Source organism: Mustela nivalis (genome assembly GCF_964662115.1).
Source record: "Mustela nivalis genome assembly, chromosome: X".
NCBI lineage: Eukaryota > Metazoa > Chordata > Mammalia > Carnivora > Mustelidae > Mustela > Mustela nivalis.
This window is the reverse complement of record NC_139040.1, coordinates 806,141-931,990: the sequence shown is the minus strand read 5'-3', so window position 1 is coordinate 931,990 and position 125,850 is coordinate 806,141. Positions and strand designations below refer to the sequence as shown.

Below are 125,850 nucleotides of genomic sequence, written 5' to 3'. Positions count from 1 at the left end.
GTGGGATCCAGGCGCGCCTGCGCATACACGACCCTTCCCTCGGGCGGCGGCCGGCAGCGTGCTGGCTTCCCGCCAAGCTGACCCCGCGGCCCGTGGCTTCCGGGACCGCCTTCCCGGCGGCGTGGCCAGCTGGCCAGCGAGCACTCCCTCACGGAACGCTGCCCCCTAGGGTGACACGTGACCCCGTCGCACCTCCGCAGTCCCGTCGTGCCTCAGCTCGACCCCCATCGCAGCCCCCACCCCTGCCCGAGACCTCGTGGGAAGCCACGGGACTCGAGGCCTGTTGCCCGCCCTGCCTCTTCCCGGGGTTCGGGTCCCCAAGGGGGACGTGCGGCTCGACGTCCTTGCAGCCATTCGTGCAAGGGAGGTGGGACAGAGCCCACCACGGATCCTGAGCCGCGCCCCGGCCCCATCGCCGGTACAGGTGGACAACCCGAAGTGGCCTTCGAGGGGGCGGCCCCTGGGATGAGCGCCTCAGACGCGATTTTCAGGAAGATGGCCCGGTGGCCCCCGTGCGAGGGCAAGCCTGCCAGAGGGACGAGGAGCGACGGGGTGGGCCCCGGAACTCAAGCAGTGGCCGCGGAAAACCGGGCTCGTGTCCTAGACGAACAGCCAGAAGGCAGAACGGCAAAAGTCCCCACGGCCCGGTCTAGATGCCAGAAAGCCTGCACAACACCCCCAAGTGTAGACACCCATGATCTCTGGGCGGTGGCTTTGGGGGGCTGACTTCCTTGGCGGGGGCTTCTTCCCCCAAAAGGCCCGCGGAGACCTTACCTCATGTTTCTTTCATTTTTTTTCTTGTACGTCGTCTCTACACCCAGCCTGGGCCAAAAACTCACGTGCCCTAGACCAAGGGTCGCATGCTGTACCCACCGAACCAGCCTGCGGGCACCCCCATAATCAAAAAGCAGTTTTTTAATCCGACAAGAGATATCGATCCTGGGATGCTGTATTAGTTTTCTGTGTCTGTCCTTGGTAATCCTAGGGAAGGACATAAAACTGAACTAGAGCATCAAATCCTGCTCCATCTCCTCTCAAAACAGACCCTACATCAGACCACTTCACTCCCTCTGCATTGCTATCCCCAACCATACACTCAACAGAAACAACATGTTTGGGGCACCTGGGTGGCTCAGTGGGTTAATCATCTGCCTTCAGCTCAGGTCCTGACCCCAGGGTTCTGGGATCCAGCCCCACATGGGGCTCTCTGCGGAGCAGGCAGCCTGCTCCCTGGCCCCCTGCCTGCCTCTCTGCCTACTTGTGATCTCTCTCTGTCAAATAAATAAATCTTTTTTTTAAAAAAAGTAACAACATGTTCAACAAAAATATAGTGATGGTTTTAAAATAGTAAGTAATAAATAATAAAAAGAAATAATATAATTATAAATAATACAAAATAAAACAAATGAAAAATAAATATAAATAAGTAAATATATAAATACAAAATAAAAATTATAAAAATAATTTTAAAAATCTCAGCAAATTTTCTGTATTTCACCCTGCAAAATAAATGGGGCTTAATTTTTCTCCCCCTGAGTGTGTACTAGGCTGTAATTTCTTTCTCTCAAATAGCATATGGAAGAAGAAGTGACAATGTGGAAATTTGGAGCCATAAATCATAAAATGCTTGCCAGCTTCGGTTACTTGCTCTTAGCTAACTCTAACAGGGGAATCCAGCCAACCACCATGTGAGTGGCTGTTGTGAGCTACTTTGAAAGCAGATTTGCTCGACCACACCAGCCTTCAGAGGACTGCCGTGCTGACCAGCAACTTCACCATGACCACATGATAGACCCCGTGCCAAAACTACCCTTCTGGGCTACTCCCGGAGTGGTGACTCACAGAAACAATAAATGTCTCTTACTTTAAGCTACTAAATTTTGAAGTAATTTGCTATGCAGTGAGAGATAAATAAGACTATTTAACCAGCTGGGTAGTATTGTGCAGCAGCGTAAATGTACATGAGATTAAAGCAATATCGCTAAGCTTTCCTCCACAGGTGTAGTACCTTTGCACTCCACAGTGTTTGAAAGTGTCTCTCTCTCTCTCTCTCCACAGTCTTGCCAGCAGAGTATATTGTCAAGAGTTTGAATTTTGGCAATCCAATATGTGAGAAATGGTATCTCAATGTATGTTATATGTATATTTCTCTTACAACTCAGCATGAACGTCTTCTTATATGTTTAGGGACCACTGGCACTTCCTTTTCTGTAAACCATCTGCTCATATCCCTTTCTCCATTTTTCTCTTACTCCTATAAATATTTAGAAGTTCTCTTTTAAAGATATTTTAATTTATCTGTTTGTCAGAGAGAGAGAGAGCGCGAGCAAGCATGCACGCACAAGCAGGGGGAGTGGCAGAGGAAGAGAGAGAAGCCGATTCCTCCCTGAGCAGGGAGCCCAATGTGGGGCTCAATCATAGGACCCCAAGATCATGACCCAAGCTGAAGGCAGATGCTTAACCAACTGAGCCACCCAGATGCCCCTAGAAGTTTTATACACACACACACACACACACACACACACACACACTCTCTCTCTCTCTCTCTCTCTCTTTGGATGTGACCTAAGTTGCAGAAGTCTTTTTCCTGTTTGTCATTTCTCTTACTTTGCTTCTGGAGGGATATTTTGAAGATTTTAATTATTTACTTGATAGAGAAAGAGGCAGAGAGAGAATTAGCACAAGCAAGGGGAGTGGGAGAAGGAGAAGCAGGCTTCCTGGTCCGCAGGAAGCCCGATGTGGGGCTCCATCCCAGGACCCTGGGATCATGACCTGAGCTGAAGGCAGACGCTTAAGGACCGAGCCATCCAGGAGGCCCTGGAGGGATATTTTGACATGCAAACTTTTAGTGTCATGAAACTGGTTGAACCTAACTTTATCTGGGATATCTTTTTATTTTTTAAAAAAGTATTTTATTTATTTTAGAGAGAGAGACAGAGAGAGAGGGTGCACAAGCATGGGGAGGGGCAGAAAGAGAGGGAGAAGGGACTCCCTGTTGAGCAAGAAGCCTGAAGTGGGATTCAATCCCAAGACCCTACAGTCATGACCTTAGCTGAAGACAGACACTTCACTAACTAAGCCACCCAGGTGCTCCTCGGATATGCTTTTTAAATGTAATAATTCTCAAGTTTATCTGGAACAACATAATGAAAAAGTAACCAGGAACCTGCTGAAAAAGGACAGTAATGACCAGAGAATAGTTAGTTGATCCATCGAAATGCACAGCAACACTAAATGCCGTGAGAACACACCATTGTATTCTATGTTGACACTAACACAGAGAAGTTCCAGGATGATTTAGAGCTGATTGGGTACAGGATGATTTCTGAAATCTTGTTGAAGAAAAAAAATTATCAGGGAAAGAGGAGCTAAGGGCCACTGATTCCAGGAGGAGCACCAGAAGCTTCACCCAGTTGTTTCAATCACCTTTTCCAAATGCTTTGAAAATGACAAGTTGTGGCTGAGGAAGACACAGATATTCTCCCCCAAATGGGAAACAAAAGAGCCCAAGGATCCTGATCACCTCAAGAGTCTTTCAGGCATTTCCTTCCTTTATAATAAGCATTATACTCTAGTCAAGGTGAACATCTTTCTCTCTCCATGGAAGAAGCTAAAAAGAAACTGGGATAAATTAGCAGATGATAAGGGTTTTCACACTGAGAAAAATCCAGGGTGGATATTGTTGCATAAGCAGCTAATAGAAGCCAGACGCAGAAACAAACAAAACAAAAATAAAAAATGGACTTCCAGTTCCAGCTCAGCGTATAGGAGACTGGAAGTTGTCATTCTGTCCGAACAATCAGCCAAAAGCTGAAAAACAAAACTAACAACTCTTTTTAGATCTGTGGGAGAACTGAAGTCACAGGGCAAACTGCTATCCCCCAAACTGAAGAGACATAGAAAGAGAATCACAACCAACCCACAAACAGATACCTCAAGGAGAACCAGCGCCAAGGGAGAAAAACTTGAATTGCAGCTGGTCAGTTCCTGGAGACTCAGTGCAGACAGCTCTGAGGGGGACCCAGTCAAGGGTCATTTTTGTGAGATTTACCTCAAGGAGCTCTACCAGGTCCTTATGGTGAATACTGGAGAAAGATCTTCTCATGCCTCTAGCAGGGGAATGGAAAGTGTAACTACTGTGACATATGACATACCATTTTGATCTTAACAAGGTCTGCTCACCAGAGAAACTGACCACAGCCTTACCTGCTGGGCTTTTATCAGAGCCTAATAGCCTAAGAGAAGAGAAATACACAATTGCAGCTCCCATCAGCCATCCTGAGCCACCTAAAGGAAGGAAAACTGAGATGCAGGCATAAAGTCCATAGCCCCAGTGCACAGGCTCACCGAACTGGATAGAATGCTTCTCCTGCCCCCCAACCCCTGCATTACTAAAGGCCTATTTACAACAGTTCCTTTTACCTGGTACAGCATGTCCAACTATCAAGAAAAAATTAGAAGGTGTATTAAAAGAGCAAAAAACAATTTGAAGACACAGAGCAAGTATCAGAATCAGATTCAGATATAACAGAAATGTTGGAATTATCAGACCAACAAATTAAAATAACCATGATTAATATGCTAAAGACTGTAGTGGAAAAGTACACAATGTGCAAGAACACATGGGTAGTGTAAGCAAGAGATGGAAAATCTAAGAAAGAATAAAAAATAAGTGCTAGAGATCAAAATCGCTAATGGAAATGAAGAATGTATCTTATGGGCTCATTAGTACACTGGACACTGCGGAGGAAAGAATCTCTGAGCTTGAAGATATGCAATAAAAACTTTCAAAACTGAGAAAGGAAAGAGAAAAAAGATAAAAAAAAAAAAAAACAGAACAGAGGACACCTGGGTGGCTCAGTGGGTTAAGCATCTGCTTTCAGCTCAGGTCATGAAACCAGAGTCCTGGGATTGAGTCCCGCCTCAGGCTCCTTGCTCAATGGGGAGTTGTCTTCTCTCTCTCCCCTCCCCACCTCCCATGCTCTCTCTCACTCTCTCAAATAAATAAAATCTTTTTAAAAAACAGAACAGAATATCCATGGACTGTGTGACAACTACAAAAGGTATGACATATTTGTAATGGGAATGCCCAGAAGGAGACAAAAGAGAGAAGGAACAGAAGGAACATTTGAAGCAACAATGATTGAGAATTTCCCAAAATTAATGTAAGATACCAAACCACCGACAGAGGAATCTCAGAGAACATCAAATAGGATAAATCCCCCAAAACACTATACCTTGACGTGACATATGTGGACTGTGGAAAAAGAGGAAAACATTGTGGGAGAAGCCTGAGGAAAACTGCACGTTACCTATAGAGGAGTAAAGATAAAAATTACATCCAACTTCTCAAACCACACAAGAAAAAGTGCAGTGAAATACTTTTAAAGTGTTGAGGGGGGAAAAAACCCCAACAACCTTGAATTCTATATCCTATAAAATTATTCTTCAGAAATGACCATGAGGGCGCCTGGGTGGCTCAGTGGGTTAAGCCGCTGCCTTCGGCTCAGGTCATGATCTCAGGGTCCTGGGATCGAGTCCCGCATCGGGCTCTCTGCTCGGCAGGGAGCCTGCTTCCTTCTCTCTCTCTCTCTCTCTCTCTCTCTCTGCCTGCCTCTCAGTGTACTTGTAATTTCTCTCTGTCAAATAAATAAATAAAATCTTAAAAAAAAATGACCATGAAATAAAGACTTTCTCAGACAAAAATTGAGTAAACCATTAAACTTACTCTCCAAGAAATGTTAAAGGAAGTTCTTCAGAGAGAAGGAAAATGGTCGGAAACCCAGACCTACATAAAGAACATTGATAGATGAAGGTAAAATAAGAACTTTTTATCTTATTCTTAATTGATCTAACAGATAACAGTTTGTTCAAAATAATAACAGCAATAATATATTTGATGATTATAGTTGATGTATGTGTAAAATGAGTAACAACAATGATGTAAGGGATGGGAGGCAGAAATTAAGAGTACTTTGTAATAAAATATTATCACCGTCAGTGAAATGATATTGTGTTATTTGAAAGTGGACTTGGGGGGCACCTGGGTGGCTCAGTGGGCAAAGCCACTGCCTTCAGCTCAGGTCATGACCCCAGGGTCCTGGGATCGAGCCCCGCATCGGGCTCTCTGCTCAGCGGGAAGCTTGCTTCCCCCCTCTCTCTCTGCCTGCCTCTCTGCCTACTTCTGATCTCTCTGTCAAATAAATAAATACAATATTTTTTAAAAAATTAAGAAAAAAGAAAGTGGACTTGGAATAGTTGTAAATGTATATTGAAAGCTCTAGGGCAATCATTAAAAATGAAGGTAAAAAAGGAGCATAATTAATATGCTGAGAAAGGAGAGTGAAATCATATAAAAGATCAATTAAAACCACAAAAGACAGAAAAAGTGGAGGACAAAATTGAGAACAAAGAATAAGGGCAATAAATGGAGAACAGTAACAACATGGCAGATATTATTCCAACGATATCAGTAATCGCTGCAAAGACCAATAATCTAACTACACCAATGCAAAAATACAGATAGTCCAAATGGATCAAAAAACAAAATCCATAAATAAATAAAATCTTAAAAAAACAAAAAATACCCCAAAATCCAACTCTATGCTGTCTATAAGAAAATAATTCTAAATATAAAGACATATAGACAAAAACTAATGGGATGAGGAAACTTATGCCATGCTAACACTAATCAAAAGATAGCTGGAGTGGCTATATTAATTTCAGACAGAGCAAACTTGACAGGGAAATTACAAGGAATAAGGAGAGGCATTACATAATGATAAATGGGTCAATTACCAAAAAAACGTAACAGTGCTTAATGTGTATGCACCTACCCACAGAACAGGGAAGTACATGAGGCGAAAACCGATAGAATCGTGAGGAGAACTCAATGACTTCACTGTTACACTCAGTGCTCTAGCTAGGCATTTGTGTCCCCCTAAAATTTGTGTGGTGAAATCTAATCCCCAATGGGATCATATTTGGAGGTGGGCTTTGGGGATGTGTGGGTAGATCATGCAGGAAGAGGCTTTCAGAATGGCATTAGTGTCCTTATAAAAGAGGCCCCAGAGAGCCTTCTTGCCCCGCTCCACCAAGTGAAGACACACCAATGAACCAGGAGGCAGTTCACCAGACCTCGAGTTTTCAGCTCCTGGATCTTACGCTTCCCAGCCTCTAGGAAAGTAAGTATCTGTTGTTGTTTTAAAGATTTTATTTATTTATTTATTTGACAGACAGAGACCACAAGTAGGCAGAGAGGCAGGCAGAGAGAGAGAGAGGAGGAAGCAGGCTCCCTGTGGAGCAGAGAACCCGATTTGAGGCTTGATCACAGGACTCTGGGATCATGACCTGAGCTGAAGGCAGAGGCTTTAACCCACTGAGCCACCCAGGTGCCCCAGTGTTTGTTGTTTATAAGCCGCCCTATCTGTAGTGTTTTTGTTATAGTGGCTCAAATGGACTAAGGTAGTTGGAGACTTAAACACCCATCTATCCTGGACCCATCTCCTGGACAGATGCAGGGGGCAGAAAGTCATTAAGGATATAGTTAAATTCAACAGCAACATCAACCAACTGTAATTGACATGTATAAACTATACAGCAACAGCAGCATACATGGTCTTCTCAAGCTCACATGGAACATTCATCAAGATTAGTCACATTCTGAACCATAAAACACAACTTAAAATTTAAAATAATAGAAACCATACAATATCTGCTCTCAGACCACAATAAAACTTTTTATTTTTTGCAAGAAAGAGAGAGAGAGAGAGAGAGCACCATGAGCATGACCAGAGAGAGAAGCATACTGCCTGCTGAGCAGGGAGCCTGACACAGGACTCTATCCCAGGACCCCGAGATTATGACCCAAGCCAAAGGCAGACACGTAACCAACTAAGCAACCCAGGCGCCCAGACCACAATAAATTTAAACTGGAAGTCAATAACAGAAAGATCATAGAAAAATCCCATTATACTTGGAGATTAAATGATATCTAAAAAACATAGGTCAAAAAAGAAATATCAGGAAAAATGTAAAAATATGTTTTCACTAAATGAAAATAAAAATACAACTTACCAAAATTTGTGGAATGCAACGAAGTCAGTGCCTAGAGGGAAATATATTTAATTGAATGCATACATTAAAAAAGAAAGAGCTAAAATCAGTCTAAGTTTCCTCCTTAGGAAACTAAGGAAAGAAGAGCAAATTAAATCCAATGTGGCAAAAGAAAAAAATTTAAGAATTAGAGAACTCAATGGAATTGAAAACATGAAATAGTAAAGATGAACAAAACCAAAAGCTGGTTGAAAAGATCAGTAAAATCTATAGGTCTCAAGCCAGGCTAATGAAGAAAAAACCGATAAGCCTTTAGTAAGGCTAACTAAAATAAAATTAAAAAAAGACACAAATTACTATTATCAGAAATGAAATAGAGGACATCACTACAGACTACAGACCCCATGGTCATTAAAAGGATATTAGTGGAATACTATGAACAATTCTATTTGATAAACTAGATGAAATGGACTAACTTCTTGAAAGACACAATCTGCCAAGAGTCATACAAGACAGAAAATATGCAAAAGCCTATATCTCTTAAAGATATTGCATCAGGGGGCACCTGGGTGGCTCAGTGGGTTAAAAAGCCTCTGCCTCTGGGTGGTTCAGTGGGTTAAGCCGCTGCCTTCGGCTCAGGTCATGATCGCAGGGTCCTGGGATCGAGCCCCGTGTCGGGCTCTCTGCTCAGCCGGGAGCCTGCTTCCTTCTCTCTCTCTCTGCCTGCCTCTCTGCCTGCTTGTGATCTCTGTCAAATAAATAAATAAAATCTTTAAAAAAAAAAAAAAGCCTCTGCCTCAAGTTCCCATCATGATCCCAGGGTCCTGGGATTGAACCCCGTTTTGGGCTCTCTGCTCAGCAGGGAGCCTGCTTCCCCCTCTCTCCTCCTGACTCTCTACCTATTTGTGATCTCTGTCTGTCAAATAAATAAATAGAATCTTAAAAAGAAAAGATATTGAGTCGGTAATTAAAAACCTTCCAAAACAGAAAATACATGGCCAAGATGGTTTCACCAGAAAATTCTACCAAATATATAAGGAAGAAACTATGCCAATTCTCTACGATCTCTTCCAGAAGACAGAAGCATGGGGAATGCTTCCTAACCCATTCTATGGCCAGAATTACCTTAATACCAAAACCAAACAAATACAACATAAGAAAACTACAGACCAATATCTTTCATGAACGCAGATGCAAAAATCAGTAATATTATAAAATTAAATCCAATAATGTATAAAAGGAATTACACACCATTATGAAGTGAAATTTATCCCATGCATGCAAAGATGGCTCAACATTTGAAAATCAATTAATGTAATCTATCACATCAACAGGCTAAAGAAAGGCACCTGGGTAGCTAAATCAGTTAAATGTCTGCCTCTGGCTTGGGTCATAGTCTCAGGGTCCTGGGCTTGAGCCCCATGTTGGACTCCCTGCTCAGAGGGAAGTCTGCTGCTGCTTCTTCCTTTGCCCCTTCCCCCTGCTCGAGTGTGTTCTCTCTCTCTCTCTCTCAAATAAATAAATAAAATATTTTTTATAAAAAATGGGAGGCTACCCTATGACCCAGCAATGGCACTACTGGGTATTTACCCCAAAGATACAAATGTAGTGCAAAGAAGGAGCACCTGCACCCCAGTGTTCATAGCAGCGATGTCCACAGTAGCCAGACTATGGAAGGAGTTGAGATGTCCTTCGACAGGTGAATGGATAGAGAAGTGGTTCATATACACAATGCAGTATTATGCAGCCATCAGAAAGGATGACTGCCTGCCATTTACCTCGACATGGATGGAACTGGAGGGGATTACACTGAGTGAAACAAGTCAATCAGAGAAGGACAACTATCACATGGCTTCACTCATATGTGGAATGTGAGGAATAGTGCACAGGACAATAGGGGAAGGGAGGGAAAACTGAATGGGGAAAAAAATCAGACAGGGAGACAAAAATGTGAGAGACTTTTGCCTCTGGGAAACAAACCAAGGGTTGCAGAAAGGGAGGTGAGGAGGGGTGGGGTAACTGGGTGACGGGCATGAAGGAGAGCATGTGATGGGATGAGCACTGGGCGTTATACGCAACTAATGAATCATTGCACATTATACCGAAAGTACTGTTGTACTGTATGTTGGCTAATTGAATTTAAATTTAAAAATTCAATGTAATTTAATTTAATTTTTTAAAATGGGGGGATGCCTGGGTGGCTCAGTCAGTTTAGTGTCTCCCTTCAGCATGGGCCATGATCTTGGGGTTCTGGGATCGAGCCCTATGTTTGACTCCCTTAGTGGGAGGAATGCTTCTGCTGCCCCGAGCCCGGCCGTCACCTCCAGCCCTGCGGGGGCCTCCGGCCGTACCTTTCCCGTGGACTTGACCCCCTTCCAGACGCAGAAGTGGACCAGCACCCAGCAGGCCAGCAGACACAGGGTCACCTCCCAGTTGAGGGCCCCTGGCACCTCCAGCCCCCCGGAGGGCCGCCAGACTTTGTTCCTGGGGGAGGGAGAGCCCGTGAGCGCGGGACCAGCAGAGGGTGAAGTGACTGGGCGCTGCCCCAGGGGTGGCGTTCCCCGCCCGCCCTGCCGCCCTCGGGTCCAGGTGGGGCCCTCCTGGGCGCCGGCGCACGCGGACTCGGGCCACGTGTGAAGCCCAGAGAGAGGCCCAGGCGAGCAGCGGCTCAGAGGTGTCGGGCCGCCTCCCAGGACTCCGTGACCGGGGACACACGGCCAGCGGGTTGGTCACACCTGGGCCAGGCTGGCGCAGGCGCAGGCTGCACGGGGAGGTAGTCACGTGGCAGCGGCCTCCCGAGCAGGCCGTGCAGGAGGCTGGTGCGCGTGCGCTAGGGAGCTCAAGTGACGTCGGGAGCGAAGAGGCGGAGCTTTCTGAACCAGGCCGGGTCTCCTCAGGGTCGGCTGGAGCCCGCAATCTCCGAAATCTCTGCCACCGGCGCGGCGAGGCCACCTTGGCGGGAAGCAGGGCCGCGCGGGGCTGTGTGCGCAGGCGCCCTGGGCCCCGCCGGCAGCCTGGCGCGCGGAGGGGCGGGGCTTCGGGCAGGCGCCTCAGACGCCGGGCGGTCGGCGGAGAGTGTGGGCGGCTTCGCTGTGGGCTCTGAGGCTGCGGCCATGCAGGCCCCAGACCGCGACGAGGCCGGCGAGGGCAGCGAGGCCGGCGAGGCCGGCGAGGCCGAGGCGGCGGGCGGCGAGGCCGGCGAGGCCGAGGCGGCGGGCGGCGAGGCCGGCGAGGCCGGGGCAGAGGGCGGCGTGGGCGGCCAGGACCACGCGGCCAGCCCCGGAGCGCCTGGTTGCCTGGAGAGCTCCGGCAGCCGGGAAGGCGACGACGCCAGCGGCGTGGGCGGCCAGGGAGCCGAGGGCGAGGCGGCCGGCGCCCCTCAGGCCGGGCAGGGCCCGCAGGCCCTGGGGCCCGGTGGGGATGCGGCGCCCGCCCCCCCTGTGGCAGCCGCCAGCCGACTGCTGGAGTTGTATCCTTTGCGCGGGGTGGCCGGGGCACGCGGTGGCAGCCTGGGGAGGGGACGGGGCGGTGGGGTCCCAGGGCTTGCAGGGGGTGCGGGTGGTCAGGCGGGAAGGAGGCCCGAAGGGTCCCGGGAGCGGCCTGGGGGGGGGGGGCTGCGGGGGCCCGTCGTGGGGTGCAAGCCGGTCTCTGAGGGGCAAGGAGGCCCAGCACTGGGAGATTCCGGAGCGGATGGATGGTGCCTTAACTGTGCGTCCCCCCAGCACGCTCACTGTGCCTTTCCGGTCGCCCCTGGAGGCGGACATGGCCCGCAGGTCCCTGGCCCCACATGCCCAGCGCCACGGAGGGGTGGTTCACAAGGAGCTGGCGGTGAACGGCAGCGCCCTGGCCGTGTCAGTCCTAGAAGAGGATGCGGAGCGGGGGAGGGGGGGTTGGGGGGGGGCGGTGGCGGCAGGTGCCCGGGAGGCCGCTGTGTCTTAGAGTGCCCTCGTCGTGGAGGCCGAGGAGGGGCCTGATGCCCCGCCCCTCCGCCCCACTTGTCCCCTGCAACCTCATTTGCCTTTCGCCTCTCTTTTAGTAGATGGACTGCCGAAGACCCTGTGTTCTTCCGAATTTCCATCAACTCCTTCCTCGACCAGCTTTCCCTGGTGATCCGGAACATTCGGGGCTTTGGGACCCCGCCTCCGCGAAGCCTAGGCCCGGGAAAGAGGAGCTGAGGCCCAGCCCTGTGCGCCCCCCCCCCCCCAAGTCAAGGCAAGGGGAGTTGGGACTTAGAGTAGCGGCCACTTTGTTAGCGGGGTCTAATTGTTTTCCCGCAGGGGTCCTCAGGCCACTTGATTTCTTTCCCGGTTGCGAAAGGAACGGGCGCTTAAATGTTTGTGACTGCTGCAGAAAATAAAACTGAGCCACTATGCCTGTGTCTGAGTTTCCTTTCAGCTACGGTGCCCCCAGATCGTCTCGCCTTCATTCTCCTGTGGGAAGGAGGTTCTGGGACACAGGTTCCAACAGCACAGGGTTCTTCAAGACCACTTGGGGAAAAGAAAACCGTGTCCCATACTTGGCACTAAATACCATTGATGTTCCGAGTATCTTCTTAGTTGTATTTCCACATATAACAACATGGAATGTTTGCATTTTCAAGATGGCCATTAGCTTTTTTCCTGTATTTTTTATTTTTTTCCATTTACCATACTCGCTTTTTCACTCTCTAAAAACTCTTCAAAAGGTGTTACTGCTTAGACACGTAAAATGCCTCATAATGTCATGTTGCACAGCTACACCGTTCCCAGTTTTCCCCCTATTACCGGTAGTGATTCAGGGGAATTCTTGGACATAAGTCTTTTTTAAAAATTTTATTTGTTTATTTGACAGAGAGAGGGAACACAAGCAGGGAGAGTAGAGAACGCGAACCATGTTGCCCACTGAGCAGGGAGCCCCACTATGGACTCCATCCCAGGACCCCGGGATCGTGACCCCAGCCGAAGGCTGACGCTTCACCGACTGGGCGCCCCAGGCGCCCCAGGGCGTAAGTCTTGACACGAGTGGTGGTTTCCTCAAGATTCATTCCGAGAGGTAGAATTACTGAGTTTTTCCTTTCCATGTTCTTCAGCTTCTGAACCTACACTATACAACTGCCCTCCAGAAAATGTGCCCTCCCACCGGCATTCTGGTGTCCCCACATCGCCGCTGGGCTGGCTCGCTGCCAGAATAAAAAGCTTGTTTTGGAGGAGGAAAGTAAACACAGAAACTGGGCAACAGCAATTCCGCGGCTTCCTGGGCTTGTCTCAGATGAGCAGAGAAGCCTTGCGGCCCCAGCTAAGCATGTGCCAGGTGGGGAGGTGCGGGGGTGTTGGTGGGTTTGCTCTCTCCAAAGAGCCGGATCTCAGAGCCTCGGGAGACTGACCAGTAACACAGAGATCCCTTTGGGCTTTCTACATACACGGTCGTGATACCTGTAAGCAAAAGGAGTTGTCGACCTTCCTTTACAGCTGGCCTGCCATTCACTGGAAAACGAACAAAAATGGGATTGAGCTGTCCTCCTGGTCGTGGGGTGGCCTTTCCTTGCTTCCCTGCACACCTCGTCATTTTGGACTGGACGCCAGGCGCTGTGCATCTGACCTTGGCCGCTGTGTCTTTTTCTCTGTGTATTCCTAAAACGCAAGCTTCCTTCGGGGATGCCGTTATTTGCAGGCAGGTGGGTTCTTTGGAGTCTTGCCTTTAAGAGTTAGCAGGACCAGGGGCTCCTGGCGGGCTCAGTCGCTTAAGTGTCCGACTCTTGCTTTCGGCTCAGGTCACGATCTCGGGGTCCGAGCCCCATGTGTTGGGTTCCGCGCTCAGTGGGGAGTCTGCTTGAGGTTTCCCTCTCTCTCCCTCTGCCCCTCCCCACCTCAAGTAAACAAATACATCTTAAGGAAAAAAAGAAATTCGTGGGATTGGAGCAGCTTTCGGTGTAGAAGCCGTTTCCCCCAACACTCCAGAGGCGAGACCTTTGTGAGTACCCCGCCTGCGGCCTCCTGAACGGTGACAGTTCCATTCTGGCCGCTGGTCCCTGTCCTGCGTGAGCCTGGGTCTGCTGACCTTCCGTCTTTGCAAGGGGTCCTCTCCTCGGCCTCAGCTGGTTTCCGCACGCGCTGGTGCTGGTCAGGGGGCTGCTGCTTACGCTGGCGGGACCGTCTGCGGCCGGCCAGCACCCTGTCCCTCGGCAGCTCTCTGGCCTCGGGTCCTCTGCCCTGCCGGCTCATTTCCTGCACTCTCCCCGTCATGTCCCCTCCAGTCAGGGACTCTGCTCGGCTCCCTCTGGAGACACTCCCTCTGGACAGTAAGCTGCGGCAGTGCACGGTTCCTCTCCTTTCGCTGCCTTCTCCCAGACCGGCTCCCTCCACGGCCTGACAGCCGGTGTCTTCGGGGCTTTGTTTACCTGTCGCTTGTGTGTGTTTCCTGCGGGGGGGGGGGCTCAGGTATTTCTATTTCATATGCCTGAGCAGACAGAGTTTGCCCTTGCAGAACCTGAAGGTCTCTGGTGCGGGCTGAAGGAGGAGAGTTGCTGCTGGCTGTGATGCTGACGACCGTGAACGGGGTGAACGGACGCAACGATCATCTTGCCTGACTGGATGCGGCAGCTGCAGCGGCTAGAGCGCGGATCTGTCTCTCTCCTCCTGTGTCGCTCTGACTTGCCCTCATTCTCTCCCTCCTTTCTGTTGTTTTCCTTTCATTCACTCACTTCCTTCCTTCCTTCCATCATTTTGGGACATGACTTATCGGCCGAGAGATGAAAATTTAGCTCCTTTACACCACTACTTACTACATGTCTTCACCTTATGCTCTCAACGTGGCTCTATTGATTCCACTCATTTCTCTTTTTAAAGATCTTACTTGTTTATTTGACAGAGAGAGAGGGGGAGAGAGAGAGAGCAAGAACACAGCAAGGGGAGCGGGAGAGGGAGAAGCAGGCTTCCACTGAGCAGGGAACCTGATGCGGGGCTTGATCCCCAAGCCCTGGGATTATGACCTGAGCTGAAGGCAGATGCCCAATGACTGAGCCACCCAGGCGCCCCTCATTTTATTTTTTTTTTAAGGTTTTATTTGCTTTAGAGAAAGAGAGAGCACAAGAGCAGGGGTGAGGGTGGGGTAGAGAGACAGGCAGACTCCGGGCTGAGCACAGAGCCCGATGCGGGGCTTGATCCCAGGACCCTGGGATCGTGACCTGAACCAAAGGCAGACGCTTCACTGACTGAGCCACTCAGGGCCCCCTCATTCCACCCATTTCAGGTATGTTTCCCCCTGAGGTTAAAAGTCACCTTGATGACAATGCTAAATTTACAAACCATTTCCCTAAATGTCTTCGCTCTTCCTTCTCTCCGGACTGGTTTCTCGCTAGGCTGGCTGGCTGACGGCGCAGGTCTCAGCCTGGACATCCCTCACCTTTTCCTGGGTTGCAGTCCCTACCCTGGAGCACGAGCCTCTCTCCTCTTACTGTCTCTTCCTGTTTGACCCCTTTTTGTTTAGATCCTTGTTTGTTTGTTTGAGTCACACCGATGGAGGCATAATTGAGACACTACCATACTCATTCCTCTTAGGTGTGCGTTCCTACACATCTGGGGGAAACCACACAGTCCCATATCTACCACCGCAATTGAGATACAGAATATTTACATCAGCCCCCAAAGTTCCTTCATTTCCCTGTGTAGCAAAACTCTCCCCCAGCCCCTGGCCACCACTGGTCTGATTTCCCTACCTACAGTTCTGCCTTTTCCAGAATGTCCCATAGATGGACTCCTACAGAATGCATCCTTTGGGTCTGGGTGTTTTTCCCCCAGTTGTTAGCATGCATGAGTCATCCCGTTTTTGTTGCTGGGGATATTTCGATTGTTTTGAGATTTTATTCATTATTGATAAAGAATATAGCAAACATAGTAAATGATATTAGCCACTCACTGGTAGGGAAAATACTGATGCCCGACATTATCCATAACAAACTGAAATAAATAAACATAAAATACAGACATATATAATATATAGACATAAATACAGACATATTATATATAATATATATTTAATACATATATATATATATATATATATTTTTTTTTTTTAACTACTCACTTGAAGAAGTTTTAGACACGACAGTCTCCAGTGTCAGCGTTTGGTTAGGCTTAGCTGGAAGCAGAGTCTCACACACACTCACTTGGAGAGTCGTAAAACCAATTTGGAAGTTTACTTGACAGTATTTGTTAAAACTAGAGATGTGCGTATACCTTGACCCAACTTTGGGAATCTGCCATAGAGAAACGAGTGCATATGCAGTAAGGCAATTTGGAGCATGACTTAATCCCAGCATCATTTGTCACAGCGAAAAATCGGAAGGAAGGCAAATGCCCATCAACTGGGAAAGGTTCGGTAAGTCAAGGGTCAGCCGTCCCGGTGGAACAGCACGTGGCGGTTGAAGAGCAAAGGAGATACCTGGCTACTCACTGAGAAAGGGATTAGGACGGGCCGAGGACCTGTGCACAGGGCACATTCCTGTCTCTGCAGTATGCTCCCGCCACGGGGACCCACAGGGAAATGCATGGTCACATCCCGGAACAAGCCGCCTACACTCCAGGAAGGTTCATCGCTAACAAGCGCATCAGGGAAGGAAAAGTCCACCTCTTAAATTTCCGACTTGCTTGTTACTTAAATACATCCCTCGAAGGGTGCCTGGGTGGCTCAGTGGGTTAAGCCTCTGCCTTTGGCTCAGGTCATGATCTCAGGGGCCTGGGATCAAGCCCCACATCGGGTTCCCTGCTCAGCGGGGAGCCTGCTTCCCCCTTTCTCTCTGCCCGCCGCTCTGCCTGCTTCTGATCTCTCTCTCTCTCTCTGTCAAATAAATAAATAAAATCCAAAAATCAATCAACCAATATATCCTTTGAGTATGTATTTCGGGGGCTCCTGGGAGGTTCAGTTGGGGAAGCGTCCAACTCTTGATTTCCGCTCAGGTCCTGATCTCAGGGTCCTGGGATGGAGCCCCACGTCGAGCTCTGCACTCAGAGTCCCTCTCCCTCTGCTCCTCCTCCCTCCCTCTCTCTCTCTCTCTCTCTCTCTCTCTCAAATAAGTAAATAAACTCTTAAAAAACATTTTCCTTGGGCGCCTGGGTGGCTCAGTGGGTTAAGCCGCTGCTCAGGGTCCTGGGATCGAGTCCCGCATCAGGCTCTCTGCTCAGCAGGGAGCCTGCTTCCTCCTCTCTCTCTCTGCCTGCCTCTCTGCCTACTTGTGATCTCTCTCTCTGTCAAATAAATAAATAAAATCTTTAAAAAAAAACATTTTCCTTTTGCACAATAATTGTGTATTAAGTTAAGAAATAATCTTTCCTGGACTCATTCTTTTAAAACGTCAGGGAAAGATTTTGAGTTTGATGAAGGATCTGTCAGTACCGTAGAGGACATCTGTGGGTTTCCTCACCCGGCATCCATTCCCCTTCTCCTGGTACAAGTATCCTTATCCCTCCCCCACAGAAGACCCCCCATACCCCCCCCCCCCCCGTTTTCCTTGCCCTACGCAGTTAGGATTCTGGGAGAGTTGGCTTCCCCTCTGATTCCAGGAGTGGGCGTGTGGGTCAGGCCTGGCCCATCAGAGCGCTGCTTTCCTATGGCCATGGTGACCCCATCGAAGCCAGTGACACTCTGGGGGCTGTGGGGCCGGGGTGGGGGAACAGGCTGACACTGGACAGATGGCAAGCAGAAGCAGTAAGGCACATACATCTCAGAGACCCAAATTCTGCGTCCAGCCACGCCTGAAAACAGGAACTACCCTGGGGGGTAGGCAGTATGCTGGAGAGGCAGGAGGGTGGTAGGGAGAGTGCAGGGGGCAGGAGGGTGGTTGGGCAGGAGGCAGGGGGCAGGGGTATTGCTGCTGCCGGGGTCAGGGGCTGGTCCTGTCACCCCTGCCCCCCCACAGGGCCCAGAGGAAGGCACTAATGAAGGGGGCACCCAGGTGTGCTGGGGGCATATTGGACCGGGGACCCCCCTGGCCCTGCCCCCATGCCCCCCGGATCCAGGGCTCAGCCCGGAGAACAGCTCAGGACCGAGTCGCCCCGCCCCGCAACCGGTTCCGCCACCCTCAGCTGTTGCTGGACACGAGGCTGATGATCTGTTCCAGTTTTTGTCGTAACTTGTGCTTCCGACAGGAGGCATCTCGGTCCAGAGCCGTGAGAACCTGGGGGAGGGGGGTGTCCCCCCGGAGCGGGGCTGGCGAGGAGGGGCCAGTGCCCTCCGGCCAAAGCCCTCCTCCCCAGCTGGAGCTCGTCCCTCCCCGGCGCCTGGGCGCGCCCCGTCCTCTCTGGGGGGCCCCCCGGGCAGGGGGAAGGAGGCACAACCCCTCCCCCGGCATCGGTGGGCAGCTTCTCCTGCGCCCCAGAGCCCCTCCTGCTGCAGAACCGGGCTCCCTGCTCTCGGGGGCCAGAGGGCAGCCCCCCCCTCCCGAGAGCGGCCCGGATGGCTGACCCCGAGCTCCCCAGCCCCTCGGCACACGCAACTCCAACTCCCACGCCCGCCCCAACCTCTCGCGGGCGGGTTTCCAGAAGGCGTCCTGTCCCTTGACCGGCAGCAGCCCCCGCGGAGCCCCTCGCTCCCTCCTCCCTGACCTCCCCCCTGCCCCGGTGCGCACCTACGTGCGGCCCTTCCGGAGCCGGGAGGTCGCCCTGCACCTGCCTTCTCGGGGTCCCTCCCGGCCCTCTGGCCGCCCCGCCGCAGTCTCCGTGGCCGCTCCCTGTCTCCTCTCGGAGTCCCAGAGCCCCAGGGCTTGCTGTGTGGGCCGCTTGCCCCTCTACACGGGCTCTGGGCCGCCCCGGTGAGCTCGTGCGGGCTCCAGGCTTTCAGGGCCGGGTCCTGGCTCGCAGGTTGGCATCTCCACACCCAGACACTTCTCCACACGCCAGACTCCCGTACCCACCTGCAGACAGACATCTACTTGGCTTGTCCTTTCAAAGTCCAGTCCTGCCTTCGCAGCAACTCTGCCATGCATCCAAACCGCGATCTGAGCTTACTCAAAATCTTTTTCACTTCCTTTTCTTTTTTAAAAGATTTATTTGAGATATCACAGAGATGGGAAGAGGGAGTAGATGCCCGCTGAGCAGGGAGCCCGTGTGGTCCAGATCGCTGGATTCCAGGACCATGACCATGACCTGAGCTCAGGGCAGAGGCTGTACCTCCTGAGCCATGAGGTACCCCAAGTCTTTCTGCTTTTCCATGGTAGGTCTTAGTCGTTCTGAAAAGCTTTGGGTCTCTGGCTCCTGACCCCTCGGAGACTTTTCCACCCAGTCGTTTAACTTTTGTTTGGGGTGTTGACTGCATCACTCCGGTTGCTCAGGTGAAACCCCAGCGTCATTCTTGACCTTCATGTCCCGGCACCCGTCCCGTCCAGCCACAGGTTGTTTCTACCGAAACTGTTCAGAATAGGACCCCTCGCCCCCTTCTGTGGGCACCTCCGCTAGTCCAGGCAAATATTTCCTGGCGGGCGCGTGAGTGTGGGGATCTGCCAGCCGCGCTCCCTGATTCTAGTGTTGACCCTCTTGGACTCTGTTCACAGAGAAGCTGCAGGGATCCTTGCTTTCCAAACATGAAGCCGTCACACGTCCCCGCTGCTCCCTTCCCTGGCTGTGTCCTCCCGCAGATCCTCAGCAGGTCTTCACATGGACCAGCAACGCTCCTTGGCTGTGTCTTCAGCATTCTAGGCGCTCCGAATTAGCGCCCCGCAGCCTGTCCTCCCTGCCCTCCGTGCTCTGTCCCGTGCAGCTCTGGGCTGACGCCCTCCTCGCCCTCAAGTCTTCCCGAAGCTCGTATTCTGACCTTCCCTACCAGAGCAGCTGCCCCCCACAGACCCTTTCCTGCTCTCTTCTCCACGCCACTCCGTGCCCTCTAAAATGCAGTAGAAGGTACAAATGTGTTCTTTTCGATTCCTGTCTCACCCATCTTGGGGGGCGGTGACCTGGCCTCAGGGGTCCTATCGTTGCTTCTGTGGTGCCCTTCACGGGACCGGTCACCGCCCAGGCCTCCCCAGGTTCTCGGGGTGGGGACGTACCCCGTCTCTGCAGGTGCAGGGGCGGGGCTCTGGGGGAGCCAGTGGGGTGCGAGACCTATCATGTGACCACGCAACTCTGTTTCCCAAGTTCACTGGACACCTGGAGGGTTGAAAAGTGGCACAGGAAGAATCCATGTAGGCTGGGAAAATTCAGTCAGATCCCACTGGGGAACTCTGGGGGGTAGAATTCCTACTTAAAGTTTGTCCCAACATGAAGTAAAGGAACTGAGGTTTTCGATGCTGTCCCTCTCAGGGGGTTGAGCAGGACAGTCCACTCTGCAGCCCTTCCTGCTCTGCTCTTACCAGTAATGCAGCTCTGGGAACAGCCGGAAAGGGGCTCCGCAGAGGGGAAACTCCAGGCAGGTGCGGCATGACAGCCAGCAAGTGGACAGGGTCCCCCTTGAGAGACCACACCTCTCTTCTGACCCTTTTCAATCAATAATTATCTCTCCAGGGCGCCTGGGGGGGGCTCAGTCAGGTGAGCGTCAAGCTCTCGGGGTCAGCTCAGGTCATGGTCTCAGGGTCGTGGGACCTAGTCCCGAGTCTGGCTCCACACTCAGTGCAGAGTCTGCTTGAGATTCCCTCTCCCCGCCCCTCCCCCCACTCACGTGCTCTCTCTCTCAAACAAGGGAAGGCAAAGTCTCATGAAAGTGACATTCCACTAAGACAGAGGTCTTGACCACAAGCCAAAGACCAGAGCAACTGTGGTGGCTGATCTCACGGCTGTTCTGCCTTTTCCACTGAGCTCTGCCGGGAATCAAGGGTTGTAGAAGATGGTCAAGTGGGGGCAGGATCTCTCTCCAGTGACTTCGCACCCTCAATTGGGAAGGGCCTCGCGTCGCCGAGGCCTTCCAGTGTCCCCTGTCTCGTCAGTGAAGTGCTGTGCATGTGGTGGGGGAGGGTCTGCGGCTCAGCTCTGCCTTCTCGCCCCTTTGCCCCCCGGTCCAGCCTGCACCAAATCCACCCTCCCTCGGGTGCAGAAAATAAAATCCAAGTTTCTAAACCACATGGCACCAAGTAGGGAAATGATAACACTAAATGCAACGTAAGGTCAAGAGAAATACAGGAGAATTAGGAAGCTAGAAACTGAGGTGGGTGTCTGGCAAAGGGGCCAGAGCACAAGGGGCCTGGCGTTCAAATACCCTTGAGGTTAGGGTTCTTGGCCCCCGCTCCCCAGGTCAGCTCTGTGGGCCAAGCTGCTCTTCTCTGGGCCAGGGGCTTGGGCTGGGATGTGCTGGGCAAAAGCAGTCATGAGCTCAGCCTCATACTTCTCCGGGGCAAGTAATCGTGTGGCTTTTTCTCCTCTCTGCCTTTGGCCTGTGGCCCCAAACCTGAGCCCCCACCACTCTGGCTGTCCCTGCCTCGCTTCGTGGCTTGGAGATGCCGCTGACCTGGCCGTCAGAGCAGCTGGGAGCCTCGGCGGCGGAGACGGGCTGGTGGCACGAGAGACTTGGGTTGGGGAGAGGCAAGCTGGGGCTGTCGCTTTTTAAGGTCAGTAATGACGAAGGTCTTGTTACATGTGTTATCGGGGTCAGTGTGGTTCGGCTGAGCCGAGGCAGTGCTCAAGTGCTCGCAGTCCGCGTTTGCATCTAACGTCATCACTTCCAGCAAGTGAGGGACAACTGGGGTATGATTCCCCCTTATGTGACTTTTATTAATGCTAGAAATGAAACATTAAAAAACAAGGAATCTTTACACATCGGCATGATTATGGTATTAACAGAGACCAGGAGGGCTGACAGGAGCCTTCTGTCTGGCCCTGATCCGAAGCCACAGTCCTGCCTCTCCTGGCTCCAGCGAAGAGGGACCAAAGAGGGACTGGGACATTCCAGGATGGCCCTGCGCCTTGGAGCCCCACCCGCCCCATGGAAAGCTGGACCCCGAGGTGCCTGACCTTGTAGGCCGGATGTCCTGCCCTACACGACCCCTGACCTGGAGGAGCTTCCTAACGCAACGAGATGGAAGAAAATAAAGCAGAAAGGAACGATGAAGAAAACAATGTGGGATCAAGGGCCACAATGTCCTGCTGGCTTCCGGGATGGCGTCCCGGCACCTGACTCACACGCATGTCGCCTGGACTCGGAATGCCATCCAAGACCATTGCCATTTTTAAAAAAGCCCCAGACCTTGCCCTGGTCAGATTCAGAGCCCCACGGCACATGCATCCCCCTCCGCACGAAGGCCGGATCTGGCAGCAGCACTGTGACCTCCGGTGCCTCTCCCGGGAGCGGCCACTGCTGTCAGCCCTGCGTGGCCCCGAGCCTGCACGCTTTCGGGGTACCATGCAGCAGCGGCCTTGTTGAAGAGTGGCACGGTCTTGTGCGCCCTGGAAAGGAGGGTGAAGTCATCTTCTTCAGGAATCCCAAACGAATAGCTCCCAAACAGGTCACGCTACCCGAGCGTGTACTGCTCCGAGCAGCCGCGGCTTCCAGGGGACACTCTGCAGGCAGGAGCTCTGCGCGGCACTCGGTCGGATGCTGTTTCATGGTGGACCTGGTGCAGCTGTTCTCTTCTCTGATCTCCAGACTGGGCGATTCCTGGCACCCGGGCGTAGAGTTTGTCTGTACTGGCCTTGGTCAGGTAACCGAGACTCTGAACCTGGGTGCCCACACAAGGCAGGTACCATCAAGGAGAACCAACAGCCCTGCCTTCCGGTCCGAGGCCCTGTGACTCCCTGCAAGTCACACTGGGACGAAGATTGCTCCTTCCCGGCTCTGGCCTGTGTGTTGGGACGCGGCAGTGGCTGCGGGGAACAGGGGCTCTCTCATTTCTCTGTCCAGGTTCATTAAGGGGCCCTTATATCATTTAAACTGGCCAAGAATTTCTCCCCACTTTCCTCCGGGAAGGAAATGAGGTGACCAGGTCCTGCTGCTTTGAACGTCAAGTACTCGAACAGTCTGAAAGGCCCAGACTGGCATTTACTTCACCTTTGGGACACTGTGAACCCTGAACCCCTACAGCAAAGCCTACAAGCTCCGACCGGCCCTGACTATCATCTACCTGCCTGCTTAGCCAGTCCATGGTCCCACGAGACACCATGCCAGGAAGAAGGGTGGCCCCGGATCTGCTTAATTCCCGGTCACTCAATTTGTCTTCTGGCGGCAGGTGCTCAGAAGAATCAAGGGCCGTTACGTCAAACCCCATGCCTGACTGAGACTTTCATCTGGGTCCCCTGGGCCCCAGCACCCCACCAAGGAAGGGGTGACATGATGCCCTCACGACAAACTGGAACCGTTTGGTTTCTGGACTGAGTCATCACTAAAACAGAAGGGAAAATTCATCGGGAAATTTGAGAATGGAACTCATTGTCTTCTGCTGTGTTGTGCTGTGTTTGTTTTCTGGTCATAACTACCTATCGCTCAAAAGCTTGAGTCTGGCACGGGACAGCCAGGGATGATTCGTGCCTTCCCGGGGGGACAAAAAATTCTGCCAGCATTAGCCGGCGCACGGGAAACACACTGCAAGGGTGCCACGTGATTGAAGAACGGATTTCACAGTGACTGTCAAAGAGGTATTTCGAACAGGAGCTTCCCATCTGAACACCACACAGAGAAAACCGGCCTGGACACGCATGCCGTTCACGTCAGAAAGCACCTGCTCAAAGTCACAGGAAAGGGAGAAGCAATGATGTCTCATCTTGTGTCTGCACGTGTTCCTCAGTCTCCGAGGGTGACCGAATGTGTAGGCTTCATCACAGTCCTCAGAGGCAGTGGCGTGAGCCTACGACGTGAAGCCTGGCCAACTCTGTTGTACGCCTCGCTCCGTGAGGGACCGGAGGCAGAGTTCCTTCTTCTGGTTCTGTTCTCTTGCCTTTGCAGTGGGGGCAACAGTCTCTGCCAAGCCTGGCTTCTGAGGTGTTTTAGGAAAGAGGTGAGATGATATGTGTGAAGACGTGCCCAGAAAGGCCAGCAGCCATGGCAGAGCCAGCCAGCCAGTGGCGTCTGACGTGCTCCCCCTGGGGTTCTGGAATCTTCCATCACTGCCTCTTATATCAGTAGAGCCAACTGCAAGCATCCCAGAGGCCATGGGCCAGCGTGGCCAGGGAAGGCCACTGCCGGGATCGGCAGGGATGGGCGTGGGTGCTGGGAGACAACCCCCTTGTCCCCCTTCAGTGGGTACAAATCCATCCTCTCTCCCAAAGCTTCTTGGCAAGCTCACGACAATCACAGCTTCTCTCTGGCTCTTGACTGGCTTCGCCCATCGCTGCAGTTCTGGCAAAGCAGCTCGGCGCCTGCGCTGAGCTTGCTCGCCCACTTGCGGCCCGGCCTGCGCCTCACGCTTTGGACTGCCGCTCGTCTGTCCACTCCTGCCTTGTGCTCCGGAGGGCCTGGGTCTTCCGCTCGTCTACCTGCACATAGTCAACCTTGTGTTCTTCTGAGACGAGAAGCTTCTGGAGGGGGGAACAGAAAGATTTTCATTATGTGCACTGAAAACAAATTGGGCAAACATCAGGCCTCTGGCGTAGATCACGGCGCCCCGATCTAGTGCACTTGGGGGTCCTGAAACGCCTCTGCTCCTGGACTTCCAGGGACCTCGCTGCGGCCGGCCGGCTCTGTCCACCCCACGCTGAGCACTGGCGACATGGGCTAACCCGATGCGCACGACACCCAACATGAGCCCCAGCCGGCGGCGGCTTCTCCTGGGCCCTGTATGGAAGACGGCCTGGGCTGTGAGGGACAGCGACAGAGGCCTTTGCCACCATGAGCCACTAAGGTGTGGGGCTTGTCCGTCTGCAGTGACTGCAGGGCCTGCCAGCGCCGACTGCGGTGCTCTTCTGTACTTGCTGGTCTCCGCCTTCTGACCGGCTTTAACCTAACCCTAACCCTAACCCTAACCCTAACCCAGTTCAGGCTTTGGGAACGAAACTGAAGGTTAAGGAGAAGCGGGAGTTCATTTGACAAAAGGGAGATCTTCCAGATTTGTTTCCCTGCATGTGCTGCTCAGTTAAACTGCTTTTCTCATCAAACGATGCATATCGCAAGGCACAGCTTCCATTCTTTCATGTCCCTGCGGCGCTAACTCCCCCTCACCACGGGCCTCGACAGAGGCGTGACAGTTCCGAGCCGCGCTGTACAGACCGCGGTACTGCGTCGGCGGCTGAAACCGGCCACCTGAGGGCCTTTGCCAACGGGTCCCGTTGCCACCGGAGAGTCTTGCCACCCCCCAGGGTCTAGCCAAACCACCGCCATGCCTCCTGCCCAAGCAGATGCTTCCCGGGACCTTCCGAGAAGAGTCACGGCCAACGCCCCGGGGAGCTCGGAAGGGAAGGGCATCTGCGGGCCGCCCTCGGCCCCGGGTGCGCCTACCTGCTGTGCGGGCGCCGGCGACGCTGAGTTGAAGTCCAGAGCCAGGTAATCCAGGCTGGATTTCCTCGCCCACGTCAGGGTGCCGCCGCTCAGCGAGTGCGCCGCTCTGTGATTCTAGAAACCAACAGCACAGGACTCAGGTTAAGGGCGTCGGGCCAGGCTGCCCGAGGGAACTGAGGCGAGTCTGCACCTGCGCCCCAGCCCCCCACAGCGCGGCTGATATAGCCACCCGGAGCGGCCCCCGTCTGAGTGACAGCTGGCATGAGACACAATGTGGACGGTCCAGCTTTCATGTCAAGCCATTCTGTCACCCACCATGGAGACAGCCGGCCAAAACCTCCCTCAAGAAGAAAACTGCTGTAAGAATAGGACAGGCCAAGGGCACCTCAGAGACCCATCTGCAAAAGATCGATCACATTTACTCAAGTTACAGTAAAGGTGCCGCCAATGCACTCAAAGACACTTTACACAACGCTAGCAGTGTGACATGGGCGACACACCCATGCACTCAACACTCAGCCTCAGAAGCCCCCGTTTCTCTTCTATGACCTCCTTTTCCTCACAAGAGACTAAGCACTGTGTTGACCTTGGTACTGACCACTGTTTTTGAATATAGTTTTGACAGCGTGGAAGTACCCTTACAACACACACCTCAGTTTTGCCTGTTTTCAACTTTTATCAATGCAAACACATAGTACGTATTTTGGGGGACTCCCCATGTTGCCCCAGACTTGCCACTGCTGAGGCACAGCCATCCCCCGAGGAGTTTCTAGGCTGTGGGTCCGGGAACGGCAGGCCTGGCCCACCGGATGGGGTAGGTGACATTACCATCCCGACACGCTCGGCGGCAGGTTCTGAGCTTTCCACTCTCCATCCTTTACCCTAACCCGCGCGGGCAGATCAGCGTTTCTAGTTTCCCTCATTTGGGGGAAATGGCATCTTCCTGTGCTCTGCTCTTCCGTGCCCTGACACTTAATTGGTCACCTTTTCATATGTTCAAGGACCGTCGATTTTTCTCTCTGCTGTGAATTGTCTGTTCAGGTTTGCTTTTGTTTTGCTGAGTTTTATATGGAAGTCCCTGCTTTTTTTTCTAATTTTCCTTAGTACTTCCTCACATATCCTGGACAGCAATCGTTCCTTGGTCTACAGTTGTTCTTTCTTTTAATGGCATTCTCTCTCCTTTTTCAAAAGAGATTTTATCCATTTATTTGACAGAGACAGAGAGGAGGAGGATAAGCAAGGGGAGCCACAGACCCCAGACCAATCGGGGAGCCCGGCACGGAACTCGATCCCAGGACTCTGGGATCATGACCTGAGCCGAAGGCAGAGGCTTCACCCACTGAGCCCCCCAGGTGCCCCTATAGTATCTTCTAAATGAAGAGTCATTCCCACTTTTAATGTAATATTTTCCCGAGTGGCTTTTTTTTTTTTTTTTTTTTTAAGGAACTCTTCCTATGGTGAAGTCATAACTTGTTGCCCTATATTTTCTCCTAGAATGATAAACTCTTGCCCTTCACATTTACGTAATAACCTAGCCTGGGCTGATTTTAACCTACAGTGGTGAAAAAGGGTTACAATCCATTCCTTTTTTGTTGTTTTTACCCCACAGGGGTAGCCGCCCTGCCTTCTGCGACGCAAACTCTAGTCACATGTTGCGTTCTCGTATGTGAACAGATGTTGAGTTCTATCAAATACTTGCTCTGCATCTAATGAAATAATCACATCATTTTTCTCCTTTAATATATTAACATGCTTGATAGACTTAATAGAGTCTTTTAATTCAGAGTCGTTACAGCTCATCTCTCAGAGAATACTGCGGAGGACCCTTGTCGCAAGGAAAATAGGGAAGCCTGGCTCACTACATGGTACTCCAGAAACAAATATAGCACTGTATGTTAACTAACTGGAATTAAAATTAAAACTTAAAAAAAAAAAGGTAGTAAGAGATTATAAAAAAACGTTTCCCCTTCTGGCATAGTTTTTGTTTCCTCTGATCTGTTTTGGTCTCTATCCTTCGTGCCAGAGCTTTCCTGAAAGGTCTGATGAGGACATTGGCTGTCCACTTGTATGTAAGAGTCAAAATCCCAAAAGTCGACTGGAAGCTTTGAGTACATTGGTGGTGCTTGTCCACTGTGGGGTTCACTGCAGGGTGATCCTATTGGATGTTATTCTTGGTAAACCCTCAGTGTCAGGACCTCGGTCTTCCTTGGGCTGCTCGAATAGCCCACAGCACTATCTTCCAATCTCCAGGACTCGGTTGCAGAGGTCTGATTGTCAACACTATGGAAAAGAGGGGCTAGGGAAAAGGTTTGGGAGTGGTTCTCATATTTACGTAATCACCTCGTGCTTAGTATGTAGTATTCTTGGTCAAATGGGTCTAATGTCTCTCCCCGCCAGTTCAGAGAGCCCTTGTTTTATTCTCTCTAGAGACTACACTTCAACTTCTCTGTAGAGATGGGAGGTCCTAGTGGTCTACCTCCACGCAGCGAGGGAGAGGCACTGCAAGATTTACCTGCTGCTTAGGCGGGCTTTGGACTACTAGCCCTTCTTTTCCTTTCCCTTCAGCCCTAGTTCCAGAACCATGCACCATGGACAATTCCTGAACCTTTTAGGTACTCTATAGTATTTTCTGCCTCTCCCTGACCCCCCCGCATATTAAGGATTTAACTTTCTTAGGTCTGATAAGTCATTTACCACACACCCATCTGCTTTCCAGTTTCCAATGTCACTACTATTATCTTCTCCAATTCTTTATACCCTTATGGGTTTATGCCTTCACCAAATCCCTGTACTGAAATTTTAGAGGCTCTTTTGGGATGGACGGAAAACAGAAGCCTGGGGTAGATCTGCCATCTTTACGGAGATGTCCATGAACAGATTCTGGAAGGTTAAATCCACTTTGTATACTTGGGATAAATCCAACTTGTTTGCGTATATTCTCAGCTTTTCATAGTGCTGGATTTATTTTGCTAAAATTTTCTGTAGGGCTTCTTTTCTGACAACTTCATCGAGCCATAATTCTAGAGCACACAATACTCCCATTTAAAGTTGACAATGCACATGTCCATATTTGTGCAATCACTGTCTCAGTCAATTTCAGGACATTTTCATCACCCCAAACGAAATCTGCAGCCCCAAGCTCTAGGCAACCACCACTAATCTATTTTCTGTCTCTACAGACTTGCTATTCCAGATATTTCCTACCAGTGCAGTCATATAGTACGTTTCTTTTGAGATAACTGGCTTCTTTTACTCAGCATACTGTTTCCAAGATTCACTAGTGTTGTTTCATTGTACGACTGCATAACGTTCCATTGGGTGGCTAGACCACGTTTTATTTACTGAGTCAACAACTGATGAACATTTGGGCTATTTTCACTTTTGGGCTCTTAAGAAAGCGCTGCTGGGGCGCCTGGGTGGCTCAGTACATTGAGCAACTGCCTTTGGTTCAGGTCATGATCCCAGAGTTCTGAGCTTGAGCCCCACGTCGGGCTTCCTGCTCAGGGGAGAGTCTGCTTCTCCCTCTGCCTCTGCCTGCCACTGTGCCTACTTGTGCTCTCTGTCAGAAAAAGTGCTGCTATGAACATTTGTGTACAAAATTTGATTGGAAATATACTTTTTTAGGATATTTTAACTTACGTCAGTGAGTAAAATTGGTCTGTAATTTTGTACCTATGTTATTGCTATTTGTATCATGTTACTTTAGCCTTATAAAATTTAAGGGGGGTAATTTTTTTTCATTCCCTGGAGGCATTTGTGTAAGATTGTAATGCTCTCTTCCGTTTGGTAGAAAGTGTCTGCATAGTCGTTTGGGGCTCATGACCCTTTGCAGTTGTCCCTACTGAGATCACTCAGGTTCCTATTTCTACTCGAACATGTTTTTGGATATTTTGTGATAATTTGCCTATTTTCACCAAAGTTGTCAAATTCATAATATTCTTTTATGTCATCAATCTCTGGCATATTTGCAATTATTACCTCCTTTATATTTTTAATATTGTTTATTTGTATCCATTGCTTTCTCTTGATTAATTATGTTCAATTTTAGTCTTTTCTTTTTAAAAATATTTATTTGACAGAGAGAGAGAATGCAAGCAGTGGGAACGGCAGAGGGAGCAACACACTCCCCGCAGAGCAAGGAGCCAATGCCCAGCTCAATACAGGAACCCTGAGATCACAACCTGCACAGAAGGCAGAGGCTTAACAGACTGAGCCACCCAGGCGCCGCGACCGAGTTTCTAATTTCATCCCAATTTTTGTTTCTATTTGTTCTAAATGGTCTTTTCTAATTTGCCTGGTCATTTTTTTAAAAAGGGGGCATGGGGCTCAATCCCAGGATGCCGGGATCATGACCTGAGCTGAAGGCAGATGCCCGATGACCAGCCACCCAGGTGCCCCTGGTCATATTTTACTGGCATGTTGTTAGTCTAACTTTCAACTCATCTTATTTCTTTAAATATATCAAACATAATTATTTTATATTCAAAATCTAGTTATTTCCAATAATAGCTTACTTCTGTATTTGATTCTATTGTTTGTAATTTGTATCAATTCTCAGGATTTGTAATTCCTTGGCATTTTTTGGTCCCAGAGATTCCCCTTCCTTTTTTGTCAGTTGAGTTTTGTTTTTAAAAAATATATTCTCTACCATTTTAAGATATTTTATGTGGTGGTATGTAGTTTTAATGGTAGCTTGTCTACAGAAGTGTCCTATCCAATTAAAAAAAGTAGAACAAATGTAGCTCCACTTCCTTTTTTTTAAGATTGTATTTTTAGGTAATCTTTATGCCTTCTGTGGGGCTCAAACTCACAAACCCAAGGTCTAGAGCATGCTCTAGCAAATGAGCCCACCAAGTTCTATTTCTCATGTTGGATTAAATAATTTTGACCCCTCTTCCTGCAAAGAACAGTATTATTTCATTTTTGGTAGAATCTGAGGAATTGTTTCTAAAACTGTATGGGAAAAGAGAGGACCAAAAATAGCCAAAGAAAACTTGAGGAAGATCAACAAGCAGGACTTACTTTCCTTGATAGCAAGACTTATCAAGCTGCAGTAACCAGCACGGTGTGCTAGTGTCCAAGACAGACAGGTAGACCGATGGAACAGATCTGAGAGACCAGAAGAAGGCTTGATTTATGGCAAAGATGGCGCTGCAGAAGTGGCAAATCATAGTAATTTAAAATAAATGGTGATAGATCAATTAGAGAAACATATCGAGGGAAAATGAAATTTGATTCCCACCTGCAATCATACACAGAAGTTAATTCCAGGTGCACTGCAGACCTAATTATGAAATGTACAAGTATAAAGCTTCTGACAAGTAACCAAAATTTACCCAAGATTTCATAGATCATGTTAATGGTCCTTCAACTATTAAAGAAATTGAAGTCACCCACATGTTTCACTGATAAATTTGCCAAAAAATTTAAAGAATAAATAACACTAATTCTACATAATCTGTTCCAGAAAATAGAGGAGGAGAGAACACTTCCTGAGGGTCCCAACATTACCTTGATAACAAAACAAGGCAAAGACACTATGAAAAACCCTCAGATCGATACCCATTGTGACCATGGATACAGTATCCTCAACAAAATGTTAGCAAATCAAATCCAGCAATACATAAAACGAATACTACACCATGACCAAATGGATTTTATTTGGGGAGTTCATGACTGACTCGATATTCAAAAATAAACCAGGATATTATTAAAAATAAACCAGGATAAATAAACCAAGATAGTCCACAATATTTACAGTCTAAAGAAGAAAACAAAACGATCATATCAATGAATACTCAATAGTGAGACTGAGTGAAAGGGAAACAAAGAGATTTGTTCAGTGTACTCAACACTGCACTCAAGTCATCAGGCTGGTGAGAAAGCAAATGAAAGAATGAAGGAGCACAGAGACGGAAAAGGAAGGAATAAAACACTGTATTTACAGACGAGATGATCATGTAAACAGAAAACCCCAGGGAATGTAAAGAAAATAAACCTCCCATATCTAATAAGGGAATTTGGCAAAGTTGCAGGATACAAGGCCAACACACCACAAACAATCATATTTGTATATACTGCCAAGGTACAACTGAGAGCTGAAATTAAAGAAATGACATTTACAATAGCTCCAAAAGGTGAAATACACAGGTAGAAGTCTAATAAAACATGATAACATCTATACATTAAAATTATAACATTCTAAGGAAAGAAAGAAAATCTGAATAAATGGAGACACACTACGTTCATGAATTAGAAGATCAGCTTAGAGTAAGTGTCAGTTCTCAAATTTATTCATAGCATTAACATAATTCCAGTCAAAATCACATCAGGATATTTTGTTAGATAATGAAAAGTTATTCCAAAATTTACATTGAAAGGCAAAGGTGGGGGCACCTGGGAGGCTCAGTCAGTTAAGCGTCTGCCTTCGGCTCAGATCATGATCCCCGGGTCCTGGGATTGAGCCCCACATCGGGCTCTATGCTCAGTGGACAGCCTGCTTCCCTCTCTCTCTGCCTGCCTCTCTGCCTACTTGTCATCTCTCTCTCTATCTATGTCAAATAAATAAATAAATAAATCTCTAAAAAAAAAAAGAAGAAACTCAATGAATTGTGCTCAATCAATAGGCAATAATGTCTCTGTCGCTGGCCATAGCAATGTTTTCCCAGATATGCCTCCTGAGGCAAGGGAATTAAAAACAAAAATAAACTATTGGGACTACATCAAAATAAAAAGCTTCTGCACAGTGTAGGAAACAATCAACAAACTTAAAAGGCAACCTACTGAATGGAAGAAGGTATTTGCAAAATACGCAAAGAATTTCTTATATGTCTCAACAACCCCCCCAAAAATAATACAATTAAAAAACAGGCAGAAGACATAACAGACATTTCTCCAAAGAAGATATCCAGATGGCCAACAGACACATGAAAAGATGCTCATCGTCACCAATCATCAGGGAGATGCAGACCAAAACCACAATGAGATGCCACCTCACACCAGTCAGCATGGCTACACTCAACAACACAAGACAGGGAGGCCTGGCTACATCGGTCAGCAGAGCATGTGACTCTTGATCTCAGGGTTGTAAGTTCAAACCTCACACTGGGTGCACAGACTATTTAAAAAAAAAAAATCCACAGTGAACAACAAGTGTTGGCCAGGATGTGGAGAAAAGGGAGCCCTTGTGCATTGTTGGTGGGAAGGCAAACTGGTGCAACCACTCTGGAAAACAGTGTGGAGGATCCTCGAAAAGCTAAACACAGAACTACTCTAGGATCCAGTAATTGCACGGCTGAGTATTTCCCCAGAAAAGATGAAAACACTAAGTCAGAGGGATCCAAGCACCCCACATTGAGAGCATTGTTGTCACAATGGCCACAAGACAGCAGCAGCCCAAGTGTCCATGGACTGACGAATGAATAAAGATGTAGTGTGCACACACGCACACCCCCACACCTCCATGGAATATTATTTGGCTATCAAAAAAGAATGAACCCTTGCCATTTACAACATGGATGGAGCTAGAGAGAATCATGCTAAGTGAAATAAGCCAGTCAGAGAAAGACAAACAGCACACGATTTTACTCATATGTGGAATTTAAGAAATGAAACAGATGAGAAAAGGAAAAAGCAAAAAGAGGTAAGCCTAGAAACACTCTTAACTCCAGAAAACACACTGATGGTCACCACAGGAGAGGTGGGGGGAGGGAAGGGGTAAATAGGCGATGGGCATGAAGGAGGGCACTTGTGGTGACCAGCGGCAGGTGCTGTGCGGATGTCCTGAGTCAATACATTGCACACCAAAAACTGGTACTGCACTGTATGTTGACTCTACTGGTATTTGAGTAAAACCAAATAAATCTGGCTTAACCAAATTAAAAACCTTTGCTCTGCAAAAGAAAGAAGAGAATGAAAAGGCAAGTTCCAGATGCAAAAGAAAATCTGTGCCAGTCACATACCCATTGGGTGAGTTGTACTCAGAATACGTAAAGAGCTCTCAAAACCCAGTGTAAGAAAACAAACAGCACAACTGAAACTCAGGCAAAAGGTTCCAACAGATAGATACTCCACCAAAGAAGACACACAAATGCCTGACAGACACACAAAATTAAGTCTGACCCCACTTGCTGTTAGGGAAATAGGTGTTAAAACGACAATGAAATACCACTACCTACACATTAGAAGGTCTACGTTAAAAACAAACAAGAAATCTGCGGACCAAGGACACTCCCGAGGCGTGGCTGGCACTCTCACAAACAGCTGACAGCTTGTGTGGCCATGACCATGACAGCAAGGCTCGGGCAGTACCTCTCAGAGTCAAACCTACAACAGATGACCCCGTTAAACCCAGCTGATGATCCACCAATCTCACTTCTAGGTCCTTATCCTAGAGGAGGAGGCTTCAACAACGACATTCTTGACTTTTGGGGTCAGATCATTCTTTGTCGTGGGGAGTTGTCCTCTGCACTAGAGGGCGTGTAGCAACCCCCTGAACCACATGCCCCTGGGCGAGCTTCTGGCAACCGAGAACGTCTCCAGACATTGCCAAGTATCCCTTGGGGGTGAAATCAACCCCCGGTAGAGAACCACTGCTCTAGTGAAATGAAAACTTAGCGAATGCCAACAGATGCCCACACAGAATCTGTAAAAGGCCCTCAAGATCAGGAACAAGGCAAGGTGGCCCGCTTCTGCAATTTCTACTCAACAAAGTATTGGAAGTTCCAGCTATATGTAGCAGTTAGGCAAGAAAAAAGTAAAAAGGCAGCCAAGTTGGGAAAAAATAAGCAAAATAATCTGTCTGTTGACAACATGGTCTTATATGTGGAAAACTCTAAAGATTCCACACAAAAATATTAATAACAAACAAAAATTAAACTCATCAAGTGTGTAGGATACAAAGATCACATCCAAAATTCAGTTGCATTTCTATACACTAACTGAACCACCTGAAAAGAGGAAATCAAGAAAATGGTATCACAGTGCCTGGGGGGCTCAGTTGGTGAATTGTCTGCCTTCGGCTCAGGTCACGATCCTGGAATCCCAGGATCAAGTGCCACAACCCTGCTGAGCGGGGAGCCTGCTTCTCTGTCTCCCTCTGCCTGCTGCTCTGCCTACCTGTGCCTCGCTCTCTCCGTCAAATAAATAAATAATCTTTTTTAAAAAAAGAAAACGGTATCATTTACAATATTAAAAAGAATGAAGAATTTGGGAATAAATTTAACCAAAGACTTGTAATGACAACTTCAAACCATTGCCGAAAGAAAGCAAAGCAGACACAAATAAATGGAAAGACATTTCCATTTATGTGTACAGATTGGAAGACTTAACACCCAAATGTCCTCCAGTGGGTAAGGAGACAAACCATGGCACACTTGCACACTTGAACAGTGCTTGGCAGTAAAACAGAAAGAACGACTGACAAGCATTACAACTTGGGTGAACCCCCGAGACATTGCACTGAGTGAAAGAAACCAGTCTCACAAGATGGCAAACTCTGTGATACAAGTATAGTGATGGAGAACGCGTCGGTTAGTGCCAGGGATTCGGGTTGTGGGAGGGTGTGACTATGGAGATGGAGCTCGGAAGACAGCCTTGAAGTTGTGCCGTGTCCTGACTGTGCCGGTGGGCACGTGAACCTATATCCACGTTAAAATGCACAGACCCACACACTGACAGAAAGTCTGTTTCACTGGAAGATAATCTAAAAGCTAAAAAGTATTATAATGTCATAACAAACCACTTAAGGTGAGATTCCGAGTCTAGAATTCTACTATCAAAATCTTACAAAATGACTGAAATTACAGAATGTGGAAATACTGTAGAAAGAGATCACAGAAGTTAAAATTGTCATTCTTCTAAATTTTCTGTAATTTCACAAACAGCGAAAGAAAGTAAAAGAACTGTAATAGAACAAAACTTGCATCTCAGTCCCTAGCCTCAATTTTTACATTCAGATCAGACCTTGTTGTCAGAGAGAAAAACATTAACATACACAATTATGTGCAAAATCAAATCAAACCCTATGAGTCATGCGGCTTGTGTGAACGAGTGAAAGAAGGGAACTCAAAGATGGTGCTTTCCCCATAGGTACCTGCCCTCAGCCAGTGTTCTGGGCCCCAGTTTGCCCTGTCATATGGCCTAGTAATGCCCAAACAGTCATTAACTCATGACTATCAACCTCGGTCAGAAAGCAAGCCGTAACTATGCTGCTAATGAAACACCCGTCTTTCTCATAACCTCCAAGGTCAGGGATGAACTGCGAGCGTCTGGAATGAGTCCGCACTTGCTTTTATCAGGTTATAGGTTCACTTCCCTTTTCTGTTCTCTGGAGACAGAGCACAGCTGGCCAGTATCCTTTATAAGAGTGTTTTCTTCTAGAAGTTTCCCAAGGGCCATGACTAAGTGTGAAAAACACTGGGAAGACCAGAGCAGATTTGTATATGAGTCACTTTCCATCTGCATATGGTTAAGGGAACTTACAGCCTAATTTTTATCAACGAGAAAGGCAACATGAAGCATTTAATTAGTGCTTCACTGCACATGACCGTGTTTAGATTTTTACTTGCCTACTAAGCTCATGCACAGGAGGGCCAGAACTGTCTTTTCAAAAGTGCAAACAGCCACAGTGCCTTGAATATCGGTCTTCTATGATCTCTTTTCAAAACCTCATCGGTCAAACAGAGATTCTCCCTGGAGTTAAGTTGCAGAACAGGCTAACGCACCTCATAATTCCTAGAGGTGCTAAAATTCCCTCTGTCTTCAAAACCCGTGCTACCAGCAGACTCCAACGTAACGGGAATGGAGGGAAGAGCAGAGGGGGGAGATTAATTACTTAGTTAGGGTTAGGGTTCGGATGGAGATGTCAGGTCTCTATTTGCCCAGACCTACAGAAAGACCCGGTAACCCAAGTCTCCAGACACTGAGTCACATTCACAGCCCGGGACCCTGCACTCCCCGCCACCGGGACCCCAAGTGACTCCTCCCCCGGGAAGGCTCATTAGCAATGGGGGCAGGGCCACCAGGTGGTCCGGCAGAAGGGCACCCAGGATACGTGCATTTGCGCTGGACAGCCGCAGAGCCGCAAACTCACTGCGATCAAACAGGACAGCACGGCCCTGGTGGAAAGAACGGCTGCTGTTTCCTGTCCCCCATTCCATACGCCTTGACCCTGGGGGCTCCCGCCACAGCCTCAGAACGCAGGAGAGAAAAGCAGCTTCGAATCGGTTAGTTGCGGGTAACCTGGCAGCACGTTCAGGTGACTGTTTCCAGACTGCAGGGGGCTTTCAGGGGCACACGTGTCCTCCACGAAGAGCTCACAGAAGGCACACTGGGGTGGAGCACATGAGAGTGTGAAACAGACGATTACCATGTGGATGTAGCTTTCTTCCTCTTCTCTGGAAACGGAATTGGCAAAAAATCTTGCAGAATTAATACCGTTTCTTTCTGGAGAGAGAAATCTGGTTCGATTGCTGAGAACAAAAACACAGATGAGGTCAAACCAATGTCTTAACAGCTGCTCTGAAAGCCAGCCAGGAAGTGACACGGTCCCCGTGGGCTCTTCAGCCCTCCCCTTCCAGATACAGTTTCCTTCTGGCCAGAGCACTTCCCGAGGCCACAGGGCCTGCCCAGCTTCTGCCCTGTTCTGGGGCTAAGGGCTCCTACTTTTCAAGGGTTACTTCTTTCCAGACCCTCCATGTGACACAGCTCACAGGCTTTCTAGAAACAGACCAAGGCCTCATATCATCTAGGAAAACACACACACACACACACACACACACACACACACACAATGCTCCTTTGGGGCTCTCTTGTTTCCGTTCAAAGTAACTGGCAAACGTAACGAGGTATGGCCATTTCTCTGGCGGGATGAGAACAAGACGGCAAATTCATTTCACCCTCCTCCCAAGTCAGAAGCACAGGCCGCATCTCTCTGCAGTCACGGCTGGAAACAGAGCTCTTTGCAGAGGTCCACTTTACAAAGTGACTGACTGTATCCTGTGGCATGGAGAGAAGCCAGAAACTCTGGGGCCAGGCCCAAGACTCTGAAAACACAGCTTCTAAAGGGTGAGAGTGCAGACACATCTGGGGGCCTGTCTGCCAAGTCCATGCAGCGTCCCTCTTTCTCTGAGGACTCCCTTCTCCTACTCTGCTCACAAGCCTGGGCTTCTGGAAGCCATGTTGGCCCTCCTGGCCCATCCCCCTGAGCAGAGTCACCTGTGGCCCAGAGGATGGGGCAGAACAATTCCGTCTCCCAGGAAATGCGAGTTGGGGTTGAGAAAGAGCCTGTTTCTGCTGGTACTGGGCCTGGGGCATGTACGTAAGCTCGGGATCTATGGTGACATGAAGACAGAAGGCGACATGGGAGGTGGAGAGTTCCCTGGGAACACCTTTTCCTTCGTGATCGACAAGGTATTTCTGGCTCATGATAACAAACCCCACCCCTCCTTTGACTCTAACTACATCTCCTCAGAGTCTGAACTAAACCCAGGAGTGCCCCTGCCAGATGAGGGCCCTTTGAGCAAAGACGTACCAAGGGACAGTGCAGGTCCTGGTTACACACGCGTGTTCCCGGATGGTGGAGAGGTTTCTCAGGTCCAGGGGAGGAGGCCGTGCTACAAGACAATCCACGATACCCAGGGTGGTGAGTTCTTGGGAGTTCAAGACGAAAATTATGACATTCTATTTACTTATTAGCATGTCGAGTCCAAATTGACAAGCAAGTGCACTGATGATGGCTGCAAACTCACTGATTCACCCTAACCCTTCCCTACCGCACTGGTCACCTTACCTGCCTGACACACCAATGGCAATACACTGAGTCAACAGGCATTTGAAAACTCACTGTGTACCAGGCATGGTTCTGGGTGTTGGAAGGGACAGTGTGAGCCCGGCATGTCCAAGATGGACAATGAAGTGTAAGGGGGAAGACCAGAACATTCTTCCCCATCTCTCTGCCTGGTTGGTCATCTTCAGATCTCAGCTCAAGGTCTTCTGCCTAGGAAGGCCTTCTCTGACCTCCAGACAAGGTCAGGCCCCACAGCGTGGGCTCTCGTGAGTTCTTGCATCTACCCTTGATGGCGCTCCTTGCAGTTGGCAATGATCTATTCATCTGCGATGATCTGATTCTGGTCTAGACTGTGCTCTGGGAGGACGGAGATTTGTTTGGCTCATTCCTGGCAGTAGCCTTGGCACAGAGAGCAGTTCTTGGCACCTGATCCTTACTCCATACCTCAGTGGTCCACCTCGTTGAGTAGGTCATGCCTGTGTCCCTCTACCAGGGCCCTGACCAGGTTCCTTTTGTTCCCTCCACGAGACCACATGGGTAGAGACTATTTGAGTCTCCTCTACACCATCAGAGCCTCAGACAGTGACTGTCACTGCTCAGTCAGTTTCCCGGAAGCCTCTGAGCTGGGGGAGGTACCGAGCTAGAAAGGCCACGTGAGTCACACAGTCCCTGGGGAGAAAGTCTCTCCTGGTGGCAGGACAGTCTGGCATTGGCCTCACCGACCAGCCAACTCGTGGCTTCTCTATCCGTTGGGCCCCAGGCTCCACCCCTGTAGCCACCCCTGTCAGCGCCCATCGTCCTGGCCCAGGTGTCCCCCTTCACACCTACCCAGTGAATCCCCAGCCCTGGGTCCATCCAACACGCTCATGCCTCTGAGCGCCAGGCCTCACAGAGCTGCAATGGCCAACGCAGCCACTAGCCACACATGGCTATTTCAATTTATATCTCTTCACATTAAATAAAATGGAGATTTCAGTCATGAGCCGGAAAGGTACAGCATGGGGCATACAGTCAAAAAAATTATTTTTCAGTTGTACTAGCCACACTGCAAGTGTCCAGGAGCCACATTCCTATCATCACAGGAAGTTCTGTTGGACAGCATTGCTAGAGAAAATTAACTGAGTGAAATAAAGAGCGACCTTGAAGTCACATGTCCCGGTGAAGTTGCTCCTGACCAGAATGAGGGACTGTTCTCTCTGAACTGCCTCCGACAGGGCTCATTCTCTTACACGGTACTGACTTGATCACCCTCCATCTTCCCGCTGCTTTTTACCCGCTTCCTCCACCGCTCACTGAAGAGCCTCTCCATCCCACCCAGTGCCCAGCCCAGCAGCACACGCAGCAGACGTGCTGGAAATGAGCACTCACTCGAACCGAACCGAAGGTCGGGGGACTAGAACGGCTGGCCTGGGTGGGGCCCTGGCTCCCAATGTGGGGCAAGGCTGCGTGAAGCAGCAGATTTTCCAAAGCGTGAACAGAGGTGGGAACCGACCAGAGATTGCCGTCATTGTGCCGAAGGGCTCCTGCAAATCACAGATGCGTACCAGGCAAGGGGCACGAAGGAAGTTAGCAAGTTACTCTGACCTGCTTTTCTTTCCCTCTTCTTGCTCCAGCTCTGTCCGTGCTGTTCGCAGACCAGAGAAGCTGCGTGGGAACAATGCAGAAGCTTCGAGGAGCTCTGGGCCCAGCGGATCCAGACTGCTCATCGCCCCCAGACACCTCTGTGGCTGGGCACGTGCAGGGCTGTGAGCGGGAAGTTGTCTATGACCAGGTCTCCCACTCAGGAATCCGTGTCCAAAGTCATTCTTGACTAACCCTAACCTCACTGTGATTACATTCCAGTCTGTTTAAACGAAGACATGCCAGGTGTGTTTCATCAACGTCATTTAGTTCTGGGGCCTCTGTTAGGGAAGCAGCCAAAGATGAGCCTCCAGAACGATCTTGGCTTTGCAGGCTGTTTGCAGGGTTAGGGTTAACCTTAACCCTTAAGTCCCACACCTCCTTCTTGGTGTCCAGGGTGGCAAGCTTTCCCAGCCCTTCCCTTTCAGTCCCAGCCACTGCTCTGCGCCCTTCTACTTCCCAGCCCTGTAAGATGCTTCCTCTAGTGCTTCCTTCCCAGGGACGGTCAAGAAGGACACTTTTCCACGTGGCCTCAAGAACCCGTCCCCCCGCTCCCGCATGGCGCGCCTGGTCAGGTGGCTTACGTTTCCTCTGAGGCTTGAGATCTCTGTTCACTGGGGGAGGCTCCAGGTCTGCCGGCAGCTCGGGCAGCGGGCTCGAGAGGCTTCCTGGGCTCATTGGGATGTAGTCGTGGCCGCAGGGGGTTCGAAGACTGCAGCCGGCCGCCTGGGGGCCCATAGGCACGTAGCCGTCCTCGGCCCCAGCTGGAGCCGTGGGGTACACGGGGGAGAAGCCGCACGGCTGCAAGAGAACAGGCACAGAACCGTCACGGCAACGGCTGAGGCGCGCTCCTGAGGGTGATGCTAGAACACGGCGGGCGGGGAGCGCGCGCAGATGCTCAAGGTCGGAGGAGATGCTGTAGGTCGTGATGAGTCCGACAAGGGCCTGGACAGCTTGAACTGGCAGTGTCCTTACAGAACACTAGAAGTCCAGCAGTTCCCAGACAATGCAAGCCTTAGGGGACACTGAAGGGTCCCCAGACGCTCAGTGCTGAGTCTCAAAAGACTCCGAGGGAGCACATATTGGGCAGGCCACCTGTGGTAAGGCTGAGGCTTAAAGGAACTCAAGTGCCAAACTTACCAAATTTAAACTAAGCCGCTTGTCTCGGTGCCTTAACGACTGGCCTTCTACGTCAGCTGCAAGAAACAAGCCAGGGTGGTGAGAAACGCACGACAGTATCCGCCGTGACCAGGTTCCATGGCCCTGTGCACCGCAGGGCCCTCCGCTCGGCTCCAGGGAGGAAGAGAAGCGGACACATTTGTGCGCACAGCCTTGCTCCTCTGTCTGATCCTGTCTGGCCGCGCGTCGGGACACAGTCCCCAACAGATGGAGACCAGACCGGATCTGGAAGACTCTGTATCACGGCTTCAGGTCTCTCTGTGAATTCGGAGGACACACGGCAAACACTTAGCACATGCCCTTGGCACGTACTACAGGAATGTCCTGAGCATCGAGAGGAGAGAGGAGAGCCGGAGGTCGGAAGGGAGAAGGTCTAACAGACCCGGGTGACAAGCAGACGAGGTACGGCACCCAGAGCAGTGCATAGGGCGCTGGAGGCCTATGACCACAGCTTTCTGGAGCAACAGCAGCTGTGCAGGCACAGGCATGGAGAAAGAGGAAGGTCAGGCTAATCGAGGACTAGAAGCTTGTCGGAGGGATGTGATGAACAGTGTGGCCAGAATAAGGGTTGGACATGTCCAAAAGGCAGAGCAGTAGGGTAAGTGAACCTCAACTCAAATGAGACGTAGTTTTTGGGAATTAGCAGCTTAGAGATGGCAGTCAAAACCCTAGGAGTAGATGCGTCTCCATTGCAAGTGTTAAGAGTAGTTTCACTACAAAACCCTAGAGGATCCAGTCTTCACAGAAGCATGAGGAAGTCCGGTACGTGCTCTTAGCACGTGGCTACCACGAAGCTCTTCCTCAAGAACCTGGAGACACGGAGAGTCAGGTTGCCTTGGGCAAATATACTGAAGAGTCAACATCATGTTTTGGGGGAGCAGAGGCAGAGGGAGAGGGAGAATCTTAGGCTCCATGTCCAGCACGTGGGTTCGATCTTATGATCCTGCCGTCATAACCTGAGCTGAAACCAGGAATGGGATGCTTAACTGAGCCACCCAGGTGCCCCAAGAGTCAACATCCTCTCAAAGTGAGAGAATAATTCCCAGCTCAGAAGATGTGATGGACACTGTGCATCATGTACAGACTTCCTTTGTCGGTGATGTCCTGATAAAGCCACCCTAAATCAAAGATATTTTAAATGAAGAATGTCTTTATGACCGAACATTATAGCTTAGTCTAGCCTGCCTTGAACGTGTTCAGAACACCAACATTCACCTATAGGTGGGCAGCATCAACTAAGACAGAAGCCTATCTTGTAATAAAATAAAATAAATAAATAAATTGGGGGTTACCTGGGGGGGCTCAGTTAGTTAAGTGTCCGACTCCTAATTTCAGCTCAGGTCCTGAACGCAGGGTCCTGGGATCAATGCCCACATCACCCACTCCTGCCCCGACTCTCTCCCTCTGCCTGTGCCGCTCCCCCTGCTCATGCACATGCAAGCACTTTCTCTCTCTCTCTCAAATAAATAAATAAATCTTTAAAAAATCCTAAATCAAACTATCATAAGGCAGGGACCATCTGTATACACATATATCTTTATCTCTTTATATATTCCTTTTTAACACAAATGGTAGAATATTATACTCCCGGTTCTGCAACCTGATTTTTTCACTTAATATCTTGGATATCAGGGCAGAGAAACACAACCAAGAGATTCTTCATTCTTTTACTCACTGGCATTGTGTTTCATTCTACAGATGGGTCATAATTTGAGTATTCCTCTATTATTAGATATCAATTTTATTTCCAACACTTTGATTTAAAACAAAAAGAACCGGGCACCTGGGTGGCTCAGTTGGTTAAGCAGCCAACTCTAGATTTCGGCTCAGGTCAATATCTTAGGCTTCTCAGATCGAGTCCTGCATGGGGCTCCCTGCTTCTCCCTCTCCCTCTGCTGCTTCCCCACTCGTGCTCAGAGAAGTAAATTAATCCTTAAAACAAAGGACAGAAATGGTTGAAAAATGGACATAAATGAAAGAAGAATTGAATGTCTGTACTTAGGAAAAAAAGTGAAGAGAAAGATAAAACCAGGCTCAGAAATGAAGCCTTAGTTACAAGATTCCCAGGGAAAAAGAGTTCAACTGAAAATTAAATAAGGGCCATTGAATCAATGCCAGAAAACAACAAAGAAAATAAAAGAGAAAGAAAAAGAATCACACAAAAAATGGTTGAAATAGGAGCCAGGCAAAGAAGATGCAATAGACGTATTTATTATTGGATTCCTCAAAGAAGGAAAACCAAACAGTGGTGTAGTACTAATATTAAACACTGTAATGCAAGAAAAAGTCCACAAGTAATTGTGGACACTACACAATGAAAGGGCCCACCAACCACCTGGATGGTAAATTGTCCTACAATGGTGATACTGATAAAATGACAGAATGAAAATAGATAAATAGCTGGTTCAAAGCTAGAGAAAACCAAAAGATATTACAGAATAAAGATAAAAGCAGAAAATGGTACAGTGCAGAGAAAGAGTAGACTTAATTTTAGGAAAAAACAGACTCTATGGGGCGTCCGGCTGGCTCAGCCCATAGAGCGTGGGACTCTTGATCTCAAGGTTGTGAGTTCAGGCCCCACGCTATATACAGAGATTGCTTAACAATCAAATCTTTAAAAAATCAAGATATTTCGGGCGCCTGGGTGGCTCAGTGGTTTAAGCCTTTGCCTTCAGCTCGGGTCGTGATCTCAGGGTCCTGGGATCCAGTCCCGCGTCGGGCTCTCTGCTCAGCGGGGAGCCTCTTTCCCCCTTTCTCTCTGCCTGCCTCTCTGCCTACTTGTGATATTTCTCTCTGTCAAATAAATAAATAAAATCTTTAAAAAAGCAAAACAAAACAAACAAAAAAATAAGAACTGAAAAGGAGGAAATGATTACTGAAGCCCAGGAAATTAAAAGAAATGAGAATTCTCCACTAATTTCTACACAAAGTTTAAAATCTAAATGAAATGGATCATTTCCTAGGAAAATAAAGTATACTGAAAGTGACCAAAATAGGAAACCTTACACATATAAATTACCACAGGATAAAAAAAAAATCACAATGGGGTCACCTTCCCAAAGCAGGAGGACCACATGATTTCGGCAGAGAATTTTTACCAACCTTTCAAAGACCAGTGCTACACAAATTGATCCAAAGCATAGAGAAATAAAAACATATTTCTAATTCTTTTTATAACATCTAACTTTGGTAGCTCAACCTGATAAAGCAAATCAGAAAATTGTGGATTAGTATCACCTGTGATTATCAGTGCAAAAATCCGAAATAAACTGTTAGCTGAGGAAGGGAGGGCTATTAAACTGGCTGCAGAAAGAGCTCAGCACAGCCATGTCCCAAAAGGCAATGGTAAAATCGCATCTAACTGTAAAAAAACAATTATTTTGGGATTCTTCATATTAGCCAAAAGCACACAACACATTGGAAAGCATTCATTCAGCAAGAACTCCTGGACACCAGGTAAGAAGATCTGGGCCGTGGGGGGGTTCCAGCCCCCTCCTGAAGCCCAGCAGCTCTGTTGTCCAAGGGGACTCATTTGACTTGGATCAAGCATATAGCCACCCCACCCTCTAGGTGTCACCAAAAGCAGTGGTGACCAGCAACGATCACGGTAAGCGGCAAGCAGGCAGACCAGCCAGAAATACAGCAAGATGATCTAGGGAAGGGGTCGGCCAAAGTGTGTCTTGATGAACTCTCACACATCCCTGGCAGGTCTGGAAAACTGCATGAACACAGGAGTTACCCTCATTTAGAAGAGGTCACAGAGGGCCCAAGCTGCTGACCTATCCCTAGCACAGCATGGGGCCGTGCCCACATAGAAAGCAAGAGTTGCCAAAGGCTGGAAGCCTCACGGCCTCAAGGGTTGCAGTGTGTTCTCTGACCAACCGCCGGCTGACTGATAAACTGGGATGACCCAGACCTCTAGGAAGCCAGGATGAAAAGTAAAAGTAAGGGATATGAAAGACAAAAGCTAAGCAGATATCGCGGCAGCTGTACATTGTGTGCAGAGCAAGACTCTTGAACATTAGTCTGGGGCGCCTGGGTGGCTCAGTTGGTTGAGTGTCTGCCTTTGGCTCCGGTCATGATCTCAGGGTTCTGGGATCAAGTCCCACATTGGGCTCTCTGCTCAGCAGGGAGCCTGCTTCTCCCCACCCCTGCCACCTCTCTCTGCCTGTCTCTCTGCCTACTTGTGACCTCTGTCAAATAAATAAATAAAATCTTTTTTAAAAATTTGAAAAAAGAAAATTAGTCTGACCAAGTCACTAAACCAACATACACCATAATAACAATTCCTAGGGGAATCAGAACGCACTTGCTACAGTACAGTATCTAAAAGAGCCAGTTTTTAGGGGTGCCGGACTGGCTCTGCACTCAGCAGACACAAAGAGGGGGCAAAATAATGATCCATACATGGGGAAAAACAATCAGTCAATAAAAACTGACTCTAAAAATGTCTAGATATTGGAATTAGCAGAAAAGACTGCTGTTATTTTTTTTCTCTCTCTCCCTCTCCCCACCTACCCCCAAAATAAATAAGTAAATCCTTAGGGACTCCTGGGTGGCTCAGTCATTAAGCATCTGCCTTTGGCTTGGATCATGGTCCCAGGGTCCTGGGATTGAGCCCCATGCCTGGCTCCCTGCTCAGCGGGAGCCTGCTTCTTTCTCTCCCTCTGCCCCTCCACTCTCCTCATGCTTTCTTTTGCTATCTTTCTCTCTGTCTCTCTCTCTCAAATAAATAAATCTTTTAAAAAATCAATAAATCTTTAAAAAATTATAAGATAACACAACCATGGGTCATCAATAAAAAGAAATTAGAAAGAAGCAAATGGAATTTTGGAGTTCAAAAGTACAATAACTAAAAAGTAAATTCACAAGAAGGTCTCAAGAGAAGATTTGAACTGATAGAAAAATCAATGAACTCCAAATAGATCAATATAAATTGTCCAGTATGAAAAAGAAATAATAAGAATGAAGAAAAATGAACAAAGTCTCAAAGACTTGTCACCACCAAACATACTAACATACATGTAATTAGAGTCCTATAAGGAGAGGAGAGAGGGAAAAAAAAAAGAAGGAAGTTTTTTTGAAGAAACAATGGCAGAAAACTTCCCAGCTTTGACGAAGAACTCTACATCTAAGAAGCTCAAAGAACTCCAAGGAAGCTAAACACAAACACCTCAATACCTAGACACATCACAGTCAAGTTGCTGAAAATCACAGGCAAGGAGAAAATCTCGAATGCAGTAAGAGAAAAGCAGCTCTGTAGGTACAAGAGAATCACAGTAAGATTAACAGCAGACTACTCATCGGAAACTATGGAAAGCCACTGGTAGTAGAATTAAATTCAAAATGCTGAAAAAAAAATCTTGTCAAGTGAGAATCCTACATCCAGCACAACTGTATTTCAAAAATGAAAGCGAAATAAAAACATTCCCAGAGAAACAAAGATCAAGAGAACTTACTGCAGATCCTCCTCCCAAGGAATGCTAAAGGAAAAACACAACAATCAAAAACTTACTTGGGGAGAAGAGACACCACTGCAGTTGCTGCCGCATTGGGGATTTCTAACTTAAATTCAGGTGTCTTTTATGAATAATGAAAAGCAGCAAAAGTCAACACTATCAGGGCAGTGTTTTCAAAAAGAGAGGAAAAAGACAAGTTTGACCCTACTCAGTTTCAAGACTGTATTATTCAAGCCTTCACTGAAACTGGTATTGATCTGGAAGCTGTAGCAGTTTCTTGATGCTTCTGCAGCAAAACTTGATAACATGATGCACACAGGTGTCTCTGTGCTGGCTGTACCAGAAGACCCAGAGAGTACGTGAGCTCAGGTTTCCAACAAGTCAATCTGGTGCTACAAAGACCTGGAGAGAGGTTCAAAGGATTAAGTGAGCATGCAGCTGCTGTTCTTAAAGGGTTTTTCTGAGTTGGAGAGGAACTAGCTGGCTTTGGGGACTGGCGTTCTTCTGGCTAATGGGACACCTAACATCCATTCCTAAGATACTTTATTTATCACGTGAATTTGGTTAAAGAAGAGGTCTCAGCAGCTTTCCCTTAAAGCTCTTTATTTTATTTTTTTTTTATTTTTTATTTTTTTTGACAGACAGAGATCACAAGTAGATGGAGAGGCAGGCAGAGAGAGAGAGAGAGAAGCAGGCTCCCTGCTGAGCAGAGAGGCCGATGCGGGACTCGATCCCAGGACCCTGAGATCATGACCTGAGCCGAAGGCAGCGGCTTAACCCACTGAGCCACCCAGGCGCCCTCCCTTAAAGCTCTTTAAATCGTGGATCCACGAGAGAGTGGATCCAGTAGCTGCAGGTCTTCAGCAAGTCAGCGCAGATGATGCACTGGGCAGACTTTTCCTCCCTATCGACAAAGCGCTGAACACTTCACCAGGGATTCACTGAGCCAGGCTTGAAAGAACTTTCAGAATATGTTCAGAATCAGGAAACCATAGGAGCTCGAAAGGAACTCCAGAAAGAACTTGAAGAACAGATGTCCCGTCATGATCCATCTCAGGATATAATTTTGTATGTTAAAGAGGAGATGGGAAAAACAAACAAACAAACAAACAAACAAAAAACAGCCACCATCCCAGAACCCGTTGTCATTGGCACGGTCTGGTCCAGTGAAATGAGCAGCATGGAATGGAACCAGAAGGAAGAGCCTGTAGCAGAACAAGCCATCAAGCACTTGAGGCAATATAGCCCTCTACTTGCTGCCTTTCCCACTCAAGCTCAGTCTGAGCTGACTCTGTTCTGGAAGATTCAGGAGGATTTCTATGGCAACATTCATTTCATGAACGCCTTCTAGAAAACAGAGGTGCTTTTTCATCAAGCTGAAGTCCTGAGTGAGAAGCCCATGTCACAAAGGGGAGAAGTATCTTCCTTGAGCCAACAGGAAGTTTGCTGTTGAGAGTGGCTCCAAAGTCCTGAAGGAGAATTGGAGGCTGAAGCTGAAGGAGGAGACAGTTTTGGCTGACTACACCCTCAGCAGAGCAAACCATTGCCGATCAAATGTCATGCCTCATGCGGCTCAGTTCTCAAACCTTCCTACCTCCCTATATCAAGTACAATGTAAGGGCTTTCATGGCACTTAGTTTAGTGCCGCGGGTTTAGTTTCCAAAACCCTGCTGTAAGTTGCTATAGGACCTACAGATTTGAATCTAATGCTGCATTAATTGTTTCAGGTATCTTCTGCCTCCTATAATAATGTGATTTCTTTCTACTGTAATAATGTAATTTAAGGCCTCCCGCAATGAACAGCTCACTTTATTCCCTGGGTTTTCTATATAAACAGTTTTCAAGATATGATAGGGTAAAAATAATTTGTTATAAAAATTTTGTTTGCAAATTAAACTATAAAAGTAAAAAAAAATTTTGTGGTGATCTATAAAGCATGAAGATAGAACATATTTGATGACGACAGCCCAAAGGAGCCAGGTAGTGACAACAGGTTATAACTAAAAGGTAGGTAAGAAATAAAGAGCACTAGAAATGACAAATTCATGGCTTAAAATAAAATATTCTACAGGGGCACCTGGGGGGCTCAGTCAGTTATGCATCTGCCTTCGGCTTGGGTTATGATCCCAGGGACCCGGGATCAATTCCCGAGTCGGGTTGCCTGCTTAACGCGGAGTCTGTTCTCTCTCCATCTGCCTCTCCCCCTGTTTCTGTTCTCTCTCCTCTCTCAAATAAATAAATAAATAAAATGTTTTTATTTCTAGTTTCTAGAAATACATTTTCTCTTTGTGCATATATGTGTATATAAATATATTTTCCCAAGCCATTTCAAAGTAAGTTGCAGTGATCAAAAACTTTCACTCCAAAATATTTCAGTGTGTATCTCCTAAGAAAAAGGACTTTTTGGGGGGCACCTGGGTGGCTCAGTGGGATAAGCCTCTGCCTTTGGCTCAGGTCATGATCCTAGGGTCCTGGGATGGAGCCCCATGTTGGGCTCTCTGCTCCGTGGGGAGCCTGCTTTTCCCTATCCTGGTCTTCCTGCTTCTGCTCACTCTCTTTCTCTCCCTCAAATAAATAAATAAACAAAATCTTTTAAAAATATACAAAATTTTTATTTTAACCATCTGATGCCCATCACAGGTGCCCTCCTTCATCCACACCAGCTGTTTCCCCAATCTCCTCACCCCCCTACTCTCTGGTGACCACCAGTGTGTTCTCTACAGTTAAGAGTCTTTTTTTTTTTGGTTTGCCTCTCTTTTTCCCTTTGCTCATATGCTATTCCCTTTGCTCATATAAAAAAAATGACTGACTTATTTACTTACTATAATTTAGCATTATAGTCTCTAGCTCCCCCCATGTCATTGCAAATGGCAAGAATTCACTCTTTTTTTTTAAAGACTTTATTTTTAAGTAATCTCTACACCCAATGTAGGGCTTGAACTCATAATTACAAGATCAAGAGTCACATGCTCTACTGACTGAGCTAGCCAGGCACCCCTCATTCTTTTTTTTTAAAGATTTTATTTATTTATGTGACAGACAGAGATCACAAGTAGGCAGAGAGGCAGGCAGAGAGAGAGAGAGAGAGAGAGGGAAGCAGGCCCCCGCTGAGCAGAGAGCCCGATGCGGGGCTTGATCCCAGGACCCTGAGATCATGACCCGAGCCGAAGGCAGCAGCCCAAACCACTGAGCCACCCAGGTGCCCCGACCCCTCATTCTTTTTTATGGCTGAATAATATCCAAGATATATTCTTGAAAGGACAATCAATGGATACAGTAAAGTGTAAGAATGGTACTATTTGCATTAAAAAGTAGAAGATTATATATGCATATTCTCTTGAATATCCAGAAAATTCTCAAGAAGGATATGGGTGATATGGAAAGAGCAAACAGGAGACAGAGGTGCAAAGGAGACTTTTCATTGTCTATCCCTTTTTCTTCTTGGAGGAGGAAGAGTTGGGGGCATGATTTGAAACCAGAAGCGCCCTTAGTAAGGTAGTCACTTAGCAGAGTCCGTTTCTCACCCACAAATAGTAGAAGAGGAAAGCAAACTAGGGAGTATTCCACGGATTTGCCTGGCGTCCTGGTGCAGGCATTAGATCTTCACTGTATCATTCCAGTTTTACCGTATGCACTGCTGAAGTAAGCACTAGGTATCTTCTTCTAATAACGATTTTGAAATGTAAATATTCCTTTAAAAATCAAATTATGAAATTTGGACTCAAGATATGAGTTAAACAACAGATTAGGCAAAACTGAAGAGAGACTTCAAAAACTGAAATTACTAGAATGAAGTACAAAGAGATGAAATATGTAGAAAAGAATTCAAGGGGCACCTGTGTGGCCCAGTCATTAAGAGTCTACCTTCAGCTCAGGTCATGATCCCAGGGTCCCGAGATCAAGCCCCGTGTCGGGCTCCTTGCTCAGCAGAGAGCCTCCTTTCCCTCTCCCTCTGTCCCTCCCCCCTACTCATGCTCTCTGCCGTTCTCACTCTTGCTTGCTCTCTCTCAAATAAATCAATAAAATCTTAAAAAAAAAAAGAATTCAAGAAACACACAAAAGACAGAGTGTGAAATCTAGAATACATGTAATTTGGCCCCCAGAGGAAAACAGGGAATATGGATAGGCAATATTTGAAAAACTCAGGACAATGGAGAGGCTATATTTGAATATAGTAACTGTGAATCCATAAGCCACAAAAAGAATTAAAATCATCCCAGAGTGAATTTAGGATATGCTAGAAGTAATGATAAACTAGAAAAATACTTAATGTAAGTGAAACTTTAAAAAAATGACTGTATAAAATAATACCAATGTTTACCCTATGGGATTTAAAAAACCAAGACAGAAGTAAAATACTACATGGTGTTAGTATTCTTTTTTTAAAATACTTATTTTTAAAAAATATTTGACTTATTTATTTGTCAGATGGAGATCACAAGTAGGCAGAGAGGCAGGCAGAGAGAGAGGAGGAAGCAGGCTCCTTACTGAGCAGAGAGCCCAATGTGGGGCTTGATCCGAGGACCCTGAGATCATGACCTGAGCTGAAAGCAGAGGCTTTAACCCACTGAGCCACCCAGGTGCCCCCATGGTGTTAGTATTCTAACGTCTTTGCATCACGTTGGGAGAAGAGTAAGGATATTGATAAATTTCAGATACTAAGTTAAGTATGCAGGATAAAAAAAAGTAGAAGGTAATCACTACAATAGAAAGGGAATGTATAACTTCTAAATTAGTAGAGATTAAAAGTGAAAACAGGCGCACCTGGGTGGCTCAGTGGGTTAAGCCTCTGCCTTCAGCTTGGGTCATGATCCCAGGGTTCTGGGATTGAGCCCCACATTGGGCTCTCTGCTCAGCAGGGAGCCTGCTTCCCCAGCCCCCCCCCACCTACTTGTGATCTCTGTCTGTCAAATAAATAAATAAAGTCTTAAAAAAAATAAAAAGAATAAAAAATAAAAGTGAAAACAGGTAAAAAAACAAAACTGAAAAGAGGTAGCAAACTCAATTCAGAAGAACACAAGGAATGAGATTACATGTAAGAAATTTTGTACAAACAGGAAAAACAGAAACCACAAAATAAAATGGTAAAAATGAATCTAATTAATGTACATAGGTTAACCTTTCCAGTGTTAAGCATCTGTCTTTGGCTTGGGTCATGATCCCGGGGCCTGGAATGGAGCCCCACATCGCACTCCTTGCTCAGCAGGGAGTCTGCTTCTCCCTCTGCCTGCTGCTCTCCCTGATTGCGCACTCTCTCTCTCTGACAAATAAATAAATTAAATATTTTTAAAAATCAAAAAAAAAAAGAAAAGAGAAAGACTGTCAGAATAGATGAAAATTGAAATAAATAGCTCTATGTTTTTATAAGAAACCTATCTAAAAGTTAGTCACAGAAAACATGCACCATGCCAATACTAACCAACAGAATGCTGGTTAGTACTTAGTAGTATTTAGTACTTAACACAGGCATAGTATGTCAATATCATAAAACAGACTTTAAGACAAAAACATTACTAGAGAGTCACGACAAATCAATCAAAGTTTCAATTCACTAGGAAAATACAAAATTATAAGAGGTATGTAACTAGGGTGGCCTGGGTAGCTCAGTTGGACCTGCCTTCAGCTCAGGTCATGATCCTGGAGTCCCAGGATCGAGTCCCACATTGGGCTCCTTGCTTGACAAGGAGTCTGCTTCTCCCACTGACCTCTTTCCTCTCGTGCTTGCGTGCTCTCTCTCTCTCTCAAATAATAGACAAAATCTTTTTTTAAAAAGAGGTATAGAACTAATGACATAGCTGTAAATTATATACAGAAAAACCTGACAGAATTATAAAAAAGAGAGAGACACTCTTCAGTCACAGGGGCAGACTTGAATACAGCTCTCGGTAACTGTTATACAACAAGGAAACAGCAAATCAGTGCAGGCAGAGGAGGGATGAATGACACAACCACTGAAAAACCTGACTAGGGTACCCTGCACACTTTCTGGTACATTCTGATTATTCACAGAAATACTCGTGTGCTCTGCTGCAAAAGAAATCTCAGAAGCCAAGGCCTGAACTAGAGGATGTTCTTGAACCAGAATATAATCGATGAGAAAAATCACTAAAAATTTCTCAGGTTTGGAAATGAAGAAATGCAGTTTTAAATAATGCATGGGGCAAAGAAGAGGCTTCAATGAAAAGTAGACAATATTTTGAACAGAATGAAAGTGAAAATACGATATCTCAAAAAGTGTGGGATGTGGCTGTAGGGCTATAAGGCTGAAGATCTGTAGCCTTAAACATGTACGTTAGGTAAAAAACAAAGGCAGAAATTCAATAAGCCACCCATCAATTAAAAGAATTTAGGAAAATATGCAAATTACCTCTAAGGAAGTACAACAGGGGTCAAAAGAACCAGAGAGTATTTTTTTTAAAACCCCATTCTTGGGGTGCCTGGGTGGCTCAGTGGGTTAAAGCCTCTGCCTTCGGCTCAGGTCATGATCCCAGGGTCATGGGATTGAGCCCCGCATCAGGCTCTCTGCTCAGTGGGTAGCCTGCTTCCTCCTCTCTCTCTGCCTGCTTCTCTGCCTACTTGTGATCTCTGTCTGTCAAATAAATAAATAAAATCTTTAAAAAAATAAATAAATAAAACCCCATTCTTGGTGGGCTGTAAGGAACAGGCTGCTGGTCACATTTGGCCCATAGTCCACAGTTTGTTGACCCCAAAAGGAAGGAAAAGTATAAAGGTATGAGCAAAAATTAATGCAATGGAAAACAAAAATACACCTGGAAAAAAATTCAACAAAACTCAAACTTGTACTCTGATTAAACAAACGAACGAACAAACAAACAAAAACAAACAAACAAACAAAAAAAAAAACAAAAGAAAAGGAAACAAAAAACAAAGCATAACAGGGGCACCTGGCTGGCTCAGTGGGTAGAGCACATGACTCTTGATCTCGGTGTTATGAGTACAAGCCCCATTTTGGGTGTAGAGCTTACTTAAAACAAAATAACTAGTAAACTGATAAACTGATAAACTGCCAGCAAGACTGACTAAGAAAAACAGATGAAGACCAGCATTATCAATACTAGGAATGAAAAGAAGGTATAACAGGGTCTATAATAAGACCCTACAGATAGCAAGAGGCTATTATAATCAATTTTATGACAGTAAATTTGAAAAATCAGGAGAAATAAACAGATTGCTTGAAAAATATAGATAATCTGAATAGTCTATTAAAATAGACTAAAGAGGGGTGCCTGGGTAGCTCAGTGGGTTAAGTCCCTGCCTTTGGCTTGGGTCATGATGTCAGGATTGAGGGCCTTTGCCGTCAGGAGTGCTGGGTCACTGAATGGCGATCTATGTGGAAAATAATGAATCTTGAGTCTACTCCGTGGTCACACGCAAGCATCATCAAGTCCAGGTCGACCTTAATAGGGAAGGCAGAACCATCAATCTGACATATTCCTTCTGCTTTATTGGACCAATGTTGCTTCTGTCCATCACTGTTGCTTTGGGTCTTCATTTCATGGTCAAAACCTCTGTTCTAATGAGTTTTATTTTGATGAGATTTTGTTGGCTTCGTGTAAAAAGAATACAATTGTTTTAGGTCTGTCTTAAAGTTTTGAATTATTTCAATTTTTTTTGTTGTTTGATATCTTTTTAAAAAGATTTTACTTTTTAAGTACTGTCTACACCCTATGTGGGGCTTGAACTTACAACCCCAAGGTCAAGAGTCATGTGCTCTACAGATTGAGCTGTCCAGACACCCTTTCAGTTGGAGACTTCTGATCCAATTTCACAGTCAATCATTCTACTGGTGTAGTCATTTTGCTTTCCAGAATCTGCTTACACAGTCCTTCAGTCCTTCAGTTTCCCATTTTGGCCACCGTTCACATTAAGACCCTTTGTGCACTCAGCATATGCTTGTCTCACTGAGGCTGGCAGAAAGTAACATGTAAAGGTCGCATTACTAGGGACACTGGAGGAGACCTTTGCCACAGTGAGGTAGCACCACAGTCAGTATGAGTTTGTGTTCCTTAAACTTGCAGAATTCCTTTAACATATGACCTTAGAGGTAACAGTGCTGGAGTGATCCTTGTAGGTTGGGACAGTGGTTGGGGGCTTGGGGTGCAGAGAGAGGGGGAGAGAGAGGGAGGGAGGCAGCAAGGCAATAGAATAGAAAAAAAAAGGGAAAAGAGGGCTCTAGGAGGGTTAGAGCTCAGTGATAGGGCTGGGTGACAATTACATTGATGGTGACAGCCTGGTGAAAAGCTACACCCCTAGTGGACAGTCAGCTCAACCTGGAGAGACCCGTACGGCATGGGGCGATGGATCGGGCCAATGGGATAGTTGGAAAAGAAAAGCGCTGTCTACCATCTCTCTTCTCACTGTGCCGGTGACAGCCGAAGACTGCAACCTGGCTGAGCCTGTACCAGTGGGGCTCTAAGTGACTCCAAACTAAGCCCAGGAGCTTAGGCCCGGGTGGAGATCCCATCCCGGACAGGGGCAAGGTAAGGGACAAGGGCTCTTCCTTCAGCAGTCCCAGGGACCCTCCTATCTGTACCGGTGGCCTGACTTGGAAGGCAAGCTGTGAGCATCGGGCAGCCCGGCCACGCAGGGCAAGCGCAGCGGCTGGGCGGGGGGCGCTGGCGACGTCCGCGCACAGATGCAAGGACAGAGGAGGCAGGCTTCAAGGTCCGAGTCCGCCACTTACCTTTCCAGGTGCTCACGTTATCTAAGCCGGAGAGAGAGACCCTTCTCGGCGCCGCAGCACTTTCTGGCCTCCCGACGGGGCGCACACTGCCCGCCAGCGGCTGCTCCTGGCGCCGCTCGGAGAGGTGGCTCGGCTTCGGAGGGCGCGGCGGCGGCGTGCAGGATGCCAGGTCGCGTTCTGTGGCCTCGTAGGGCAGGAGACCTTGGTTCTTGTCAACCCGAATGGTGGCATTTAAGGGCATTTCTGGCAGCGGTGAAGAGCAGCAATCCCTGGCCAGCCCAGTGCTGTCTCTGCTCCGCGTCAGGGTGGCCTGTGGCCGCAGGGAAAGCACCTTCTGGGAGCCGCTCCCGCAGCGCAAGAGGCGGCCCGAGCCAGCGGGGGCCGCGGGCGGCGGGCAGTCGACAAAGACGTCATCGGATGATGCCTGCTCCAGCGAGCGCTCCGAGGTCGAGCAGCTGTCGTACCTGCTGGGCAGACTGCGGGAAGAAAGCAGGACATGTGACCGAACCCAGCACGTCCTCGGTGGAAGTGTGAACATGAAAGCCACCTCCATGCCATGAAAGCCGAGCTGGCCTCTTTCCCATGCTGCCACCGTTGCAGCATTGGGAAAGCATTGGTGACCCCCACCAATCCCTGGGTGCAGGACATCAGGCTCAGACAGGTATGGTGACACAAGGTCAGACACGAAAGTCACATGCATGAGTCATCCCCGGGGCTGACGGTGCTCTGTCCCCACCTTGGTTGCAGCAGGAAGAGGTGAGGGGGATGCACCCTCTCCAAGATGCCACAGCTAAGCGGACCCGGCCCATGGCAGTGCCCAGGAGGCAGCGGAGATTCGGCGGACACAGACGAGCACGGAAGCGTACCTGGCCTGTCGCGGTCGTCCAGTCTCACAGTTGGACAGAATCAGATAGTCCGGAAGGGGCAGAAACTCTGACTCGCTTCTGCTGTCCTCAGTGGCCATGAAATCTGTGCTTAGGTCACCTCTTGGCCTGGAGGAGCTGGAGGCGCGGCCGCTGGGAAGGCAGCTGCCCGGCGCCGGCTGGAGGGCGGGGGGCCCACGAGAGCAGCTCTCGGCCGGATCTGCGGGAGAGAGCGTTGCCAGGGTTAACAGCGAAGGGCGGCTACAGCACTCATTCATCCGTGCTCCGGCAGCATCTACGAGGCCAAACAGAAGATGCAAATCACAGCTGGTGTTTGCCATGATGGAGGCGACCATTTCCCCGAGCCATAAACAATGTCTGGGGAAGAAGGCCCGTGTTCCAAGACTAAAGTGTTGAATCAGTTAAGAGTAAAAAAAGCGAAGCATTCTTGGCCTTGAAGTCTGCACTAACGTAGTCTACTCACAGCTTCTTCATGGGTCTTGGCCGTAGCCCCGCGCAACTGTTTATTCACTCAACACACATGTATGTTCCACAGAAGGTGTGCGTGCATTGTCCATGCACATGCGTGTCTATGTCTGCCTGGGTATGATATCCCAGTGCAAGCATACGTGCGTGTCTATGTCTGCCTGGGTATGATATCCCAGTGCAAGCACTGTGTGCGCAGCGCTGTTTCAAGTCGGCTTGGACAGACTCTGGTCTCCCTGGATTCTACAGGCCGCTGGAGGAGACAGACAAGTGAAACATAAATAAAGAATCCTGGTAATGATGTGTAAGGAAAAGGAAAGAAGGAAATAGGGTGCGATGGCCGGGAAAGCTGCCATTTCTCAAGAAGCATGACACTCAGAACCGCCCAGTGAAAAGCCTGCTTTTATCTCCCCTTTGAACCCCACTGGCGCGAGTTTTGGGATTCCTGCATCCCACTGGTACAGAACTGCCTGAGTTCAAGTCCAGGGTGTGCTATTTGCTGTTGGAACTGTGGGTTAGCTACCGACCTGCTGCCGGTTTGCTCCTCTGTAAGGTGGAGATGCTAATAGCACGTAGGCCACAAACTTGGTCTGGGGACAAGATGAGCTCATGCACGAGAGCATTTAGCAGAGCTCCCGGCCAAAGTACACCCGAGGCGGTGACCAGCTAGGGCTGCTGGATACAGGACCAAACACTTCATGTGAAAAGCCACAAGAAACGGCCTGGTTATTATTCTCAGATGAAGACGACTATGCTCTTACATCCTCCTAAGAACTGATGAGTGGGGACTACAGGCAATGATTCTGGCTTCTTCCAAATTCTTACCAGACCTGCCTATCTTCTGCCAGGTTCATTGCCAGACGCATTCCTGTTCTTCTTTGAATACTGGGAAATACGTGGAATAACTGTTTTACAATAACTCCCGCATGAGGCAAGCAACAGAGGGGACACACACCTTGGCACATGGACACAGAAGTGTTGGGCTGAAGGTGAGGACTACGGTGTCTGGGAGTGAGCAGGAAGCCTGGAAGAGCCGGTCAGGGACGCTCGCCTTCGTTGCACCGATTGGACTCTGGCCAGGAAGGACTCATTGTGGCTTCACAAGGAAGCTTCAACCCTTGTAGAAAGTATAAAGGGCTTTGCCATCGCATCATTTCCTTTTATTCCAGTGCTCTGGAAGCTCAGTGATGGATGGGACTGAAGTTTCCCAGGAAACATGCTGCAGCGCCACCTACCGTTCGATGTGTTTGGGGGGAGGCGGTGAGAAGCGTGATGTTGACGGGGTTGGCGACTGCAGTTTAGAACTGATGCGAAAAGAGATCAGATTCAAGATTGCAAAGTGTAACTTCGGTATACAACACAGGAGTACATGTGGATGCAAGAGAGCAAGAGTGAGAGTAAGTGAGAGCAAGAGAAAGGGGAGAGGAAGAGAACAGGAGGAAGAGCCCACAGCAACCTCAGAGCTAATTTGCTTTGCACAAACCTCAAGCCGATGGGAGATATGAGATATGAGAGTTCTGGCTTTCTACCGCCCACTGCTGAAAAACCCAATCGACAACAGAAAACCTGGGGTTCCATGAATTAATAAAAAACGCTGATACTTAATACTTTCCAGGAAATCAGCAGCAGCCACGTTCTACCATTGCTGCACCTCTCCTGTGGCACATTCAAACCAGGTAAATGTGCCACCCAAACACGCCGCAGGACAGATGCAGTAAAGGCAGAATGTGGCTGAGGGTGTCATGGAGCCTGTCCACACACACTGGAAGCAGTGGTGGGCAGCATTGCCACTGGTCCCCCCCACCCCCACGCAGCCACCTCTCCCCCACCCCCCAACCCCTTCCCCTCTCACCTGCACCCTCCTCCAGCTGGCCCAGGTTGCAGACCTGACTGATGCTGTACACCCACACCAGCATCTCCACCTCAGTCTTGGCCACCAGATAAAAGGTACGTGAAGTCGTTTTGACGATGAACACAAAATTATTCTGAAACTCCTTGCGCAGGAAGCCAGGGCCCACGTGCCTCCAGACGGCGCACTCGCTCAGGTCGATGGCACGGATGGGCTTGCTCGCGTGCTTGCTGCGGTAGTACTCCAGCACGTCCGGGCTGCCGCTCATGCGGCCCCGCCGGAGCACAAACCAGCGCCGGCGCCAGGCCTGCGGAGAGGCAAGGCGACAGGGACTTACTTACCATCCTGACGAGGACAGCGGAGAACTCACCAGGTCAACGCAGTGAAATCAGGCCAAGGCCACTGGCCTTGGCTGGAACGCGGCAGGCACCACCTTCAAGCTGGCTCTAGCCAGTGGCTGCAAGGACATGACTGTGCACGCAGCACAGGGACATGATAGAAATGGACACATGTGCCCACTAAAGCCCCTGGAGACCAGTGAGGAGACAGCTGGTTTACCACCCTCCAACTCGGTCCAAAAGCCAAGATCAGACTCTCAAATCAGACACAACTGAGGACTGCCAGAACCCTCTAGCACACCTCTACACAACTGCCCGGCAAGAGAAGACTCACACACGTTTGACAGACAGAGTCATCGCCATTTGAAGTAGACGACAGTCTTGCTGTAAAGCTCCAAGGGCTTCACAATAATCCGTTTAGTCTCCAAGCTATACTTGGGAGAAGTCACTATTTTGATGTCCGTTTTCCGTATGAGAACATTGAGGTTTGGAAAAATGAACTAAGGCTAATCCCTAAGGAAGGGATGTGAACTCAAGTGAGCACAGAAGGAGCTGTAGTGAGCGTGAGGTAAAAATAGGAGAGCGGGCTCTGTGGCTAACTCTTCACGAGTGTGTGACTATAGACTGGAACACCTCTAGGCCAAAGGATTTTTTTTTAACAAAACAAAACAAGCACTACAAGGGGCAGAGGGAGAGGGAGAGAGAATTTTCAACAGATGACACGCTGAGCACAGAGCCTGACTCAGGGCTCAGTCCCACTCTTCTGAGACAACCACCAAGCCAAAACCAAGTCACTCAACCAACCAAGTCACCTAGGCGTCCCCAAGGTATGTTTTCTGAAAGATTTTATTTATTTATTTCTCAGAGAGGAACAGCACACACAAGCAGGGGTAGAGGCAGAGGAAGAGGGAGAAGCAGGCTCTCCTCTGAGCAGGGAGCCCGTTACAAGACTCCATCCCAGGCCCCGGAGACCAAGACCTGAGCCCAACGCAGACCTGAGCCACCCAGGCGCCCGAGGATTTTTTTCTTTTTTAGATGAAAAACACTTAAGCATTCACATCCTAAATCAATGTTTCCTCATCAGGGATTGGAACGCCCCAGGGGGCATCTGAAAAGAGGCGAGGCCTCTGAGGGCCAAGGGTGGAGGGGGCGGAGAAACGCTGTAACAGGTAAAGGGAACTTGCTCCAAGCCACGGGATCTCAGAAAGAGCCAAGTGCTGAGGTAAAATGATCAGGGAAACCTTAATCCATGCTCAGAAAAGACAATGATGTTCCAAAGAAACCAGCACCAAGATATGGCTCCGCAGACTCTCACATCCCCCGACCTAGAGGAGCACCGTCCTGGGGTATGAAGCCTAGGAAAAGACGTGAATTTGCAATTGACCGCAGCCCCACCATTTTAAGGAGTCCTTGGTATCTGTAAACTTCCCACCATCTCCTGGAGGAGACCTTCCTCAGGTTCCCCATTTCCCCACACTAGACACCTCGCTCTCTGCTGGGGAGAGCAGGGCACAGACAAGGGTCACAGGCTGCCAGCCACTGCAGGCTCTTCTCCGCGGGAGCTCCTCACCATTGCAGCCGCCAAGGGCAAGTGCAGATATTTACAGCTCTGTGCGCAGCTCTTCCGAGCAGCAGGTGCGACAGCAGGAAGCATGGGCTTCTTCCAAGAGGCTGGATGGCCACTGTGACAGGAAGTGTTTCGTATCTTGAGCTTCACAGGTGCCTGACACATTTAAAAGCCCGCCAACCAAGAGGCCGGGGGGAAGGAAAAGCCCCTGGCTGGAGCGTTTGCGACGCCCTCGCTGCCCAGGGCACACGAGCTCCAGTGCAGCAGAGAAGCTGGTCAGGCCCTGACAGGCGGAAGGCCACTCAGTCCAAAGGCTGACTGGTACACCTCAGACCAGAAAATCCTTCTGAGGCTGTGGCAAGGAGCAGCCAGGAGAAGGCAAAGGTGCCGCTTCGTGCTGGGTCAGGACAAGGAGGGGAATCGGTGCCTGGCAGGTGAGCCCTGGCCCGTTCTGCCTTTATGGACACTGGGAACATCTGAGGACAGGTCGGGCCACTCAGAAGAGGTACAAAGCATGTGATTAAGTCCTTGTTTTTAAGACAGGAGAAAGTACAGCACGTTTGTGTGCCCATGACCCAGGAGGGACAGGAAAGCGGCTGAGTCCATAAATTCTTGTCCCAAACACAGGGCCTCGGATGGGAAGAGGAGGCGCTCGAGCATCACTGCAGGCTTTGGGACCTGGGGGGATGGGAACTGGGCAAACAGGGACGCGAAACCTAATCCCTGGGTCCGCTGAGACGGTGCAGGCCCAGCAAAGGGTCCAGAGGATTTGGGAACACCCAGTGCACCTGCTAAGGAAAGCCTTCACAGGGAATCTGGGTACCCCGAACTTTCCAAAGGCGACTTCGGTCGGGAACTGTGAAGAGGAATTGTGTGGTACTTCCCAAAAGTGACTGTAAAAGACGAACTCAGACTGAGTGTGGAAACAAGTTTCAACCGAACTGCTCTCAGTTTTATGGGAACAGCTTTCTCTTCCTTCGACAGCAATTCAGGGGAAGTAATATCGAGAGTCAGCACGCAGCGTCCCGGCAGACGACGAACAGAGAAGCCGCTACAAGCCGGTCCAGAGACGAGCCTGCTGCGCGGCCGGGATAGCGAAGGGGCAGAAATGGGAAATCGGAAGATTCCGACCGAGCGTCGAGAAGGCCCGCGGAGGGGTTGGCCGGGAGCAGCGGGGGCGCAGAGGAGAAAGACACGGCCGCGCCTGGGGTCACACATTTGTCCAGCAGCTGCCTCCTGATGGCCTCCTGTAGCTCGCGACAGCATGGGGACCGCAGGGAGGCAGGCGCACGGGGCACAGGCATGGCGCCCGGCCAGCGCAAGCTCTGGAGGGAGAGCTTCCACGATGGCTCCCTCGTGCCTTCCTGTAATGCAAGTGTCCCAGTCAGGCTTTGCATCCCCCAGACACCCACTTCTGAAGTAAAAACACCCACTTCAGCACCAGATGGGGAGCAGGGCCCCTCGCCCCACCGAGGCACCTCTGTTCCAGAGACCCTGGTGGATTTTGGTAAGTTACCATTCGGGCCGCTTGTTTCTTCTCTTCCCATGCTCGTGCTTCTAACTCAATGAGCCCAGGAAACCCTATGCCCCACTCTCAGCCCTAATAAAAGCAGAACCCCAGCCCCAGTGAGCACTCTTCTACCTACAGCCTTGCAGGTGTTCTGGGTCTCGTAATAATACACTTAGATTTCTTCAAAATCTCTCGATGGTTGTTGCTAAAGGGCTCCTGCCTAACCACAAGGGCTGGTCCAGCCACGGCAATGGGTACTGAGGGGCTGAGACGGGCCTGACAGGTACCGGGACTGAAGAGGCCTAAACCATACGAGGGCCGGGGGTTCCACAGGCCCGGGCGGCAGGAGTGGAAGCAGAAGGAAAAATCTAACTTCCAGAGGAGGCAGCACAACTCACCAGCAGGCCCTCCCGCAGGGTTTCATTGTTTTATTTGTATTTTTTTTTTAAAAAAGATTGTATTTATTTGAGAGCAAGCACATGCACGTGGGAGTTGGGGGAGCAGCAGAGGGAGAAGAGGGACCAGCCCTTCTGGAAGTGGGAGACGTGACATCTGAAAGCAGCCGGCCAGCACCAAAGTGAAGCTCTTTGCATTGAAATAGAGCAGGGATGCCTGGCTGGCTCAGTCTTGATTTCAGGGTTGTCAGTTGGAGCCCCATGTTGGGTGTAGGGGTGTAGAGATTACTTAAAAATAATAAACTTAAAAAAAAAAAGATATAGTGAAACAGGGCCACAAGGAAGTTATCAGATCTGACCAGAGTCATGTCAGAAGGACTCCAGAGCCAACTTAAAGAAGCTCCTACTGGCCAAATATGGAACAATTTGAGCCTTAATAAATATACTAATTACAGCTATGTTTAAATCCATGTGTTCATCATGATATTAAAAAAGAAGAAAAAAGGGCACCTGGGTGGCTCAGTGGGTTAAGCCTCTGCCTTCGGCTCGGGTCATGGTCTCAGGGTCCTGGGATCAAGCCCCACATCGGGCTCTCTGCTCAGCAGGGAGCCTGCTTCCTCCTCTCTCTCTCTGCCTGCGTCTCTGCCTACTTGTGATCTCTGTCTGTCAAATAAATAAATAAAATCTTTAAAAAAATAAATCAAATTTTTTAAAAAGAAAAGAAAAAATTTTCCTCCTCAGAGGGTGGGAGGGAGCCACTCCATTAATCATGCAAACTGGTCATTACCCTGCTTCTCCTATGAGCCAGACCACCGGGAAGATGAAGGGAAACATGTTTTTATAAATGTATTCTGACTCATAAAGGAAAATAAATGATAGAATTAGAGTACCAGCATTTTGCTGTCCCTGGCGAATTAGTAAGGATGCATATTAAGCATCAACAATTGCTAGCTCAGGAAGCAAAACATGCAGACGTTCTGTGCCTTCAGGAGTCTGGCATGGGCTGTGGGAAATTTGGCATCTCAAAGGCCCAGGTTCTTCCCTAGATCAACGATGAGAAAAATAAAAGGATGAGAGGAATTCTGTCTATGAGATCAAAACTTTATTTATTTTTAAAGATTTTATTTATTCATTCCAGGCAAAGAGAGAGAGAGAAAGAACACAGGAGCTGGGGGCAGAGACAGAGGCAGAGGGAGAAGCAGGCTCCCTGCTCATGTGGGACTTGATCCCAAGACCTGGAGATGATAACCTGAGCTGAAATTAGACACTTAACCATCCTAGCTACCCAGGTGCCCTAAAACTGAATTTTTTTTTTAAAGATTTTATTTAGGGATGGCTGGGTGGCTCAGGTGGTGAGAATCTGCCTTCAGCTCAGGTCATGATCTCAGGGTCCTGAGATCGAGCCCCGCATCAGGCTCCCTGCTCAGCGGGGAGCCTGCTTCTCCCTCTCCCACTCCCCCTGCTTGTGTTTCCTCTTTCTGACAAATAAATAAAATGCTTTTTAAAATTAAAGATTTTATTTATTTGAAAGAGAGCAAGCGAGCATGATCAGGAAGAGGGGCAGAGGAGAGGGAGAAGCGGACTCCCCGCTGAGCAGGGAGCCCGACGCAGGGCTCCATCCCAGAACCCTGGGACCATGACCTGAGCTAAAGGCAGATGCTTAACACCTAACCAACTGAGTCCCCCAGGTGCCCCGATAAAAAGGATTTGAAAACAATTCCTCTGGAGGCCATGTTCACGGATCCATTGGATAAACAGTTACTAAGTGCCTACCACATGCCAGGCCCTGTGCACAAAGGGAAGGTTTGTCAGAGAAGTTCTAGACCCAGAGAGGACTAGAGGCCTAAAGGCTGCTGTCTCTTCTCACTTGGGAGCTGCTGACGTGTGAAAGTGCGGGATGGCCGGGTTCCGCGGCTGCATGGGTCTCCACCTTCTCTCTCCTCGGACCTCCTCTGCTGGGCAGGTCACGAGCAGCTCAGGAAGCCAAGATGGAAAAGGGGGAAGTCAACAGTTCAGGGCAGACCGTGAAGATGAGCGTGTCCTGCACCGAGAGGATCTAGAAAGCAAAACCACCACGCAAACAATCAGCCGAAATTCTGACTCAGAGAAACAGACTGCAAAAATGGGGAGGGGCTGAAGTAAAAGTCAGGACCTGCATTTGAATTCTGATTCTACTTCTGACTTTCTGGGTGACCTTGAGCAATTAGCTCCACTGCTGGGAAGCTCAGCATCTGCCAATGGAAATGCTGTGCCCTGGCCCGCCTCCCATCTGCTATCACCACGGGGAAGCAATGAGAAACAGACAGCGAAACATTCTCAATCTGAAAGTAACTTATAAAAAAAAAAAAAAGAAAGAAAGAAACTTATAAAATGAGGATGGGCCTGGTTTTCACCAGGGCACAAGGCACTGCTTGCCCTGGGGAAACTGCTTCTACACTTCTGGAACCATAAACCCCACCATGCACTAATGGGTTGTGAGGGCTCGTCCAGCTCTGACAATCAGAGATCTGTTTCCCATCAGCCTTTCCTGCCACAGCCACCAAGCTGACTCATTACCTCCCCACCAGTATCATCTCTAACAACAGAACCTGCAACATCCTGTAACCTTGTGGAAAAGTGTTTGTGCTACCACTGAGCTCCTCCAGGAAGGCATGTCTAGATCATAGGTCTCTGCATTTTTATGGAAACAGTAGCAGAATAACGGTATCTCATCCTTCTAAGAGTAAAAGCTGTGTGTTGTTCTCCTCTTAAAGCAACCTAACTTGCTGCCTTCATAATTTACAAACACCTCCTGGTCTGTACCAATGTACAAGTGAGACTTGAGTCTGAACTTCACTGTGATAGGTTGAACTGTGTCACCCCGTCCCTGGTTCATATGGACGCATGCACGAAGGAGTGTGTCATGAAGACGCAAACGGAGGAGATGGCTATGGACAAGGCAAGGAAAGAGGCCTGGGAGAGATCCATCTCAGCTCTCAGAACGAACCAGCCCTGCCGACCTCTGGGCCTCAGACTTCTAGCTTCTTCTTCTTCTTTTTTTTTTTTTTTTAAAGATTTTATTTATTTGACAGAGAGAGACACAGCAAGAGAGGGAACACAAGCAGGGGGAGTGGGAGAGGGAGAAGCAGGCTTCCCGCTGAGCAGGGAACCCGACGCGAGGCTCCATCCCAGGACCCTGGGATCATGACCTGAGCTGAAGGCAGAGGCTTACCAACTGAGCCACCCAGGCGCCCCATCAGACTTCTAGCTTCTAAAACCGTTGGTGTCCCCAGCACTGGACTTACCTATCTCCTAACCACAAAACCAACTAGAAAACTAGACCAAGTATATGCACCAACTGCTTTTAGATACTGGATGACAATCAGCACAGGACCGTGACCTGGATGAGAAGAGAAACAAAAGAGGTCAGCCCAAGGAGCACCTGGGCTTTCACAGCCTGTGGGTGCATTTCTAGCCTACACTGCAGGCAGGGGGTCCCACGCAGGGTGTAGCAGCCTTGCAGAACTGAGAAGACAGAGATCACAACCCCGGATGGCTGAGGTGACAGAAGTTCGTGGAGCGGGGTGGGGGGGGAGTAGCAGAGAGGAGGGAGCTGGGTGAGGAAGGGGTTGCAGAAATCCACACAGGAATTCCCCGTAACTCAGCGGAACCTAGCAAGCACGTGTGGGGTCAGCTCCATGAGCGGAATCTGGTGACAGCTACCGGAGAGAGACACAGACTGAACCACCCACAGGGCGTGCACAATGCTGGGATGCGTCAGGAGCTCTGGTCAGCTGCAGAAGAAGAGCCAGAGACATTTGGTAAAAACTCTAGAAAGGACACAGCTTAGAGTTAGAAAGAGGCCAAACTGGCCCTGGAGTGTAACCACTCTAGACTTGCCCTAAGAAAGCTTAAAAATAAGCCTGGGAGGGGCGGGGCTGGGAGGCTCAGTCGGTTGAGCTCCTGCCTTCAGCTCAGGTCATGATCCCAGGGTCCTGGGATGGAGCCCTGTGTTGGGCTCTGCCCTCAGCGGTGAGCCTGCTTCCTCCTCTCTCTGTCCCATGCCCTCATCAATCAATCAATCAATCAATCAATCTTTAAAAAAACAAAACAAAGAAGCAGCAGCAGCCTTGGACCGATCAAGCCGATCTTCCAGTTCTGAATTGCCTGCCAAACAAAGTTCAACACTTTGTAAAGGAAGACAACAAAATCCAGATAGTCTACACTATAACATTTACAGTGTAAATAATCGCCCCCAAACTGCTAAAATATGGAAGGAGCCAGGAGAATGGGGCTCGTCATCAGGAAAAAAGATCAGTTAATGCACAGAGGCCTAAAAATCACAGAGATGACAGAAAAAGCAGACAAGAATTTAGAAGTTATAATGTCTGAGGTTTAAAGGAAAACATGTAGATCATGAGAGGAAAAATCGACAAGAAGCAAATGGAACTTCTGTGGAGGTGAGAAACGGAATCTCCTGAGTGACCAGTGAATGTGAAACACAGAGTGGGGAGAAAAACGAACAGAAACACCCAGGAAGCTGCTGACAACACCCTTTCCTGGGCCTCCCCTCCAGGGAGCCGGTCAGCAGCCCCCCTTTCTAGAGGTAAGCGACTAGAGTCGAGAAGAAAGGAAGAAGTCAAGAGACATAAAAACACACAAAACCTCCCCTGAAGGGGAAGGGCATTCTGGACAGCAGTGTTTGGTCTGGAGCCTCAGGCCTGACAGAAATGCAAGGCAGCTTCATGAAACTTCTCCAAACGATCTGCTTATAGCTCAGAGCCCTGTGAAGACAAGCAGAATCCATCTGTCTCTGAACCACAGTCTCAAGGGGACCATTTCAGCAGAGAATTCCTCATGTTTTATGGCTTATGAGCCCCTTAGAGACATGATGAAACGCACGGACCAGAAGAAATGTGCGTGCGCCCACTCTGTCCTTCTCTCGCGAGCTCTCACTCTCTCTCCCACACCCCCCGCCTCCACCATCCCTTCTGCACTGCCTTCCCTTATCAAGCTACACAACACTCTCCTTTAGTGGCCTCTTGGACTTTCATACCCGTTGACTACTATGTATTTGATGATGATTCACAAAAGTATTCTTCCAACCTGGATTTTTCCCGGGAACTTCAGACCCATGTAACCAACAATCAGATATTTACACTTACATATCTGTCTCTTAAACTTAACATGCCCAAACTAAGCTCTCAACTTCATGGCCCTCAGTCTCTCAGGAAATGCTACCCCCACGCATCCATCTTCTAAATCCAAACCATGCCGTGATCTTTGCTTCCAAAGCATTAACAAGTCCTGTGAACTCTGCTTTCGAAACATTCCAAATCAACCCACTTCTCTGTCCGCAGCCCCTACAACCACCCTGGCCCGAGTCACCCACATTCACTCTCAACACCCGCAATAAATTAGTTCTCGACAGAGAAGTCAGTGACCTCTACGTAACCGAAATCAGGTCATGTTGTTCCATTCATTAGCCCCTTCTGAAGGTTTCCTGATGCGTTAACAGTAAAATCCAAAGACTAATATGGCCTAGGAAATCCCATATAAACTGGTGTTTTTTTTTTTTTTTGATGTTCCTGTCACTGAGGCTTCAACTTCAGAAACCTTCTCTGCTCATCTAACTTCAAGGGGCCAGCCACACGCCTTCCCCACCACATCACCCTAGCTTAATTCCCTCTATGCCACTTCTAATACCTGGCATTTTTCTTGTTGTTTGAGATTTGCTGTCTGTTCCCCTGCCCCCTCTCTGTGCTCCACTGCACCCAGCAGAGGCCTTGTGTGTGGGTCATGGCTTTATTCTGTGGGCTGATGCTTCTTGAATGAATGGATTCCATACAATTTCATGGTATCACAGACCGAGGTTTAAAATACCATTCCTGAGAAACAGGACTAGCTCTGTGGGTTCATAAGAAACCTAATCACTGGGATTGTACCACGAACTGGGGATGTGATGCAGAACGAGGCAGACATGATCTCTGAGCTGGATCTCAGGTAGGCTCAAGGCTTGGTACTGGACCTTTATTTATTTTTTTTTCAAAGATTTTATTTATTGGGGCACCTGGGTGGCTCAGTGGGTTAAGTCCCTGCCCTCGGCTCAGGTAACGATCTCAGGGTCCTGGGATGGAGCCCTGCATTGGGCTCTCTGCTCAGCAGGGAGCCTGCTCTCCATCCCATGCCTGCCGCTGTGCCTACTTGTGATCTCTCAGTGTGTCAAATAAATAAATAAAATCTTTTTTAAAAAGTTTTTTAAACTGCTATTCAACATAGTACTAGAGGTCCTAGCCTCAGCAATCAGACAACAAAAGGAAATTAAAGGCATCCAAATCGGCAAAGAAGAAGTCAAATTATCACTCTTCGCAGATGATATGATACTATATGTGGAAAACCCAAAAGACTCCACTCCAAAACTGCTAGAACTTATACAGGAATTCAGTAAAGTGTCAGGATATAAAATCAATGCACAGAAATCAGTTGCATTTCTCTACACCAACAGCAAGACAGAAGAAAGGGAAATTAAGGAGTCAATCCCATTTACAATTGCACCCAAAACCATAAGATATCTAGGAATAAACCTAACCAAAGAGACACAGAATTTATACTCAGAAAACTATAAAGTACTCATGAAAGAAATTGAGGAAGACACAAAGAAATGGAAAAATGTTCCATGCTCCTGGATTGGAAGAATAAATATTGTGAAAATGTCTATGCTACCTAAAGCAATCTACACATTTAATGCAATTCCTATCATAGTACCATCCATCTTTTTCAAAGAAATGGAACAAATAATTCTAAAATTTATATGGAACCAGAAAAGACCTCGAATAGCCAAAGGGATATTGAAAAAGAAAGCCAACGTTGGTGGCATCACAATTCCGGACTTCAAGCTCTATTACAAAGCTGTCATCCTCAAGACAGCATGGTACTGGCACAAAAACAGACACATAGATCAATGGAACAGAATAGAGAGCCCAGAAATAGACCCTCAACTCTATGGTCAACTAATCTTCGACAAAGCAGGAAAGAATGTCCGATGGAAAAAAGACAGCCTCTTCAATAAATGGTGCTGGGAAAATTGGACAGCCACATGCAGAAAAATGAAATTGGACCATTTCCTTACACCACACATGAAAATAGACTCAAAATGGATGAAGGGCCTCAATGTGCGAAAGGAATCCATCAAAATCTTTGAGGAGAACACAGGCAGCAACCTCTTCGACCTCAGCCGCAGCAACATCTTCCTAGGAACAACGCCAAAGGCAAGGGAAGCAAGGGAAAAAATGAACTATTGGGATTTCATCAAGATCAAAAGCTTTTACACAGCAAAGGAAACAGTTAACAAAATCAAAAGACAACTGACAGAATGAGAGAAGATATTTGCAAACGACATATCAGATAAAGGACTAGTGTCCAGAATCTATAAAGAACTTAGCAAACTCAACACCCAAAGAACAAATAATCCAATCAAGAAATAGGCAGAGGACATGAACAGACATTTCTGCAAAGAAGACATCCAGATGGCCAACAGACACATGAAAAAGTGCTCCATATCACTCGGCATCAGGGAAATACAAATCAAAACCACAATGAGATATCACCTCACACCAGTCAGAATGGCTAAAATCAACAAGTCAGGAAATGACAGATGCTGGCGAGGATGCGGAGAAAGGGGAACCCTCCTACACTGTTGGTGGGAATGCAAGCTGGTGCAGCCACTCTGGAAAACAGCATGGAGGTTCCTCAAAATGTTGAAAATAGAACTGCCCTATGGCCCAGCAATTGCACTACTGGGTATTTACTGTAAAGATACAAAAGTAGTGATCCAGAGGGGCATGTGCACCCAAATGTTTATAGCAGCAATGTCCACAATCGCCAAACTATGGAAAGAACCTAGATGTCCATCCACAGATGAATGGATCAAGAAGATGTGGTATATATACACAATGGAATACTATGCAGCCATCAAAAGAAATGATATCTTGCCATTTGCGACAACATGGATGGAACTAGAGCGTATCATGCTTAGTGAAATAAGTCAAGCAGAGAAAGACAACTATCATATGATCTCCCTGATATGAGGAAGTGGTGATGCAACATGGGGGCTTAAGTGGGTAGGAGAAGAATAAATGAAACAAGATGGGATTGGGAGGGAGACAAACCATAAGTGACTCTTAATCTCACAAAACAAACTGAGGGTTGCTGGGGGGAGGGGGTTTGGGAGAAGGGGGTGGGATTATGGACATTGGGGAGGGTATGTGCTTTGGTGAGTGCTGTGAAGTGTGTAAACCTGGTGATTCACAGACCTGTACCCCTGGGGATAAAAATATATGTTTATAAAAAATAAAAAACTATAAATTTAAAAAATAATAATAAAATAAATAAAAAAAAAAAGAAGAGTTGGGTGTAAGGGTGGTCTGTCTTTAGAAGTTAATGACTAATGGTCCAAAAGGTCAATATTGGAATCACTGTTTCTCAAAGCCTTTCATTTCTCTCCATCCCTACTGTCATCAACTGCAATAGCTTCCCAACTGGTTTTAGCAAATACAAATATAGAACTCAGAAATAAACTTAATCTTCAGATAAAAAATAATTTTCTTACTATAAGAATATCCTTGTAATATTTGGGACATACTTACATTAAAAATTAAGCATCATTTATCTGAAATTAAAAAAAAGTTTTTTAAAAATATTTTATTTATTTATTTGACAGAGAGAGAGTGCATGAGCAGGGGGAACGGCAGGCAGTGGGAGAGAGGGAAGGAGAGTCCCCAAGGAGCAGGGGGCCCTACGTGGGCCTCGATCCCAGGATCCTAGGATCATGACCTCAGCCAAAGGCAGATGCTCCACTGACCAGACCCCTCAGGCACTGTGGTCCCGGGCTTTCAAATCAACCAGGAAGAAAGTGGGAGTGTGAGAAGGATCAGCTAAGCACATGTACGATGAGCTTTTATTGGTTACTAAGATAATCAAAGCTGAAATTGGAGCACTTTATTTGTGCACTCAATTGCACTTGCACAGTGACATATACCTGGCTGGGTTCGAGCAAGTTTGGGCTCCAGAATTCACTCCAGTAAAACTAAAGTGGCCCATCTGGATTGTGTCCATTGTTGAGAGACACTGAAATGAACTGAGAAACATCCTGAAAGTCTCTGAGGCTGTAAAGAGACACCTTGGGGTTAAACTGCTTCTCTGGCCAGAGTGATTCCTGTCCCTTCATTCCAGCGGAGTTGGCCCCCTTCCCCCTCTGCAGCGGTGAAATCCCAAAGCTGTGAAATCATTTCCTCCACACAGGACGGGGCCGCGAGCTACCTCGGAGCCAGGAGCTCCCACTCGGCCGAAGGAGCAGGGCGCCCTGCCTCAGCAGTTTCGGACTTAACCCATTAGAGGGCCTGTGCGGGCCTCTGGGCTCGCTCTCTCATGGCCAAGAGCAGCCAGGGCAGCAGAGTTGGCGGCTCTGACTCCCACGGCTCTGAGCGCTTCAGCGGCTGCTGTCCCAATCGCCGCTGCCACAGGGGACACCTCTGCTCAGGCCTGTTCTGATCCTGCCCGTGTGCCTGGGGACGGCACGAACATCACTTGCTGGGTCCCCGAAGTGTCTCCAGCGGCTTTCATGGTCTTGGCACGCGCCACAGCCACCATGTGTGCCACCATGAGTGCATGTGCGACACGTGATACGCCCATGTCACTGGCTGCTTGTGCAAGAAAGTGACAATAAGGGAATGAGAAAAGGCCACCGGCCGCTTGGGGCTCTAGTTAAACAAGTTACAGACAGCGCCTGGATCCGCAAGAAACCAGGAAGGCACAGCTAAGGAAATCTCCAAGGGCGGGGCAAACAGAAGGCGCCAACAAGATGCTTGATTTCAGCCCAAGCGCATAGACATGTGCATTAAAGGCAGATGGACTCGACGCTCTGGTGAAAGGACATTCACTGGCTGGACCCGTGAAGCGCGGATCCCTGTGATGCCCGCCGAGCCCTCGTGGGCCAAGCACTGTGACAAAAGATGCCATGTGGACAGAGGACAGCCTACACGGGCTAATCTTCCAGAAAAGGAAGCTGGTCCTCAGAGACATGAAGGGTCTTGTTTATTAATCCAAGTTTCACAGCTCCCCTTTCAGTGTTCAAGAACGTTCTTAAACTTAAGAAGTTGAATACAAATTAGTTGAAATTAGGGGCGCCTCAGTGGCCCAAGTGGCTGGGGGTCTGCCTTCAGTTCAGGGTTCTAAGATAGAGTCCCATGTCAGGCTCCCTGCTCAGTGCTTCTCCATCTGTGTGTGTGTGTGTGTGTGTGTGTGTGTGTGTGAAATAAATAAATGAATAAAAAAAATAAATAAAATCTTCTTTAAAATTTAATTGAAATTAAAGGAGAAAGAAAACAGTGGGGGTTGGTTGGTGACCCACAAGGTGTCTGGAAATGTCAGCAGGCAGGTTTTCCAGCTGGTTGCTCCTGCCATTCCTGCATTTACTGGGAAGCGTGTGGGGGGAAGCAGTGATGGAGTGTTACCCTCGCAGTCACTCATTAGAGCCCTTTCAGCAAAGACTGCGTTAGCCCACAGAACTCTCAGAACCACTTCCGCTGATCGGTCTCCCAAAGTGGACTATTTCTGGCTCTTTACATACATTCTTCTCCAGAGTCCAGGAGACACAGAGGAAGAAAGGAAAAGAGAAATAAGACAGCCTTGCCCTATTTCCTGACTTTGCATTTCCTCTTACAACCTTCCTCATCACTGTTCCTCTACAAGCAGGTTTCCCCCACCAGGTTTTTCTTGTTGGTGTGCTGCTATTGAAGTAGACTTAGCCAGTGCTAGTTAGTGTTTAGAAAACCTAACAACTCGGTCACCGCTTGCCATTTGTGAGGCCCCCAGGAATCGTGAATGTGGTCCCAGAACACGAGATGAAGGGGAACATTTGGTAATGACTTGGATCTCCTATTCTCTTCCCAGTGGTTTTGCCATGAAAATGCTCAGGAAGTTTGGGGTGTGTTTATGGGTTGCAAAAGGTGAAAATCATCAAAGAAACAGAATTCTGGATAATGTTCTACTTTCTCTCCACCTTCTACTTCCTTGCCAAGGGGGACCGCAAAAGCCATGGGCCCCAAGGGCAGCAGGTCGGGAATTTCCAGGAGCACATTATACTGCTCCTCTTTGTCCTGGCTCAGTGCCACCAGCCCTGGGATTACTGGTGACCCTTCAGCCTGATGGCCTGTAACCTTCTGTTCGCTGCCAGATAGAGCTAGGACTTGTCCCAGGCATGGAATAACTTCCTGTGATTGTCCTGGAGATGGCCTGGCCCACAGAATCAGCTTCCACGGCTGTCAACAGACACAGAAAAATCCCGTATCTCTGCAGTGTGGTGGACCTTGGAAGGAGGAATCCCGAGGAGGAATGTTCAGCAGAGATAAGTGTGCCACACTACATGACATGGACTTGACCTTCCTCATGCATTGTCAGTCTGAGCATCATGGAGTGTCCTGCCTAGTATCTCATTAATTTTTACATGGCAGATTCTCAGCGGTCATTAAGACCAGCTAATCAACTTTGCAGGTGTGTGAACCTGGGAGGGTCGCCAGTCCATTAGGTATCAGGCTCAGGATGCAGAATGATGGGTGGGAACAATGGGCCCAAACCAACTCCGGAACAAACAGCTATTTGAAATTAGTCATTAGTTTCTGTGATAGATTAAGAGGTTGAGGTAGAACCGAAATACAAAGGAGGCGATCAAGTCTGAAGGAACATTTGAGGTGACAACTTGACAAATGAACTGGCTGGTGGGGAAATCTTTTAAGACATGAACGGAGGAGAAGAAACTTTTAAAAATCATCCTGATCCCGAAGTGCTGGGTACAGATAATGGTGATGGTTACACAACACTGTAAATGTATTTATGTATTTTTTAAGAATTATGTACTTATTTTAGAAAAAGAGAGAGCAAGTACAAGAGCACGGGGAGGGGCAGGGGGAGAAGGAGAGAGACAATTTGCAAGCAGACTCCCTGCTGAGCGTGGAGCCTCACTCGGGTCTCAATCTCTCAACTGAGATCACGACTTAAGCAGAAATCAGGAGTACGACGCTTAACCAACTGAGCCATCCAGGCGCCCCATTAATGTCTTTAATGCCACTGACCTTTATACTTACAAATGATTAAAATAACCAACATCACATTGTGTATATTTTACTACAATTAAAAAATGATAAAACAGGACTTTCACGTCCATGGCTGTGTGTCCTCTAGGGACATTCCCCATTGTTCATAGTGAATGCACAGCTACGAGGGCTCCACTAACAATGAGATGACATCAGTACCAGAGCAAGACGGAGATCTTAAGTCAGACAGATTTCGCCCAATATATAGCAGTAATAGTTCACAGAGATGTCCCAGGAACCATACTCAGTGCTTTGGATGGACTGGATTAAATCATTCAACCTTCGCTCAGATGCTGTGAGGTACACGTTCGTCATACATATGGGGAAGCTGAGGTGCATGAGCTAGCATGTGGCAGAAGTGGGCTTTGAACCCCGACCACCTACCTCAGGAGCCTGGGTCTCAACAGTGTGCTCCACTGAGACCAGAAGCTGCTCTGCACGACTGCAGCATGAGGTCAAAGAGCTTAGGACGCCCCCAGAGTGAGTCAGGAAGAGGGGAGGCAAGTGCTCACCGAGCAGACTGGCCTGCATGAGGATGGTGTGAAGTGCTCCTGGAGAATGAGAGCAGGGTTATTATTATTTTTTTAATTTTTATAAAAATGAGCTCAGTCTACCAAGAGATTGTCTTGTTTTCCTCAAATACAGGAATTTGGAAAACTGGATCTCTTGGGTTATTAGATGTAATGTCTCTGAGGTTTAATGCTGAAAATAATCTTTTTAAAAGATTTAATTTATTTATTTGAGTGAGAGAGAGGCAGAGTGAGAGAGCATGAGTGAGGAGAAGGTCAGAGGGAGAAGCAGACTCCCCGTGGAGCAGGGAGCCCGATGCGGGACTCGATCCCGGGACTCCAGGATCATGACCTGAGCCGAAGGCAGTCGACTAGCCAACTGAGCTACCCCGGCGTCCCAAGAATTATCTTTTTAAAATGCCCCAGCAGTGTGTACGCCTAGAGGAAGCTCATAAACTGCTGCATCTCTGTTTCAGTGCACATTGTGTCAAAGTTAGTTCTTCCTGGGCTGAAGACTCACATTTTAAATGGAAATTCGAGGGGCACCTGGGTGGCTCCATCGGTGAAGCGACTGCCTTCGGCTCAGGTCATGATCCCGGGGTCCTGGGATCAAGCCCCACATCGGGCTCTCTGCTCAGCGGGGAGCCTGCTTCCTCCTCTCTCTCTCTCTCTGCCTGCCTCTCTGCCTACTTGTGATCTCTATCAAATAAATAAATAAAATCTTTTTTAAAAAATTAAGAATAGAGCTTCCCTATGACCCTGCAATTGCACTACTGGATATTTACCCCAAAGATACAGATGTCGTGAAAAGAAGGGCCATCGGTACCCCAGGTTCATAGCCTGCTTCCCCCCCCCCTGCCTGCCTCTCTGCTTCTCCCTCCACCTGCCTCTCTCTCTTTCTGACAAATAAATAAATAAAGTCTTCTTAAAAACAAATTTAAAAATAAAGAGGAAATGAAAACGGTATTGAAAATACAGAGGCGGACATTTACCTAACCCTGGCAGCCGGAAAGGCTTAGCAAGCACACGGCAGACAGGGCCGTGCATGAATTCCCAGAAACCAGAGACATCCTGCAGGACACGCCGGCCTCTGGTGCGAGCCTGGGCTGTAGGCAGGTCGAACCAGCAGCGACTGCCCTGCCCTGGGGACCACAGGGCGCCGGTGTCTGACCAAGCCGCTGCTGGCCGGGGGCAGCGAAGACCCCAAGGGCCAGCCCGTAGAGCTGCCCTGGAGAGGGAAAGAGTGTCCCCGATTCCAAGTCGGTTTCATCACTTGCTTAGCTCAAGACACGTCCATCTGGTGTGAGGAGGAACACTTTACTGTTCACAGTTAGGTTAAGGCAAAGCCCCTCGGCCTCCTCGCCGCTGACCCAAACGCCCTTCCTTCCCACCAGGAACACAGGTGCAAGTCAGGGTTCAGAAATGCGGGCTGCATGAACTGCTGGGGACGGGTCCAGAACAGATGTGCTGCGACATGACGACACTAGCCAGACTCACTTCCGCCTCAGCGCCTGAGTGTGCTCAGCTCAAGGGGGTCCTCGGTGCTGGCAGGTCATCGTGGCACTGCCCCCGCCTCAGCCTCCCCATCTACGCTTGCCTTAGAGCCATCTCTTCCCATCACTGTCCTGCTGCACTTGTGACTTCTGAGGGTCTGGAATGGACAGAGTTGAGAATTTTTCACTGGAATCTTTGAGAAATCACTTTCCTATTTTGTCAAAACCATGCCCTCCAAAGGGGGTGAGGAGAGGTACAAGTGACCTAGGGTCTTTCCAGGACTTGGCTGGCTCTTCTGTTTCTATTTTGGGTTATTTTCATTCTTTTCAATGAGCTTCATGCGCAAACATGTACTCAGAAATATGTTCCTTCTTTCTGCCAACTTTCTAAGAAACCTCTTTTAAGGTGGTGGCAGTCTCACAGACCAAAGCAAACGAGTATCTGGTTGTTTACATTTGGGTAATGAGGTTGCATGTCATGTCTTATGTGTCATGTCCGTCTGTCTGTCCTTCTGTAAACAGCTCTTTGTATACTTTGCCCATTTTTCTACTGGGATGCTAATCTTTTGCTAATGATTGAAAAGGTTATTAATGGAGATAAAGGATATGAACTCTTTGTTTGCCACACATGATAAAAAAATGTTTCACAGTTCGTCATCTGCCTTGGAAGTTTATATTGTTTTTGAAGTACCTAAGGCCTAAAATAGTGCATGGCAACATTTAGGAGATGAACTGACTGAATGGATAGTGGAATAAACACAAGCTTTGTCTCAAAATCACACTGACATTCTACAACTTTCTCTTCCAGAAATTTTGTCATTTTCTTAAGTTCAAATACAACACATCTGCAATGAGTTTCTCGTATCTGTAGTACATGGGATTGAGCTATAATTTTCTTTCTTTCTACTGGAATCTCCTGCCCTAACTTGGTGTCAGGGTTATGGAAGAAGTTTATGGCTTTTTCTGTGCCCAACTGGTTTAAACCGTATGCAAGTCACCTGTGCTCTCAAGTCTGAAAGAACTCAACCACACAAACTTCCTGAGTTAGGCGTCTGTCTCAGAGGCAATAACCTGACAACACATTTCACTCCTTTCAGAGTTATGGTACAGAACAGGATGACCCTGCAGGCTCTCTGATTTCGGCAAGGCAACGTTAGAATTCTCATTCGGGGGTGAGAATTTGGGTGAGGCTGAATGACCACTTCAACTTCAGATTAATTTCTAATTACATGGTTCTCACTGCCAACACCCCAAACCACTGATTTCTTGCCAGCACCGAAAGCCACAGTGTTAACAGACTTGCTTCTTGTGAAACAGGACCTGGTGGAGACGAACCGAAACAACTGGGAGGGGCCACAAAGCAGCCCGTTGGGGGACCCAGGCAGCATGTCACTGCTGCCACCCTTCAGTGAGCAACGGCAAGGGATTTTTCTCTGTGGGAAGCAAGGAAAAATTCTTACCTGTGAAGAAGGCAGACTAAGCGGAGTTTCCAGAACAGAATAAAGTCTGCAGTGAAAGGCTTTGCTAACAAGCACTGTGCACACAGACGCAAGTGAGTCAGACAAGTAACCCACCGTCACACAGCACGCACAAGACAGGCACAGCCAGTGGGACCAGCCAAAGATGTTCCCTTTGGCAGGAAGACAGGGCACGGTCAGGCATGTCACTCACTCTAGGCACTTGGGGAGAGAACAGCGGGCAAATCTGCTCAGGGGCTCAGACAGGCAAGTAAACGAGGGGCAGAGGAAGGAAACCGACTTTGATCTATTTCTACCCCAACACAGGCCTGCCCCACTCCTGAGCCAGCAGGTGTGGGGCCGCCCTAGCTTTGGGGCCACCTTACACAGGGTCTCTGGGCACATCCAGTCTGACATAAGTTGGGAGCCTTTCCCAATCCATGATTGTTAAAAAAATTTTTTTCTGTAATTTCTGTTAATCTTCTATGTTTCATTATTACAGGAACATAACTGTGAGATGCTGGGCAACTCACAGAAACTCTAAGAGAACAGAGCTACAGATCTGCTTACAAAACACCCCAAATACCGACATAGTGAAAGACCCTTGAGCACAGTTGAGATAATGAACATATAGGCAGCTACAGTTTAATAAACAAAACACACAAAGAGCTTCTATGAAATACTAAGATAAATATAAACGAGTAATAAGAAGACTTGGCAAAACACATGAATAAGCATTTCACAGAAGGCACAGATAGCCAGAAATCATGCATCCAAACACCGCTAATTAAAGATGTGATATCTCGGGGCACATGCGTGGGGAGTGTGTTTGACGCTCTTCTCTCACTCTCCCCCCGCCTCGCCCCCTGCTTGTGCACTTGCACTCTCTTTCTCAAAAAAATAAGTAAAACCTTTCAAAAAATAAAAATAGGATACCTTTGCCCATCAGATTGACATAAATTTTCAAATGTGCATGATGCTGTGTATCCATAGCTTCCTATTGTTATTTTATGGTTATTATGGTTATTTGTAATGTCTAAAAATCAGAAAGAAACTAAATATCCATGAAAAGGGTGAATAAATTGTACTATTGATACACAAGCCACACATATACACATAGGCCATATAACATAACCGCTCCAGTCCGCTCTGCTTCGTCGTCATTCTTCAGGTTCCAATTTCCTTATCCCACTTACACGTCTGAATGAAATGAAGTATAAAGTTCCTATGTCTAAAACAGAAGCAAAATTTCAAGAAAATTTCAAGGCGGCTTTTCATGAGCCGTCTCTCGATAATGTAGCCTTCTGGCACTTTGGGTCCCCCAATCTGTTCCTTCCATGGGCTTCCAGGTCTCAGTACATGGCAACTGCACCGTCCAAATGCTAGAGGCCAAAATGCCCTGAAATTCTTGACTGCTTTCTTCTTGTCACGGAGAACCAATCCGTCCAAACCGCCCGCCGGCTCTACTTTCAGCATACACCTCCTTGCACTGCCCCGTCCCTGTCACCTGGGTCACCGCAGTCGCCGCTCACCCACTCTCTGGTTACAGCCCTTGCCCCAATCTACTCTTGGGGCAGCTGTCCGGGTGACCCTGTTAGAGGTCATGAGGAATCATGTCATTTCTGTGCTCAGAGCCCTCCAGTCTTCCTTCTACGGTTTCAGGAAAAGTTAAAGGCCATGATGCAGGCTGTGCTGTAGGCCCCAGGCCCTCCTGTCCTCTCGAAGCGCAGGTGCCCGGATTCACTCGCCGGGGCCCCAGCTGAGCTCGCTCGCTGCTCCTGGTGTAAGGAGTGTGCTGTGCAGATTCCCAGACACTTCAAGCTCTCCCCAGTCCAACCCAAAAGGTCTCTATTACAACAAGAGCGATCCCACAAGCAGAAAGCCAAGGGCCCCTGGGGCTGGACAGGGGCATGACCTCCAGTATCAGTCTGTGGTATGAGTCCTACAGGGGTGGTTATAGGATACTAACTGGTAATATTCACTGACCACTGATGAAGTCTCTAAGAGTGAATGAGAGACAGAGCATCACTATTTAGGATTCCTAATGAAGTCATGGCATGAGGCAATGAGCATGTGCGACTGCTACAAGCACAGAGACAACCGGGGGCGCCTGGCTGGCTGGGTCCAAAGAACACACCACCCTTGATCTCGGGTTGTGAGTTTGGGCTCCATTTTTGGCGCAGACATTACTCAAAAACAAGTAAATACGGGGTGCCTGGGTGGTACAGTCAGTTAAACATCGAGGTCTTAGTTTCAACTCAGGTCATGATCTCATGGGTTGTGGGATCACACCCCACACTGGGCTCCGCGTTCAGTGGGGAGTCTGCCGCTGGGCTCTCTCTCTGTCCCTCTCCCTACTGGCATGTGTGTGTGCCATCTGTCTGTCTCTCAAGTGAATAAATAAATCTTTCCAAGAATACACAAATGAACTGAAAACAACAGACAAGCAGGAATGATTTCCCTCTTGACAGAAGAACAAGAACTGCATGTACCAACGGCATGAGTTCCACTGAGTGGGTGACCGACTCGCTCCATCAGTCTCTCAGGAAGTCACACATTTGCTGTTGACTATGAGCACCTACAGGCAGCTGTGTGTCTGCCCGGGATACAGTAGACTGCTTCCCTCTCCTTTGCTTCTCACTGGCATCTCCTGTCTCTCACCTTTCCGCACCACACATCTCCTGTCCTCCCTGCCCATTTCTTCCCCAAGTGCTTTAGGATTGCTGGGAATGAGCATCAGCAGAAAGAGCAAGAAGCCGCACTCTTGTGGTCTCCACTGCGGCTTGTGTCCTCATCTGCTGGGGCCTCGGGAGGTGGGGCGGAGGGGGGGCTGGCTGGCAGCGTCCTGCGAGCTCTCCGCTCTCATGTCCCCAAGCTTCGCTGGGACCTTGCGAAGTTCCACCCTACAGCCCTTCTCCTTTTACTCATCACGTTCCCTTTGAATCATCTCGTCCATTCCCATGACTTCTGTAGCCCAGAGACCACCCCTGAGCTCTGCACAAAGCTACCTGAACGACTGCTATATGTCCCAAGGTCATGACAAATGCAGCGTGCCCTAACCTGAGCATGGCAGCTAGAAGGACTCAGCCCCGAATTCTGGTCTCTTCTCCCAGGGCCTAGATGACAAAATCAGAGTCAAACCCAGAAAGATCCTCACAGGCCGGCACGAAGACCAATTACAGAGAAAAGTGAAATTTCACAGGAATACATGTTAAGGCCAGTTCCTGCACTTAAAGAAGACACAAGAGTAGTCCTGGGACCTGAGCTACAGCAGCAGGTACGGAAGCCAGCAGGCGTGAAGCACGCATTTGAAAGCTGCTGAGAAAGTAACTGTTCGCTCACAGCAGAAACAGATGTGTGACTTTGCAGGGCCACGCATGGTACCTCGACTTTGAGTGGCATTTCACATGTGTAAATGTTGTCCATGAAGGACACTTCAATTAGAAAAACATAAAGGAGGGCGCCTGGGTGGCTCAGTGGGTTCAAGCCTCTGCCTACGGCTCAGGTCATGATCCCAGGGTCCTGGGATCGAGCCCCGCATCGGGCTCTCTGCTCAGCAGGGAGCCTGCTTCCCTCTCTCTCTCTGCCTACTTGTGATCTCTGTCAAATAAATAAATAAAATATTTTCAAAAAAAAAACCATAAAGGACAGATGAAAGCCTGAAAGCACAAGAACAGACAGGAGAAAAGCACGGAGGAAAATGCAGTACCTCGACAGGAAGTGCAGGCTGAGTCACCCGCACTGCGGCCAGAACAAAGCTGATGGCATCTCCAGCTGCCGCCCTCCCCGCGCCCCGCCCCCCCGCCCCCCAGCCCCGCAACCGTGGATGAGACCCGCCAGGTGGGGCCTGGGTCCAAGGAGGCACAGGGGGCGGGGCGGGCACTCTGCACGCTTTCAAGGCCCAGTGAGATGGAACCTCAGCCCCGGCCACTCACAGTCACATGATCATCTGCAAAGCATGTTACGTAACCACCTTCCTGTCACCATGTCCACATAACAAATGACTGGTCACCACGCGGCCAGCATTTCATGAGATACCCATGGCTATGCCTTCACTGTCAACATGTCCCACTCTCGCCCCTTCTGTACATCCATGCGGAGACCCCACAACAGCTTTTCAGCCACCTCATTAAATAACCAGCGACCAGCCATGAACTCCACTCATTGAAGAGAAGGGCTTTCTGGCAGTGGGATGGGGAGACAGAGCTCTGTGCACCATACCACAGAACAGTGGGAAAGGGCATGAGGCATCTGCTTCCAAACGCGCTGCAGATGCGAAGGAAAAGGGATGATGAGCTCAAAGACCTAAACTCTTGGCCCAAAACACGGCAAAACAGCTGCCTTTCTAGGAAAGTGTGAACAGAATCTCTTATCTCTTAACCCACAGGCTAACGTAGCTCAAAACAAATCTCAGTTTAATAGTGCAAGACACCAAATTATTCCAGGAAAATCCGGGTGGGCAGTGGTGCCGGGCAGGCTCAGTGGGTGAAGTGTGACTCAATCTTGGAGTCATGAGTTCAAGCCCTGGCAGGTAGAGAAATAACTATAAATAAATAATAAAGAAACAAACAGGTGAGACTGGGAACGTGACAAATGGCATGGAAACATCTAAGGGCCTCTGGAGGATTCTGAGTCCCCGAAGCTCCCACCATCCAAAATAGACTGGTGGTGTACCACCAAGGACGCAGACTCCTCAGGAATAAAGGTTCAGGGCACCTCACCAGGTGAAGATCCCTGAGCAAAAGGGAAACAGGAATCAAGGACTCCAGGAACCATGCATACGCTCTGCCTTGCTATCACACTTCACTAATTTTCTCTTTCTTTCTTCATTTTACTTGAATGTGTTGATGGCAATGACCTTGACAATAATAGTCAACAGGTCGGCAGCACTGGCAGCCAATTTCTCACCAAAACCAGTTCTGAGTTGTGGTTTGGGTTGTTTTTTCCTGGCTGTTTAACCTCAAAGCTGCTTCTCCAGCCCTTTCAACATTTCTATGAGCCACCCAGTATCATTTTGATAAGCTCTCCTTCTGCTTAAATGAGTCAGGGTCAGCTTCTGTTGCAAATTACAACTCTGGGATGTCTACATGGCGTTCCCGCATCTCTAAAATACACCAAGCCAAAAGGAGAAATTAATCAATAGAAAAGGAGTAATTAAAGAGTTAGAAAAATTAAAAAGTAGAATAACCAAAAAGCTCGTTCACAGCAAAAAATGAAAATCAATGAACTAGAAAAACCGTGAGCTTAATCTAACCAAAAGGGGAAAAGGTGAGAGAGAACTTTACAATGAAAGAGCTCTGGAAATAGGAAAAATAAACCTAATAATATAGGAACCATTTTGTAAAATTATACATAGATGAATTTGATAGCCAGAATGAAACAGACCTATTCAAGAAAAGTAGAATTTACAAAACTGACTTGGGGGGATACAGACTAAACAGACAAATCCACAGAAGAAACAGGGAGAATGGAGAAAGCATCAGTTTAGAAGGAAATGCTGCCAAAATTTTAAATGCTGTTCATTCCAACTCTACTTAAATATTCGAGAGTAGGAGGTGCCTGGCTGGCTCAATGTACAGAGCATTTAACTCTTGTTCCCGGCCTCATGAGTTCAAGCCCCACACTGGGCATGCAGCCTGTTTAAAAAACATTTTTTTTTAATGTGACAAGCTTCCAAACTTTTGTATGGACCAAGTATGACCTTTTTGTCAAAATCTGCTATGATTTTACAGAAATAATGAAGCCAAATTTAAAACCAAAAACCAATTTCACTTATGAATACTGATACAAAAATCCAGTGGAAAATAGCCTGCCTAATCCAGCAAAACAATAAAAAAAGGACCCTGTCCAGCTGGGGTTTATTTCAGAAATGTAAAGATGGTTCAATATTACATATTTATTAGGAGGATTAACTGCTTTGCTAGATTCAATGAAAAAAAATCATATGATCACAAGCAATGCTGAAAAATTTTTTAAAAATTTAACTATAATTTTTGATGAGAAAAACAGTAATACAGGACTCAGTGGAATGTTACTAGCATGAAAAAAAATTATCCTAGCCTCAAAACCACTGCCTTTAAAAAACAAACAAGGTACCTTTATTGAAATAGAAGTGACATACACAGAACTCCACATAATTAATGTGAATTTGAACAGATACAGATACCCATGAAACCATCAGCACAACCAAGGTAACAGACACACCCATGACCTTCAGAAGTTTCCTTGTGTCTCTGCGTATGGTAAAAACACTTATTACAGATGACCCACACAACAAATTTTCAAGTGTGCAATACTGGCTTGTTCACTATAGGCGTTAGGCTGTACAGCAGGTCTTTAGAACGCACTCATCTTGCGTAACTGAAACTTCATACCCACTTCGAGGTACATACTCCGGAGAACTGAACTCAGTGTCTCAGATCTGCGCTCCCGCGTTCGTTACGGCATATTCACAAGAGTCAAGATATTACAACAATCTAAGTGTTCATCAAAGGATAAATAAAGAAAATGTGCTAATATCCATGCATATTCCACAGAATGTCACTCAGCCTTAAAAAGTTAATTTAGGGGCACCTGGGTGGCCCAGTCACTTAAGCCTCTGACTTCTGGTTTCTGCGGAGATCGTGATCTCAGGGGTTGTGAGATCGAGCCCCGATCTGGGCTCTGGACTCAATGTGGAGTCTGCCTGAAGATTAGCTCCCTCTGCCCTTCCCCGCCCATGTGCATGCTCTCTCTCTCTCAAATAAATAAATCTTTTAAAAGAAGTTAATTTAGAAATCCAACATAATCCCTGCCCCAATACTAACTAGTTTTCTTTTAAAACTAAGCAAGTTGATTCTATAGTTCACATGCGAAAACAGAAATCAAAAACAAACCAGGAAAACCCTAAAGAAGAATAAAGAGGGACAAGCAGTCCTTAACGGTGTTAAGAGTGGCTCATGAACAGGCTGATGGAGGAGAACAGAAAGCCCAGAAATAAGGACAAGAATGTCATTTATGATGAGGAAGGGCAGTATCTAGAATCAGTGGGGGTATAGATGAACTTTTTTCCCTAAGATTTTATTTTTATTTATTTATTAGAGAGAGAGAGAAGGAGAGCACGAGAGGGGAAAGGTCAGAAGGAGAAGCAGCCTCCCCGCAGAGCAGGGAGCCAGACATGGGGCTTGATCCCAGAACTCCAGGACCTGAGCAGAAGGCAGACACTTAACTGACTAAGCCACCCAGGCGCCCCAGATGAACCTTTTTTTTTTAAACATTCCGTTTATTCATTTGAGAGAGAGAAAGCATGAGCAGGGGGAGAGGCAGAGGGAAAGGGAGAAGCAGACTCCCCACTGAGCTGGGAGCCAGCCATGTGGCTCGATCCCCAGACCTGGAGATCACGACCTGAGCCAAAGGCAGACGCTTAACTATCTGAGCCACCCAGGCAGCCCAGATGAACTATTTAATAAGTATAGTATAATGGTATAGAAAATATCGACACATTTTACTAGATATAATTTTTTTTTGCATACATGTACACACAAAATACAAATGGCATGGGGCGCCTGGGTGGCTCAGTGGATTGAGCCACTGCCTTCGGCTCAGATCATGATCTCAGTGTCCTGGGATGGAGCCCCGCATCGGGCTCTCTGCTCTGCGGGGAGCCTGCTTCCCCCTCTGTCTCTGCCTGCCTCTCTGCCTACTTGTGATCTCTCTTTGTGTCAAATAAAATAAATAAAATCTTTAAAAAAATACAAATGGCAAACTGGGGAAAACTGTAACAGCTTTTCTCACAAAGGACTTCTCAGCTCCCAGAAATTGACACTAAAAGACCAATGGTGGAGGAAGAACACGTTGGTCACAAGAAAATGAAGAAACATCAGCCTCCCTCTGAATCAAAGAACTGCAAATGAAAACTACACAGAAATACAATTTTTTCACCTATGAGATGGCAAAAGTCCCACAATTTGACAACATATTCTTTTGGCAAGGCCCTATTTTACTTTGCAAGTAGGAATGCAAAATGGGACATGTGGTAATATTTACTAAACTTATAGATTCACTGACCCAGAAATCCCAGTTCTGGGAATCATACCAATATAACTGCACAAATACAAAATGTCACATACACAAAACTTTATTAGTTGTGGCAATAGTTGCAGTCAGAGTGAAAACCACCCAGATGTGCAAAATAAGGAACTGGTCAAAACAGAGGATTAGACAGTGATTAGACCCCTTAGCATCATGAGCGCGAGCCCCACATCATGAGTAGAGATTACTTAATCAATAAATGTTTTACAAGAGTGTTAAAGAAAAACAGTGAAGAACTCTGGTCATTGATGTGGAGAAAACTAAATTACTTTGAGAACTTTTAAGATCTTAGCAACTTTCAAACATACAGTTCAGTAGCATTAACTAGTCCCCATGCTGTACAGTACATCTTCAGAACTAATTTATTTTATAACTAGAAATGTATGCCTTCTGACTACCTTCACACATTTTCCCCACTCTGCCCCGAGCCTCTAGCAACCGCCCATCTGTCCTCTGTGTGTATGAATTCAGGGATTTCTGTTTTGCTTTTGTTTTTAGATTCCCCACATAAGTGAGATCACCCGGTATCTATCTTACTCTGCCTCACTTCGTTTTGCACAATGCCTTCAAGGTTGGTGCATGTTGTTGCAAACGGCAGGATTTCCTTCACTGTGGCGGCATTATATTCCACTGTGCATGCACACCGCAGTTTCTTCTTTTTTTTAAATTTATTTTTTAAAGATTTTATTTACTTATTTGACAGATCACAAGTAGGCAGAGAGGCAGGCAGAGAGAGGAAGGGAAGCAGGCTCCCTGCTGAGCAGAGAGCCAGATGTGGGGCTTGACCCCAGGACCCTGAGATCATGACCTGAGCCAAAGGTAGAGGCTTTAACCCACTGAGCCACCCACATGCCCCGCAGTTTCTTTATCTTTCATCCACCAACAGACATGTGGGTTGTGCCCATGTCTTGGCTACTCCAAGTAATGCTGCAATCAATGTGGGTGTGCAAATACCTTTTTGAGTTAATGTTTTTATTTATTTCCTTTGGATTTATTCCCAGCGGTAAAATTGCTGGGTCCTAAGGTAGCTCTGTTTTCAACTTTCGAGGCCCCTCCATGCTGTTTTCCATGGTGGTCGCACCAGCTGGCTTTCCCACCAACAGTGCCCAATGGCTCCCTTTCTCCACATCCTGGCCAACACTTACTGTCGCTTATCTTTTGGGCACTGATCATCGTGACAGGTGTGAAGTGACCTCAGACTGTGGTTTTGATTTGAATCTCCTTGGTGGTCAGTGCTGTCGAGCACATTCTCGCGTGTCTGTTGGCCGTCTGTGCACGTTCTGGAACCAACAGACCATGATGCACAGTGGTATACAGAGTAAGCTACCTTTGTGTAAAAAAGAATAACAAAGCAAATGCACATTTTCTTGTATTTATATAAAGAAATACTGGAAGGGGGTGCCTGGGGGGCTCAGTTGGTTGAGCATCTGCCTCTGGATTTCAGCTCAGATTGGGATCTCAGGGGCGTGAGATCAAACCCCATGTGGGCTCTGCCACTAGCAGGGCATGTCTCTGAGACTCTCCCTCTCCCACCGCCCCCCCCACTGCTGCTCACACTCATACTCTCTCTCTCTCAAATAAATAGGAAAATCTTTTTAGGGGAGACTGGGTGGTTCAGTCATTAAGCATCTGCCTTTGGCTCAGGTCATGATCCCAGGGTCCTGGGATGGAGCCCTGAATCGGGTTCCCTGCTCGGCGGGAAGCCTGCTTCTGCCTCTCCCACTCCTCCCGCCTGTGTTCCCTCTCTTGCTGTCTCTGTCAAATAAATGAATAACATCTTTAAAAAATTAAAATTAAAGATTCTTAAGAAAAGAAAAATACTGGGAGGATGAAGGAAAAAACCCTAACCCTAACCCTAACCCTAACTACTAAAAATGTTTACTTTCAGGATAAGGGTGATCTGGATGAAGACAGAGGTGTGGATGAGGTTTCTCAATGTATATTTTAAATATACTTTTCACTTTTGAAACATGTAAACATATTATTACCTATTCAATAGCAGCTTAAAAGCCAAGACAAAAGCGTAAGGAAGACAGGAAGATCAACCAAGCAAAACCGCCCCTTACATCATAGGCACAGAAATACACAGAGCTTTTACACAGGCAATGATGCTCAACCTCACTGATAAATTAAATTAAAACACGACACCATTTATCAGCTATTGACTTTGCAAAGATCCAAACATTTCATAACACACTCCGCTGGAGGGGCTACAGGACGACAAGCACTCTCGTGCGCCAGTACTGGGCGGGGAAACTGACACAGACTGGCATTCTATAGTCACATACGCTTTGACTCAGCAATTCCACTTCTAAGAGTTTTCTTCACAAGCATAATTGCACATAACCACAAAGACCAATGTACAAAGATACTCTGTAATGCAGTAGCATGGAGCCTACAAACAAGAAAAAGTCTGTCATGGTACCTCCACACAGTGACTGTGAAACCGTCAAAAACAATGAGCGATGTCTGTATGTGCTGAAAGGAAACGATCCCCAATATACACCGCTAGCAAAGGGCGAGTATGGTGCGCAGCCATCGATGCCCCCAATACGCTTATACACGCGCGGAATACACTTCTGCAAGCACAAAAGGACAGAGTGATTTTAAGTACGAGAGAAAGGTCGGACAAATCTGGAGAGTAGATCTACTGAACCTATTCCTCCGACTTCCTTTCTGGATGTGTCCCTGCTGGGTTCTGCTAATGCGAAACACTGGTGGAAGAATGCAAGGTAGGGAAGAGGGAGACAGGACTCTCAGCAGCCATCAGCACCTGCCCAGTGGCAGAAGGCAGCCCCAGCTCCAGCTGTCAGCTTCCTCCAGCCACTTCTGAGGCATGAGCACTGACTGCATGAGCACCCCGCCCCCAGAGTCTGAGCAAGAGATGCACGGCTGCAGGCTCCCCTCCTGCAGGCTCTTAGCTGTGCTCCTGCCAAACATCACCTTTGTGCCCCAGTTCGTTCAGCAATTTCTATACTTACTAATATCTGAGTACCTCCTTTTTGATCTTCTAGCCTTCTGAGATCCACATAAACCACAGCCTATACGGACGGCATTGTCTCTGTTGAGTATGTTGTGTGGCTTCCGTTTTCCCGTTGACAGCCTGACTGATAGTGTTTATTACCAGAAGTAGTGCTAGGAAATAAGGTCTTACAATGACGTTGAACTACAGACAAAGTAGATTTAGAGCAAAGAATGATACCAAGAATAAAAAAGGTAGTTTCATAACGATGGGTTAATTCATGAAGATAAAGTAACAATCCTAAACGTGTATTCAACTCATAATATAGGTTCAAAATATGAGGGAAAAAGTGATAAAACTTCAAGGAGAAACAGACAAACCCACAATTATAGTCTGAGATTTCAACACTCCTCTTTGAATCGGTAAAACAAGAAGACAGAAAATCAACAAGGATGTAGAACTATCCATCAACTTGACCTAATTGATATTTATAGAACACTCCACCCAACAATAACACGCACATTCTTTTCAAGTGCACACAGAACATTTACGAAGATAAATCATATATTAGATCAAGTCTCTACAAATTTACAAGGATTCCAATCATACAAACTATGTATTCTAACTACAATGAAATGAAATTAGAAATCAACAATAGAACTATGTCTACAAATTAAATACACAGGTCACAGAAGAAATAACAGGAAAAACTAGAAAATATCTTGAATACAAATAAAAACACAACATACCAGAATTTCTGGAATGCCACTAAAGAAGTCCCAACAGAGAAATTCACAGGGCTGCATGTCTATATTGAAAAACAAGGTGTGGGTTCTGAAGAAAACAATATGGAGTTTTCACAAAAAAAAACTAGAAAACATAGAACTACTACACGTTCCAGCATTTCTACTTTTTGGTATTTATCTGAAGAAAATGAAAACTGTAATTTGAAAAGATGTAGGAACTACTACATCCACTGCAGCGTTATGGAAACAACTAAGTGTCCACTGATAAGCCAATGGGTAAGAAAGATGTGGCCCATGGACACAGCCATAAAAAAGGTTGAAATGTTGCCATGTGCAACAACATGGAGGGACCTAGAGGGTCTTATGCTGAGTGAAATAAGTCAGTCAGAGAAAGACAATTATCATACGATCTCACTCATATGTGGAATTAAAAAATAAGACAAACGAATAGAAAAACAAAAGCAGAAACAGCGGGTAGAGCTCAGTGGTACAGCATTTGACTGCATAAATACAGAGAACTGGTGGTTGCCAGAGGGGAGGGGGTGGCGGAACAGGCAAAACAGGTGCCAGGGGAGCGGCAGGAGTGTCGAGTCAACGACCTCCGGGGTCCTGCCCGCAGGGAGTGTCAGAGGAGCGCGGGCTGTCGGGGCTCGCGGCCCGCGGGGTAGGAGCCGAGCGCGGAAGGCCGCCCTCCCCGCTACCCCACTCACTCGGAAGCGTCGTGGACGCAGAGCGGGGACGGGCTGCTGCCTGGGGCTGGAGACAGGAGCGAGGACGCACTCAGGGGCCAGAAACGGTGTAAAAGTGGCCCCGTTCAATGAGCTTGAGCTGCCGGAGAAACACAGAGGCACCGGGAAGTGGCGCGGTGCCAGGGGCCTCCCGCGCCGGCCGCTGCACTCGGCCATGGCCGCGATAGGCCCCGAAAGAATATTTTCGGGAAGCGGCGCGCTACAGGAGGCCTTGAGCTGCTTCGGCCTCCGTGTGGGCCCACTGACGGTGTGGCGATTTCTCCAGCGCTTGGCCGTGTGACTGGAACAACACTGCTGGCGACTGACCAGATCCTGGCCCGGGCCTGCTGCTCTGTAGCACGAGGACTGTGCTAGTAGGAAGGGCAAAAGCCACTGGAACTCTGCACACCCACTACCCCAGGAGCGATTCAAACGCAACCCTGCGTGCTTGGAGGAATTGCAGAGATGAGCCACCAACGAAGACCTCAAGGATGCAGAGCGGCGGAGCCGATCCCAGCCTCTCCCGACACACCCACTCCGCCCACCGGACAGCGTGTGACCGGAGTCCGCACCAGCTGCAGCCACTGCCCCGGACACAGCCCCGCCACATGATGACATCAACACAGCCCCGGAAGCCGGCGGGCGGCTACTGACCTGCTACAGAGGGGGGCTATTTGCCCTCTGTAGCAACCAGCAAGCATCAGCAGGAACAGTTCACTTTCCATTGACATGAACAGTAGCACGTCTTTATGATATTGTCCCCAAACCATGGACGCTCTGCTACTCTGCCATAATCTAGTCCATAGAGACTGTGATTTCCTTGACACGTCGCAGACATCACACTGGTATGCTACATTAATGACATCGTGCCCATTAGACCTGCTGAGCGCAAGCAGAGAGCACCTTTGATTAGTAAGACAATGCATGCCAGAAAGCATGAAGTGAACACAGTAGGTTTCCTGAGCCTGACCCCGAAGTGAAGTTTCTAATGGCACAGTGATCTGGAGCATGCTATCTTCTCCAAAGTGGAACAGAAGCTGCTGCGCTTGTCCCAAGTACACAAGCACACTAGGACAGTTATTATAAACATGTTCCTGGGGTGCCTGGCCAGCTCAGTCAAAATGGCATGCAACTCTTGATCTAGGGTTCCAGATCTTGGGGCTCATAATTTCAAGCCCCATGTTGAGGGTAGAAATTACTAAAAAAAATTAATTAAAAGTAAATATATATGTCCCACATATTCAAGAAGGCACACAAAGCATTAACATATTAAGAAGATATGAAAAATTAAAAACATACAAATTTACCTTCTAAAGATGAAAAATATAAGGTCTAAAATGAAAACCACACTGAATGGCATTAACAGCAGATTAGACATTGCAGAAGAAAAGATAAGTAAAAAACCGAAGATATAACTATCACCAAGAAATAACTATAGACCAGAGCACCTGGGGGACTCAGTGATGAAGTGTCTGCCTTCTGTTCACACCATAATCCTGGGGTTCTAGGATCGAGCCCCATGTCGGGCTTCCTGCTCAGCCGGGAGACTGCTTCTCCCTCTGCCCACCCCTGCCCGCTCACACACACTCTCTCTCTCAAATAAATAAATGAAATATTTAAAAATAAATAAATAGATAACTAGATAAAGCAAAATGCATGACAACAATACCATAAAGAATACAAGGTCAGAATTGGGAATATACTGTTATAAGGTCCTTACACTATACATGAAGTAGTGTATTATTATTTAAAGAAAGACTGCAATTACTTAAAGATGTATATTTTAGGGGCGCCTGGGTGGCTCAGTGGGTTAAAGCCTTTGCCTTTAGCCCAGGTCATGGTCCCAGGGTCCTGGGATGGAGCCCCGCATCGAGCTCTCTGCTCAGCGGGGAGCCTGCTTCCTCCTCTCTCTCTGCCTGCCTCTCTGCCTACTTGAGATCTCTCTCTGTCTATCAAATAAATAAATAAAATCTTAAAAAAATAAAGATGTATATTTTACACTATAGGGTAAGTAGTAAAAATTAAAAGGTTATGATTGTCAAGTTAACATGAAGATAAAATCGAGTAACGGAAAAGGCTTGATTAACCCAAGAGAAAGCAGAAACATAAGACAAAGGAAACAAAGAACAGAGAGAACAAATGGAAAACAGCTAGCAAGATGGCATATTTTATTTGAAACATTTCAATAATCATATTTTATGTGAATAAACTAAATATCCCAATTAAAATGAAGAGGCTAGGATTGCATTTTAAAAGGCAAAATCCAGCCATATGCTGTGTATAAGAAACTCGTGTTAAATATAAAAACACTTGAGGCACCTGGCTGGCTCAGCCTGTAGAGCACGCAACTTTTGATCTTGGGGTTGTGACTTTGAGGCTCACAGTGGGCACAGAGATTACTTAAAAACAAATAAGTAAACAAACAAATAAGTAAAATTTAAAGAAGAGACAGGTAAGTCAGAAGTAAAATAATGGAAAAAGATGCAACACACAAGCATGTATCAAAAGAAAGATGGGATACTTACATTTATATAAGAAAAATAGATTTCAGACAAGAAATGGCATCACGGATAAAGAGAAACATTAAATAATGACAAAGGGTTATTGTACAAGAAAACATAATAATTCTAAATGTGTTCAAATAAAAACAGTGCATTGAAATATATGAATTAAAAGCAAATAGAACTAGAACAAGAAATGTACAAATCCAGTTAGAGATGGAAACTTTTACACTCCTTTCTCAGTACTTGACTGTAAAAGTAAGCAAAGAACACTAAGGATATAGAACAGAAGAACAGTATCAACCAACCTGACCTAACTGGCATTTACAGAACATTCTGCACAACAAGAGAAGAATGCATGCTTTTTTCATGTGCACACATAATATTCACCAAATAAAACTTTACTGTGGGCCCCAATATAAATAACAAATTTGAAAGAACAGAAGTCATACAGAGTTTGTTCATAGATCATAATGGAATGCAGTAGAAATGAAGAATAGAAAGATATCTAGAAAATCTCCCAATATGTGGAAATTAAACAAACTCTCTAAGCAACCCTTGGGTCAAAGAGGAAATTTCAGGGGCGCCTGGGTGGCTCAGATGGTTAACCGTCTGCCTTCAGCTCAGGTCATGATCCCAGGGTCCTGGGATGAAGTCCCACATTGGGCTCTCTGCTCAGCGGGCAGTCTGCTTCTCCCTCTCCCTCTTCCCCTGCTTGTGCTCCCTCTGTCTCAAATGAATAAAATCTTTAAAAAAAGAGTAAGTTTCAGAAGAATATTAAGTAATATTTTGAAATAAATGAAAATGAAAATACAACGTATCAGAGGCACCTGGGGGACACAGTTGGTTAGGTGTCTCTTGGTTTTGGCTCAGGTCCAGATCTCAGTCAGGGTCATGCAATTAAGCCCCACATCAGGCTCCCTGCTCCATGTGGAGTCTGCTGCATACTATCACTTCCTCTCCCTCTGCCCTTCCCCCCACATTCTCTCTTCTAAAATAAATAAATAAATCTTAAAAAAAGAAAACACATCACATTTTGTGGAATGCACCTAAAGCAATGCTTAGAGGTAAATTTATTAAATTCTTATATTAGGAAACAGAAGTAATTTAGTTACTAATTACTCAAAATAGTAATTTAAGTTTCCACCTTAAGAAAGTAAAGATAAAGTTAAATCCAAAGCAATCAGAAGATCATAAATAGTAAAGATAAGAGGATAAATCCATGAAATGGAAAGCAGAAAAGTAGAGATCAATGCAACTATAAGTTGGTTCTTAGAAAATATCAGTAAAATTAATAAAACTTACCGAGACTGATCAGGAAAAAAATAGACAAGAAAGAAACTGCAGTATCATAAATGAAAGAGAAAGCATCACTATAGATCCTATAGATATTAAAAGGATAAGTGAATATAACAAACAACTTTATGACAATTAATTCAAGTACTTAGATGAACTAGAGAAAATCCTTGAAAAACATTAACTACCAAAGCTCATTCAACAAGATACAAGTAATCTATATAGTTCTGTTACCTGTTTTATTAAAAAGATTTTATTTATTTATTCATGGGAGACAGACAGAGAAAGAGAGGGAGGCAGAGGCAGAGGGAGAAGCAGGCTCCCTATGGAGCAGGGAGCCCAAGTGGGACTCGATCCCAGGACCTCTGGATCACACCTGAGCTGAAGGCAGATGCTTAACCATCTGAGCCACCCAGGGGCCGAGTCCTATTACCTGTTAAAAAGAAATTATATTTGTAGTTAATAACCATCCCACAAAGAAAAGTTCAGGTCCAGATGGTTTCTTCAGTGAATTTTACCACTTAAGGAAAAGAGAACAGCAATACTACACAATATCTTTCAGAAAATTAGAAAGGGTGGGGGGCGGGACACTTCCCAAATCATTTTATGAGGTAGCATTATGCTGACATCAAAGCCAAAGATAGTACAAAAAAGGAAAACTACAGACCAATATCCTTCACAGACAAAGCAAATATCCTCAGCAAAATAAAAGCAAATTAAATCAAGCAATATATGAAAAGAGTAATATATTACAACCAAGTGAAGCTTATCCCAAAAGCTCAAGTCTGGCTGAACATGCAAAAATCAATCATCAGAATAATGCGCCATAGTAACAGACAAAAAAAGGAAAAAGTATACTATTATTTTTGTAGATGCAGTAACGGCAAAAATTTATGAAAATCCAAGTCATAAAAAAAGTCTCAGCAAACTAGCAGTTCGAGGGAACTTCCCTGACTTGATAAAAGGCAACTACAAAAAGCTTATGGCTGCCATGCTGAAAAGGTAAAAGACTAAATGCTTTCCCCCTAGGATCGGACAAAAAAGTCGAGGATATTTGCTCTCGTGATTTCTCTGCAACACTGGCAGTACCACAGGTTCAAAGTATAAACAAGGCTACCAGAACTCAGTATGTGAGTTTAGCAAGGTTGCAGAATACAAGGTCAATATAGAGAAACGAGTTGACAATCTGATTCTGAAGCTGATGTGGAAAAGCAAAGGACCCAGAACAGCTGAAACAACTCTGAAAAGAAAAACGAAGTTGGAGAACTAAAACTGCCTGATTTCAAGAATTATGATAAAACTATTGTCATCAAAACAGCATGGTATTTGCATAAAGATAAACAACGAAATCAATGGAACAGACTACAGAATACAGAAATAGACCCACAAATCACAACCAATTCATTCTTAAAGTTGCAAAAGTAATCAATGGGGTACAGACAGCCTACTCCATAAATGGTATTGCAACAAAAGCAGGATTATTATTATAATCCACAACATAAATATACGTTTGACAGAATTTAATTTGAATCAATCACTGATCTAAATATAGAATATAAAATTGGGGCATCTGGGTGGCTCAGGGGGTTAAAGCCTCTGCCTTCAGCTCAGATCATGATCTCAGGGTCCTGGGATCCAGCTCTACATAAGGTTCCCTGCTCAGTGGGAAGCCTGCTTTTCTGTCAGTTTCGTCCCCTCCCCTGTCCCCACTTTTGTTCTGTCTGTGCCAGATAACTAAATAAAATGTAAAAAAAATTAATGTAAATTCTTATGATTTATAATCATTGTTGTTACAGAATTCTTTAAAATTGAGAAAATAACCTGGCGATTCACAGACGTGTACTCCTGAGGATAAAAATATATTATATGTTTATTAAAAAAATTTTTAAAATTGAGAAAATAAAAGATAAATATTCATCAGTAGAAAAACTGAGAAAATAAAAGACAAATGTACATCAATAGAACAATTATTAAATTATGTTACATCTATTACAAGAAATATTAGGCAATGGTTTAGAAGTATGAAGTAAATTTATATGTACTAATTTGGAAAGATGTTCAAAATTATCGTGAAAAAAGTAAACTGTCGGACAATTTGTATAGTATGATCTCATTTGTGTAAAAATAAAATATGTTTTGAAGACATTTTTCTAGAATGATATTCACCAAACTGCTAACAGTTGTTATCCCTAGGGAGGGTTGTGGAATGAGGTGGGGTTCAGGGAACGGGGGTCTTTCACTTTTTAGTCTACTTATTGCTAGACTGTTTGAATTGTTTCTAGAATATATTCATATATTTTTGAAACAAAAACCACAAAAGAGTCAACTACTATCTTTTAAAAGAGCAGTGATAAAAATAACTTTCTGATTGCCTTGGCTCATGGATTCAAGAGGATGAAGTACGAGCTTACCTTGGACTGAAATATTTACCTAAAAATAGACTCGGCTTCCATCTGTAATCTAACAAGCATTCGCGGAGCACTGCCCGTTGGCTTGCAGCGCAGAGAACTGAGTCATTGCCGCTGCTGGGCCACTAACCAGTTTTGTTATGTTATTGTGTTACAAACGTTTGACTGTGGACGTTTTGGAAACAGGGATCGGTGTCTTTGCCCTGTCTCTGTAGTCGCCCGACACAGGGCCTGATTCAGAGTTGGCGGGCAACTGAAATAAAGACCAAGTCCTCGTGACAATGTCGGAATTAAAGGTGGCCGCTAGGACAGGGCGATCCGCGCCCCGCTGAACTGACACGTGCTCGCCATCTAGTGGCCATAGGGATTTCCGCGAAAGCCGGAGATCAGGAGAAACCACACTATGTGTTCTGGGATGCCTTCCCCCTCCCCCAAAGATTTATTTATTTGAGAGAGAGACAGTGAGAGAGAGCATGAGAGGCGAGAAGTTCAGAGGGAGAAGCAGACTCCCCAAGGAGCTGGGAGCCCGATGCGGGACTCGATCCCGGAAGTCCAGGATCATGACCTGAGCCGAAGGGGGTTGCTTAACCAACTGAGCCACGCAGGCACCCTCTGGGATGACTTTTAACACAACAGCATTGCAGAGCCAAAGAGCCCTCAGAAACAGTTGACCAGCATCAAGTAAAAGGTCTTGGTTTATGTGTTGGGACTGCTGGTAAGAGGACCTCTAGGAACTCCTGTTTTAAGTCTCCTCCATCAGCATCCTACCATCAGATGCCTCCCTCATCTATAAGCTGTGGGCAAAGTTCACCTTGCCATATCTCCACCTCCAGCGAAAGGAATGAAATGCATATGGTATTAGGTATGTACATGCACGCTTTCCCAAAACTGATGAAATACTAATCATCTTTCCTGAAACAGTCTAGTTGGGACAAGATAGAAAACAAGACCAGAAAAAGAAAATCTTCCATAAACGTTGCCCTCCAGGTGCACAATCTTTTTCTGAATCATCAGAAATCATCGTGAGAGTGAGCGGCACTGTACAAATAGGTAGTGAACCTGGAAGAAGCCTCACATGTCAGAGGACCACAAGGAAAGCCATTATGAGTTGGCTTTATAAGCAGTCTTTGTGCCTGTCCCCTGCCCCTGCAGAGCTCAGGGAGCAGGTTTACTTGTCCTGCAAGTATCTTCATCGTTAAGGGAGCAACTGTGTAGTAACAGTCTGAAAAGTACCAAACCTTGTGTTTATGGAGTATGGGACTCAGAGAGAATAATGAAAGAACAGACATCTGCCGGGCAAGTTGAACAATATTCCTCTAAAATGTTGCTCAGCAGTGAGGTGCCTGGCTGGCCCTGCCAGTACCGCGTGCAACTCTTGATATTGGGGTTGGGAATTCCAGCCCCACGTTGGGTGTACAGATGACTTTACAAAAAATCTTTTAAAAATTAAAAGTCAATAAAATAAATAAATCTTTAAAAAATATATTGTTAAAATGTTGCTCCGCAGAGTGAACAACAGAAACTTCTCAACAACTCCTGAGAGACACTGTGTAGTTTAGGGTCAATGGGGAAAGTGGCCGAGTCATGTCCAAAAATGGGTCCTGTCATTAGAATTCCACCTCCTCCCGGTTCACACGGTAGGTGCCTCGTAACGTGAGAAGAAAAACGGAGGCGCAACTTGGCGGCCACGGGGATCCAGGGATGGCAGCGCGTCTACACAGGAACGGCGCCTCCAGAGCAGGCGTGTTTGTCCCGAGCACCGAGCTCTGCAGCTGCAGAGAAGGTACGACTCCTGAACAACATGGATCCAACCACCTACTCCTAAACATGGCAAGCAGCGCCAGCATCTATTTACATGCAGTCCCCGAGGGCTCGAGCGCGTCTTGCTCTCCGTAACTATCAGGTACTCCGGGGTGGCCCGTTTTCTAGCCTCGCGCCCGGCGCGGCGGCGCCACACGGAACCTGGCACTGCGGCGCGCAGGACGATGCGCTCTCCCCAGCGCCCCGTCTCGCCCCCGGCACGAGTCCTCGCCTCCGGCCGGTGCTCGGAAAGCGCGGTGTCAGCAGAAAGAGCCGAGAAGCGACAACGAGAGAAACCATGAGTGTCCCCGGGAAAGGTTCCTGAAGACGTGAGTCCGCCGACAGCCCCACGAGAGAGCGCCGCAGACGGCGCCGGGGGAGCCCCGAGCCCCGCCGCCCCTCTCCGCCCCGCGCCGGCCTCCACCCGCCGCGTAGCCCGCGGGCTCTGCCCCGGGGCCGCTTCCCGCCCCCCCCCCACCCGCTTGAGCTCGGCGGCGCGGCGGAGCCTCCCGGTCCGACCCCGCGGCCGCCGGTACTCGACGTGCCTGTGCGTCCGCGCGGCCCGAGAACGCCCCCACTCACGTAGCGCTGCAGCTTCCTCTCGGGGGGCGACTTGACGAGCCAGCCCGTGCACACGGCGTCGCCCGCACTCATCGTGGCCGCCGCCGCCGCCGCTTCCTCCAGCTGGGTCGCCGGGGCAGGAGGAGGAAGTCGGGCCGGGGATGCCGGCGGGGCGGGCCCAGCTCCGCCCGCCCGGCACCGCCCCGAGCCCCCGCCGCGACCCCCGCCCCCCCCACCCCTGGCCGCTGCGCTCCCCGGGGGCGGAGGCGAGGCGAGGCGGGGAGGAACGGCGCCACCGCCGCGACCCAGACGGCGCTGGGACTGGGGCGGCGGGGCGGCCGGGGGGGTAGTGGAGGCGGGCGAGCCCCCTCGTGCGGAACTCCGGGCCCGGGGATCACGGCGGCGAGCCGAAGCCGGGACCCGCACCTGCGAGCGCCAGGCCCAGGGAGGCGGGAAAGCGAAGCTCCCGTCCGACGTCCCCGTCCCCCACCACTCCCGCTGTGAGCCGCTGCGGAGGGGCTGTCGCACGCCCCTCCCCCGGGAATCACCGTCCCGCGGCGCCGAGCTCGGCGGCCGAGGTACTCAAACGTCCTCCAGGACCCTGAGCTTTATAAACGTTATGCCCCGGAGGTGCCATCCGCGGCCTCGCGGCCCCCGGGGCTTTCAGGGCTGAGTCTCTGAAGGGCCGGGCCGCGGTGTGCGCCGAGCACTTTCCACGAGACCGAGAACCACAACCAGCTGCCGCCACGCGCGCTCGCGGCCCTGAGCTAACGTTGGGAGAGACAGGCCGGCCGGGGCCAACGTGCTGTGTGTACAGACAAGCACGGACGATCGCCCTGAAACCAGCACCCCGCCCCCCGTCCATGCGCAGCATCTCCCTGAGGTTTGTTATCACCTGCACGGCACCCTGACCCATTCTGCTGTCCCCGTGCTGTCGTGCCTGTCCCGAAAAACTCACACTTGCAAGACGAATAAATAAACGCCATATCATTTCTGCGACTTACAAAGAGACTTCTCGACTCTGAGGTCCCACCACCCATGCACTATTACCTTCTCACACGTGGACTCCGGGTACGGCCAGCGCTCACGCCTCTCCGAACCCACGGCCCCCAGACCACCACCGCAGTCCGCGACTTCCCTCCTGCTTTCCAAACCTCACAGACCTGTAGCTCGCTGGCCAAACCTAATTCGCATCTAGAAACCTCGAGTCAAGGGAGAACGGTAAATATCTTTTAAATTTTTTTTAGCTCTCCTACCTTTTCAAACAAGAGACCCGCATATGCACCACAGCCCACCCCCTAACTACTCAGTATCTATGCACACCCTGTGCGCAAAATAAAACACTCACTGAAGGAACAACGGCTGCTCCCACCAAAACAACGCGCTGTCCCTCCTCCCAACTAAGAAGCTCTCCTTGAAACAGGAAACCAAAAGTGCCCTTGGTCAGTGCAGCCATCTCTGGGAAACAGTCATTGCTCTTCTAGTTCCGACATCACCCCACCTCAATATCCTGCAGCCTAAAGGAAAACACTAGAAAGCTAACCTCTGCCAGCATTTATTTGATATGCATAAAATATAAACAGAAAATTGAAAAACTTTGTATGTAACACACAGTGACTACAATCCTTAGTTCTGTAACTGCTTTACGATCTTCTTCCTTCTACTGCCCGCCCTGTACTCCCTTTGTTCTCCAGCCAAGAACTCAGGTGCTCAGAATTCATTAATTGCATGAGTACACGAACCTCTGTCCCCACCTGGCCTGAATCCTCAGTGGCCCTGCCTACCATGGCTGCAAGGGGATGGGCCCCAGAGGACTGTAGCTGTGCAGATTGCTCACTCACCAGTTCAAGGTACTTCCCTGATCCTCTAAGACAGATCCTCCACCTTTCAGCACATTTTCCCCCAACCCGTGCAATAACACAGTCGTCAACACGCCAACCCTCCCAGCAGGCCAGGTGCTGCAGGGCAATGAGATCCAAGTAGGACTAGTGCAGTCCCTCAGCACAGGCACACTGGTGTGTGTCTTTTGTGTTTTACGATTTTTCCCTCCCCCATCCCTCCCTTCCTTCCTTCCTTCCTTCCTTCCTGAAAATTCTATCCCCAGGGCACCTGGGTGGCTCAGTCACTTAAGCATCTACCTTCAGCTCAGATCAGCATCTCCAGGTCCTGGGATCAAGCCCCAAGTCCCTGCTCAGAGGGGAGTCTGTTTCTCCCTCGACCTCTGCCCCTCCCCCCACTCATGTGCTCACACACTCTCTCAAATAAATTTTTATAAAGTAAACTCTACCCCCAACAGGGGACTCAAATTCACGACCTCAAGATCAAGAGTCAAATGCTCTACTGACTGAGCCAGCCAGGTACTTCTGTCTTTGACTGATTTTCTTAGGTGAGATCCTACAAAAGTGGGTCAAGTGCAGTAAGTCTGTGGGCAGAAGCAAACGCTGGCGAAGTGTGGCTTACAGTAAGTACCTGTGCAAGTGGGGCAAATTGCTACGCGTTCGAGATGGATGTAATATCTCATCCTGCGACCACATAGCTGGCTGGTCGCCCCAGCAGTGCTGCCTGATTGGGGGCTGTCACTCCTGTGGGCAAGTTGAGTCCATAGCAGTGGCAGTGACCACACCAGCTGATGCCAGTCCCTGGGAGCCTCACGACTTGTGGCAGATTCCCTTAACCTTTTACCATTTGCTTCCCTCTGAGACTTTGACCCACATACCTAGTCACAAAGAACTCCCTATGAGGGTATAGGGGCGAGTCAAGGGAAAGGAGGCCGTGCAGCAGTAGGGCCCAACAGAGACGGGAGCCGCTCACTCCGGCAACTTTCTTGTTTCTCCTATTAGGACCGGCCAGAGGCTCCGTGTCGCCTGCCGGTGTGTCAGGCTCTGCTCATCTTGGATCTACACGATTGTAAAGGTCAGGAACTACTGTTCCTGGAACCGCCACGGAACCTCTCCTGACCCTCGGTACTGCTGAAAACACGCAGCCTCACAGATGACTTGTTGAATGTGTGGGTGTGCAGCAATTGTGCACTTTTTGTGTTTTTTAAGCAAACACTACCCCCAACCTGAGGCCCGAATCATGCCCCTGAGATCGAGTCGCGCTCTGCTGGAGCCAGCCAGTGCCCCAGGTGTGCATAAATTAGATGCGGTACACACTGCCAACAGAATCCAAGGACATGCACCTGCTATGGCGTCCCTTTCTGAGCGGGAGGCGGCATGAGGGGCAGCGACCCATTGAATACCCAACGTGGTCCCACCCGTCTCAAGATGTTTCTTGAGGGTCAGGCTTTTGAGTGTCCCCGGGCTTTATCTCCTGTCCTCTGGCATACATGTTTATTAATAAAATAACTACCTCTTGATCACCAGGTCCAGTAAGCATAAGGTCTTCAGTATAATGGACCAGCATGATATTCCCCATAACCGTGGCAAAAATCAAGTTCCATTCACCCCAGATTATGACACGGAGCCAGAGAGACATAGCCTGCAGCCAGACACTAAAGCTGTACTTCTGGTCCAGCCAGACAAAGGCGAGCTGCTTCCGATAGAGAAGAGAGCCTTTGTCAGGCAAATAGCCACTTGCCAGGTACCAGGGGCTGCGTTAATTTACTCCAGAAAAGCAACAGCATCTGGAACAGCAACTTCAATTCAAGTCACAACCTGATTAATTTTACAGTTACCCACTATTTGTCTCCAGGCTAACCGTGTCAGTTCAATAAGGATGTGATATGGACAGTCATTCTGGCAGCTTCCAGGGGGCACCGCTCTCTCTTCCAGACGAATCCGAATTGCTTCTGCAGGGTTACTCCTCCTAAATTTCTAGGGAGAGATGACCTGTTTGTACTGCAACTTTTAATTCCCTTTCAGCAAGCCCCTTCCTAGCTTCTCTGCCTTCCAGCCCAGAAGAGGAGACCCATTTGAATAACAAGTGGTTTTCAGCACCTGAATTCCCTAGACCGCGGCTTCCCCGCTTATTATTATTTTAAAATAGGTTTGGCTTGGCCTTTCATTGAGTCCCATAAACCTTAGGACTAGAAGGATTTGCAAACATAAATATCTACTATTAAGAGTTTTATTTTAGGGGCACCTGGGTGGCTCAGTTGGTGAAGCATCTGCCTTTGGCTCAGGTCATGATCCCAGGGTCCTGGGGTGGAGCCCCGCATCCGGCTCTGGCTCCCTGCTCATCAGGGAGCCTGCTTCTCCCTCTGTCTCTGATCCTCCTCCCCCTGCCTGTGCTCCCTCTCTCCCTGTCAAATAAATAAATAAATGAGATCTTTAAAAATAAAATAAGGGGCGCCTGGGTGGCTCAATGGGTTAAGCCTCTGTCTTCAGCTCCCGTCATGATGTCAGGGGCCTGGAATATAGGCCCACATCTGGCTCTTTGCTCAGCAGGGAACCTGCTTCCCCCCCAACCCCCACCTGCTTGGGCTCTCTCTTACTCTGTCAAATAAATAAATAAAATCTTTTAAAAAATTAAATAAATAAAATAGTATGAAATTATCATCACAAGTCCAAATCAAACATATGGGAACTCATTCTATGAGGACAGTGTTACTCTGATACCAAAACCAGAAAAAGGCAGTAAAACAAAAAAAGAAAAAAAAAAAAAACTACTGACCATTATGCCTCATGAATCTAGATGTACAAATCCTCAGCAAAATACTGGCAAGTAGAATTCACTTTTTTACGTAAAAAGATTATACACCATGACTAGGTGGGGTTTACTCCAGAGACGCAAGGCTCCTTCGATACATGAAAGTCGATCAGGGGCACCTGGTTGGCTCCCTTGGTGGAATGTGTGAATCTTGACCTCGGGGTATTGAGTTCAAGCCCCGTGTTGGGGGGCAGCAGTTACTTATACGAACAGAAAAGAAATCAATGCAATCCACCATGTTAACAATCTAAAGAAAAGTCATACACTTGTATTGATTGATGCAGAACAAGCATTTGACAAAACCCAGCACCAAGCCATGACAGACACTCTCAAAAAGCTAGGAATGGTAGGGGAGCTTCTGCAACTTGTTGAAGAACGTGCACAGAAGATGTACTGGTTAAAAACCAGGTGCTTTTCAAAAACAAACAAACAAACAAAAAACAAACAAAACAAAACCAGACACTTTTCTCTTAAGATTGGAAACAAGGCAAGAATATCTGCTCTCCCACGCTCCTGGATTGGAAGAACAAATACTGTGAAAATGTCTATGTTGCCTAAAGCAATCTACACGTTTAATGCAATCCCTATCAAAGTACCATCAGTTTTTCTCAAAGAAGTGGAACAAATAATCCTAAAACTTATATGGAACCAGAAAAACCTCAAATAGCCAGAGGAGGGGTGCCTGGGTGGCTCAGTGGGTTAAAGCCTCGGCCTTCAGCTCAGGTCATGATCCCAGGGTCCTGGGATTGAGCCCCATGTTGGGCTCTCTGCTCAGCGGGGAGCCTGCCTCCCCCCTCTCTCTGCCTGCCTTTCTGTCTACTTGTGATCTCTGTCTGTCAAATAAATAAATAAAATCTTTTAAAAAATAGAGGAATGTTGAAAAGGAAAGCCAAAGTTGGTGGCATCACATTTCCAGACTTCAAGCTCTATTACAAAGCTGTCATCATCAAGACAACATGGCATTGGCACAAAAACAGACTCAGAGATCAATGGAACAGAATAGAGAGCCCAGAAATAGACCCTCAACTCTACGGTCAACTAATCTTCGACAAAGCAGGAAAGAATGCCCAATGGAAAAAAGACAATCTCTTCAACAAAGGGTGTTGGGAAAATTGGACCGCCACATGCAGAGAAATGAAACTGGACCATTTCCTTACACCACACACAAAAATAGACTCCAAATGGATGAATGACCTCAATGTGAGACAGGAATCCATCAAAATCCTTGAGGCGAACACAGGCAGCAACCTCTTCGACCTCAGCCGCAGCAGCTTCTTCCTAGAAACATCACTGAAGGCAAGGAAAGCAAGGGCAAAATGAACTGTTGGGACTTCATCAAGATCAAAAGCTTTTGCACAGCAAAGGAAACAGTCAACAAAACCAAAAGACAACTGACAGAATGGGAGAAGATATGTGCAAATGACATATCAGATAAAGGGCTTGTACCCAAAATCTATAAAGAACTTTTCAAACTCAACACCCAAAGAACAAATAATCCAATCAAGAAAGGGGCCGAAGACATGAGCAGACATTTCAGCAAAGAAGACATCCAGATGGCCAACAGACACATGAAAAAGTGCTCAACATCACTCGGCATCAGGGAAATACAGATCAAAACCACAATGAGATACCATCTCACACCAGTCAGAATGGCTAAAATTAACCAGTCAGTCATGAAATGACAGATGCTGGCGAGGATGCGGAGAAAGGGGAACCCTCCTACACTGTTGGTGGGAATGCAAGCTGGTGCAGCCACTCTGAAGAACAGCATGGAGGTTCCTCAAAAAGTTGAAAATAGAACTACCCTACGACCCAGCAATTGTACTATACATATTTACCCTAAAGATACAAATGCCGTGATCCGTAGGGGCACCTGCACCCGAATGTTTATAGCAGCAATTTCCACAATAGCCAAACTATGGGAAGACCCTAGATGTCCATCAACAGATGAATGGATCAAGAAGATGTGGTCTATATACACAGTGGAATACTATGCAGCCATCAAAAGAAATAAAATCTTGCCATTTGCGATGACGTGGATGGAACTAGAGGGTATTATGCTGAGTAAAATAAGTCAGAGAAAGACAATTATCATATGATCTCCCTGACATGAGGAATTTAAGAGGCAAAGTGGGGGGCTTGGGGGATAAGAAAGGAAAAAATGAAATAAGATGGGATTGGGAGGGAGACAAACCATAAGAGACTCTTAATTTCACAAAACAAACTGAGGGTTGCTGGGGGGATAGGGGTAAGGAGAGGGTGGTTGGGTTATGGACATTGGGTAGGACATGTGCTATGTGAGTGCTGTGAAGTGTGTAAGCCTGACAATTCACAGACCTGTACCCCTGGGGCAAATAATACATTATATGTTGATTTAAAAAAAGAATATCTGCTCTCACTCTTCTTATCCAACATAGTATTGAAACTTCTAGAAACAAAAGGTACACAGATTGAGAAGGAAGAAATAAAACTGTCTCAATCTGCAGATGATACAATTGTCTTCATGGAAAATCCCAAGATATCTACAGAAAAAACTCCCATAATTAATAAGTGGGTTTTAAGGTTGCAGTGTACAAGATCAACACATAAATCTCTTTACATGAGTTTGAGGTTTATTATATAGTAGCTCTGTAATCAAGACTGTGTGCTCTTGGCAGAGAAAGAGACACACAGATCCACATAAATCTGCTCAACTGGTTTTTGACAAACGTACAAAAGCAATTCAATGGAGGAAGGATAGTCTTTTCAACAAACAGTGCTGGAGAAATTGGACATCCATTGGCAAGTTTAGCCAAAACCTCACACCTTATATAAAAATCAACTCACAATGAATCATGTATTTATACATAAAACATAAAACTATAAAACTTTTAGAAGACAACATAGGAGAAAATATTCTTAGACTCAATCCATGAAAGAAAAAATTGATAAATGAGATTTCATCAAAATCAACACTTTTGTTAAGAGTATAAAAAGACAAGCTAAAGGGGCGCCTGGGTGGCTCAGTCAGTTAAGTGCCTGCCTTCGGCTCAGGTCATGATCCCTGGGGCTGCTGGGCTCCCTACAATGGGGAGTCTGCTTCAACCTCTTCCTCTGCCTCTCTCTCCTGCTCATGCTCCCTCCCTTTCTCTCTCTCTCAATAAATAAAATATTTAGGGGAAAAAAAAAAGACAAGCTGCAGACTGGAAGAAAATATTTACAAAGCACATATCTGCCAAAGGACTCATACCAAGAATATGTAAAGAACCCTAAAAACTCAATAATAAAAAAACCCCAAACCACTCATAATCCAATCCAAAAATAGGTAAAAGATATGAAGAGACAATTCACTGAGGAGGTTCTCCAGACAGTGGCAAACGAGCCTATGGAAAGATGGTCAACATCATTAGCAGAATTGCCACGTTGGTTCCTGACCCATGGAATGAGGCAGTCACGGCAGAAGGGCCCACGTGGAAACCTCCAGGGCTTTGCCTTTCTACCAAAGTGTAAGTCAAAAGAAATAACAAATAGGGGCGCCTGGGTGGCTCAGTGGGTTAAGCCGCTGCCTTCGGCTCAGGTCATGATCTCAGGGTCCTGGGATTGAGCCCTGCGTCGGGCTCTCTGCTCAGCAGGGAGCCTGCTTCTCTCTCTCTCTCTCTCTCTGCCTGCCTCTCTGCCTACTTGTGATCTCTCTGTCAAATAAATAAATAAAATCTTTAAAAAAAAAGAAATAACGAATACTTAGGGGACAATGTCAGAAATTAGTTCAAAGACTGGAGAAACACAGGGATGGAAATTCACTGTTTAGCTTTGTGCAGCAGCTAGTTAAGTCTTCGTGAATGTGGCAGGTTTTTTTTTCAAGAGCCACCCAGGTGCCCCTATGAATGTGGCAGTTTTAAACTAGGGCTCCAAAATTCTTTGACCCTCCTCTCATTGAGGTGGGGTTGATACCTTCTCCCCTTGAACTTAGATAAGCTTGTGACTGCTTGAATCATACAACACAGCAGGAATGATTTGACAGGACTCCCAAGACCAAGTTACAAAAGGTTATTCTGACAGTTTTATGCCTTGTCTACTCCAACACCTGCTTTGGGAGACCTGAGCCACTGAGTCCAGAGTCTGACTGCTCTGAGGTTGCCATGCTATAAGGAAGTCCAAGCCACAGGGACAGACTCCTGTTCCAGTCCCAGTTCCACCCGGCCTTCCGGCTGACTTCTCACCATACCCGTACTCTGTCAGCATAGCAACATGCTTAATGACACGAAGTTTTGGGATGGCTTGCTATTCTGCTGACGTATTATGTCTTCTCCCTGCTCCCGAACGTCTGGGGCCTCAGCTGAGAGGACTTAATGGCTGGGGGTGACCAGATGGCTGGAGGCTATAATCTCCTGGAAACCTCCTCTCTCACATGACTATTACCTGTGTTAGGGTGCCTGTTCTGGCTATTTTGCCCAAGTGGGGTCATATCATACTTGTCCCTCTATGCTTACTTCCTTTAGCATGTTTTCTTCTTTCTTTTTTTTTTTTAATTTTTATTTATTTATTTGACAGAGAGAGAGAGATCACAAGTAGGCAGAGAGGCAGGCTGTGCGGGGAGGGGGGGGCGGGGGGGAACAGGCTCCCTCCTGAGCAGAGAGTCCGATGTGGGGCTCGATCCCAGGCCCCTGAGACTGTGACCTGAGCCAAGGGCAGAGGCTTAACCCACTGAGCCACCAGGCGCCCATCTTAAAAAAAAAAAAAAAAAGATGTTATTTATTTATTTGAGAGACAAAGAACAAGTAGGACGAGGGGCAGAGGGAGAAGCAGACTCCTCGCCGAGCAGAGAGCCCGATGTGGGGCTTGATCCCAGGACCTTGAGATTATGACCTGAGCCGAAGGTGGAGGCTCAACCCACTGAGCCACCCAGGCTCCCATTCTTTCTTTTCTTTTTTAATATTTTATTTTTAAGTAATCTCTACCCCCAATGTGGTGTTCAAACTCACAACCCTGAGATCAAGAGTCACATGCTCTATTGGCTGAGCCAGCCAAGTGCCCCCTAGGTTCATGCTTTCAAGGTTCATCCATGTTGTAGGACATAAAAGCACTTCACTCCTTTTTTATGACTGAATAATATTCCATCATATGGATAGACCACATTTTGTCTATCCTGTCATCTGTAGATGGACATTTGAGTTTCGTCAACCTTTAGGCTATTGTGAATAATGCTGCTATGAACATACTTGCACAAGCATCTGTTTAAACATCTGTTTCCAAGGCTCTTGGGTATATATACACATGGGAATGGAATTGCTGAGTCACACGGCAACTCTGTGTTCAACCTTTTGAGGAACTGCGGACTGTTCGCCCCAGCGGCTGCTCACGCCCGACTTCACGGCTCGTTTGGTCAAATAACACTCGGTTCACAATGTGCAGCTCAGGTCTAAGATCACACAGTCATTCGCTTTCAACCAAGGACTAAAGAAAGTTGCTGCCTTCGCCTCCCGACAGATTGGTGCATGTGTAGGTCCTAGCTTTATTTTCTTTTTCAGTTTTAGTCTTTATTAAACATGAAAACTAATGCCTTTCTTGGCCTGTTTGGGGATCAAACCCACAATATTGGTGTTGTCAGGTCGGATGCTACCCAACTGAGCTAACCAGCCACGTGGCCAGTCCTACCTTTACTTTTATCCCAAATTCCAGAGGCCTGAACTGTGATTCTCTTACCAAGGCTTGGAAAAGGCTGTATAACATCCTAGTGGGGGATGCCACCTCCAGAAAGCGGCCCACCAAGCACAGTGCTTCTTTCTCAGTGGCAGTGGGCTTGAGGTCGGGCAATTTGGTTTGCACTTTGGGGAACCATCTCGATATGCCTAATGGAATTGGCAGGCCCCTAAATTTTCCAAGGCCTTATCTCTCACCCTGTGATGAACTATTTTTTCAGTCCCAGTCGGCAGGATGCCATTCATGTAATGGACCAGCAAGATGTCTTGGTGGACAGCCACATGATCGAGTTGGTCCCTGGGGACTTAATTACAATGATACACCAGAGAATTGAAGGGACAGTTCCAGGGGCTTCCTTTTGAGTTTTCTTTCCATAACTGTCCTCAGCCCTTGAGTAAAAAAAATTCCCCTGTGGGAATTGTTTCAGCTGCGGATTGTTCCAATTATGCAGTGAGAGGGCACCCAGACTAAGTCTTCATTTTGGACCAGTGGACTACAGTGGCATTCTCTGTCCCCAGGGAGTGAAGGATGAAGGTTTGAAGCACATGCTAGTGTTATGTGTACCATGCCTTGTCTTCACTTGGTGGCTCTGAGCCTGTGGGCAGCTAGGTCCGGGGATTAGGTGAGGGGCCACATTTTCCACTGCGGCAATACAAGGCCGACTACCATTCACCGGACCTAGAGTTTCTCTTGGTGGGGTGTATAGATCATGGCCTACTATAGGTGGGTGACTCAGTGGGTTAAGCCGCTGCCTTCAGTTCAGGTCATGATCTCAGGGTCCTGGGATCGAGTCCCGCATCGGGCTTTCTGCTCAGCGGGGAGCCTGCTTCCTCCTCTCTCTCTGCCTGCCTCTCTGCCTACTTGTGATCTCTCTCTGTCAAATAAATAAATAAAATCTTTAAAAAATATTTTATTTATTTATTTGACAGAGAGAGAGAAAAAGAGAGAGCATAGGCAGAGGGTGCAGCAGAGGCAGAGGGAGAAGCAGACTCCCCGCTGAGCAGGAAGATGATGTGGGGGTCAATCCCAGGACCCTGGGATCATGACCTGAGCTGAGGGCAGACACTCAACCCACTGAGCCACCCAGGCACCCTGGGTGGCTTATTATTAATAGGACATCATGACCAATTAGCCACCACCAAAGATCCTTGGGGATAAACGATTCTGGTTCCAGCTGCCAGTCCTGTTGCCTGTCATGATTCCCACCCTGTTCTATGTGATGTAGTGCCACTACTTGGCCTCTGCGGCTCCCGGATCCCTGTTTCATGGCAACACCTCTCACCTCCTTTCCTAGATTAGTTTCCCAGAACCTTCACCGAAGTATTTCTCAATGTTTTGTTGAAAGACGTGTCCTTTGAGCTCTCTCAGGGGATGCAGTTAAGGGTTAGCCAGTAGGTTGCACATGACAACTTCATTCCAACATCTCCATGTCCTCAAGTCTTAGGATTGGAGACAATGAGGGATGTGAGGAGCTGGGGCACAAGGAGTACTGGCATTCTCTTGCTCAGGAACTAACAAGGTGATTTCATCACAAGATCTCCAAGAAAGCCAGGATCAGCCTCACCAGACAGGGTAGGAGGAACTGCTTCTACTGGTAAGAGAAGCTCCATGGGGTTTCTGGGCTCAAGACAGACACAGTAAGCAAAAATACTTACTGAGCATCTTCTAGGAACTGAATATATAGCAGTGAACAACACAGACAAACTTCTCTTTGTTCTGTAAGGCCAACATTCTAGTGAAGAGAGACATGAAACTAGATTCATTTCAGGCAGGGGGGAGAGCAGGTGCAAAAGACGCTGGAAGGGGGAGTGAGCCCGGAGTGAGCCTGGAGTAGTCCTGCGTAGTCAAGAGGCCGTGTGCCAGGAGTGGGGTGAGTGAGGGTGGAAGGAATGGCCTCAGAAACAGAATGGGAAGCAGCCATCACAGACACTTTGGCTTTTTTTAAAATAAGATTTTATTTATTTATCTGAGAAAGAGAGGGAGACAGAACAAGCAGGGGGAGTGGCAGAGGGAGAGGGAGGAACAGGCTCTCCTATGAGAAAGGAGCCTGATGTGGAGCTTGATTCCAGGATCCTGGGATCACGACCTGAGCTGAAGCCAGAAGCCTCACGGACTGAGGTCCCCAGTGTGCCCTCCCTTCTCTTCTAAGGTACTTGTCATTGGATTTGGGGTCCACCTGAGTAATGCAGCATGATCTTATCTTGAGATTCTTAACTTAGTTCTATCTACAAAGACCGTTTTTCCAAATAAGGTGACATTTGGGGGGGGGTCTTCATCCCACTACAGATGGGAAGTCACTGGGCTTTGAGCAGAGGAGGGACATGGACTGATTACAGTTTAAAGACACTTGCCAGCTGCTATGTTAAAAGAGTATAATTGGAAAATGTCAAAGCAGGGGGACCATAGGAGCCCATTGGAAAGATAGAGGAGATGATGGCAAAGCGCTGAGAGGTTTCCTAGCAGACTGGATGCAGAGTTTTGGAGAAAGATACAGCCCACAGCAGTATCATCAATGAATACCTTAAAAAGTTATTCAGTGAAATATTTACCAACGAAGCATTATAAAATAAGGGAGGAAGTAGTGAACTACTCATGGATTGGCTGATTATAGGGACTTTGGATATGTATTAAAAAGTCAATTTACATTGTTATTATTATTACCTTGGCATACACCTAAGTAAATTCTCGAAGGTATAAAAAGTGCGGAAAAACCAATCATCAGCTGTTTTTTAAGCCACAGCAAAATAAAATCTTCATATGGCAGAGGAGAAATGGAAGAAAAGTAGCAACTCATTAGAAAAGGTAATCGGAAAAGATTTCATTTACAACTGCAATAAGGAATTAAATAAAGAGTTTGGCCAAATCCCCAGACGTTAGATTAAAAATCCCCACTTGAGAGACTGAAGAGTGAGACGAACACCAGGGATGGAAGGGATTTGAACTAGGATTTGCTACTTCCTGCTGTCAGATAATGCAGCCATTAAGCGACCTGTGACTATAGAGCACTTAACATGGAGCATCCCCCCCCATGGAATTCAAATCGAGGTGCTGTGTAATTGTATAAGACACACTGGAAATTCTCCCTGTAATTATTTTTTATACTACCCCACATACAAACACAAATGTGGAATATTCCATTCATAAAGTGTATCGCTTATATGTTGAAATGATATTTTGGATTAATGGGTTAAACAAAATTCGTTATTAAAATCAATTTCACTTTTTTTTTTTTGCCATGTGGCTGCTGGGAAATTTAAAAGTGCACAAGTGGCTCACACTATATTCCTATTGGCTCTAGCTAGATGGGAATTGCAAGCAGCAAAGGGTTTTCAACCTCTCTGTGCCTCAACGTCTTCATTTTCCAATCAGGACTGAACCGATACCAACCTTAAAGGCTCGGCGAGAGGAAGCAGAGTGCTGCTGTTAACAGAGTGCTCGCGGAATAACCGGGTATCCAAGCCCCCATCAAACCCGGCGAAGGTCAGAAAACCACGGTCCGGGTTACGCCCACAGGCTACGAGCCGCTGGGGCGGGCTGCGCATGCGTTTCCAACGCCGCCTAGGGCTGGGCGAGTTCCAAAGCGCACGCGCAGACGCGGAACCGCGGGGAGGGGTGGGGTGGGCGAGCCAGCCAATGGAATTGCGCAGGCGGCCCGCGCGCGCCTGGGGCTCTGCTCCCGGAGCCTGGCCCCGGCCCCCACCCCCGCGGCGCAGCACGCACCGGGCGTCGCGCAGGTGGGCGGGTTTTAGTGGCGCGGCCCGAGGCCGGCGGGAGTCTGTGCTCGCTCCCTCGGTGGTGGCCCACGCGGCTCGCACGCTGTACGGGGCAACATGGCGGACGCGGCAGGTAAGGACGTGGTTGGCCGGGCTAAGTACTAGCTCCACCGCCTCGGAGAGCTGAGGGTGGGAGGGTGGCGGTGTCGGGGACAGAGGTGTCCGCTGCTCTGCCGCCAGGCGGGTCCCGAGGCTGTCGGGCCTCTTGCTGGCCTTGCTTGTTGGCCTTGGGTCTACAGTGAGGGCAAAGGATGGAGGGGTGCTCGCAGTGACGTGGTTCCGCAAGGCCCGCGCCTCCCGCCGAGGCAAAGCCTCCTTAGAGCTGAAAGGCGGCGGTGCCGCCGTGACGGGAGACCTGGCGGTACCTGTACCGCCGCCAGCCTAGACTACGCGGTCAGCACCACACGGAAGGGCGGTGGGAACCGGCGGGGAAGAATAAGGGCCGAGGGGCTCTGACATCCGCGTGGTTCCAAGTCAAGGGAAAGTTCTGTGGGCCACAGACCAGGTAGGGAGCAGTTCAGTGATCACTTAGGGAACTTTGTGTCTCGTGGGCAGAACAGTTCTGCGACAGGTTTGAGCCTGGCCGTGGCCACGTGGTGGACCCGAATGGAAGCCGACATGTGCGACTGCTTGTGGTCGGTTACCGAGCCGCGCAGCAACCTATGCGTTTGGTCTTACACACTGTGTTTTCCCCATTAATTCTAGACAAAACGTCCATTCTCTGCTTGCTCTGATTTCATTCTCTATTTTAAGCTTTGTTACCCTTGTTTTTGGGAAAAACTCCCAAATCTCTTATCCTTTTGTTTTAGTATTTATTTTGCCAAAGAAACATAAGAAGAAAAAAGAGCGGAAGTCATTACCAGAAGAAGATGTAGCAGTGAGTAGGAATATGTTATATTTTGCTTTAACTAAAGAGAAAGATTACTTAGATAATACATGACATGCAAGAAATGTTTTTAAAAGTTTCTAAAGAATGGGTTGGAGTTGGTAGTGGTTGTGTTGTAAGCCTCACAAACCCAGCCACCTAAATCTCTCCTGTCAAATAATAGTTTGCCAAGTAGTGTTGACCACACAAGCAGCTCTCCCTGAAATTCTTTTTTATCCCACCCACAAACCCACTGTCCCTCTTTAAGTAGCTATCCCTGTTTCTTTTTACTTCTTTCTTGAGAGTGTGTGTGCACACGGGAAGAATTCAGAGGACAAGTGGGAGAGAGCATCTCAAGGAGACTCCATACCCATGATAACAGCCGGGACGCAGGTCTCCATCTCAGGACTATGAGATTGTAACCTAAGTGGAAATCAAGGCACTTAACTGATAGAGCCACCCAGGTGCTACTAGCTGTCCCCATCTTGGTGGCAGTTCATTGTCCTTCTGAAATCCTGGTTCATTTCTTTTTCACTTGGAAGTCCCAGTGAAGAGGCATAAAGACTACCTTCTTTTCTATTTAAGAGGCTTTGACTTAACGTGGTGGTAATGGAATTGTTCAAAATCAGATGGGATGTCTAACAGTGCGTTTCTGTCCTGTGTAAGGAAATACAGCACGCTGAAGAATTTCTTATCAAACCTGAGTCCAAGGTGGCTCAGTTGGACACATCTCAGTGGCCCCTGTTGCTGAAGGTATGTGGTTAGGATTATGTATCAGATCAAGACCTAGTTTTTACATTATTTAAGTGTTAAGCACTTCATTAAGAGTGATTAGCACTACCATCTTTGACTGGGAAATGCCAGATGTTACAGTCTAAAGCTGTTTCCTTCCAGGTGTCTGACAAGAAGGACCGAGTTTTGTTTCATTTTTCATTTCCAGTGCACCCGGTGCTATAGTAAAAAAGTTAAAATGGCAGAACAGTGTCATACTGCCATAAAAGTGTATAAATAATTAGTTCTTGCTTTCTGTATTTAACTCCCACCATACAGACTTGAACCAGTCTGTGGGCCACACTTCCAGTAGGACTGCTTTAGTGCTCAAGGACATGGGCTTTGGAGCCACACCAATTTCATTCAGGGAGTGTGTGGATTTGGGCCAGTTATTTAACCTCTGAAGCTATTTGCTTATTGTGTCTTCTCTTAGGCTGAGGGTTGTAGGAGGTAATCCATGAAATGTGTTTAGCCAAAGTGCCTAGCATGCAACAAGTCCTCTAGAAATTGCTGACTGTTGTGTTGGGTTTTAGAGTGGCCCAGTAATGAGTTGAATTACAAGCTTCACGAGGAACTTAGTGGGCACCGGGTATGAGGAGAGGCTAGGGCACAAAAAGTTACTGAGACACATCTTGACCAAGTGTTAATAATAAACCAGTATATATGAAGTAAATGAATGAGATTTGCTTATATAATTCAACAGAGTTGAGTTTCTGCTTGGTCAGATAGGTCTGCCGATTACAGCTGCTTTTCTGTTGTAGGCTCTGGGGAGATGCTTGTGAACTGGGTAGGCCAAGGTCCCTACTGTCTTGGAATTTAAAATCTAGGGGTGGGAGATAGGTTTTAAAAATCGCTATTTATGTCAAGTACTGTACTGAAGCTGAACGAGGCAACTGTCCCGTCTGCGGTCCGTCGGGCCTGAGAGGGGAGAGCGAAGAGGAGCAGACCTGGGGGAGCAGGACCGGGATGGTTGTGTTTGCGAAATGTTGCCAGTCTTAATACCCCAAGAAATCTTTCTAGAGGAGTGATTGAATTTGTTTTAATTCTACTCACGTGGGTAATTTTTCCAGTATGTAAAGGGGCTTAACAGTCTGTCACACTAGAGAATGAAAACGTAGCAGAATCCAGGTTCGTAAACTTGCAGGTTAACCATAACATGGCTGATATTGGTGCTGACTCTCATATATGTTAATGGTTTATGGAGTTTATTTTGTGTTGTATCATTGCTTTCCAGAACTTTGATAAGCTAAATGTAAGGACAGCACACTATACACCTCTTCCCTGTGGTTCAAATCCTCTCAAGAGGGAGATTGGGGACTATATCAGGTAAGTGTGTTGGGAGCATGTACTGCTCAGACTTCTTTTCTTTTCAAAATGACCTTTTCAGGGGCACCTGGCTGGCTCAGTTGATAGAATATGGGACTTGATCTTGGCGTCATGAATTTGAATCCACATTGGTCATAGAGTTTGCTTGAAAAAGTGACTTTTCACATCAGTTGTTCAAGGTGGTAGTGGCATTTTAGAATGGCCTAGAATTGGTGTAAATACATAACCTGTACCTGTGGCGAACTTGTACTCTTCAGATGCAGTTTTTATCAGAGGGCCGGAGATGATGGCACAGTGATGTCTTTTCCATTTTAGGACAGGTTTCATTAATCTTGACAAGCCTTCCAACCCCTCTTCCCATGAGGTGGTAGCCTGGATTCGACGGATACTTCGGGTGGAGAAGACGGGACACAGTGGTACTCTGGACCCCAAGGTGACTGGCTGTTTAATCGTGTGCATAGAACGAGCCACTCGCTTGGTGAAGTCGCAACAGAGTGCAGGTATGTGGAAGAGGGTAAAAAGAGGTAGGTCCTTTACTGTTGGAAGGCTTTCTAGGTTTCCTTTTCTTCTACTTTTTGGCCCTTGGTAATGGTTTCTCCACTAGTTTAAAAACAAATTCTAGGGGCGCCTGGGTGGCTCGGTGGGTTAAGCCGCTGCCTTTGGCTCGGGTTGTGATCTCAGGGTCCTGGGATCGAGTCCCGCATCGGGCTCTCTGCTCAGCAGGGAGCCTGCTTCCCTCTCTCTCTCTCTCTCTCTCTGCCTGCCTCTCCATCTACTTGTGATTTCTCTCTGTCAAATAAATAAATAAAATCTTAAAAAAAAAATTCTAAGCAGAGATGCTCTGGTTGTATACCTTCTGTCCCTTGCGAGATCCTAGTCCATCTGCCTTTCTTGGAGTTCCATATACTGGCCATGTGCACATCAGGTTGACGGAGTCTGTCCCTGGGACTGAGACGGGGCTGTGTCTGAGTCTGGCTCTAGGGTTGTCGCTCGAGGCTCCTCAGACTCTTCACTGCTGCTTCTACCGAAAGTGCCCTTCCTTCATTTTCATCAGGGGGAACTCCTACATGACCTTGCAAGGCTTTGTTCTCAGCTGGCTCTGTGCTGCACATTGCAGCTGTCCCTGTCAGCACACTGGAAGCCGAAACTCCCAACGAGAAGAAGCATCTTCATTCCTTTCCCATGTCCAAACCATGAAATCTGTCTTGGTGGAAATTTGACAGAAAGAGGTCATCAAACTGCATGCTTTTTTTTTCTGCACAAGGTGGGACTGTGACCATTTAGAAATACAGAAAACTCAGTGGCCACACCTGACTACTCTTTTGTCATTTTTTAGGCAAAGAGTATGTGGGAATTGTCCGGCTACACAGTGCTATTGAAGGGGGGACTCAACTTTCTAGGGTAAGTTTGCCCGATTACGGGCAGCCTGTGTATCTGAGCCCGTGGACACCTGTGGCAGGTGGCTTTCCTGGCTGTCCTGTCTTGTGCCCTTTTCAGTGGGCTGCTCAGGCCAGCCTGGACGGGTACTATGCATTGACAGGGGCACTTCTGGACATGTCCCTTCTGAGAAGAGGGCTCCGATAAGCACGGAGTCATCCCTGTGTCGTTGAATAAAGAAGCAAAAAGGGAAAGGACATTTGAGGTCTTAAATGATTGAAAAGAACTTTCTCATTGGTGTCCTCAAACTGCCACAGTAGACTGTTTGCTCCTATGTAAGAGTCTACGCAGTGAGTCTTTGTTTTGGTTTGTGCTTATTCTCAGGCCCTAGAAACTCTGACAGGTGCCTTATTCCAGCGACCCCCACTGATTGCTGCAGTGAAGAGGCAGCTCCGAGTGCGGACCATATATGAGAGCAAGATGATCGAGTATGACCCCGAAAGAAGATTAGGTAGGTAATGGGCCTGTAGGGAACTGAGTTGACATTGACCACGTGTGGACAGGACTGCATTCTTGGGAATGACATTTTCTGGTTAGGAGTAGATGCCCTTAGTATATGGTGTGGTCAGAGCCTGTTTTCTATGGCATTTAGTCTCGCTGGCTCGGAGAGTAGCTCTGTGCCTGTTAGCCAGTGATGTACTCACGTCTGTGTGTATGTGTGTGTCGTAGGTATCTTTTGGGTGAGTTGTGAAGCCGGCACCTATATTCGGACGCTGTGTGTGCACCTTGGCTTGTTACTGGGAGTTGGCGGTCAGATGCAGGAACTTCGGAGGGTTCGCTCTGGAGTCATGAGTGAAAAGGTACACTGTTACGGGGCTAGAAGTTTTAGAGCTTGTACTTAACACCTTCCGCCTTTGCTGCAATCCCGCCTGCCTCACAGCCTGGAAGAGGCAGTTTCCAAAGTGTTGAGTTCAGCTCAGGGCAGCTTCCCTGTTCTGTTAATTAAACTTTGGAACATTGAAACCTGGGCTGTGGGAGATGATTGGATAGAGAACATTGCTCTGTTCATTTGCTGCCTCTCAGCCTACAGAAGTGCCTGCTTAGATCTCAGTAAAGCGGTAGTTACAGAAGTGTGGAAGAGAGTGAAGACCAGTGAGTTTGGACTAAATTCATTCAGGGTTTGGAAGTTTGGGCACGGTTGTGCTATTATAGGGACAGTGACACTGAATAGTTTTCATACATGGCTGCTTTTCAGGACCACATGGTGACGATGCATGATGTGCTTGATGCCCAGTGGCTGTACGACAACCACAAGGATGACAGTTACCTGCGGCGAGTTGTTTACCCTTTGGAAAAGCTGTTGACTTCTCATAAAAGGCTGGTTATGAAAGACAGTGCAGTAAGTTCTGGGTTACAAGTTCACCTTTGCACAAAATGTGACTCCACAAGGATGAGATGTCGTCTGTTCTGAAATCCACATTCTGTGTAAGGAGGTGTGACATGACGGGAACTTAACTGTTTTCCATTGGGCTTATTTTTTTTTTAATTTATTTTATTTATTTATTTATTTTAGTTTTGTAAGTTGAGCTCTGGATTCTTTGTTAATAAGCATTTATAATTGTATTTTACTAAATCAAAGCCACATACACTAAATTAGAGTGGGAAATTGAATGCTGGACATAATTCCATATCAAAATAAGGCAGATTGTTTAAACATTTACTTTGAATTTTTCCAAAGTAAACTGTCAGTGGTACATCAAATTTGCCTTCCTGTAACCTGCTAGTTCTATGTGTGCCTAAGAAACCTTGATATATTTTTAAGTTGTTGCCAGAAAAGAATTTTTTAATTGGGATTGAAAGTTAAGATGAGCATTTCAGAGATATTATAAGCTATGTCCTTAGGAATTTCAGTAAAGCTTTTTTCCCTTTAAATCTTAGTTTGAGGCTATAAAACCTAAACATCACTGAACTTAGCAAGCTTTTATTTTTTTCTTAGCACATTTACTAAATAACGTTGAAAGTAGTTCTTTGTAAGATTTTAAGTAATTTCTGTACCCAGCATGGGGCTCAAACTCACAGCTCTGAAATCAAGAGTTGCACGCTCCACCGAGTAAGCCAGCCAGGTGCCTCACAAGTAGTTTCTTAACAATGTAATTATATCAGGGACAAAGGATAGTTGAGTTGAAAGTGTTTGATGCATTTTTTTGTATGTCTTGCTTTGTAATAGAAAAAAATTTACGGAGGTATAGTAAACTATGCCATTGTAATGAAAAAAATCTAATCACGTGAAACACGATATAAATGTGATAGAGCCTCCTTATGCTGGGGTCAGACTGGTACCCTCTGGGTGAATTCAGGGGAGACGTGAAATATGGTCAGGAAAAGAGATCCAGGTAAGTGAAGACCAGATGGCACAAGCCATTGAACTCAGGGAGAGGCAGCCTGAACTTGCATGTGATTGGTTCAGCAGGCCTCAGTGATCTTGATTGTTGATTATTTTGTAGGCCTTTTAGAGGCCAGATCTCCCCAAAAAGCAAAAAGGTCTCCTGCTTCTGTTAGGGTTTTCCTCTTCAATAATTAAAAAAGAGAGAAGAGTAAATAAGAAAAATCAAGGCTGGGTTTTTTTTTTTTTTAAAGATTTTATTTACTAATTTGACAGACAGAGATCACAAGTAGGCAGAGAAGCAGGCAGAGAGAGGGAGAAGCAGGCTCCCTGCCGAGCAGAGAGCCCGATGCGGGGCTCGATCCCAGGACCCTGGGATCATGACCTGAGCCGAAGGCAGAGGCTTTAACCCACTGAGCCACCCAGGCGCCCCTGGGTTTTGGTTTAAGATGAAAATATTTTTAAGTGAAGTGGAGAAATGAGGAAGAGGTATTTATTTTTTTATAAATATTACTTATTTATTTATTTAAGAAATGGTTTGAGGGAGAGCATGAGGTGGGTGGAGAAGGGGAAGCATGCTCTCTGCTGAGGAGGGGGCGCAGCATGGGGCTTGATCCCAGAACCTCGGGATCATGACCTGAGCCAAAGACAGATGCTCAACCGACTGAGCCACCCAGGTGCCCCGAGGAGTAGGTATTTAAATTCCTCTTTAACATTTCTGTGTCCGTGTGTTTTGAGGCACCTCACCTGTGGCGGGCGGCTCCTGTGCATGCCAGATTGCGACCATGGCCGTCAGTGCCATTCGCTCCATTTTGCAGCCCCGCCCGGAGGTGTTCTCTGTGTTGGTGAGGGCTGGGGTGGCGGGCAGGGGCTCGTGCTGCAGCTGGGGCTCTTACGTGCGGTGCCGTCTCTGCAGGTGAATGCCATCTGCTATGGGGCAAAAATCATGCTTCCAGGTGTTCTCCGATACGAGGATGGCATCGAAGTCAATCAGGAGATTGTGGTCATCACCACCAAAGGGGAGGCGATCTGCATGGGTAAGAGAAGTTGCCCTGGTTCTTTCTGTACCATCATAGCCAGGCTTACTAAGCAGGACCCAAAGTCCTGACTCCTTGGGTTCATCTAACCCTTGTGTTGTCTGGGACGTGGAGTGGGAGTCGAAGCACAGCACTGTGTTAGATGGGCAAAGAGATGAGGTCAGTGGGGCTTCCCTTGTCCCAGCCGGCTGCTGGAGGCCATGTGGCAGCAGCCTGGCTCCAGTGGGGAGAGGGAAAACCGTTAATGAAAGGAACAAGTGTCTGTGGTAATTGAGATGAAAAGTTCAGTCCGTTCCATGTCTGCTGGTAGCAGTTAACTTGTGAGCTTTGAACTGCTTTTGGAGTGTCCTTTCCAACTTCAAATGTTCCATTGCCCTGAAGGGGCTCTGCAGGCTGTTCCCTATGTGTGGCCTGAGCCCCAAGCTTGGTGAGTGTATCTTTAGGGTGTCTTACTAGAAGTATCCCCTCCTCTGGCTGCTTGCCACTTGAGAAGGGACTTTCATGGTGTGCTTTCTTTCTGGTGCAAATTAGGCACGGTAAATGGATAGCTCTGATTTCCTTATTAAGAGGTCTCCTGAGGATCTAGGAAACGTTGATTTTTATGTGGTTAGTGTAAATATTTTTTTAACTGACAATTTTAATGTGGTTTCAGAGCTTTTTTCCCATAGTGGTGGATTTTCTCCATATGAACATCCTCAGCAAAGGAAACCTCAAGGCAGTCGAGTTTCGAGTTTTAAATGTTTTTTTCTTTGTAAAGATTTTATTTATTTATTTGAAAAAGAGAGAGCACAAGCGGGGTGAGGGGCAGAGGGAGAAGCAGACTCACCGCTGAGCAGGGAGCCCGATGCGGGGCTCGATCCCGGGACTCCAGGATCATGACCTGAGCCGAAGGCAGACGCTTAACTGATTGAGCCACCCAGGTGCCCCTTAAATGTTTGGGTTTTTTTGGTTTGTTTGTTTTGGTTTTGGGGTTTTTTTTTGTCTTGTTTTTTAAGATCTTATTTTGAGAGTGATCATGGAAAGACACATACAAGCAGGGAGAGGGGCAGAGGGGGAGAAAATGTTGAGCAGGCTCCACACTGACTGTGGAGCTCGACACAGGGCTCGATCTCATGACCTTGAGATCATGACTTGAGCTGAAATCAGGAGTTGGATACTTAACCGACTAAGCCACCCAGGTGCCCCAAAAATGGGGTTTTAAAATTTATATAAAACAGTGGGATTAGGGCTCAGAGTATAGGAAGTTTCTCCCTTCCGAGTCATTCTTTAATCTCATTCCAACATCTGTAGCCATTGCACTGATGACCACAGCAGTGATCTCTACCTGTGACCATGGTATTGTAGCCAAGATCAAGAGAGTCATCATGGAGAGAGACACTTACCCTCGGAAGTGGGGTTTAGGTCCAAAGGTAAGTGGGATTGGGTGTGCGCCCTGCTGTTTACTCGTAACTGCAGTTTTGCGTTGTTGAATACTCATGTGGGCAGTCCTTGGCTGTGTCCCTGCCACCACAACTTGCCTTGTACTGGGCTCTGGGGAGTGCTGGTGGGTAGGTGTGAGACCATCTCAGACCTTAGAGGTGTCAGTCTAATGGGGGAAGCGGATGGCTTTCGCTCATACTGCATGACCAAAGCCACACTGCAGGCTGACCAGCACCGGGAGGTGCCTGGCTCCTCGGGAGTGCAGAATGAGGGGCTCGACTTGGTTGGGGGTTCTGGGTAAGGGATCTTTGCCAGCCATGCCAGCCAGCATAAAGGACATCTATTGGTGAAGAAGGGCGGGAGGGTCTGGGCATGTGCTGCAAAGGCCCTGTGGGGGGAGAATGGGCTGGAGGCAGGTGCCACCAAAGGATGTTTCGGAGGCTGTCACTGATAAAACTAGGCTTTGTGACTTTCGACAAGTCCCATGTTCGCTCCTGTTGGAGAGAGTGAGTTCAGAGTGCTTTGCAGAGAAGTGTGAGGCCCAAGGGAGGGGCGTTCGCCAAGCCGCCATAGTACCTGCTTCATGTGTCCCACCATTCTGACCTTGAAACCCTGGCGGCTCACCAGGCAAGTCAGAAGAAGCTGATGATCAAGCAGGGTCTTCTGGATAAGCACGGCAAGCCCACAGACAGCACGCCTGCCACTTGGATGCAGGAGTATGTGGACTACAGGTGAGGGCAGGGTGCTTGGGAGCCCCGGGCAGGCAGAGACTGTGCACTTGCCCCCTGGATGCGGTAGTGCATCCGCTCCAGGGGAGCAGGGGAGGCCGCAGAGCCCGGAGGGGTGGGTGCAGTACTGCTCGGTGCTTGCCTAGGGGAGCCGGGACAGGAGGTCATGGAGCCCAGGTGTGGGAGCGGGGCAGATGTAGTGTCGGAGGAGCGCGGCGACAGCGTGGTGCTGACGAGGCCTCAGGGGCTGGAGGGACTTCCTCTCGAGGGCCTGGGCCAGGTAGGGGCTCGGGCCTGCCCAGCAGACAGTTCTCCCTTTCTAGTCTGGCTCATGGGAGTCAGTCTGCAACAGTAAGTAGTGAGTTCTTCCGTCTGTCGTCAGTATTTTGATGGTGGCTTCAGACTTGCCGGATATCACTAGTTGAGGACGCGGCAGGACCTCCCCGGTGGCTACTCAGCACATCTCATCGCTTGGTGCCTGTCTTTCAGTGACTCTGCGAAGAGAGAGGTGGGGACCAAGGGAGTAAAAGACCCACAGGAAGTTGCCGAAGTGGTGAAAGCCCCCAAGGTAGTTGCTGAAGCAGTAAAAACCCCAAAGGTAAGGAACGGGCTGCAAGCAGTAGGGAGGGCGCTCTGGGACATGATCCTGTCGGCATGTCTCAGTGGTTGTGCTCCCGTCACGGGTCGTGGCTCAGTGCGGCAAGGCCGCCCCCGCCACTCTGTGACCTTGGCGTACTCCTCTGGACTGTGTGGGCTCCGGTTCCCGTTCCCTGTTGTGTCTACTGGGGGGATGGAGGGGCTCAGAAATCAGACTGGCCTCGGTTCCCAGCTCGTGGATGTGGCGCCACTGGCTCTTGGTGGAGGAAGGCATTATTCTGGCCCCTCATTGGGGCGGACTCGCCTGAAGCTGACCGCCCTAGATCGCATTAGCACAGCCTTAGAGAAGGTCAAAGGAAGTACATGCTACCACCTCAGCTTCTCAGGGTCCGGGGGGCACCCCTGACATCAGAGTACAGAATGGGTGCGCCGAGGGGTCTGGAACAAGCTGCCTGGGAAGCACTGCCGGCATGCGTGGGGCCTGTCCGCATACCTTCGCAGGCGTGCTGTGGCCCTGGCTTCCTGGTCTCGGGAGGTGAGGCCGTGCTTGAATTCTCTGTGGTTCTCAGGGTTTGTCATTAGAAAGCTTCCTCCTGTAGTCAGGGGCTGTTCTGGTGGTCCCCGCCTTATTGAACGTTTCTCATCCATTTTTGCCCCAAATCTGACATTTGATCACTTATGTCCACCTTAGCGGAAACGAGAGAGTGAAAGCGATGAGACCTCCCCACAGCTGGTCAAGAAGGAAAAGAAGAAGAAGAAGGACAAAAAGGCCAAAGCTGCTCTAGAGAGTGTGGGCGGTCCGGGAGACGGGGTACGTCCACACCCGGTCAGGACACTCGGGGTGGAAGGGAGCAGCAGCCTCCTGTCGGCGACAGTACCCGTGCCCTTGGTGCCACCATTTCGTAGTAACTGCGCGCGCTTGCGGTGCTGCTGGTGACAAGGGCGAGTGTGTAAGAGCCCGCTGCGGTGTCACTGGGGAGCTCAGGACCTGGTGTTCTGTGCAAAGCTGGTTTTCTCTGGAATGTCCTCCCACATCCTGTGAAGGCTTATTGGGCTTTTGGGATGTCCCTGGTTTGCTTGTTAACAGGTGCTGTGAGGCTTTCTCTTTTTCCCAGGACAGTGACGGTACCAAGAAGAAGAAGAAAAAGAAGAAGATCAAAGCGGAAGCGGTTTCTGAGTAGCAAATGGCAGTGGAGTGCGGGGCCGGCTGGCAGGAGGAATTAAAGCCTTACTGGGAAAGCGGACTTCCTTTCGTTCTTGAGCGAATGCGCCACAGGCCCCAGGATGGGTGGAGCGCTCCGGCACATTTTAGCTGCTCCCCGAGAACTCGGGTGATGTCACCTGGTGTGCTTGCCCCATCCTGTCCTGTTTTAAGGACGCAGGTGAAGGAAGCAGCTTTGATGCCACCCCTTTCCCTGCTTGGGAGAGTTGGGGATCGTCTCCTTCAGATCTGGCACAGCCCAGAACTGTTGGCGGCTGCTATCAATTGTTCTTTGAATGTGATAGTGCTCTCCTGCTTTGCACCATCCCCCAACCCATTTTTTAAAAGTTTCTAAATGTTGCTCAATGAAATGGTGTACAGCACGTAAAGGAATAGACCCGAACCACATTGTTCCCCCATGTCCTGTGAGGACAGCAGTCTGTTCTGGCCACATGCGGGCGATCTCTGGCTTAGTGGTCCTGTGTGTGCTCCTCCGGAGCCTGGGGGTCCGGCTTCACGCACCTGCCCATTGGCCTGCTTGTGTGTGTCGGAAGCGAAAGAACCGTCCTTATTTCCTCCTCTAACTTTCCTTTACTTTCAAAGGATGCAGTCATTCATTGCTGGGAGAAGGTTGTACTTTTTACTTATTAAAGTTTACTTGTTTTTAAGTATTTCTGTTGGGCTTTCTAATTGTTGGGGATGTCAAACTAGTAAAACAAAATTATAAACTATTTTGATTAAAAATCTAGGGAAGTTTGTTCTATTTGAAATTTGATGCTTTTCCTTTGGTTACTTTCTCTGGTTCTGTATCTCACAACATTGATCCTGGGGCTTTTTGTCTGGCATGGGACCAAATACTCTGGAATCTTCATTAAGGACACTGGCTAGATAATAGATAAAAAGGGGCATCACCCCCAATCCAGTCGCTAGGAGTAATGTCAAGGGTCTGGTGGGAGGTGCCGGTGTGTGTGGGGAGGGATTCCGAGCCTAGGCCTGAGGCTGGGTTTCCCTCACCGCAAAGGTCAGGATGAAAGCCAGTGGCAGGTCAAAGCAGGAGGCTGTGTGTGCGCCTGTCTGGGCGCTAGCATCAGGAGGGCACAGGTTTGTGTGTCGGCGGCCGGCTGCTGGGTGAGTGGTGGAGTGAAGCCATTTCCCCCTGCGTACAGATTAATTTGAGCAGCTGATCATGGGGCTGCTCTGGAAACCATGTCTGGAGAATGAAGAGAAAACTAAGGAATGGCTGCCAGGAAAAGA

The 125,850-nt window shown here is 47.7% G+C and overlaps 3 protein-coding genes and 1 pseudogene across 18 annotated transcripts; 3 read left to right on the top strand and 1 right to left on the bottom strand.

Annotated features, from left to right (window-relative positions):
- Nucleotides 1-10,393: 10,393 nt before the first annotated feature.
- Nucleotides 10,394-12,424, top strand: LOC309855698 (EKC/KEOPS complex subunit LAGE3-like). 2 transcript variants are annotated; one of them, XM_082716250.1, is made up of 3 exons: nt 10,394-11,524; nt 11,778-11,906; nt 12,095-12,424. In XM_082716250.1, exons 1-3 carry the CDS (start codon nt 11,169-11,171, stop codon nt 12,228-12,230), a joined length of 621 nt encoding a protein of 206 aa, XP_082572376.1. In that variant the 5' UTR covers nt 10,394-11,168; the 3' UTR covers nt 12,231-12,424. The 2 variants fall into 2 exon arrangements, with proteins under 2 accessions (XP_082572376.1, XP_082572375.1); XM_082716249.1 differs by having other exon boundaries at nt 12,092-12,424.
- Nucleotides 12,425-21,680: 9,256 nt separating this feature from the next.
- On the bottom strand, nt 21,681-112,669 carry GAB3 (GRB2 associated binding protein 3). 14 transcript variants are annotated; one of them, XM_082716613.1, is made up of 12 exons: nt 112,507-112,669; nt 63,999-64,187; nt 60,230-61,590; nt 58,325-58,628; nt 55,990-56,206; nt 55,124-55,599; nt 40,922-40,977; nt 40,366-40,582; nt 37,907-37,988; nt 36,743-36,845; nt 25,375-25,488; nt 21,681-24,458 (listed from the first exon to the last, which is right to left on the bottom strand). In XM_082716613.1, exons 3-12 carry the CDS (start codon nt 60,389-60,391, stop codon nt 24,342-24,344), a joined length of 1,848 nt encoding a protein of 615 aa, XP_082572739.1. In that variant the 5' UTR covers nt 60,392-61,590; nt 63,999-64,187; nt 112,507-112,669; the 3' UTR covers nt 21,681-24,341. The 14 variants fall into 14 exon arrangements, 10 of the variants coding, with proteins under 10 accessions (XP_082572739.1, XP_082572742.1, XP_082572737.1 ...); XM_082716616.1 differs by lacking the exons at nt 60,230-61,590; nt 63,999-64,187; nt 112,507-112,669 and adding exons at nt 88,770-88,923; nt 89,500-89,558; nt 98,812-98,920; XM_082716611.1 differs by lacking the exon at nt 112,507-112,669 and adding an exon at nt 65,416-65,670.
- On the top strand, nt 46,852-47,872 carry LOC309856136 (eIF5-mimic protein 2 pseudogene; annotated as a pseudogene). Its single transcript has 2 exons — nt 46,852-46,883; nt 47,336-47,872. The product of its transcript is annotated as an eIF5-mimic protein 2 pseudogene (transcript).
- A 54-nt stretch (nt 112,670-112,723) lies between the features above and the next one.
- DKC1 (dyskerin pseudouridine synthase 1) lies at nt 112,724-125,267 on the top strand. The gene is made up of 15 exons (XM_082716622.1): nt 112,724-112,965; nt 113,702-113,769; nt 114,424-114,510; nt 115,763-115,854; nt 116,170-116,354; nt 117,191-117,255; nt 117,616-117,742; nt 117,961-118,091; nt 118,487-118,630; nt 120,531-120,651; nt 121,942-122,060; nt 122,698-122,801; nt 123,288-123,396; nt 124,087-124,206; nt 124,511-125,267. The coding sequence occupies exons 1-15, from the start codon at nt 112,950-112,952 to the stop codon at nt 124,574-124,576; spliced, it is 1,554 nt and encodes a 517-aa protein (XP_082572748.1). The 5' UTR covers nt 112,724-112,949; the 3' UTR covers nt 124,577-125,267.
- The last annotated feature ends 583 nt before the right edge of the window (nt 125,268-125,850 follow it).

What these genes read in the sequence shown, in the direction of transcription:
- LOC309855698 (XM_082716249.1), top strand. Translation starts at nt 11,169, where the DNA reads ATGCAGGCCCCAGACCGCGACGAGGCCGGCGAGGGCAGCGAGGCCGGC. An exon ending in GCCAGCCGACTGCTGGAGTT is followed by an intron (nt 11,525 to 11,777) that starts GTATCCTTTGCG and finishes GCGTCCCCCCAG; the next exon opens with CACGCTCACTGTGCCTTTCC. An exon ending in AACGGCAGCGCCCTGGCCGT is followed by an intron (nt 11,907 to 12,091) that starts GTCAGTCCTAGA and finishes CCTCTCTTTTAG; the next exon opens with TAGATGGACTGCCGAAGACC.
- GAB3 (XM_082716613.1), bottom strand. Translation starts at nt 60,391, where the DNA reads ATGTGTCAGGCACCTGTGAAGCTCAAGATACGAAACACTTCCTGTCAC. An exon ending in GGACGACCGCGACAGGCCAG is followed by an intron (nt 55,600 to 55,989) that starts GTACGCTTCCGT and finishes TTCTTCCCGCAG; the next exon opens with TCTGCCCAGCAGGTACGACA. An exon ending in TAACGTGAGCACCTGGAAAG is followed by an intron (nt 40,978 to 55,123) that starts GTAAGTGGCGGA and finishes TGTTTCTTGCAG; the next exon opens with CTGACGTAGAAGGCCAGTCG.
- DKC1 (XM_082716622.1), top strand. An exon ending in AGTGGGGTTTAGGTCCAAAG is followed by an intron (nt 122,061 to 122,697) that starts GTAAGTGGGATT and finishes GCGGCTCACCAG; the next exon opens with GCAAGTCAGAAGAAGCTGAT. An exon ending in CAGGAGTATGTGGACTACAG is followed by an intron (nt 122,802 to 123,287) that starts GTGAGGGCAGGG and finishes CCTGTCTTTCAG; the next exon opens with TGACTCTGCGAAGAGAGAGG.